Source organism: Phalacrocorax carbo, chromosome Z (genome assembly GCF_963921805.1).
Source record: "Phalacrocorax carbo chromosome Z, bPhaCar2.1, whole genome shotgun sequence".
NCBI lineage: Eukaryota > Metazoa > Chordata > Aves > Suliformes > Phalacrocoracidae > Phalacrocorax > Phalacrocorax carbo.
The window spans coordinates 45,957,010-46,071,551 of record NC_087548.1 but is presented as its reverse complement, the minus strand read 5'-3'; the positions used below and the strand labels follow the sequence as shown (position 1 = coordinate 46,071,551).

Below are 114,542 nucleotides of genomic sequence, written 5' to 3'. Positions count from 1 at the left end.
CATACTTACATACTTTCCCTTCCTGTGATGACTAGTACCATGCATGCTATTCTTAGATTGCCAGGTTTCGGTCTGAGGAAATCACAGTTCTGACACAATTTAGCATAAGGAGCTCAAAAACAGTTACTTTGCAGCCCAGCCAGCTTATTTTCTCTGCCTCTTCTGCTGTTACATCCAGATATCTACTCTCATTTATTTGTTGCTTCCATAATTTTGCTATTCATTACACTTTCTAGTAAGTTCTCCCAGCTAAAAATAAACCCATATTAAACATTATTTGCTAAGAATACTAACAGCTTGAAATACGTCGCTGATGTACACAGCTTGTTCCATCATTCTAAGTATGCCATAGATCAAGCTATCTACCTGTGATGGTAAGCATATTAAATCACTTGAAGTTCCATTTGCATGATCATCTTTCCAAACGCTCTTACTGTGCTGCTGACTCAAGCACTTTGAAAGACTCACTTGAAATTACTGTTTAAAAAAAAATGCGAACATTGTCTCACTGAGTATGCAGGAAATGAAATGTGTTAGCACTTATCCATTTCAAATTAGATTCAGCACATAACTGTCTAACGTGAGCGCACCTAGCTATCGTTTACATTTGCCTCTCCAGTAAGCTTTTTAATCAAAAGTAATTTAGTGTTAAGCATATCGAAAAGCCTTTCATTAGCCATCGATGGGTCTTGATTTATTCATATGTTGTTTGACATATGTTGCTGATGCTGTCGTCTACCACATCTCCAATTTTCAATAGGAGTTTCAGTTCTGGGTTGATTTTTTTCCAAAAAGCATATCTGCAGTTTTGCGCTGTGCAAGGCAAAAACGTTGAGTATGCTCAAGGTGTCTGGTTTACACTGGTGACTGAATTGCAGAACTAGTCATAGGACATCAGGTGGCAGTTTGGAGGGGAATTTTCTGTATCCTTGGTTCCTGCTGGGTTTTATTTTTCCCAAAGTAGTTTCAGGGCATGATTTTCATTTGCATACTGTCTTTGTAGCAGTTGCAGTTACCTCCCTGCAGGACTGAGAGGCAGTTCAGAACTTTTCAAGTGCACAACAACCAAAGGCACAAGGCCTTATTTTGAATGAGGCATCTATCCTGAATAAGGTATTTCACTGCACAATCCTACTGCGTGGGAAAGCAAAGCTCAGCAGTCATGTCAATGCATGGCTGTGGAAAGTGGAACAGTGCCTACGTCCACCGAGGTGTCATCAGGTAATCACACAGGACTAGAGTTACTAGAGGTCTATAGAAAGTACCGGCGGACTGCTGAGAATCCTGTTTAGTTGGGCATTATACACAGGCATTTCTGATAGCTCCCACGTAGCTCTCTGTATCAACTATGTGCTTTTCAAAAAGTTCACCTAGCTTTCTCTCATGCCTCCTTTTGTCTAGGTTGTTTTAAGTCCTTCAGAACAAGTTTCTCACATGGTATGGCTGAAATCCTGGCCACTGTCAAGGTAGGTGAGAATTTTGTTATATCTTCACTGAAGTCAAAATTTCACTTCTGTTTATACAGAAAGAATCAAGAAGGGTCACTTTAGGCTTGCATGAGCTAGGTATTGTCAGAAAATGAGCGTCACATTGCCAGTCTCATATCAATATGGACATCAGTTATGCCACCAGTCAGACAGAAGCATGAATAAACAGGCTTTTTCCACTGGTGACTCAACAAGCCCACATGTTACCTAACACATTTATATTACCAAAAGATATATGTCTGAAACACAGTTGTGAAAATGCTCAGTGCTTTTAACAAATTGAAAATGGAGGTGTTCCAACATATAGCAAAACTCCTAGATATTCTCTAATGACAGACTACAACTAGGCAGGGCAGCAACATTGCATGACTAGTTTCTTACATTATTAGATTAATCAAAACAAACTCAACAACATGCCAGAATGAAATCTTTAAAGATGCATGCTTACAGCTCACAGATTTAGTTACACAGAAACAAGTCTTTTGAATTCCCTCAGCAGTGTGCACTTCTACAGACCTGCCTTTATTATAGGAAAGTTGGTGGTGACATCTGGTAAGAACTGTCCGGGTGCTCTACTGGTGAAAATTAGCAGGTTCTTGGCAATTCAGGAGGCTAGAAGGAGTGTAAAATGAGAGACAAGCAGCCCACCAGCATATAAAATAAAGTCCATTTGCACTCACCCCGAGGAATGAAATTCAGCTGAATTTTCATCACCCAAAATATTTACATCTTTGTTAAAATACATATCGTCTCATGTGTGTCAAGAGATACAGTTCAGCCTTATTTTTTCAATACTGACCTTGTGTCTCCTCAAAAGTTTAAGGTGAGGAACAAAAGTTGAATATTTTCACTCTGTTCTTCCCTCCACCACCCTAAGGGATGAAAACTTGCTTTTACATACTTTTGTTATGTGCCCATACCTCAATCTGTTTCTGCCAGTCTCTTTCCCTTTGACAATATTTGAACCTTACGTTCAATTTCAGCCAAATAAGACAAAGGGGTCTCAAAGGAAGTTGCTTGGAAATAGGCAGGCAATGAAAGGAGAGAGACCGCATTAGTGACCCAAAGATGGAAAGGCTAAAGCATGCATTCTGACATTATTAGTCACCTGAGATACCCCTTGAAAGAGAAACTTGGTGTTTCTCAGCAGTCTCTGAATATTCCAGTTGCCAGCAAAGATTAGACTGGAGCTTACACCTATTAGACCACATAAGGCACAGACATCCACTGGGAACCAGGTCTTAACAGTACTGTAGTTCCTGGAGGAACTGTTTTTCTCTCTCCCACAGCCCTGCTCCGTCTCCCTTCATTGTCTCCCAAATTAGATTCATTTTGTGTGTGTGTGTGATGAACCGTTAAAAATCTGCTAAAACAGTCTCCCTTAGTATCACCCTGATTCCACTTCGCTTCTGTGGTGAAATGCAGCCCCTTGTGCACTGAGTCCTTCTGCTAGCCACATATTACTGCACCCAGCCCGTGGGACCAACTGCCTCTAGTTATCCTTTACTTCATGTAAAGAAGGAAGGCACCAGAGCCCAACAGTAATAAAGGAGTGAGGTATATCTTCTACAAAGGCTGAAAAGGGAGTTATTCCTGCCTTTCATCACTGGGAACATATTTTCTGCCTGTGTTTTTTGACAAGAGAAACACACACACACACACTCACCTCTCTGCCCCCAGACCTCCCTAATATGTAAGGGACTCACTGGTGGTTTACAATTTACATGTACGAGTCAGGATGCTCTCAAAAGCAATCTTCAACTAAGCTAGAGACAAGCAAAGAAAGTGATACAAAGACAGGCACAATTAATTTGCAATGTTTGCTTCATTAAAAAAGGGTATTATTTGAATTATGAATGGACATAATTACTTGTATTTGCTATACACAGTCATCTGTCTCAATAAAATAATACTGTGTGAACAAAGATATATTTTATGATATGGAATGGGGCAGGGAAAGAAAACATATTTTACAAAACAATCCTCTTTTTTGCACATTAATATGGCAATATTAAAACAACGGATGATGGTTTGAATTTAAACAAAATAATCAAGATTATTTAATTAAATGAGGTTTTTGTCATATGGAACCTTTAATATTCTATTCCACAAGCAAAATCTGCTGATGCACTTGGAAGATCTCCCACTAAAGCACACGGTAACAGAATCTGGATACACATTGCCATCTAGTGGAGCCCTCCCGACAGAGCATACTCCAGAGACCTCAAGGCTTGCTTTATTCGGGAGCAGCTCCGTTTGGAGCTGGTACTGATATTTAACCCCAGCCAGCAGCTGAGCACCACCCAGCCACTCACTCACTCCCCGCGGTGGGGTGGATGATGAGAGAATCAGAAGGGTAAAAGTGAGAAAACTTGTTGGTTGAGATAAAGACAGTTTAACAGGTAAAGCAAAAACTACTTCCCATTGGCAGGCAGGTATTTAGAGTCATCTCCAGGAAAGCAAGGCTCCATCACGTGTTAACAGTTATTTGGAATGGCAAATGCCATCGCTCCAAACATCCCCCTTTCTTTCTTCTTCCCCCAGCTTCATATGCTGAGCGTGACGTCATGTGGTGTGGGAAATTCCTTTGGTCAGCTGTCCTGGCTGTAACCCCTCCCAGTTTCTTGTGCAGCCCCAGCTCACTTGCTGGCGAGGTGGGGTGAGAAGCAGAAAAGGCCTTGACTCTGTGTAAGCCCTGCTCAGCAGGTACTAAAACACCCCTGTATTAAAACATAGCCTCATACTAGTTACTGTGAAGAAAATTAACTCTATCCCAGCCAAAACCAGAACAACAAGCCGCAGAGAGTCTTAAACACAAGTTGCAAAGCCAGAAATAATGTTACAGTTACAGCTGAATCTCTGTTGGGATACCTTAGTTGGGAAGTAAAACAAAAAACCTTTCACCCTTAAAGCACTGCTTCAAATCAGAAGCAAAACGAAGTAGTACTCTTGTCTGTTCTATTTTACAAGTAGTACATGACTGCTAAAGTGGTCTATTTCACATTTAAGACCAAACTCAACAAACAAGGCAACTGAACATTATTGTGCTCAGAGGTGTATCTTTTAGGGCAGGTTTGAAGAAGAATGATGGGCCACTAGGGGAAAATCTGAAGCTCTCCTACCTATGACCTAGCAATTTGTAGACCCAGAGGTTGTACAATTTTGCTAGCTCAGCAACTTTCCCAAGCATGCAACTTCTTTCAAAATATTGAGATGTTTAGCTCCACGCTTAGATGAGTCAGGTAGCTACTCATTGAGTAATTAATGAATACCAAATAAAGAAAGCCACAGAGGGATGAGTCATATCACCATAATACCAAAGAAATACAAGCCCTCTGGTTCTTACTCCTTTTGTGCCTTTTTGTTTGCTTCATCTGTTTATTCTCATCACTCAGAGTAATTTCCAGCTATTGCACTCCATTTTTAGTTTCTTTAATTATTTTTTTCTACAGAGCTGACTCACAGATGAAGGAAGTATTTGTCCTCCTGACATGGTATTAAACAATCTCCTAACTGCAATCTCCGGATATTTTTCCTCCTGAGTCAATTACTGTTAGCCCTAAAGCCTTTCCACTATGAAGTAACAAAGTTCAGTCCCCTCTCTAGCATTATCACTCCTTAAATTTATCAACTGGAACAGCTGGTAAGCTACAGCCATGCCAGAGAGAGCAACAATACAAGAGCTTGCACCTGCTTCTGCACTTTTTTTTGACAAAGAAAAGCCTATTCTCACACAGGTTTCATAATACTTCGCCTAAATCAACACTTTGCTGAAGAGCTGATGAAAGCTGAACTCCAACAAGAATGAAATTGATGGCAGTTATTTTGTGGTCAACATGACTAATGTGAGAGGGGGTATGAAAATCATCACCACATGGAAACGAGGTAAATGGGTTTACAGGCAGATAGCATGGTCATCTGGCTGAGCAAGTAAATGTGGCTGTGGTGTGAGAAGAAAGGAAGAAAGATGGATCCATTGCACCATGAAAAATGGCTTCAAGGTCACACAGTGACACCTTCAAGGTTAGGTAAAGATAAAGACACACACGTTTAATCAGTGCAACACAGAGTGTAGGCACTGCTCAGCCTAGAGTACTAAACCGATTAATTGGTGGTTGTGGTCTTTCTGGTAGACTACCACAGGTGGAAATGACGAAAGCAGTCAATATTTGGTGCAAGCTGATGTTGTCATAGGTGTCAGGAAGGGTGCGAACAGCAGTATGCTGGTAAAAATGAAAACATGAGCAGGACCACAGATCTGGGCTGACATGAAGCTGTACTTGAGCAACAGCTGTGAGAAGAGCTTGCAAGTCACATTTAGTACTACAGACAGTCAGTAGCTGCTTACTGACCGTTTATTCAATTGGTTTCATGTAAGCAAGAAGACTCGGAACCACAAACAGAAATGCCAGGAGTGCAGTGCATGCTAATAGTGGCATGTACTTATGGAAAATATATCAACTGTATCTAAATGTCATCAAACTCCTAGTCTAAGCTGCACCCACTGATTGCAATTCTGTACAGACCAGTTACATCTTGCATCATATACTTTTATCCATATAATGTTTTCCATTCAGATTTTTATTACAGTGTTTTTCCTTAGCCTTTGCCCCAAGGTGGGAGTCATATAACCTAATTTTTCTCATACACCTTCATTAAGATTGTCATTGCTACCAAGCAGGATGGGGCCCATGAAGTTAGGAAAAATGCTCAGAATTCAGATCACAGGTTGTGTTGGCAGCCAGGAAAAAACCCCTACATTATGAACTGAGCAAATTTGTTACCAGCATCATTGAAAGCATAAATATACTGTCACGTAATGTCAGTGATTCAGAATGAAGTGTTATAAACACCAATTCTTATAAACTGTGGTGGCAGAGGTTAGAAAAATAGATTGGTTTTCCAGGCACTGTATAAAGGTGATTCAATATATTCCCCTAATTCCAAAAGCTGTATCTAAAAATAATACATCTTTGCCATATTCACAAAGCACCTCTTATAACCATCATACATTATACTTACACAGTGAACTAGTTATCGATGATAGCTGGCATAAAAGTTTTCTCCATATTTACAGTCAGTTGAGAAATGTTCTGTTTCTAAATACCAAGGGCCATGAAGTAAAGAATCCTAGCTCATAGGTGCTTTATTAGCATCATTTCTACTGACAACAGACATACGGTATCAAACAAAAATTACTTACCACAGTTAACATTTTTGTATATCTTAGTTTCCTTCAAATACAGCTCAATATCAAGTTAACCCTGAAACTTCTGTAGCTATAGGAAGAATTGTATCAATGCTGTGTAACATAAAATAAGAAAGTTAGAAAAGAAAAACCAGAACCACGTAACTCAGGATAAATTTTTAAAAAATCAATTTATCGGACTACCTGACACACAGCTCCTCTGTAAGTAGTGATGTGTTCTGGTACATGAGAACCGGGCTTGGTTCTAGCACTCTCCAAGAAGATCCAGCAGAATATACACAGCAAGAGATGATCTTGCAGCTCCTAAGATGAAGTAGTTTAAGTAAACTGATACACTATCATGCAAAACTTTAACCCAGAAACCCAGCATTACAGCCAAGAAAATCCAAGAGGATCTAAGGCTTTGACCCTGGGGCGCAAGAGGCTCTTGGGGGAGCAGGTGCATGTAGAAGAACATGGAAGATTAGGGACCAACAAGCTCTACCAAAAGATTCTTTCTGAAATCAGAGTAGGCCAGCATTCATTCCTTTTTCTTTTTTATTTCTTCCTAAGAAGACTCTCAGTGCAGTGTGTTTATTTAAAACCAGCAAATTGAATTGAGACTGTTGTATACATACCCCTATAGGCCTGTAATATCATTAAGCACAGATTATCAGCCGATCACAGCAGCCAGAAACAAACAGTAGGCCTGATCTGCCTTCTGCTACAGTGGTGTAAATAGGGTACCTCTGTTTTTAAAAGAATGAAATTTATCCAGATTTTTAACAGTGCAATGGAGGGCAGATTTGGCCCGGCTTGTTCAGCGGCCACCAGGGCCCACAATACGCATGCAACGATGCACAGATGTGCAGTGAGGTTTGAAAAACACGTTCTGTCTTTTTTCAAAGTGTGTACAATGAATATTAAACAACCCCCTGAAGTTCACGTTGCCACTCGCCTAGAATCAGCGCTGCAATCCCTATTATACGCTGCACTGTGTGGAATGCTAATGACTATTTAAACTAATTCAGAGCGGATGTGTAAAGAGTCAGGGCAGTGACAGGGATATGCCATATAATAAGTGCAAGATTATTCTGTAGCTGTACATATTCCTTTTCTTTCTTCTTCATTTCAAGGAGCCCAGACATTTTTTCCAAATTGGACTATTTTTGACAGCCGTGGAGGACAGAAAATGAGATTTCCACATCCAAATGGTTAAGATACCCACAGGCCAATTTTGATTTAGGAAAAAGGAAAAGCTGCCAAGTACCAGAAGACCATGTCAAAGGCTGGGGTGATCAATTGAACTGAGAAGGAAATGGATAGGAAGCTTCATTAAAAGTGTGGTATATGGAAATTCCCTGTAAGCCACAATGCTTCATACCCTTATACTTGCATTCTAAATATATTTGCATTAGATTTCAAAGAATTACAGCACTAAAGTATCAGAAGGCTTAAATGCGTATGTTTAGCTAGGAGATAGCAAGCAGGTGATGTGACAGCCAATTATTTACATAACTAGAAAGGCTGTATACACAACAACATACAATCCTCATTAGCATATCTCACTTTTTCCTTCCATTTTCTGAAAAATACCACAACTAATGCATCAGTCTGCAGTAGAGTCAGACGACTTCACTTTCTGGAGTTCACTAGAGCTTCTAGTTATCAATTCAAAAGTGGGTTAGTGTCCTTTCAAAATGTTTTTCTGACAGGGTTGCTTGTGGCTTGAAAGAACCATCATTCAGATGGTATTCATCTTAGCCACAGTAAACTACAGCTAATAGGATCTACTCTCTTCTGGTGTTGTGCGCCTCTGCTCTCAGAGGGTGTTTTCCCCAAATCACCACTTCAGTAAATCCCAGCCTAAATTTAACTTGTTACTAGAAAAATGTATCTTCTGAGGAATGCTTCCTTGAAGAGGCAGCCACAACTTACTTTTTGTTGCAGGGGGAACTTGCACAAATCTGAAGTGAATTGTGGATTCTCTGACATGTACTGGCACAAAAACATGAGCACCTGAACTACAATTAACTAAACAAGTAGAAAACAACTGAGTATACAGCTGAACCTACTTCATTTCAGAGTAAGTTCTGCTCTGTCTGAAGGAGAAGCCAGGACTTCTAAGAAGCTGTAATACTTTCAAAGATGAACTCAAGCAGTTAAATCTGGGGACAGACCTAGATTTTATATACGCTAAAATGCCTTGACACCATGGTATCAGATATGACTCTGTGTTTTAACTTGAGATACATGAAATATAACACACCATATTTCTCCAGAGGATGTTCTTGCCTAGAAATGTGTATATTACTCCATATTTCTGTATTACATGCTCCACCTGGCTGATCAGACGTGTTCCTTGCTTTCTTTTTCACCCTTCCACATTCAAAGCAGGCACGGTGCATGGAAACTGGCTGCAACATGAACTGTGCTTTTCCCAGGACAAAGATAGCAAAACTTTCGCTGCCACGGCTTTGTAAGATGTCCATAAAGTGGGAAGGATGGAGACAGATTGTTCAGTGTCTTGCTGAATGCTTGTACAAAGGTAAGAAACAATGTAATACAGAAAAGAAATAACACCCCACCCCCTGCAAGCTTCTTTAAATCCTTAAAAGGAACATCAGGTTGTTACCTAGCTGTCCTTGATGTTCTTTGCTCAGTTTATTGCATCCTTTTCCTTAATTAGAACAGTGGGGAGTTTTGTTAATTTTTGAGTAGATGCATAACCTACTTCCTTACTCCCCTGTACAAATCATTTTAAGCTCAGAGAGCTTCTTTTAAAGATTCATTCTTTCAGGCTGCAATTAAGGGGGCAAATTCTGAGCACAGAAAATATCCCAGGAAAGGCTTGTGTTTCTTGCACACAACTCCTGCCAAACACATTCCAGCAGGATTTGGTTTTACCAGCATTTTACCAAACCAAAACGTGCAGCAGAAGAGCAAGATTAAGATTGGGGGGGCGGGAGGGGGGGGGGGGGGAGATGATTTAATAATGAAAAGCCAAAGATTGGAAAAGAGAAAAGACAATTAGGAATAAAGAAACAGAAAAGCCAGCCTTTTGCTGAACCCAAATCTTAAAATAAGCATACATAACGTTAGCCAGTCAGCCCGACTGACACCGCAACATCTGAGCAATGCTGGGCTATGCTTTCACGACACCAAGTGGTTAATCTGTAAAAGTGCATTCAGCTGATCGCTTGAACATGCTCCTCCGTATTCAAAAGGCTGTTAAAAGGAAGTTGTACTTAAAGGGGCTTGTAAAGACAATCCTCCCCAGCCCACCCTTGGTTGGGTTACAGGTCCTAAGATGGTTGTTCCTAAGAATGCCACGTGAACTTTTTTTTTTTAATTTCACTCCAGACCTTTTGCCTTTCCAACAAATTTTCATTTGTTCCTACTCAAAATGGTGTTCAATTTGGAAATCAGATTAAGTATTTTTAAAAATCCCATTTAAGAGAAACCATACTCACATTCTGTAGAGGCTACTAAACACCTACACAATATATTTTTAAAATTAACTCATAACCAATAAAAGAGCCTCAAGAGAAGTCAAAATTAAGCCTGACATGGAACAGGCTTGACCCCCTCCCCTACTGCTATTACAGAAGCAAGTCAGAAAACAAAACGCACTAGCCAAGAAGAACAGAAAAGCAAACGCACCAGCATGACTGTCATTTTGTTGAGACCAATTGTTTCTCAAAGTTAATTATTATTGGGACCCAGATGTCTTCAGACTCTCCCAACAGTAAAAAATCTGCTCCTGTGATCAGCCTTCAGAAAAAAAAATCCCATTTTCCTTTTAAATTTCTATGCCTAATTAACAATTAAAAAGAGTACTATTATGTTTATTTCTGCTTGCTGTAAGGCAGTCATCACCACAATTCCTACACATTTTCAAGTCTTTAGAACATTCAACAAATGCTTCACAGTGGACCCTGCTCTCTGTGGATATTTAAGCCAAGTATGTCCAAATTCTCATTTGCTTGCTGATTTCTTTCACTCCTGACCTTTCTATTAATATGATTCTGTCTGCAAAAACACAGAAAAAAAAAATTCCTATCAGGTAAGCATTGCAAATTGCAGTTTAAATTCATTTTTATTTCATCCATTAGCTCCTTCTGCAGCCAGGTGACCTCCTCCAAGTACCTTCCTCATCTGTCCAGAGCTTTCTAACTATGCGGTTCCTGAGAGCACAGCTTTTGCATCAAGCTGCAAATGAAGAAAAATAGATTAAGGGCTCTTGAATTATACTAGAAGTCAAATAAGAGACTGTGGAGTATCCTGGGAACTATAGCAACCTGCTGGTAGTGTATTTTTTATACAAAGAAAATTAACTGCAGCATTTACATCAGGTAAAGCTGGTGCCTAGCACAAGTTTCAGATATAAATTATTACAGCGGTCTTTGCTGAGGTGATGATCACAGGGATGGATTGTTGTCATTAGTTTCTTGTGATAAAGAATAACAATTTTTGTCCAGCAAGCTAAACATGAAAGAAATCATCTCCTCAGTCTTCATACTAACTCAGAGCTTTGCAAGACTTATCTTTGGTAATAGAAGGCAGATACCTTCAAAGAAAGCCAGTGTTGTGACAAATCTTTAACACATTTAATTCCTGAATAGCCTCACTTTCAATTCCATTTGCTTTAATTTTTGTTCCTTTGTTTTCAGCTGTTGCATCCAGTGGACACTGACATCCTTGAGGAGAAGCCATTTTCAAATGAGACTTTGCTACTAACATACCAGAAGTGCAACTGATCTATATTTCAGTTTTAAGTATTTAACAGATATCAATTAACAACACACAACGGCAGGATAAACAAACCAAAAGGCAGCAGAACAGAGTTTGCTATTTAGGTAGACCTTGAACTACATTGGGATGTTTTGGGTACCCACTCAGTAAGAGTTGGTCTTGCAGGGGCACAGCATGCTACGCCAAGCAACTGCACCCAGCTGTTATTGGGCACAAACGTCAGGTTTTCTGTAGCCAGCAGCTGCAAGGGTGCCCTGCAGGGAGGAATCCGTTAGCTGCCCTGTGCAGTCACAGCTGCTTCCAGCTGACTCTGAAACTGAAACCAGTGTGCACCCCATACCATACACCAAAACTTCGAACAACCGCATGGTGCCTCTGTTCAGACATGTTTAAGAAAGAGTGGCAGCTGATGGGAAAAAAGAAACAGAGGAGCCACACTTACAGGGACATTGCTGAGGGCACAGATGGACATGTGCTCCTCAGAGACGGTCCATGCCAGAGGAGGTGCACCTCTGAAGGGACTGCAGCCCCTGGAGGAACCTGTACCACAGTGGGGATGCCCTGAGGGACTGTGGCCCAGAGGCGACATGCTCTAGTATAGGGACACCCCTGAGGGGCTACAGCTCGTGGATGATCACCACCAGGGCAGGGACAGTCCCAAAAGGACTGTGGCTCACAGAGAATATATGCCAGGGCAGAAACTCCCCAAAAGGGACTGTGACCTATGCCTAAACCACACTGGAATAGAGGAAAACAAGTAAGAAGAAAAGATTGGCAGTAAAAAAAACATTAGTATAAAATCCCAGCCTCAGTTGCCCAAATCATGGCTGTTTTGCTTGTGATGCCACCTCAGCTGGTTCCCAGTGGAATCCCACTGACTCACGATGCTGTTACATTATTCAGTGAAGGAAGAGACTCATGGAGCCTGCAGCTGAGACATATTCACGTGAGGGGTACATGAGAGGTGGATCCCCCACTGGCTTTTCCTGCAAACCCAGAGATAATGGATTTGTCTCATTCCTGGCACTACAGCTTCACAAATTCTTGTTTCCATTAAGTGCTATATATACCAATCCTCTGAAAGACTATTAAATCTGACTGTTAATTGTAAGTTATATAAAATGTATTCTGTATGCTTTCTTCTTTTTAAGGTAACAAATAATTGCCAAACAGCATCTGTTTCTAGGTAGCAGGCATTAGCACAAGTGAACTAGTGCCTTCATAAGTAGCATCCTTACCCTTGAGGTGACATAATATGCCAGCAGGGTGCCAGGCTGAACTGTTGGAAGCAGTGTCTTTAAGTTGCAGTATTAAACCTATATTTGAAGAATTCACAGTCCTTGGAGATCTCCATTGCACTGTGAACAAGGTTATCCCTGGAGTTCTGACTTAATCACGTTTTCACAATTGCATTCTGTCAACCTAAATTTCCACCGCATTTTTGTTTACTGTACACTGCTTTGCCTCTTATCTTAGACTGCTGAGCTGTATTTGTGCATACTTTTAGAAGACCACATGTCAATAAATATTTTCCTTGGAGAGGAAAATACAAGGTCATGCTGCAGCTTCAATGGGAAAAGTGCTTTTATTTCACTCAGACTTGAGACAAGTGGTACAACCACATTCCTCCCTTCAAGTACAGGCCATGCACTGTTGATCTGAAGCGGGACAAACTAAACATCGCAGTGTTTACAGGAAGCATTAGAAAGAGGTGGCCAGTGGTAACTTCAGTATTGCCAGTTTCAAATAAAGGTATCTCTTGATCCAGAATCCTTTCAAGGGTGGCACATTTGGGGACCTTATTACTCTGAATTTGAAGTTTTAGACACATGAGTACCATCTTCAAGCTTCTGTTTGTTACAGAAGCAGAACTAGTAACTTTTTAATGAAAACTTGTGATTTCAGGTTGACATTTGTGATTCAGTCAGGAGAACTAATATGAGATACTTCTGCACTCACGACATACTACTTCCCCATTCCCTCCATCTTTTACAAGCCTTTCAGTGCAAGTTCTAGTATATCCTGCAAGTAGTACGACCAAATTTTGTGGCACGCTACACTTAGAAGCAAGCCACTATCTAGATCCCACAAATGCCTCAACCATACACTGAAGGAGATGGTGCACCCAGGAAAATGGAATTTTTACACCCACAACAGACAGCTTTTCCCTTTTACATGGGAAAACTCTTTCTAGGACTCTAACTCTTTAGAACTGTGACTTCTCTTTTTTCTTAAAATACTTAAATTTCTGTGGAAGACTGCAGACGGACAGTGTCACCCTCTTTGTGCAAAGAATTGTCTATCCATCACTCGGCAGAGCAAGACAGCTGTTGACACCCTGATCTTCATGCTTTTTTTTATGCAGCTGGGACCCAGTAAATAACTTACTCTAGAAGATTGCCATCAATTTTCTTCAAAGAAAGCAGTCACCTTACTTCAATTTCAAATTAAATAAAAGCTCTCTTATCTAAGTGACATCAGAGATAACAACAGAGACTTCAGAATTTTTTATCACCTGAAATTCCCATAGAAAGTTAAAATACTACCCCAGTAAAATACTTCTTACAGCTTCTGCACAATATGAGGTATAGATATTCTGAACAACTTCATGCTTTTACATGGCTTTTCCTGCAGAATTATCCCTTATTCTGATTTAGTCTCATTATTTGAAAGTTATTTCAGATAAGCAGAGTTCAAATAAGCACATCCATGAGTGGAGTTACTCAGCAATAGCTAGAGAAATTAAATTTACATCTACTTTAATCAGAATTAACTTTCAAGTGTGAACAAGCTCCTTATTACGTTGTTGGAAACAGAGGCTGAATTACAATGATCTAGTTAGAATATAGCTGCACAGATATACAAGGAAAAATAATTAAAGGTATGGTTTTAAAAAATATCTTATTAAAGTTCTTATTCAAAAGTCACTGCCATGAGGACACAGAGGCATAGGCCACAGAAGAAGCTTTCCAAAGTAGCTACACACACACCCCCGCCCATGTGAAAAATAGATTATAGAGAAAAAGAATAATTACACATATATCTCCCAAGTGGATCATACTTCCTGAAGAAGATTTTTTAGAGTGGAATAAATATGCCCACAGTCTAAACCAATCAAAAGCCATTTTATACGTTTGTTTAAATAAATAAATAAATGTATATATACATACATACATCGATATATACACAATCCCTACTTACACTCCTCTGTTTTAGCTATTAGCAGCCTACTAAGCAGCAGGAGGGAAGTAGGATGGGATCCACAAAGATCACCCAAACAATTCCGATTCATTTTTTCTGTCTTATGGTCTTTTCATTTAAAAGAAGCAACAGTGGTTATAACCACTCAGAAATGGACACAAAAATTAGATTAGCAAGAAGTGATTCCTGCTCACAGGGCAATTGCAGACACTGCACTGATCCCACCTGGACTGTCAGATTTCTTCACTCATCTAATATTTTCAAACAACAACCATTGCTTCTTTAAAGAATTTACCTTTATAGAATTAATGGTAGCAGCAGCATAGAAACAAATGTTTTAGAGATTGACTGTTACGATACCTAGCTAATTTATTCATATGATCAAACCTATATTGAAGTCCTGAGAGTTCTATGTCAGGACCTTGGAAACCAGAGCAGGACGGCAGCTTGAATGCTAAAGTGCCTAACAAGAATTTTTAAACAATCGCTGTTGATCACTCTTTCTGGAGGGAGCACAAGAGCAAGTCAATTCAGTCTGAAAAAATAATCGGACTCATGTACTATGCAAAAATGGCAGAAGCTGCTTTTAACAAATTGTTGGTGCATGAAAATCAGCATCAAGGAAACCAAGTTAAAATTGTTGCAAACATTTTATAGAGGAACAATGAGGAAAATGAAAAAATAAATTAATAGAGTTTTGAGGAGAATGTAATCAGCCATTTTTCATTCCTTTATAATTCTTTCCCTTTTTTGTGTGTGCCTGTGTACTTTATTCTTCTGCTTTTATGTACAAAATCTTTGGCTGCAAGCAGAAGGATATTGCACATGCTAACTTATAACATGAAAGATGATGGTGTAACAGAACAATAGTACATAAACTGGAAATAAATTAAATGACCTTTCACCAATCTGCAAAGAAAGATAACACTTTTTTACATTTACAGATGTTTCAGTTAGAGAAGTTGTATTTTAGCTGATATGTTCACACATTTTTATTTATGGTTGCCTGTAACTAAAGTATATTTAACATATTTGTATTCCCCCCCTTTTTTCTGTTCTTTACTTTTACTGCTCGCTTTGTGCATAAACAAATGACTGCATTAGAAATGTATGTATAAAAAGAATTGAAAATAGCAATTGAAAAATAAGGAAAGAGTGAATAGTTTCATTAAGAAGTAAAAATCTTCTGAAGCAGACTGACATATTTGTTGAAGCAAATAACATAATTATGATGCAAACAGCAGGAAGAAAACCAGCTTTCTTGTTTAAACACTAGAAGATACAGCAGGGCCCAGATTCTTGAGCCTTAAGCCGAGGACCAGCTCTTAAAGCACCAAGTGCAGGATTCACGCTGACAACCACACAAACTCCAGACCCAAAAGGCTTTTGGGGCTGGGCCCTCGCCTCAGCTCTAGCATGAATTTTACTGCCTGTGGTGGAATTTTTCATCGTTAACAAACCAAACACGTTATCTCCACTGGAGAAGATTTTAAAGGCCCTCTTAGGAGAGACAGCTCAAAAGCTGTGATCTCTAAAGTTCCTGAGAGAGGGTTCACATGATGGCCATTAGACGCTTTACCTTTGGACTCCTTTTTTGTGTTTAAATAATTTCTTCAGGAAGGCATTACTACCTGAAACCTGTGGTTTACTTCATCCAAGTTTGGCACGTACATCATCTCAGTGAGACACACAATAATAAGAGATAATTAGGCAACACATTTTAGCCATTTTGAAAGGGAGGAGGGTGGACGTGGGTCATGGATTTGTAGTCCTCAGGATATGAGCAGTCAGTCAAGCTTAAGTGCTTGCAAAAAAAGAAAAAAAATAAAGTCTACCACTATATGGGAATTGGCCTGGGTTCCTAATTAATCCCTCTAGCAAAAAGGGACAAGAGATATGCCTAATGTTAAAGTGATGCTACTCTTAATTATATACCAGGAAATAAAAATGAGATCTGTTTAAAGTGTGTGCTAAAATTTGCTCAAGTTATTAGCCTGCAGCAAATATATTATGCCATCCACTGGCCGCAAGAAGGGAATTCCTAAATGTAGCTAAATGTCAACGTTGCCATATGTAAAAGAGCCATTTGAACTGAATCCACTGCTAAGTACACACCCAGCCTTCTCTGAACACAGAAAATAGAACTAGCAGCTGGGAGCTACAACCTTCCTACAGTATGCTCTTCCCGCAGAGGCAAAAAGACAGTAGAATGAGGGGCAGGGGGGAGGGAAGTTTTAGATTGTTCTGCTCAAAGTAAAAGAAGGACCAATATCTAAAGCTTCCAAGAAAGTTTTCGTTTACCTTGTAGGACACCAGCACAAGAGTCTTAAATAACAAGGCTTAATTTGGCGTGAACCCTCCATGAGATCACCTCTGCTTTTCTTCACATTCTTCATCTCTTAATCCTCTGATCTAGTTTACACTATAATTTAAACACTAAAGATAATTAGCTTACCTTCTAAGGACCTTATTGATAACGAGATATTGGACAATTCTGTTTGGCCAGTTGGGATTGCAGCATATCTTTTATTTGCTTTTTGACTGTGTCTCATCTATTTAAGTAGTGATTTTTTCAGGTGCGAGACTTGCTTCCTCTTAGTTCTTTAAAGAAAGATTCAAACCAGTGGCATTTAAGGCAACTAAACAGCCTCTTCACATATAATTTATTATTCTTGACATATAGATGGTCATCTCTGTTTTTCATTTGCAGTACACAGAGTAGGTAGCTGCAAAACAGAAATACATCAAATACAGAGAGCTCTTACTAAATGCATTAAAGGCTTTCTTCATGCCTTGAGGCTATATTAACCAAAGTGTGGGCGTTTCACTTAATATTGTTACCTTTCGCTGTGTAGCAAAGATTGTAGTTACTGCTGTCTCATAGGTTTTGTATTACAAAACTAAATACACCAATCATAACAGGAGAAAAATTCTCTCTTCATATGTCAGTATGATCACTGAACTATTATAGTAGATTTTTAATTACATTTACATTATTTGTGTTGTGAAGCAACAGTTAATCACTGTTTTATTGCAGCATGCTGCAACAAGACTTACAAATCACTTAGTCTTGAAATAATCTGCAATAATTTTTAAAACGAGTGAAAAAGCAAAGTGCAAAACTTAGGCAAGTTGAAACTGTATTATCTCCTCCCTCAGCAAAAAAAAAAAAAAAGAAAGTAAAGCTGAAGAGAAACCACATCAGGGGACAGAGAGCATACACCAGGCAGAAAAAATGGAGATGAGGACAGCATTTGCAACACGACTTTCAAGGCTGCAAATGACTGCCCTTGCTGATCAGAAGAATCAGTCCCAACACCCTATGCCAAGAAGTCTAGTGTACCCCTGGTATATCAAGGTACATGAAAGGCAGTCATAAAGGAAAAAGCCTCTTATCTACAGGACAGTACATATTTTACTGCTTTTTAATTACAACAGTTTAAAAACAACTCAATTTTAACCAATACTTAGCGTGATGTTTTTACTCTGGATTTGTAAACACTAATTTATTTTTAGCTGATAAGTAATAACCATGTTACCTCTAGCTAAATTATAGTTAGATAAACAAGAACAACAAATATACTCCTGCTAAATAAACAGTACATCTTGCAGTAAATTGATAATAACATGTCACTTTACAATTACACACCACATACTCCAGACAGTGTTTATGCTGCTGATACACGCCACACCTCTTTTGACAGATATTTTGTTCAGCTGTTGTAAATAAAGGAAATCAGGATGCATAATTACTGCTGGTATTTTGTTTCACTAGTCAATACAGAACAAATAAATTATTCCACATCTGTGTGTAATTATTTTTCTTCCTCTTGAAACGGTAGGAATCTGAATTTCCTATCCACGGCACAAAGTAACCCAACCCTTGGTTAATTAAATATTAGCTAAGTTTCTCTTTACATCTGTAAATTGCACTGCAGAGAAGAAAGTGACTTGCATCTTGAATCTTACATCAATAATGCCAATGTACTAACTGATTCTCCTTAAGACACTGAAAAAGACATCACTCTGATGACTATGGTTTTTAAGTTATCAACATCTTTGTATTTAAGAGCTATAACAAGGAGATGGGAAAAAAGGGGAGGTTTCCCTAATCACAGCTAGCATTGAAGAATTTTGTGGTTTTAGTAGACTGCACTTTTAGACAGTCAGTACTGTCCAGAATATAATCAGATACAGAGTCTTTCTTTCCATCTAAGTCAGTGGAACTTATATCTGTATTTTTGTTAAGCATACATAAATGACAGGCTTTCAAAAGTGACTTCTAATTTTGAGCAATTCCTCATCCAGACGACATGTCAGTGTTCAACTGCCTTTGCCTCTGTTCTTTCTCTGAAACACTAGGGGTGACAGCAATTTATATTTGTATTCTAGCAACACTTAAGAATCTTAATCAAAAATTAGAACCGTGCTGTTTGAGGGGCTTTAGACAATGCTTTGGCAAATACCCATGGAAGAAAGCTGCTATTTCTCTATTGTATACTGCTGAAACCAGGTGCTAAGGGTATGTTTCTTCAGCTAGTATAAGGATGCCAAATAGCATCAAAGAGCAAGGTCTGCAGGCAGTCTTGACTGGCTTAGTACGAAAGTTTACCAGCTCTTCCAGACAGGCTGGGCTCCTCAGAGATTCCTTTTCAAATGAGCACTCTGGACTCTAGGCACAAGGTTAGCTATGCACATACTGAGCCAGGACAGTGTCCTCTGAGTTTGTGACACCACCCTGCCCAACTCTTCATCAGCAGGGTCATCCCTATCTGTGCTCCCACGCAGAGGCTGTGGCAGCAGATCCCCTGTAGTGGTACGGCTGCCTCTTCTGCAGGCTCTGATTTCCAGCTGCAACAGCAAGGGTCCTGGGCCAAGCTGTACTGATGATCAGGTGCTGGGCTGTGCCCCTGGGCCCTGCCCAATGCTACCTGGTGGTTTTACTGCAGCCGTAACACAGCAAGGTTCTGTGCACAGCCTGCCCACTTCAGCCTCAAGACGAAGACCAAAGCACATCGAAAGTGACCAGTTCTTCCTGCTTTGCTATGGCCTACAGTAGTCAAGGTGGGCAGGCCATTCCCATCAATACTGCTGAGGGGCTGCAAAGCAATGCTGCACAGCTCATGTTTGGTTTGTAGGCTGCTACTTGAAGAAATCTGGCTGACAGTGTAATATATAGCTATCTGTTAAATGAAAAAAGAAACCTGATGACAACAACAATGGGGAATTAATACTGCCCAAATTCCTACTTAGCAGAGTGTAAGTTTCACAATTTCAGAAAGCCTTTGCCAATTTGAGTTCCTTGCCTTTTAAATCAAAGTATTTGTGAGGGCATACTGGGCTGCAAGATTAGTCCTTGAAGCACCCAGCCACAGGCAAATACACAAGAAGTGCTTCGCTAACATTCAAACACTCCTTTGCTAGCTTAGCAAAGTAGTATTATCACAGTTCACAGTTAAACTGGGGAAGCCACAAGCTCGATCCATGTCATGAAATAACCTTTCATTACTGAAACAAAAGGGGCATACTAGTGGCTGCATAGTTTCACCTGTGTGTATGTGCTGGAAACCTGTAAAGAGCTACCAGCCAGGGATCACTTTCCCTCATGCTGTTATTTATAATGCAGAGCTGACTTGTCTTTGCCGTTGACACAGCACAAAGCACCTTGCATGCACCGAAGGTCTTTTTGGCAAGAGTTTAAAACAGAGCTGGGTGGTATCCCAGCTGGAGGGCCAACTATATTGTATCATCCTGTGTAAACGTCTTATACAGAGCTAACTTGATTTTTCAGACATTGTGACATTAGAGACAATTTCTTTCACTGAGCATTGCAAGAGAGATGGTGCTAATGCACTGCCTTCTAGGGAAGGTCAGGAGCAGAGCAGCTGGGAGTGATAGTGGCTCTCAGGCCGAAAAGGAGTCAGTGAAACTGCTGGTGCAAAAAGCACAAGCACAACGCCAGCATGTTTAAGAGGACGTGTAGACCCAAGATGTGAAGAAAACCTAACACTTCGCTAAAATACCGTGTCTCGTTTTAGGCACTGAAGTTCAGGTATGACAGAAACCATCTAGAAAGTCCAGAAGAAACTACAAAATCTGTATTCTAAAAATTCTACGAAAACATGACGTATGAGAAGAAAGAGTTGTAAAAAAGTGAGATTATTAAGTCTAGGGCAACAGAGCAATAGTCTGGGCATAGCTGAAAAATCAATGCAATAAAGGGATTAACCTGTTCTATGTGCTCGTTCCTGGTAATATATAAACAATGGGCTTAAACCAAAGTACAGGGGATATAAATTTGAATAACATTGACATTATAGACACGGGAAGAGTTTGCCAAGAGAGTCTGAAACGAACACTATTAGAGCGCTTCATAAAAGATAATAACTTCTGGAGATACCATGACTCCTACTCCTTCTGATAGTTCTTTTTGTCTGCCTACGAAGAAAATGGAAGTGGCCTCCCCCTCATAAGCTTTCAGCTAACACAACAATCCAAGAGACTAAGGCACTCTTCAACTGCCTCGTGTTTTTCTTCCTTTAGGGAGACCTGTTCCGTTGACTCATTCCTGTGTGCACTCCACATGCTCACACGAGCATCTGCACGGCTCAGCATCCTCTGCCATTCACCCGCCAAGGCCCCGTGGAGTTGTGCTTTTACTTCAATAAGGAAACTGGGTTTGTTTTTTCTGTTAGAGCAGCTCGGCAGTTCCTCGAAAACAGAACTTTGTAGCTCGCTCACAGTCCTCTGAAATGCCGCGGCAACCTGCAAAGCGAACCCTGACCTTGAGACTGTGCCATGTCGTCGCTGCTGCTGCTCGCACGCGATTTCTGAGGGGCTCCGTTTGGTGTCGTTGCCTTCCCCAGGCACCCGCTGCCCTCTGCGCGCGGCCGTTTTGGCAGGGGACGCTCCCGCCTCGCCCAAAGGCCCCAAGCCCGACACCTCCTCCTGAGGCGCGGGGCGCGGAGCTGCCCGCTCCGGTTCCCGGCCGGCAAGGGGAGCCAGCCCCGGCGCTTGCCGGCGGCCACCCGGCCCAAGAGCTCCCCTCCGCGGCTCCGCCTTCCTCCCTCCTCCTCCTGTTCATTCTCCTTCCCGGGCCGGGAGGCGGCGGAGCGGGAGCGGGAGGAGCGAGCCCGGGCCCGGGCCCGGGCCGGGACCATGTCCGGGCCGCCGGCGCCCCCCGTCACGCAGCAGGTCGGCCGGGCGCCGGGCCGCAGGCAGCGGCCGGAGGCGGGGGAGCTGCGGGCGGCCGCCCGCTGCCTGGTGGTGGACGCAGACGGGAGGAGCGTCCCATTTCAGGCCCTGTACGGGGAGCAAAAAGCGATCGTGGTGTTCGTGCGGGTGAGGAGGGAGCGCGTGCCCGGAGGGTCGGCTCGCCGACCCGGGGCCCGAGGGGCCGGGGGAGGGCTGGGGCCCCGGCCTGGCTCTGAAAGCGGCGCGGAGTTTGCACAAGCTCGGCTGGAGCAGGGAGAGGAGGAAATGTCAAGCAGTTCAGCTCTGCTTGTAACACCCCCCACCCCTTCTTTGGTAAAATGGCACAGTGTTTACCTGAAAGGAAACAATTCTTCAACCGGGTTGTTTAGGGAAACGAGTACCGAGTTTCCTGATTTCCCAGTTGGCAAGCCAGCCCTTCCATTCCTAAAATATCCAGAGATAAAAATACTAGCGAGGCCCCAAGCCCAGTGTCCTTGTTCAGGCTTGGATTAAAGCAGGATCCTAATCAAAATTTGGTGACTGCGAAGAACTTCATTCTTTTCTGTTCCCAGTTCCTGATCGCTCCCAAAATGGCTTGTGCCCAAAGTCAGAATCTGATGCTTCATTGCTATGCAATTATGTCTCTTTCTGACACGTCCGACTGGCTATGTTGCAGAATTTTCTATGTTACACCTGTAAGGAGTACGTAGAAGACCTGGCAAAAGTCCCCAAGGCATTTTTACAAGTAAGTACTCTGCCCTTAATATGTACATGTGGCTTCTGTGGTCGAGCAGATTTGTTATGTCCTGCTGCAGGTTTGCATGAGGCTTAAACCTTCTAGGAATAATAAAAAAAAAAAGGCTCAGAAGAAAGTTAGCTTTTTCATTTTTGGCTACAATAGCCATAATGTATCTGCCTAGGAGACACAGGAAAGGATTTATTGCACTACATGCTCTCTTACAGCAGCATTATTTTCCCCACCCCATGAGCTTGTGCTGTTTTTTCTGGTGTGTTCTGAAGAGTTAGACAACATCTGACAGGGATTTCTTTTGGTAGCAGCAGCAGCCTGGGCAGCTGTCTTCTCCTGACAACTAACTAACTACTGCCCTTTCTGTTATGCCGGTAGGCCTGACCGATGGTTGTGCATGGAACAAGATCAGAAAATTGATCTGGATTAAAAATAGTCTCTTTCTCTATGGTTATTTGTAAGCTGCATCAGTTGTGTGGCCTGTTCTCCAGGCAGCTGCACAAACAGGAGTGACATAGTGACAGAAAGGAGAAATGGAGTGGGCAGGGGTTGCTATGGATGGGTATTTGTTGAGTGGTAGGAGATACCAGGAAAGACAATGATCCCCTGCTAAATGTGGAAAGTCAGTCTGTCTCTTCTAGGCTGCTGATTGAAATTCTGTTATATTTTATTCCCAACAGCAGCATAGCCGATGACAGAGACTCAGCTCCTTGCTGGCAGAAAGCCTGGACGGACTAGGAACTTGGGGATGAAAAGGGGCAATTTCTTTGCTAGCTCCCCTCCTCAGGACACATTATTCTAAACTGCCCAATCAGTGTAACTCAGAATGACATTTCCTTAATTTGGCCGTTCAGATAAACGCACACAAAGAATCAAACTGCCTGTGCTTTTCTTAGTGTGAGTATTCGGGTTTTAGGAGGGCTTCTTTTCATAGCAAGCAAAATGATTCCATATGGGAAAGGCAAGTACTACACCATAATATTAAAACAACCTTACATTTTATTAACTGGTTTACTGGCATCTAGAGGAACTTAAGTTTTGGCCTCTATTTTAGACTTAGGCCTAATGTTGCACTTGCAAAAGACAGCAGTACACGTGGTTGCACTTTTGTTCTATTAATGAGCATCAGTATATGTAAATCAGACATGTGCACCAGTATTTGCATGCTGCTTCTTTAGATGCAAGTTCAGCTGAATGGAAATTTTGAATTTCCAAGATCATAGCAGGCTGCAGTCAATTGAAGATGACAGTACTAATGCTGCAGAAAAACTTTAAAAGTTCACACATATGTAACTTTGGAGTTATCTTTAAAAATATTTTTTTGCTTAATAAATTAATGTAGCTGCTAATTGTGGGTGATAGACAGAGGTGCAGGCTCCAAACATGTAAGTGATATTAATTTCAAATAATTTTAACTCAGTGCACTGTGGTTGTTAACTCAGGACACCAGATTCTGCTAATGCTTTGGAACCATGCAGAAACACCGACTTCCTCCTGACAGTTTCAATACACATGTTCTGTTCTAGGAAGCAAATGTGAGGCTTATCGTTATTGGACAGTCATCTTATCATCACATCAAGGTAAATAAAATAGTCATTAAATACATTTTGTCCTCTATTGTGTCTTAATGGTCTGCATTGTGGGATTTTGCTCTGAGTGAAAAGATGGTCATCTGCAACCACAGAAAAAAGAGGACAGTATTCTTTTTCTGGGAGCAATTCTAATAGTACATGAATAAAGCAAATAATAAAAACTTTCAGTTTAAAAACCACTGGGGCTTGCTAAGGAAACATGTTTTCTTGATTTCGCTGGAAGCTTTGTTTTAGTAAAAGCTTCGGGGCTAAAAATTTTTGACTTTTAATTTAACATGATGAATCCACAGGTTTCCAAATTGGGGGCAGGGGACATGTGCGAGTATTTTTTTTCCACTGTCAGTAGATCCTAACTAATTACTGTCTTAACCTTAAAACATTACTTTATTTCGTATGCATATATTTTGCAGCCCTTTTGCAGTTTAACTGGGTATGCACACGAAATGTATGTAGATCCACAAAGGGAAATTTATAAAACGCTTGGCATGAAAAGAGGTGAAGATAATAATGTATCAGGTAAGAATTTTCTCACCTTGTTTGGGTTTACACAGAACAAAACAGGAATGCACTGATAAGATGGTATGATCACAGTGTACATAGGAAGTGAGTTGCCCACCAGATGGGCTCTTCTAGGCTGTATTTTGTCAAAACACTGGTAATCAGGAAACTCTAAACTATTCATAGCAGCTGTTCGATTTTGTTGATCTCCTTTTATACTTTTATACTTCTAGATAACAAGTATTATTCCATTTTGTTTAGCACGGAGCCCTCATGTGAAATCAAACATGCTCCTAGGAAGCATTAGGAGTTTGTGGAGAGCAATGACTGGCCCGGCTTTTGATTTTCAAGGAGACCCAGCTCAGCAGGGAGGAGCTTTGATTTTAGGCCCAGGTAAGCTGCTTTGTTCTGTGTGAAAGTTAGAGTCTTCTCCTTCAGCTATTTGCTTTAACACTACCATCTCAGCTGCTGTCCCCATGGATCCCAAGGAGGCAGTCTTGTGTGGTACTGTGTGATTTTGCCAGCTGAAGGAACCTGTGAAAGTGTCATTGTGTAGTTCCACCTCCCACAGAGGTGGCACAGAGCTGATCACAGTCCTGGAGAAATGGACAGGGGTGGTGGTGGAACAACTGCCTCCAAGTTTGGAGGGATTTTTTTGACACTGTGGTGTATGTCAACATTCTGCTCTCACATTGGATTCTAAGCGTTTAATGTGGTTTTAGTAGAGGAATAATGCATGAAGGTGGGGCTGCAACATGATAAATTCATCTCATCAGATCATTAGGAAACATCATGCTACAGCAGATCTAATTAATTTAGATGCTCAATGTTCCTTGCTTCTATAACTTAATTAAAAAAAAATCTTTGTCATTGTTTAAAATACAGTCTATTGTGTAATCTATAGATCTAGTATACATTTGTACAAGAACTAGTAGGAAATCAGAATATTTCTTTGATTCAATTATGTCTTTGAATAAATAAATATTTTATTCAACTATTTATATGTTATTCTCATTCCATTCCAGGCACTGAAGTTCATTTTTTACACCTTGATAAAAACAGGCTGGATCATGTTCCCATTAACACAGTTTTGCAGCTGGCAGGAGTTAAAACAGTAAATTTCACAAACCAACCCCAGATTATTGACATATGACACTGACACAACACATACATTTTTTTAATTTGTGCTCTACCAGAAAAATTCTCCAGCAAATTCCCACCAGCATCAGTACTGTTGCGTCTTTATGGGCTATCTGAAACCTTATCTGGAAAATCAGAGCACAGAATAAACTACCTGGCACTGAAGATGGACGCGGAAGTGCTATTTCCATTGCATATAAGGTAACAAAAACTATAACACAACTGAGGCTTATTGCAAAAAATCCTGTAGCTTATCATTTCCTCATCAAACAGTCTTGCTAATGTATTTCAAAAATCTTTGTTCAAGACACACTAAGCTAAAAAACGGGTTTTGCTGAGGAAGAATCCAGAACTCTTGTCTTCAGATCACACTGGCTTTCAGTCCAACACTTCTCAGTGATGTTTTAAAGCTTCCAGCCCCGTGTGACAATCTTGTATTAAAATAAACCTTGAAAAATCACTGTGTCAAACACTGGGACTTAAGCTTATGCTTACTTTTGCATCTGGCACTGGCAGACATTATGAAATACATTTTAAAGTTTTAAATAAATATTTTAAGTACGTCATCCATTGTCTGCAGTTCTTTTGCGTCATACAAAAAGGTGGGTCTGTAAGACCAGGGAGAGGTGAGCCGTCAATATATTTCTGATCAGATCGTCAATTTTGGAGTTACTTGTTTTCCTATGAAGATTCGCAGCAGAATATTCTCCCTTGTATGTATGTACTTCCTCTTAGAGCAAGAGGTCTCTGAAAAAACATCCTTACGTATTTCTGTCCTAGACAACTGAGCTAAGGACAACAGCACGTTGGTTTGCAGTTCTGACAGATTTCATATTATCCATGTCTCTAGAAATGTTTATGTTCAGAATCTATTGCTTTCATTAAAGTACATGTGCCCTCTTTCAACCATGAGCCTCTTCTTTTAGCAATTTAAAAATAAGATTGTCCAAGATTTATGGAGGAGCATATCCTCCCCTGCAGTTTCTGATCTTTGGCCTTCACTGTAAAATGCTACTATTCATACGTATCTCACCTGCAAATTCTCTCCCATTTTAAGCGTTAACTCTAACGCAATTGTAAAATGGTATTGTGTGAAGAGGTTTGTCCCTGCATCCACTAAGGTCACTGGCAGGCCCCGAGCAAGCTGCAGAGAGCTCTACATCATTAAGAGCATGTGAAATTAAATTCAGTGTTCCTTGACAAAAAATAAAAGGCTTGCTTAAGAAACATAATGACACCGAGCAATGTAATTCCATTAAAGGTACTATGCCGTAGCACCTTACTAATTACGTACACATTTTGATACAGTGTGTTTAGGAGGAGGACTTTATTCATGTAAAAACACTGTGTTCCATTCACTGCTTTGAGTAAACAGCACTCGGCACAGGGCTAAAAGTAGCCACGTGCAGACTCTGAGCCCGCATGATTTCAGAGCTGGCCAGAGGCTTCCTCAGAACTTGGCGTAACGTACGTACGGGGACTGGCAGCTGAGGCTCACAGGGGAGTGAAGTCCGCTTTTCCTGCAACACTGCCCCTACATGCAGAAAAACGAGGGCTGCGCCCTCCCTCCAGGGCTCCCCCAGCTCACCAGTTTTTCTGAGTATGTGGACACTGTGGAATGCGGCTGCCTCTGTGTTACTTAGACCAGAAGAGAAAGCAAGCTAGAAACCGGTCTTACGCTTGTAAAACAAAGACAGGAAATGCAGAAAACTTAAATTATTTTCAGAGAGAAAGAATGACAAATATTCTGTTTATTTGTAGTGCTTCCACTCTGCTTCATTCACCTGATCATCACTGGCACGGACACTGCCTCTAATTCCACTTTCGTTTTGCAGTCGTCTCACTTTCACGTTCTTGGTGCTTTTGATTTTACAGGAAGTGTTTGGCTAGCTGTTTTTGTGCTTGTTCTGCTTTCAGCAGAATTAAAACAATATACAAACAAGGAATAGTTCTGTTGCCGCTAGTATATTAAATAAAACCAACTAGAGCTGAAAGAACTGTGGACTCTTAAAAGGGACTGGAATGAATTCAGTTGTAGTTTGACAGCTCTGTATGTTGAACTCACCCGCCCTCAACATTTCAACACTGACAGGAACCACACCACGGCCTCTCTGTTATCCCAGTGAAATCGCTTCTTCAGAAAGAGCCGCAGAGCGCAGACAAACAAAAAGAGGGAAGAAGACAGGGAGAAGGATTCAGCAGAACAGCAATCCTAATTAGGGCATCAGCCCTGCGTTTTGCATCCAGCCACAGCTTCACCAAGTTCGCTGGCGCCCTGCGAGATCATGATTCCCGAGTGCATAGTGAATTGGAACAACGGTGGCCACACGCACCACCAGGAGAAATTATTTTCAATGTGTCAGCAGAATTTTAGGTCTCTGGTGTTATTTAGAAAAAGTATTTTAAAAAAGTTATGGAGTGAAAGGTGGAAACCAGTGGGAAATAAACACTGACCTCATACTCAGCAAATGGTAGGATCCTTCAGCAAAGGCTTTTGTCATGACCAGAGGCGGGGAGGGAGTGTTTTTCAGAGGCTGTTTTAACTACTAGCTTGGTTTATTTCAACACCTACTTAAAACAATGGTGTGTTTTAAAGTCTGAGCAGCAGACCCAAGCCGAGAGATTTTAATCTACCAGATAAACCCATTTCAACGTTCAGAAGACTGCGCATAATGGACCAGTTTCAGCTGGCCTTACTGGGACACTTTGGGACGCGAACCAACGTTTGTGTCACGAGAAGGCACCTGGAAGACCGGGATGCCCCAAGAAACGCAACTGAACACGCTCATTTCCCAAGGTGGTGGCTTTACGCCGGCGCAGGCGTTGCCGCCCCGCCCGTGGGAGCGGGCCCCTTGCACCCCGAGCGCTGCGTTTAGCTCACGCAATCACCACCGCCCCACCCCGCCTCTCCGGGAGAAGCCCGGCGCCACGTCAGCAGCCCTGACAGCGGCGGGCGAGGCAGGGGCGAGGCGCCGAGGGGCCCCGCCGCCCGCCAGCAGCCCCCGGGGCGGCGGCGATGGGCGGGCGGCGCCTAGCCGCGCTCCCCCGGCCCACCTGTTACAGCAGCCACTATGACATCACCGTCCCCACCGCTCCGCGCTGGTGACGCCACATCGCGCTGACCCAATCAGAGGCGGCGGGGGTGCCGGGAGGTGGCCGGGAGCCGTCGCCGGCTCGGGGCGGGGGGGGGCCGAAGGTGCATGGGGAGGTGGGAGGGGGCGGTGTCCGGGGAGACGCGTCAGCCGCCGCCGCCGCCGCCGCCGCCGCGGGGTCCCTCCCCTCCGGCGGCCGGAGCCCCGCGGGGAGCGGCGCGGCGGGGATGAGCCGGGCCGCCTCGCACCCACCGTAGCGGCGCGGCCGCCTCCGCCATGAAGCGGAAGAGCTGGGCCGAGGCCCGGCGCCGCGCAGCCCCGGCGCCGCCGGCTCTGAAGAGAACTCGAGGCGCGGCGTCGCGGGCGGTGGCGGCGGGGGGCGAGGCGGAGCGGCGGCAGCCGCCCCCCGGCGGGCCGGAGACCTGCCTGAGGATCGCCGGTGAGGGGGGCGTGCCGGTGGGGCGGGGGCGGGCCGGGTGGCGGCGGCGGCGGCGCGGCGGGAGAGTTGAGGCGCGACTCGGGGCCGGGCTGGCGGCGGCGGGACGGGACGGTGCGGGGGGCGTGGGGGTGTCCGCTCCCGTCCCGTCCCGTCCCGTCCCGCCCCGCCCCGTCCCGTCGCGCGGGTCCGCCGGCGGGAGGCGCGGCCGCCGGGAAGGAGGAAACTTCCCTCAGCGCTGCGTGGCCGCTGTGCCCGGCGGGGTCCCGGGGCGCCCGGCCGGCGGCGGCCGCCTCCGCCGCCTGTGCCGCGGGTCGGTCGTTGCGTCCCGCCGGCGTTTCAGCACGGCGAAGTGTTCTTCCGAATCGCGTCGCTAGCCCGGCCATTCTTCCAGGAGAATAAATAGCGTCGCTTTTTCATAACTCTGGCTGTGCCGAGCAATTGCCTTGCGCTGTCTTCTGCTTGTGAGAGAGTAAAGCGAAGATCTATGGAACCATAAAACACGTTTCGCGGGGGGTGGGGGGTGGGAGAAGTAACATATTTCTGTATTGGGGGTATGTATCTTCCCCCTGATGTCGTGCGTGCTGGCTAACGGGTAGCATAATGGACAAGCATCGCACCTCTTCTTGACACTCGAGTGCCCGCGGCTTCTGCCGGCAGGTTTGCTCAGCGTCCTCCGTCCTTTTCGCGGCCCTATGATTTGAGCCGTGCTTTGTTTTGGCACAGGAACCTGCCTCTGTGGAGAAGCGTATTGGATCACAGCCGAAATAATTCTCCATTTAGGTTTGAGTTCCCCAGCTAAAAGACGTGCTGGAGTTTAGTTTTCCTAATTTTAAGATTTTACTTTTTAGGTTATCTGTCAGAATCTGAGAATGGTAGCATTTACAACTGCTCTTAAAAATCAAGAAATAAACCTCACTTACCGCTTCTTTGTGAAGGACATGGGAAATTGCCTGTACGCAGAGCAAGCGAAAATTTGAAGAGCAAACGTGGACAAAAGGCACCAGTCTTACCTGTGCCGAGAAACAGGGTTCCCTAAATTAACTCGTGTGTCTCCTTGATGACAATATATTTAGAAAACTGTAAGGTTTTGTATTGAAAATTAGGTATAGGATGCAGGAAGAATGTAAATGCCCGAAGCATACCAGATTCCTTTTTTTAAATAGCTGTAACACTGTCAGGGAATGAAATTCTAAATTCTCCAGTCTAAAATGCAGCGTTTTAGGCCTAATCTACACAGAGAAACATAATGGTGTACTTACATGCAGAACTCTAATGCTACATTAACTCCATATGTGTATTTTTCTGTAACTGCAACCATTTATCTAGGAAATGGTGATGGTACAGTTTTAAAGTTAAATGTAGAAACCCCTCATTTGGCAGGTGATGACTTTTTGATATCAAAGTAATTTCACTAGCTAGAAGACCGTGCAGCCCTGTCCAGCTCAGATCTCCGGCAATCATTCTCACGCAGCAGTTGCTTGGATCTGATAATGCATGTCTGACATCAACAGGCCCCTTACTCTATTTTCTCCTCCAAAGAAATGTTCACCCATTTAAATAATACAGTGGAACAGCTAGGTTTTGACTTGGTTTTTTTTTTTTCAGTGGGATGTCACTATACACAGCAGTACACAGTATAACAAACTTGATTAAAATGCGGTAGATTATTATATCTAATAATATTTCATTTTGCCTCAATCTTCTTTTCTTTACTGTGCACAGTGGCTGCTGTTTACAGGCTTCTAATAATGGAACAATTATAGTCTAATTTTTATTATGCTGTTATGTCATACGTCTTTTTGAAAAGAGAAACCTTAAAAGAGTAAGCCCACAAGGCTTACCTTTTTATTCAGCTGTTTTAAAAGTTATTTCAAGTTTTGAAATGTCAGTTATGCCTTCTCATAATGCAGTTCTGAGAAATGAATGAATAGTTCTGGAGTGGAGATAAATTAAAGCATAAGGCCTTATTCTTGCAAATGGACATATTGGTAAATATTTTAGCCTCTGTAAAGGTTGAGAGATCTGCGTTAGCTTAACTGCTTACAGAAGCAGTGCCAAACTCATTAAGAACATTGCAGGCTACCCTCATTTTCATATTTGCTAAAAGACAGAGGCAGAAAACAAACCTGAATAGCTGTAAAGATTTATGGATCTTTTCTTGCATGATGTTACATTCATGAACAGCAAAGTTTGTAATCCATTATTTGCATGGATTTTACACTCAAAATACTTGCAGTAATTATTGCATTTCTTTATTTCCTAATGAACTGTAAGCATCAGCCATACGTCAGAATAATTTTTAATCAGAATCATCTGAATATTTTTGTTTACTATTAAGACTAGTTCAGAAAGATGTTCCTGTAAAAAAAAAAATTGCTTGTTTTGGTCTGTTAAGCTGCATGGTAAGCCTTACCATTTTCTCTTTGTCAACTAATGCATGAGGCTTGCTGGTATGAATTCAATTTGCTGGAACTGAATGCATTTCTTCTGTTATTAGAAGCATATTCCTGTATCCTTCTGATCTCTGAAAGAAGTAATTTATATGATCTAAAGAAAATGTAACAATCCTGTGTGAAGATGCTTGAAAGCTGTTGATTTCCTTTCCTTGGCTGCTTTTCTTTGTCATTGGTCTGATTTTATAAATAACATTGTAAAGATGTGGAATAATGCATAAACCTCAGACAGAAGGTGTGTGTTTTTCTCTCACCTCTTTTCAGTAGTTAATTCTAAAATGAAGTAGCTACAGTAACTACACATGGAGTTAAATTTTAAGTGGTGTAGCACTATGGGGCATTTCTTGGCATTTGTTTGTCTTCCTGCTAAATGTATGTCCAGTTTGTTTACAGTGAGGAACTAACATCATAAAAGATGCTCTAAGTAGTACTTCATATGCCTTTTTTTCCCTTTACTGAGAGTCGTTTTACTTACACCATTGCTTGGAGTTTTTGTGAAATGGCATTCGGTTTAGTATGTTCATTGATCAGTCGGTTGTTTTTTTTTGGTTTTGTGTTGGGTTTTTTCCAAGCCATCAGTTGTCTTTTGTTATTCCAGTATTACTGGCTTGTCATGATAAACTTTGTGTATTGTGTAGAAAACTGTTTTTTTTGGAATGCTAAGGACACTTCTACTGAGTATCATTAAGCTTTCTAACATGTTGACTGTCAATACTTTTGATTAGTTTTCCTTATACAAATATCTCAGTACAAAAGTTGTGTTTACTCTTTTATCAAGATGACCTCACTTACTTGTGAGTCTTCCTCAAAGTTAAGATTTTAAAAATGAGTTTAAGGCTTTTAGTATCTAATCCAGCACTGAAAGCGTAGGAACATATGTAAAGTAGTCTTGTGTGTCAGACAAGAGCAGCAGAGTCCAAGGACTCTATCTGAGTAAAGTAACACAGTGCTGTTGATCATCATGGCATGGCCCTGAAAATATTTTTTTTTTTCATGGTTTGCTTTTAAATAAAAAGTCCTTTTAGCTTTTTAGAGTGCTTTCATTTTCTTTTTCAGATACCAGGCTGTTGTTCTAATTGCCAACTCTGTCATCACTTAAATTTGAATTATCATAGTGATGAGCAAATCGATCTTTTCAAGGATAGAATGACTAAAAAGCAAATATTTTATAATTTTGCTTTGCGTCTTGACATTGCAACACAATTTGTCTTTTATGTTTTCTCATGCATCTTCCCGATATTTTGGAGTCTTTTAAATCAAACACAACAAAGTAGCACGTACCGACTCTGAATTTAGAAAAACACTCCTCTTACAATAGTAAATAACTCTCTGGTTACACTCCTGGTAATTGAAAACAGACTAACATTGGGTTTTGTTGTAGCGTCAGCCTGTGAATTTCTCATCTAAGGCGTCTGTTTAACAATAGAACTGTAGAATTTCTCTTTTTATGAAATAAATCTTTGCTGATCATATGCAGACTTGTCCTGCAGCAAGTGCCTGTTTGGTGTTCAGTTGTCTCTTGAACTGCTGAAATGTCTTTCTCCAAGGCCTGTGCAGCAGATCCCGAGAAGCATCAGCCTTATTGAGAGTAAAGGGAAGGAGATTATTTTGTCCTCTCTATATCCCCATTAACATGATACTGAAGTGGTAGCTCTCAGTTTTCTACGCGTCTGTTTCCACAGAACACTCTGGATCTGGAAAACAAGAAAAATGCTTTTCCCTCTATATGCACGCTGCAATCAGATGTGTGATTATTATAGCTTGTGTAGACACGCTTGTACTAGCTTTAATCTCACTAGTTCATGTACCAGCAGTTGCAAAGCTGTGGTAACATTGTCCTCGGTTAGGGGTGTGCAGGCTCATTTTGTTGTACATTGGATGCTTACTCAAATTAATTGCCTACAGTGACGTCCATGTTTCTGTATTTTAACTGTTTTGTTATATGAGGCTAACGAAATTAAGTGTAATTGAAGTGTATCTAACATACTGCAGTCATATCTCCTAATTGCAGTGCAGATGCAGCCTGCAAGGCAGTGAGCCCGACTCTCATTCTTCTGAGAGATGATTAGAAAGGTCTGCTCGAGTTGGATAGTTTTAGGATGACCTTTTATCAGAAATTTGCAGGAATCTGGAAGTGCTCAAGCACACTATATGTAAATGACATACTAAAATGCTAAAATTAGCAAAGGAAGCATAAAATAATAAAATGTTTCTGCAGTCCAAACCTTTGTGGAGTCCTAGTGAAATCAATTCATCAGTGCTCTGGTGTATTTTATGTAAAGTCCTCATCCTGCAATCTGATCCTTAATGAAGGAATTCTCCTCTCTCAGCATGTGCTACTCCTATTAAAAAAAACCAACACACTGATCCTTGGCTAAACAGAACTGGGAATTTTGCAAAAAAAAAAACCAGATAAAAACATACATGGCGAGTAATACAGCATTTGTCTGATACCGGACTGGTTAAGCCAGTAGAAAGGTAAATACGCTTATGGGAAAGGACTTCTCTGTGTAGCGCATTTCTAAAATCCCCATATAGGAACACATGTTAAAAAGATGGAGCCTGGTGTTTACATAATAGGGAGCAATTTTTAGCAGTGCACAGGAATGGACAGCTTGTCAGGATATTGGCATTTGACACACACTGCTCTTATTGTGAGGTAGTTCTGTAAATTCATTAAACTTGAGTTTCTTTCAGGTGTTTCAAGAATAGCAACAATTAACACGATCCAGAGATACCAGTGCCAACAGCAATTCAAAAGGCCATGTACACGCTGTTCACTCAAGATAGAAATTCTTATTTTTGTTGGATATTTTTGCAAAAGCTGCAGAAGATTTTCAGTAAAAGCAGGAGTGCTGAGGAAGCCAGTAATTATGTTACTCCAAATCCTGTTTAGGAGCACAATGCTAAATTATTTTAGATCTTTGACCTGTGCAAATATATGTCTTTTTATTTAGGTCCTCCTTTTGGATTTGAGGATTTTGGATTACACTTTGTGTGATGTTTTTATATTTTAAAAAGTGATGCCAAGTTTATGTGAAGAAGCTGGCGTGTAAGAATGTAGCATGTCAGTTTGAGTACTACAGCCATTCTGCCCAGGCTTCGATGGGGATGTTGTTCATGTACAGGGAGAGCTCAGTCTAAATCAATAATTAGACTGGATCTAAAGGGCAGATGCCATAGAGGGGAAAATTCTGGCTGTATATTCCCACCGTTAACCCCCACTGGGCTGGTTCACTTTGCTAACTCGGAAACTTTTCTTTTTAAGGAACCTGGTGGCAGCTAGCCATTAAATCAGTTTAGAAGTGGTGTGAAATTATAGCTTGAGGCTGTAGCGTGACATGTGTTTAATCTAGCAATGCCAGTTAAAACACAATCCCTAGACACCGTATCCTCCCGGTTCTCCTTTCTGCTTCCTCCTTTGCCCACAGTCCTCCCTCCCACACACAGCTCTTATTCTCAGGGCAGAGGGAAGTAAACCAGCAAAGCGGCTTTGTTTTTGTTTGGGTTTTTTTTTTTTTTTTTCTGCTTCATACAAATCCACCTTGACACAGCACTGAGAGGAACATAGTGGTGGGGAACAGACACAGGGCAGTTGTGGGAAGCTGGGGCTCCCTCCATCCGCAAAGCATTCGCCTAAAACACTTTCCCAGGACTGCCTTTCTGTGAAGTAGTTTTCCCCATAGCATATTTTGCATCCAGCTGGGGTATTGGTGCACTTGCTTCTCCACACCTATTTCCCTTTGTGGGCCAGTTTAGTCACTTCTTTAAAATGCACAGCATTACCCTAAATTTTATCCTTTGGCTCGTTTTCAGGAGATGCTTTGGTAAGTGCTGGGAAGTACAGAAGTTCCTAAGCAGGTAATGCACTGCCCAGCTGGTACTGCAGCTGCTGTGCCTACAAGGTGGAATTATTAGTAATTAAATAACCAAGTTTGGTACCTTGCTTCCGCTGAGAGAGTAGGAAGTAGGTGTCTGACTTGCTCAGGAGTTGCTGTACATCCCACTGGTTGCACCTGACTTGTAAATGTTTAAGCCAAACCATTCACATCAGGCTGCTGCTCTACTGAAATGTGTATTTAGCAAATGTCCGCTTTTTGGTGGTGGTGTGTGCTTCCATCCCCCAAGATATTGCTGTACGTAGGTGAGCACTGAGCGTGTGAGTGTTGAAATAATAGACGGGGGGACTCCTTTCATGGCATACTTTACAGTGTATTTCCAAGATCTAAGTAATGATTTCTAAGTGCTAGTCATGGAGGATTTTGTTTTGAAGCATAAAGTGAATCTTTTTTTTCCCCCTACTCTCTGGAAAAGGAGATAAGGGTTTTTCTTTATCAGAAATTATGCTTTGAAATTGTATGTTTATATGCAGGTGATCTGTTTTGATATTTAAGAAATATACCTGCTTCAGGCAACTGGTTTGCAAAAAATAAAATCCTTCCTATTAGGTTTGAATTTTAATCCATGTATTTTACAATGATATTTTTTCAGCAGAGGAGAGAAAAGTATTGTTGTGGTGCTGCAAGGCCTCAATTTTTATTGACCAATTACTGCAAACACAGCAATTTACAGCGGCAGCAGAGTCAGTGTTTAAAGTTCACTGGGGCTACAGCTCCCCTGGCCATAAAAATAATTTATAACTATGTGAATACCACAGGCGTTTTTTTCCCCTCAGCTTAAGAAAGGAAATCAGGGCAAGCACAAGGTGCCTTCTGCCTGCCTGAATGCAGGCTTTGAAGGGGCAGCCGGGGCGGAGATGGGGATGTCCAGGTGATGGCTGTGCTGGCACTCCCGTGGGTGGCAGCGGGATGCCACCTCGCGCCCTCGCGTCCCTCCAGCGTCTGTCGCCGGCAGGCTTTAATTGCATGTCACTACTATCAGAATCATCATTTTGCGGAAAGATGGGAAGTGCCTGTTTGTCGGCGCGAGCGCGCGTCACTGTTCGGCGTAACGTAGGTGCTGTGGGGTGCTGAGGGGTTCGTTGCTTCGTGGTGCGTGTGTGGGGGGTGGGTGCGCGTGTTGGTATGTGGAGTGCAACAGGTGGGGTCTGTTGCCAAAAGGAGGTGGGTCTCTGCTGTGTGCGTGGGTGCAAGTCAGGCTCCTGCTGTATTGCAAAGCCGTCAAACCGGTAGCTTTCCTGGGAACACTTTGTTTGGGAAAGAACACTAAAGAGCTGTGGATTATGGGAACACTGCTGAGCAAAAAGCCTCAATCTTTTTGTGCCTTGTTGCTTAACACCGGAGAAATAATAATGTCTAGTTCGATAATACTTAAAAGAAGATTTGGTTCATTTTAAACCATTTAAAGTTGTTCTGTTGACAGGTAATACTTCAGACTTTCAGCAGAGAAGTGTGATGTTTATAAAAGCTTAAATGTTCTTGCATTTTAGATCGCCTTTATTTTGCAATTCTCTGCCAAAAACCAAAGAGTGGAGCTGCAAATACCCATTATTTCTGCATAGATGATGAACTTGTATATGAGAAGTAAGTACCAACTTGTTTTTTCCTGTTTTTTACAGATCATTGAAATAAATTAGTCAGAACCAGTCTAAATGACGTTCTGTTTTTAAATGTAGCTGAGGGAAACATACATTGCCATTATAAAACTAATTACACAAGTTTGGTCCTCTCAGACTTATCTGCCATGATGATTTATATGTCTTAGAAATGTTTCTTGGCTTCCTATCAGGATTTCTTAAAATCTTTTCAAAGCAGAAGCTTTCATTGTACCCATTCATGTTAGAAGACACAGGAACATGGCAGCTATACGTGTTCAGAAGTGTGCACTGGACTGATGAGCTGAAGGGGATGTCTTTGGTTGGTCAAGTATTAAGTGGAATGTCTGAACTTCCTACAATAGGAGAAAAACTGGCAAAATCAATTCAAGCCTTTATGAGTCGACAACAGATATGTTATTTCCCCTGTAGTGAACAGTACATGCCTTTGTATGTGATCTGGAATGCTGCTAATTCTTCAGATATTTTTGACCAAGGGCGTGCTTACTGTTTTTGAAAGTACTGATCAATCTTTATTCCCTGTGTTTGCTTTTCTCTAGCAATATTAATTGCCTTCTTTCAAAGTAAAGCTTTTGGGTTGCTCTTAAAATAGAGTTTCTAAACTGGTGTCACAGAGTGATACAGTAGTGAGAATTTTTCAAACCTTGAGTATTCCAGTTTGTTTTTAAGTGATAGTGTGTGGAAAACAAAGAAAATTTTGGTCCCTGTTTAAACATGACAGGACTGTTTCCTCCAACAAAATAGCATGCATGTAAGAAGGCATTCTTGTTTTTAGAGTGATGCACATATATCACATATATATGATTATGCCTTGCTTTGTGCATCTGATTTTAAAAAAAGGCATTTACAGAGGTCATGTACAAATTTTCCCCTTTCTCCTACCAGCTTCTATGCAGACTTTGGACCACTCAATCTGGCAATGGTCTACAGATACTGCTGCAAGCTAAATAAGAAATTAAAGGTAACAGTTGGTTTTTTTTACTCAATATTCTTGACTTTTTAAAGAACAAAATCAAATGAGCCAGAAGTTGGTTTTTTTGTTCATGTGCTTTCCTGGGTTCCTAATCCACCTAAGTTTTGAATATGAACTCTGAATTTTATCAAGGTGGATTTAGGGAGGAGGAGGATCAGGAGGGAAAAATTGCTTACTTTTAAGATTCAGAAGATGCACCACAGTGGCCGTAACTAATGTTAAGCTCCTAAAAGATTATCTTCTCTGAGGGATGCTCAGTAATCTCTGGGATTGGCCTCTTGATAGAGCATAGTGTGCTTAAAACAGACTGTTCCTATGTTAATTAACATGAATGACTTTAAATTAGTTGACCTCTAACAGTTGTTGGAGTATAAAACCTGTTAGGCAGATAAAAAAGCTTATTAGCATTAATGCGAATCACAGTTTGCCTCTTCAAAACTGCTTAGATCTTGAAACTGCCACTGAACTGTGAAAATTGGGAAGTATGCAGAATGTTATGGTTTTAACAGAGGTTTGGTGTTTTTTTTATTATTCCTTGATGTATGTCACTGGTATTAGTTTGCATAATTCAGACTCGCTTTGTCCCTGTGGCACTATGAACAGATTTGTCGGAGACAAGATTTTCTGATTTTTTGTTTACAGGATGCTCTGAAGCAGCACAAGTCTATATGATAATCCCTTTGAGTATCCTGGGTTGTTATTGGAGAGGTGTGTTAGGATTGCTGAGAACATAAAACTGCCAGTGATTTTGAGTGCATTGAATAGAATCTGAGCAAGTAACATTGCTATTTAAATAGTGGGATTTCATGATAGCTTAGCAGTTGATCAAATTATAAAGTTTCAAGCGCATCAGGATTTCTTTTAAGGGCCAGTTAGGGGATAGTTTTTGCTGCCACCACAGACAAAGTGGCCTTTCCATTAGCAATGCCATTCCACCTCCTTTCTAAGATAATTGGAGAAACTATATGCCAAGCTGAGAAGAAATTTTAAGAAGTTATTTGTCATGAAGTTTAGAAATCCTTTCAAAGTATTTTAATCTAAGCATATATTTTCCAGTGGTTCTGATCGTAGAAACAACTAGTAGTTGATTTATCTAGAGTCAGGTTTTCTTTAAGAAAAAAAAATCTAAATTCTGTTTTCAAAACTATTTTGACTCTGACATGCCTGTGATACTTTTGAGAATACTACTTTGTATTTACTTCTCATAAACACCAGTCTATTACATAGGGCTTGAAGTCAGAAATACTAAAAGAATTTAAAGAGAACAAGATTACTGTAATTTGTATAAAAATTTATTTAGGCTGGATACTAGGAATAATACTGGAACAATCTAGACAGAGATGCAACAGAGTCTTCCAAAGCTTTTGAGGGACTAGTGTACAGTATACTTGGTCCCCTGAATACAGGTGGCTGAAAGTAGGTGAACAAACCCTTGCATTCCTCTAATTTTGTAAAAGAAGGCATGAAAAGCCTAAAATGCAAAATCATAACCTTGTTCATTTCTTGATACAGTCATTTTCATTGATAAGGAAGAAAATAATTCATTATACTGGCTTTGATCAGAAAAAACAAGCAAATGCTGCATTCCTCATAGGCTCCTACGCAGTAAGTATTTAAATTTTTACATTACATCAGCTTGCTAAATGTGTTCATTTTTTCATACTCAGTTTTTAAAACAGCAAGATAAAACCAATTCTTTTCTCTTGAATAATCTTCCTGCTAATGTGTTTTATAGTAAGGTACCACATACTAAGACAGTTTTTAAAGTCGAGCAGGTATGTAAAAAGAGTTGTACTGTTTTGGGTTTTTTTTTCCTCTATTGCAGTCTATGCATGTTAGAAGTACGAGCATCACTGAAAAAAAAAAAAAAAAAGAATATTTTCATTTAGAAAAAATGACTGCTTCTTGATGTTTTTCCTTTCTCCCACCCACAGATACTCTCTTTTTTCTTCTTTAAAATAGAGAAATATTATCTTGCACAAAGTACAATATATCATTTCCCATTGCATGCATGTTTAAATATACCATTTCTTCCCCAGCAGCTTCTTTTCTCAGTTAACCTAGGAGAAGGAGTGCGATCATGTGGTAGGCTCAGAGCCAGTATAAAGCCTGGGAATATACAAGGTGGCTGGAAATGTACTGAGCCAGGTCCCTGGCTGTAGAGGGGAAAATGACTGGCTTTACATTACAGCTGCATGTGTTTGGTACACAAAAGTGTAGTCAAGGAATAAAATGCTGAATGCTCCAGAATGAAAGATGTGATGTACTGTATCCGTGTTCTGCTGTGACTTGTAACACACCTTGACTGTAACCATCTCCCTTGTTTAGTGAGTAATAAAATGAAGTAAGAACCAATGCGTTTTTTGATGTTGAAGATTTGAGGGGTCAAAGCTCATGTAGCCTTAGGTCATTCCTCTTTATTAGGTGCAAGGCTATACAGTACCTGCTATGATGCTGGCAGTCTCCTTACTGCCTCTCTACATCATGCAGGAGGTCCATTTCCTACTTGCCAGGGCTTCTCGGTTGTCTGTTTTCTACAGTACTTTTTACAAATTAATAACTAGGTTTCAGAATGTGTCACTCTTGATATTTGAAACACAGGCACTTAGGAATGTTGCTGTAGACCTTTGCATTCTTAAACTACATGGAAACTGGCAACTTGTTCACAGTTAAGGCATTATGTTGACAAAACAGCTTCAGCTTTTAGGAAGACTACATCTTCCTAGTGACTTGATCATAATGGAGGCCCAGAAAGCTAGAAGGGACTGGCATCAGTTATCAGCCATTATTTGGAAGGAAGTGGGTTTTGTTTTTCCCTGAACTTTCATTCTGAATATATGTAGTAGTGTTGTGCAGCACAGCAGCTGACATTTCTAGCAGAATCCATGGTATGGAAAATTAACTGATGGCAGAACAATCTAATACAAAAATACTGTGGTTGACTGTGTAAAAGTATACAAATAAACTAGCGCAAATCTTGTTTCTCATCGACAGTAGCCCCACCATGTTGCAATGACAACATGCAGTTGAAGGGGAATGCTTGGACAGGCTGGAATAAAGCTCTAAGATTAATATGTATGGATTACTACAGTCCAAAACACAGTAATTAAAAATGTTGGACAGAGGAGGAGGCAGTTTTTGCTTCAGGGAACCGCAGTGAAGGAGGTAGGAGTTGCAGAGTAGAGAAGGGATGCTAACACAGATCTGGCTGAAGTATGACACAGATCATGACTGACCAGCCAATGTATGTGGGAGGGCTAGTTGCGGACAGCTGGCATGTGGCAGAAAGAGGCTAGTCAAAACCACCAGTAATTTTCAGAGTTCAGAGAGTTGTGCTTAGGTTATTGCATTGCAGAGGTAGAATACTTTTGGCAGTGTCTCGTAAAGACCTACAGCAGAGTGAAGCACTATGTGAGTATCAGTCCCTTCCTTCAATGGGAGCATGTCTGTCTTCCATAACCGAAGTCCTAGGTGGTGAGGTGGCTCTAGCTAGATGCTGATATTCTTTAAGTGCAACAGACCTGGTCTTTGGTACTGCTTTTTCTATAAAGTAGGGTACAATTTCTTCCCAGATCGATGTGAGAGGGATTCCAGTGAAGGAAGATCACAGAAGGTCTGTGCCCCTAGGGCTTACGTTTTTATCTGGCACCCTTTGATGATCTTCCATGAAGAGGCAGGGTTAATTACAGGACTTACTGCTGAAGTGTTCAAACATACATTTCCAATGTTTCTGCAGGGAGAATTGGATTGTTCTCTGTGGGGTGACCAATGGTATAGGATCTGTTCAGAATGCATGATAAATATTTGTCTACAAGCATATTTCCTGATTGAAGGGAAATACATTGAGACCTTCTTTATTTAACACATATGTAGACTTAAGCATCCACCTACTTCTCCAGTTCAGAGTGTTTTGTTTTTTGATGAAAAAGGATCCATTCAGCTATTGGTCAAAACTTTAAGAAGATTTTCTATGATTTTAGTTAATCAGACCATGTCCTGTTGGTAATGCTTTTTGCTGCTTCAGCCAAGTATCATAATTTAATTTCTGATCCCTTACAGGGTAAGTGGTAGGTTGCCACTGTATTTTGTTTTCTGTGGGTTGAATGTGTTTTCTTGTCTGATTTTGGTTTTTAGGCTTCATGGTGTTTTCCCATTTCCACAGTTTACCTTAGGTTGAGGAACTGCATGGCAGTGCATCAGGTTGGAGGAGTTCAGGTGGGAAGAGCCAGGAAGGAGAAAGGGAAAGTAACCTTCACAGACTTAGTCATGAAAATAGTGCTCGTCTGCATGTGTTGTAAGGCCTTTGATAACTTAAGCGTAGCTTTGGGTGCAAGGTGCTCTGTAGATGCAGGAGCTTTAAGTTACTTTTTAGGATTAACAGGCTGCCAGGTTTTCAGGAATAGCACAGACATGGTACGTGTGTGTGCTTTCTGGGTTTGTTCTCTTTTTTTTTTTTTTTTTTTTTTAAAACAGTCACATTTTAACTAGAAAACTGTAATGAACTGTATATAACTAGTTCTCCTCTTGAACTTGTATGTCCTCATAAACATCCAACATTTTTCTGCTAGCAACCTCTAAGCCTGTCATTTTAAATGTTGACCTTAAATTTGTATTCTTGAACAGAATATTATTTAACTTCTGCTTAAAGGAATTGGGATATACTAGCATGGTTTATCATTCAACATCTTCTGTTTAAATATATATGTGTATGTATGTATATCATGTGGGGATATGCTCATTTTGACTAGTAATGGAATTATGGAAGTCTTCATTAACTGTGGTGAAGTGTAAGGACAGCTGTTAGTGTTCTGGTTTACAAGCAAAGTCTGTTCCCAGTCTTTTCTTCACAGTTGGTGTGTTTTAATGCTTTCCCCACTCCCATTCATCTAACTTGTCTTTCTTTTCTCTTTAGTGGAGGTAGTTTTTGAACTCTCCAGGCTATACACTTCTTTCTCCCCCCTCCCACATCTGCTGCTTTCTTCCAGGTGTACTTTGATGTGACAGCACAGCCAAACTCAAGCTACAGGGCTCTTCAGTATAACGTGGCCTTAAAAGTGAAGAACAAAGTTTTCAAATACATTGTTATATATGTAGTTTTAGAAAAAAAAATATTTTTAGACTAAATCTTAAGAGTTTAGATCTTAATCCCTTTATTGTTCATCTTCCATCTATTTTAATTCTGTATTCTATTCCATTTTTACAGATGATATAGTGCATAATGGGAATAATATTATTCTGTGTAGATTAGCATAAATTTGGCACGTTCAGCCACACAAAAGGTAGCCATAATTCACTGTATTGGGGTTGAATGTTTACATTTTATTTGGATGGAGGGGATGAGGGGAAAGAAGGGGGAGTGGGGGGGAAACCTTTGTTCTTCACCTTTTAAAGAAAAATTGCTTTTCCCTTGGAAGCTATCTGCACTGTTCAGGCCTTACCACTCTACCAAAGCAGCAGTGATCATCTGAGTTGATCTCTACAGTGGCTTCTCTTGATTTTCGCCAGGACTTGGCTGTGGTGAGGAAAGTCTGCTTCTTTCATCATTGCTTCTTCTATATTAAGAAAGAAAATGTACCTCTGTGCCCTGTCCACCCAATTCCCAAGCTCCCCCCTCTCCCCTTGGCTGCATTAACTTAGTAACAGTGTTTTTTTTCTCAGGCCTGGCACTAATTATGTACTTGGAGGGTGACCCTCCGAGGGTACCGCCCCATGAACTGCTGTAATTCAGGTCACCTTCTCCAGGACTCATCTCTGTACTTTGTCTATTTTCTCATCTTCTTTCTTCAGGGTAAGCAGTGTTTCCTTCATCCGTTCTGATCTGTAGTACTGTTTTTTTGCCATTTCAGTTTGTTAGTGTCCTTCCTAGCTCTGGGCCTAATGCTGGGTAGAAGCTGGAGGTTGCAGAAGCAATTAGCACCCATCTGTGTGATGTTGAACTGCTCTCTGTTCTTACTGTGGCATTTGCAGAATTATCTCTGGCTAAGCCGTGGGAAAGCAGGCAAAACTGTTTGTTTAGTGGTCCAGACTGACTGGTGGTAAATGGGTAACTGCGGCAGTGCATAAATTACAAGTGGGTTAACCAAGTTTACCCTCAGCTATGTTTTGGTGAGAGGTGCATGTGCCTGACAAGTGAGTGGGAGAGATGAGATGGACAAAGTACTGGCCTTCCATTTAAGCAGAAGTTGCCTCGAGTCTTTTGACTTTCTCTGTGTTCGTGTCCTCTAAAAAGCTACCTTCTCTGAATTACATTTGGAAAATCGTGACTGTTCTTCATGAGGGCAGCTTTTCTTGCTGTTTGTACTAGGTTCTTGCTCACGACGTTCTTGCCAGACTGCTTGTCTCCATAGAAGAAGAGTTGCTCTTTGAGAGTCCCTCACTATACTACTAGCTTGCTTTCTTAGCTGCGGTGAAGTACTGATGTGCCCAGCGCAGTCAGTTCCCAGCTAACAGGGTTTTCTATACTTCCCCTCCGCTGTTTAAAAGGTAATTGGAGGTTTCTTGCTTTTGTTTATGATAAACAAAGAGAGTTGCCAGACACAGGCAGCTATTCCCTCTCTGCCACTTTTATCCACTTAATGACCATGTTTCTGCTAATGAAGGGAATGTTGGCCACATGTGCATTTCTTCAGTACACCACAAATCCATATAGGAAGCTTTTTATTCTAATACATTTCTATTTTAATTTTGCTGGATTTAACCTTTTCTTCTACGGAATATTGCTAGAAAATTTAATGTATTAACTGACTAGTATGTCCAATGGAAGTTTTAATGAAATAAAATATTTAATACTTTTAAGTTATAGTAAAATTATGCATGTGTGAGCTTGTGTTCCAGTCTGGTCACACACAGTGGTTATTTGTATTTGTTCAGAATGGGTGGGTTGTGATTATTTGCAGTTCAGAGCACCTCAGGCTATTTTGGGTGAGTGGCATTTTTGGAACATAGTCGTATCACATGAAATTTCTTGTAAGCAGTATAAAATGAATCATCTCATCATTTTCCTGCTTTTAAATCAGTATGGTTGGTAAAATGTGTGATTTAGGTAGCAACCTTAAGTAGATTTTGCAGTTAAGCATGAGCAGGTGGATAAACTTGATTACACTAAGCACATCGTAGACATAAATTTAAAGTGTTATTTACAGACCTGAGTTGATTTAATTTCTAACAGTACATCTAACAGCATATTTTAATATCCTATTTAATTTTCCTGAAAAAGCAACAAGTTATGTCATAATGATTATTATCAAATATGTTTTGTCTTGCATGCAGCATTACTATTTCACTTGACAGTCCCATATATTATTAAAGATTAAGATGCCTTTTTCAGTGAGAGCCTCCTTTACTTTTTCATCAGGAATACTTTTCATTCTGTTGTGAATACCATTTTCATGATCGTAACGCCAATCTAGGACACCTTTGTCTAAAAAATAAGGCTGGTTTGAAAACACTTAATATGACTCGGACAATAACATGCTTGCTAAAAGAACTCTCATTCTGTGGTTGATTTTAAATGCTCTTAAATAAAGACTAGGTCACCTAGTCCTGCAAACCCTTCTGTTTCATTCGGAGAACATTATAGTGCCTGTTTGACTACACAGCGATACTGGCAGGAGTAGTGCTTGAGTGCACCTTTCCCAGTACTCCACGCTTGGATGGTTCTTGACCATTCATAGAGCTGCCTGCAGTCCCTTAATTAGAAACAGATGTCCTAAATGAAAAGGATGATTAGAGCAATGTTAATGGTTCAACTGCTAATCGCAAATTTCTGGCTGTATTTTGAAGTTCAGTAGGATATTTTTTTGTATGCAGAAAGAAAGCAAATTTTTAAATTATTGGTATACAAGTGATTGCACAGAGTGATGTAACGGTATATTATTTTGGCTTGAAAGATGACAAGTCCCTATAGTAACAATTCTTCTGGAAGGAACTTAAGTAAAAGCTTTGTAAAGGATTCTAAGAGTTTTTCCGTGTGTATTTGTGTGTGTGCGTTCATGTAGATGTGTATGGACACCCATCTACACTTGCACGTGTTTGTAGGAGAATTGTACGACCAATGCAGCTGTACTTGTGGATGATTTATTTCAGGTCTGCTGAATTTTCTGAGTTTTATTTAAAAGCTGCAGTTTTTGAATTTTTTTTTTTTTAAATATTTGCCTGACCTGCAGGAAAGGACCCCCTTGGGAAATGAATGTAAAATTCTAATAGACTTTTCTCCATTTGTATATACAAGAATGGATGAAAACTATGCTCAAAAATGCCTTCTGCTAAATAACAGTTAATAAAATTGCTTTAAATTTATTTTAATGTTTTTAATCTTTCTAATAGTAGTACTTGTGGTTGCTTTATTGCCATTAACTTAAGAAAACAACTTATTTCTGAAAGTTTCTGTCATCTTAGAAGGCACAGCAGAAACATAACATAATCCGCATCTGGACAAACTGGTTTCAGCTGTTGTGTATTTTGATTTCTGGAGGTTATGTCTTTTCCCATTTCCCCTCCTTCCCCCCAGTACGTGAATTTACAAATATATCTTTGTTTTGGTATTCATCAGAGCAACATTTGCATTCTTCTCTGCTATTTCAGTTCTGCTTATTGCCTCAGAAAGTCCTACTCTCTTTCAACACTTCTGTTTACTAAAGGTCACCCTGGTCACTTTTACTTGCTCTTTCTCATTTACTGGCTTTCTTTAGTCCTTTGTTCACCCACATTATTCCAGTGAAATTGTTCATCCTTAAGGCTTTAGTGGCTTCCTCCCAGTCAGAAACAGTGTGTGAGTGTGCGTGTGTGCGTGTATATGTGCTTGCGTGTGTGTGTATTAAAACCCTACTACACTGCAGTTTCAGTTTGTGTCCGGAGTATGTTTTTGAAGTGATTCTTGCCTTAAAGCCTGCTCACTGCATTTTGGTTCAGCTCATTGAGCAGTCTAGGGGCAATCCCAACAGGAAATGGGTGTTCAGTCCACAGGACCAGACCAGAACTAGCTGTCAAGGTTAAAAGCTGCTGGAAGTGTATGGTACAGATGTCACATCTTCAGTGCTGGCTCTTAGACTACAGATGCATTTCTGCTGGTGCGCACTACTTCCTAATGCAGATGTGGCATCTGCTGCCTTGAAGTCTGTTGCTTCCCTGGGCTTTGCTGCTCCTTCCCTCACTCCTTCAGTCTTACCTGTTTCCATATCTGGAATTTGGTTCACCCACGACCTGAACCCATGCTCCCCTGTGTTCAACCTCCATCCAGCCTTGCTTGCATCCAAGATTTCCAGCTGGGTGCTCTCTTATGGTCTTAAGCTGTGACAGAAACTGATCCCGTCTCCACTGTGACTGTCACAGCTTCTTGTGTTGTGTTACTGCCAGGATAATTTCCTTATGAAGTAAGTATCTCTTTATGGTCTTTCCTGTTCTGTGTAGGGACTGATTGCCATTCTTCCCTTTTGAAGCACTCCACACCATTGCACCTGTCCAGACATCCTCATACTAACCTAATTTTTTTGTAAGCCACTTTTCACTAAGAACATCTGACCATTTCATCAACTGCTGTCTCTGCAACTGCTCACATGTCGTATCTTGGGTGTGCAGCAGTGTCACAGCTGAAGTGTAGCAGGATCTCTCTTTGTTTCATAAAACTCAGAAAACAGTGATTCAGTTGTACAGGAAGTATTGCGTAATTTGGCTTAGTAGCTTGTCCACATTCAAAAATGCCATCTTCTTGCAGTGTGCTTTTTGTATGCACTGGTTAAAGCTCAGCTGAGATACAGGAGAAATAATTGGTCTTTCTGAGATACATGCGCTTACAGCATTAGCTAGTATTAGCTGCATTTCTGCTTGCTTGTTGTACAAGTAGTACTCTCTGTATGTTACCCTGCCTTAGAGCGCTGAATCCCAAGTTTTTTCCAGGTGACTCATTTCTGGCTACAAACCCTTTCTGCTGTTTGATTACCTTCTGTTTGCTAATGCCATATCAGGTCTCTGGTTTCTAAGTTTTTCTGGGACAGGGCTCTGTTTTTGGTAAGCAAGCAGTACTAGATTTATATGGTTGCTAGCAATATGTGTTCGCTGTGCTGCAAGATGCAAAGTATGACCGTATCAAAGCACACAAGTTGAAATTTCTTGGAACATAACCTTTATATCCAATTCAGGCAATGGATATTCCTGCAGAATAGAAAGTGAACTCTGGCATCTGAGGAGCAGCTATTCAATGATATTTTGGGGGCCTCTTCAGTGTCTTTTCTATTCTGGGTGTATGCTTGCAAATATAAATGCAAAAGTCACTTAGCCCTCCCCAGTGAAAGCACTCACGCACAGAAAACATGCAGTTTTTATTATTTAACTAAACTACTTAAACAAGACAGATCTTTTTTTTCCTTTGTTTTTGCCAGTTGCACAGGAAGAATGCTCAGAAAATACTTAACACAGTAATCAACTCGGGAAAAATGAAAGGGATCACCTGTTGCCATGTATGTTTTAGCTGTAAGTTTAGGATGTGTTTCAAGCTGGATTTGTTTGGGGTGTTTTTCCGTAGCAACATCTGTTCCTCCTCTCATTCTCACCTCACAAGAATGCATATGTGTGAGTGTGTGTGTAGAGAGGATGTTAAATTTGTTCAAACTGGCTTTGCAGCAGCATCAGAGAAATTTGAAAGGCAATGCCAACTTCTAAAAAAAAAATGTCAACAGCAACAGAAAGCAAAAATGGCCACACTTTGATTTTTGGGGGATGTTTAATTAATACTCATACTTTCAAAAAACCTTTAGGGAAAAGGTCATTAATGTAAGAGATGTAAATAATTTTACTAAACAGTAATGAAAAGAATAGCTTTCTGTAGTGTGTTAAAGCTTAGTTAATGTCATTTTAAAGAAAAAGAATTAGCTTAAAATTACTGAATATTGACCAGTGAATGACAGCTTGTTATTAACAGTTGTTATCTCCTGGCCATGCTGGGGATGGTGTTTGATGGTACTGGAAGACATGGTTTGCATAAAAGAGGAGTTTTACAGTATTCTTTAAGGAGACCTTAGTGTTGGAGGCTATCCAAGAGGGATTGGAAATGTCATGATGGAAGACCGTATGGATATTTTTACTGAGTTGGTCCTTTGTGATTTCTTCTGAGTGTTTTTGACAGTAGAAACTTTGATACGTAGTGCATCAAGTACATTACTTCATTCTGTTCTTAGGATTTTGCTTCTGAAGCTACAGATTGTTTTTTTTTTCCTTTATGGCATCTGGATGTAGTTTCTGGATACTGCCTCGCCACTGCAAAGGAGGAAGTACAGGTTTTGGAATAGTGCAAATGTACTGCTGGAGGAAAAGCAAAACGTACACAATTTACTGTTTTAATCTTGTCTACTGCGCGTACACACTGTTGTGTGGACCAGATGATTCATAGCTTTGCTGATATCTCTGTGGGTTTTGTGTTTTGATTTACATCTTAAAAGCTTAATTAAAAAAAAATAAATTTACAAACTGGTCCAGCAGAGTTGCAGCAGAATTGAACAACTCCTGCACAAATCAATGAGTTTTGTTTAAAAATACATATTCCTCTAGGCTGACCAGTATTTTATATTCTTTATGTTAGTTTTTTTTGTTGCACGCTTCATACATTTTTTCTTGATACCACTCTCTTCCAGCACTTTTGAGCTCTGTGATAATTAAGCCTTCTGTAGTAAACAAGTGACTTGAAGTTACTAATATCAATAATAAAATAATCTTTGTATATTATTTTCTGTCTTTTTCCACAAAAATAGATAATATACCTGAGAGAATCCCCAGAAGACGTGTACAGGCTTATATTGGCTGGAAGCATTTCATATCTTCCTTTCAGGTAAGTAACAAGGTGTCAGAACTTTCTGTACCTTGATATTTTGAAGAGGAGTGTAGCATTTATCAGTACTAATTTGAGTGGGTTTTTTTTTTCTGAAGTTTTAACATGTGATGCATTCACTGCCTGAGCTTTAAGTGCAGACAGCTGAACAGGGGTGTTAGCAGCTGGTACTGAAGTATACTGACAGAAGGTGAAGGAGCCACGCTGCTTTGTATGCACTCATGTTGAGCTTTTTGATCTACATTGCTTCTCACTTGGCAGTCTGGTTTTGTGCCAGTAGTTGATAGTTAAACATATCAAAATAGCTGTCATTCATCACCAATGGCTTGTAATACTTTTAGCACTCCATTTTTCCTACTTGTTGAATGTATGCAGCAACCTACAAATATTGTTTTGTGCATAAAGAATGCTAGCTAACCTCATAATGTAGTGTAACTTTAAAGTATTTGTTTTGACCGGTGAGGAAATGTGTAAAACCATTGGTTCATCGTTGCTCAACCCTGAAGGAATGTAATCCTGAATGTTTCAGGCCACAGACTTCTCTTTGTGGTATACGCTGCACTGATTAATGTAGCAAATAAAGTTGATCTGTTTTGCAAACGAACAACTTCTTAATTTCTTCCAAACGAGAGTTTGTAAAAGTTGGACTAAACTAACATTCCATTGGCTGCAGCAATATGCAGGAAAGAACGGCCAAAAAACTTTTTAGAAGGCAAGTTTACTGTCCAAATATATTGTTATGGGATGATTAATTCAGTCCTTGCTTGTTTGTGTTTTCTGGCTCTTTTGCTAAGAGGTGGGCTTTTGATGATTCGAATTTCTGTTACTTCCCCACTGCTGCCACCACAGTATAATGGTGTAGTAGCACTTCTCTTTATTTGCATACTTCCATCATCCCATTTCTCACTTCTAAATTCCATTTTTATATTCCCAGAAGAACAAAAGTTGTACTTAGGAAGACTGTAAGGTTTGTTTCTAAATATCATAGAGGTGTATGTGGCTGATGAAGATAGTAGCTTTTCACTCAAGTCATACACCCTGCCCAAATTCACAGGCCACCTCTTCAACAGCACTACTGAAAGAAATGCGAAGATATGTTAAATAATAAGACTTACTAAGAGCTGACTTCTGAAGACATGTCCAGTCTCTGCGATAAAAGACCCAGTCTGTTGAAGCGTCTGCAAACTTTACCATTTTCCTGAGTTTACTAGTGCAACTGAACCTGGTGCAAATAGAGGTTAATGATCAGCTGAGATGTTGGTCTGGGCTCTGTTCCTTTAAGATCTTCCTATCTGTGCAAAAACCAGTACCTTCCCATGGAATAATAAAATGTCAGTCAGGTAGTTGCTACTTAGGGTGATTATCAACATGAAAACATTTGTTAGCAGGACGAAAAGAATTTCTTTCACTTACAGAATCACAGAATCTTGGTGAGTTTGGAAGGGAGCTCTGGAGGTCATCTGGTCCAACACCCCTCAAGCAGGGTCACCTAGGGCTGGTTGCCGAGGACCACTTCCAGATGGCTTTTGAATGTCTCCAAGGATGGAGACTCCACAGCCTCTCAGGGCAACCTGTTCCAGTGCTGATCACATTCAGAGTGAAAAAATGGTTCCTGATGTTCAGAGGGAACCTCCTGTGTTTCACTTTGTGCCCATTGCCTCAGTCCTGTCACTGAGCTTGGCACACTGAAACCGCTGAAAAGAGCCTGGGTCTCTCTTCTTTGCATCTTCCCTTTAGGTATTTATATAGATTGATAAGGTCCCCCGAAGCCTTCTTTTCTCCAGGCTGAACAGTCCCAGCTCTCTCAGCCTTTCCTTCTACATGAGATGCTCCAGTTCCTTAATCATCTTTGCAGCTCTTTGCTGGACTCTCTCCAGTATGTCCACACCTCTCTTGCACTGAGGAGCTCAGAACTGAGCACAGTACTCCAGGTGTGGCCTCACTAGTGCTGAGGAGAGGGTGAGGATCACCATCCTCGAACTGCTGGCAATACTTTGTCTAATGTGGTCCAGGATACCATTAGCCTTCTTTGTCACAGGGCACGTTGCTGATTTATGTTCAATTTGCTGTTCACCAGGACCCGTAGGTCCTTTCTGCAAAACAGTTTTCCAGCTGGGCTGCCCCTGGCCTGTACTGGTGCATGGGGTTGTTCCTCCCCAGTGCAGGACTTCACACTTCTCCTTGCTGAACTTCATGAGGCTTCTGTCAGCCCATTTCTCCAGTCTCTCAAGTTTCCTTTGGGTGGCAGCATGACCCTCTGGCATATCAGCCACTCCTCCCAGGTTTGTGTCATCAGCAAACTTGCTGAGGTTGTTGAAGGAACTCTCTGCGCCTTCATCCAGATCATTAATGAAGATGTTGAACAGGATCAAACACAGTATTGACTCCTGGAGTACACCACTAGTTCCTCTCTTCCAACTAGACTTTGTGCCACTGACCACCACCCTTTGGGTCCAGCCATTCAACCAGTTTTCCATTCTCCTGTCTGCTTGACCAGCCCACACATCACTAGCTTGTCTGTGAGGATCTTATGGAGACAACATCAAAGGCCTTACTGAAGTTCAGGTAGACAATATCCACTGCTTCCCCCTCATCTAACAGGCCAGTCATTTCATCATAGAAGTTTGTCAAACTGGTCAAGCATGATGTTGCCTTGGTGAATCTATGCTGACTAAACATGATTTTCTTGTCCTTAATAGGCGTGGAAATGGTTTCCAGGATTAGCTGCTCCATCACCTCTTTGGGGATTGAGATGATGCTCACTCACCTGGGGATTCCTTCTTGCCCTTCTTGAAGTTGAGGGTGACATTTGCTTTCCTCCAGTCTTCAGGCATTTCTCCCAGTTGCCATGATTCATCAGAGATTATTGAGGGTAGCCTTGCAATGACATCAGTCAGCTCCTTCAGCACTCATGAGTGTGCATCCCCTCAGGGCCCATGGACCTAGGCATGCCCCATTTGCTGAAGTATTCCCTAACCTGATCCTCTTCCACCACGAGTATATCCTACTTACTCCAGCCTTTCCCCCTGGTTTCTGGGACCTGGGATTCCTGAAGGCTGGTCTTGCTAGTAAAGACTGAGGCAGAGAAGGCATTCAGTACCTCAGCCTTTTCCATGTCCTGTGTAAGCAGGTCCCCTGTCTCATTGAGCAATTGGACCACGTCTTCCCTAGTCTTCCTTTTGTCACCTGTGTACTTACAGAAGCCCTTCATGCTTTATTTGAAATCCCTCGGCAGATTAAATTCCATTTGGGCTTTAACTTTCAAACTTTGTCCCTGGATGCTCAGACAATGTCTCTATATTCCTTCCAGGCTACCTGTCCTTGCTTCCACCTTCTGTATGTTTCCTTTTTGTGTTTGAGTTTGGTCACAAGTTCCTTGTTCATCCACGCAGGCCTCCTGGCATTTTCACCTGCTTCATATTTATTGGGGTGAACTAGTCTTAAGCTTGAAGGGACACATCCTTGAATATTAACTGGCTTTCTTGGGCCCCTCTTCCCTCTAGGGCCATATCCCATGAGACTCTTCCAAGCAGATATTTGAAGAGGCCAAAGTGCTCTCAAAAAGTCCAGGGTTGTCAGCTCGCATTTCACCCTCCACCCTGCCCTCAGGATCCTGAACTCCTCCATTTCATAGTCACTGCATCCAATGCTGCCTTTGACTTTCACATCCCCAGTGAGCACCATCTTGTTGGTGAGTATGAGGTCCAGCAGAGCACTGTTCCGCATTGGCTTCCGTATCACTTGGAGGAGGAAGTTGTCACCAGTTCATTGCAGGAACCTCCTGGATTGCTTATGGCCTGCTGTGTTGTCCTTCCAACAGATATCGGAATGGTTGAAGTTCCCCATGAGCTCCCCATGAGTGAATGTGAGGCTGCTCCTCTCTGTCTGTAGATGGTCTAAGCCACTTGTTCTTCCTGGTCAGGTGGCCTAACAGACACCAACCACAAAGTCACCTTTACCCATCCTCTCTTTTGCCTGAATGGGGTTCTGTTATTTCTTTCTGCTGATTTTTTCCCCCTATCTTTCACATTGATTCGTTAGGGAGGAAGAGGATAGAAAAAAATTTTAGAGACAGCCATCCAAGCTCTTCAGAAGTTCTTTCTCCTCTCAACTGAAATTTGAACATGATGTATTTTTTACTTTTTTGAAACATTAATGATTCTCTGCTGATGAGGACTGCATGGTCACAAAAGAAGGTGTTCTGCCAAGACATAATATTCTTTCATATAGATTCAGTTTAAATTTATTTTTTGACTTGACGATAGTATTCCTGTAGAATGCTTACCCTACAGTGTTTATGGAATCTAATAATGGTCACAAACTAAGAACATGCCATTCTTGGATTAACAGAATTTTAAAAATTAAAAAAAGTTGAAAGAAGGGTTTGTAATGAAAACCAGTTTCTCCTCATGTTTAAGCACAATAACTATTTTATGCATCTTAAGGGAAGTCTTTTAATATATCCCCACAAATACGTATCTTGACAGTTTTACTAAGACGAAGCTGTTCATGTATACAGAGTGTGCATGGGCACAGCATCATTTTTGCTTTTAAATTGGGTTTGAAGAAAAAAGTTGCAGTATATGAAAATTGGACTTCTTTGAAAGTGTACTTCAGGAGAAAATGTTCTAAGACTGTATGTTAGAATATGATACTAATTTAGGCATTAGCCACCAGGACTTTGTGTTGTCTGTTGTTTGTTGACATGGACACTGAAACATGCCAGTTTCAATGTTCATGTCAGAAATTGAACATGTCAACTTTACCAAAACTATGACAAGATATCTTACTCTTGGACCATCTGTTAACATAACTTATTTTATGTTTTGTTATTATTGCAAGATGCAAGGTGGGGAAATTAAGTAATCATTTGACATAATTATTTTATTATAATAGTAATTAACTTGAAGCAATTTTTAAAGGTGTTTTAGAGAAATAACTTCAGTTGCTTTCACTTGGATTAAAATGTGATGATTTTGCTGTTTTGGTCATCATGTCTTATAGGGATGCTTCCTTTGGTACTTGCAGTTTTCATCTGACATTGCTGGACTGTTTTCACGCAATAAGCAAGGTCAGTAAAACAATATTTTTCATATTGCAAAAGGTCAATAAATATTGCCCAGCAGAAAAAGGCAGCTTAGGAAGCTAGGATCCAATCAGAGCTGCGCAGTAGCAGATTTTCTGATTGTTGCCTAGCTTATTATGTATTATGCATTGTAACAAAAGTTCTAGATACAGCATCCATAGAAGTTGACCGATACCAATAGAATCAGCTAGTGAAGATTTTAAAGAGGGAATTTTGAGTTTTATTTATGTAATCTTTCAGGACAGTCATTCACACCTTTAATCCAAAAGGGTTGTGTGGTGGTAAGTTTATTATATGCCCCCCTGGTGTTACATTCTAGGCTGAATATAGTCTTTGAAAGTGGTTTTGAATCGGTTGATGATACCTTGTAGATATTTGCAGCATGGGCAATGACTTCAAGTTTTGCTTTAGTAACACAAATAGAACAAATGTTAGGAGGCAGGTGCTTTTCTTTTTAACTACAAATTATCATAATCCAGTGTTTTATAGCAATACAGTCATGAAGTAACGTGGCATTGAAGGACAGGGGAATTTATATGCATTCTTGTTCTCTTTTTCTTTGGTGCAAGTAGTGAAATGGGGAATTCTGCAGCTCTCCACCCTACTACTGTCTTTTGTATTATGTGTGTCTCTGCCAAATACTAGTGTTTTTACCAATTAAGTCAGCTTCTTGCAGATTTGTGATTTTTCTCATTTTTTGGGTGTTTTGGCGTTTGCTGCTGGTATGCCAAGAGTGGTGAATTGCTATTCTTCTTAGTACCGGTAAACAGCAAGGAAAACTACAGAAGATTATGCAAGAGGAGATTAGAATGTAATATTTTAAATATCTGGAGATACAGGATTATCTGTGTTTGTGCTTCCTGACTTAATAAGTGGGTAAAATGCCAGTTACCCAAATGTTTACACAACCATTATATTTAATACTGTATAAAAACTGTATGCTTAGGACTGTGTGTCTGCAAACAATTTAAAATCAATGAAGATATTATCATTGTGATGAGAGCGAATAGCATTTATGCACAAAAATATTTGCAATCCTTGAATGCAGACTTTAGAATGTACTCAGAGTTTTAATAGATATTTTTTGCCAGTTATTCTTCCCTTTTTTATTTTGTACTCCTAGCAGTAATAAAAAGACTGGATGTTTCTGTAGTGTGGAATTTTGTAGTGATTCAATGAAAACAGAAGAGTGAATTTGCTTGTATAACTTCACTTGTATTAAAATTTAGAAATCTGGTTTGAACCAAGATTTAGTTGATCTGTGTTTTTTTCAAATATATGAAGAAATCTCTGTGAAAGGTGTTAAGGAGCTTTCAGTAACCTAATAAACCCTCCTCATTGAAAAGATGCTGTCTTTGTTAAAAGCTGTATTCTGAATTTTAGGCTTTGCAATATGGTTTCCTGGATTTCAATACATTTGATGTAAATGAATATGAGCATTATGAAGTAAGTATTCATTATCAGTCTTCTGATTTGTTTGCTGTTACTAATCCTAAGATGATTGTTGTTTATAATATGTGCTTTCTTTTTGTAGTATTAGGTTTTATTTCTGTTTTGTCTTTTTAAACTTTGATTGTTAAATAAAGGTGTGTGGTTAGAGAGATACTATTAAAATCCAGATTTAAGCATAGTCAGCTGCAAACATAGGGGGGAAAGCAGAAAACAACTGGAAATAAATACTTTCTTCTCATATTATTAAAGCCCTGGAAAATGATTGGGGAGTGGGAATTTGGCCACCTTTTAGAGGTCATGCATATTCGTGAGCAGTTTTGATGAGAAACTTGAGGGCATACAAGTCCGAGTCTAACTAAGTTCTGGAGAGCAATCAAAGTATGTATCTGTGAACACACAGCAAAGGTACAATAACACTCTTTGAGGTAAAGAAGGGCTGGGAAACTCCAAGCCTACAAAATTCACTTTGGGGCATGGGAAATGAATGTGACTATGAAAGACTGCAACTCTTGATTGTATGCAGTCTCAGAAATGCAAAGTTATCTGTAAAGAGAAAATTATGTGTTCTTAGAATCTAACAAAAATCAGTATTTAAATTGTGAATGAGATAAAGCCAAAGTCGTAATTTAGAAACCTATAAAAAATTAAAAATCAGAAGTTGCCCTTCATCTGAAGGGCAGTGGTTGTGTTGTTCTAAAACTCTAATTTAGAAAGAGAACATAGGCATGAAAAGTGAGGTTGAGAGCATCTGGCATCCTCCCAATGGAACAGAAAGCAGGCGACTAACATAACTTCATTTGGCAAAAATTGTACATTACTTCTATCTAGCATGTATTTTGAAACAATAAGGAAAAACCTGAAAATACAGGGATAATGATAAACCAAGCATTTTCTCTTGACAGAGAGCAGAAAATGGAGATTTTAACTGGATAATACCAAACAAATTCATTGCCTTCAGTGGACCTCATTCAAGAAGTAAAATTGAAAATGGTATGCTTAAAAAAGGAGGTGGGGGACACAAGCCCACTGCTTTCTTAGTTGATTGTTATCAGTAAGAACAAGCTTTAAAAATTGTTCCTCAAACAGTGTGTTTTTCCCTTGGCTCTTTTCTTTTATAAGAACCCTGGCAGTAAAATTTTAATGCTTGGTTTAATTGTATCTGACCTAGGTGATTATGTTAAAATTCCATTTTCAGTTAGTCAATTTCTTTATGTTGAACATGAGTTCTATTTTGAAAGTGTTTTCATCTCTGTTTTTTTTTTTTTGAGTCTTTGTTTATTTCTGCAGTTTGAACCTTACTCTCTTTTTTTCTTCACCTTCTTTTTTCAAACAGGCTATCCCCACCATGCTCCAGAGGCTTATTTCCCATACTTCAGGAAACATAAAGTTACCACTATAATACGCCTCAACAAAAAATTGTATGATGCCAAGCGATTTACAGATGCTGGATTTGAGCATTTTGACCTCTTCTTTGCTGATGGAAGCACACCTAGTGATACTATAGTTAAAACATTTCTAAATATTTGTGAAAATGCTGAAGGTGTTATAGCCGTTCATTGCAAAGGTATAGTGTAAACACAATTTATATTAAAAGTGATGCTTATAGTTACATTTCCTGAGGTATTTTGCACTATAATTCTGTTATATCTGGTTATTAACATCTCTGCCAAACAGCAGCTTTTCCCTACAAATTTGTTCTATGCTTCTGCTCTGTACTTCATCTTCGAATTTTTTTAAGTTCCAGAAAAATCTTCCCAGCTGTTTCCAAGAACAATGTTGGGGAAAGTAAGCTTGCCAATATTAACAGCTCTTTCTTCTAGAAAGTGTTAGTACTTTCAAAGGGTGCTTTTGAGCCAGAATTTGAAGTCCTGGCAAGGCTTGTAGGTCTTACTGAAGAATACATGGTTAAATATCAATGCAGCTTTTCAAGGAGATTGCTCATAGAGTGTTCTTTCAGAACCACAGAGATCTTTATCCCTCAGAAATCCTTTATACTAGCTACCTTGGGCATGCTCTGAATATCTGTTGCCTCCAGAGTTGGACTGCCAAGGAAAAGACACTCATGCCCAGACACGCCCAATGCAGCTAGATGCAGTTTTCTGTGCTTCTAGAGGAACGTTTCCCTTCCCAAACCATCTTTAATAGCCTATTAGACATTTGTTCTCTGCAAACTCTGTCTTGCTAGTGGAGCTGATAATGCTGTGATTGAAGGAGAAAGGCCTTTTCTTAACCCATTTGCCTGGGACCTGCAAAGACTGCATTTTTCTTCTGGATCTGCTATCCATTTGCTGCATGCTTAACAGGGTTCTACTGTGAAGCGGAAGAATTGGTAGAAGCTTCATCTTGACTGTTGGGAAGCAAGTGCATGCTCTTACTCTCTACTGAAGTGATAAATTCAGGCATATTGCTTAATTGATTGCACCTGAATATTGAGTATCAGTGGTACAATGCTTTGGTTTTATTCAGATTAGGATGGGCTTTGATATTTATCACACTGATGGTATCTAGACTACCTTATGTTCCTCCACCTGCTCTTACTATTGAGAGAGTAGAATTCTGTAGCCTATTCATAAAGCCAATCAAGGCATGGAAGTGCTGTGTGATTGTCTTGGCTATCGGGCTATACTGATGATTTTACGGTGATGTTAATCAGTTGCTTGTTAAATGAGAGAAGGTGATGTGTGGTTTGACATTTACAGCAAGTGATTGAGGAGAGGAGCCACTTAGCTGGAGCTGTCCTTCTTTCCTTTTGTTTCCCAAGGTAAATAGAACTGTCTTGAGGGCCGTTGCAAAGAAGGTTCCCCATTCTGAGGAGCACTTCTTGCCTGTGTTGACTAATACCCTGGACTTGCTTATTGCAAAAGTTGTCTTTTCCTTGGGAACGAAAAGAGCAACTGGTTTCAGTGCAATATATGATCAATTTGCAAGAAGGTACTTTGAGAATTTTGGAAAAAAGCCAGTTGTTTTATTCCATGCATAATAACATTCTCATAGCTATGTACATATTCTTAGATAGACAGGTAAATTAAGATAGGTAGGTATTTGAAAAATTGCTAGCTTTAGAAGGTTACCTCACTTGAAAAACATGTGAACAATGTGTTAGTAACCTTGTGTATGGAAAAAAATTTCAAAAGGTGAGTTGCACTTCCCAAGTTTGATCAGTAACAGGTTTGTTTAATAAACTAGGCAAGTAACTGTATGTCTAAGTAACAATGTCTGTAGCTACAGCAGATTCCAAATGAAGATGGGTATATAAAAGAAGCCATTCTTTCCTTTACCTTACGCAGCTGGTCTTGGACGAACTGGCACACTCATTGCCTGTTATATTATGAAGCATTATCGGATGACAGCTGCTGAAACTATTGCCTGGATTAGAATAAATAGACCTGGTTCAGTGATTGGACCACAACAACACTTCCTGATGGAGTAAGTAGATTGACTATAAATTACTTCAAAAACAGATCTAGATGTCCTTTTCTTCTTATTTTATTGTACACTTCATAATCTTTGGTGTTAATTTGTTGTGTTTTGGGCCTTTTCTTTCCATGTTATGATAGCAAACAGGCAGAACTTTGGAGAGAAGGAGATATTTTCCATGCAAAGTTGAAAGGAAACCGTAAAATTGCTGTAACAAGAATTCTGTCAGGAGTAGATGATATTTCAATTAATGACACGAGAAACAGGAGAACCATCCAAAAGGACATTGAACTGGTAACCGTCTGAATATTGCGCTCTTGTAGAAGTTGTAACTTCTGTTGAGAATCTTTCAGGTTCTGAACAAACCTGTGGGTGCATTGAAACTATGTTAATCAGATTCTTTTTCTGTTTGCCCTTTTGTATCAAAGGATATGGGGGGGTAAAGTTATCCACAGCAAGTAGGAAAAATAGGTGGAGTACACAGAGGAAGTAGGAGCATCCTTATACTTTAGTAATTAGGTGAATATTAGAACAAAAAAGAACTCGCCATTTGCAATCAAAACCACCGTGATTTTGGTTTGGATTGTCTGTTACTTCACTGTGTGTGTTTAAAGGGAAGGGATGAAAGGTTTTTTTTCTCTTTTTAGTTTCTATGTAACTGCAACTTCTGTAATACTTTTTGATGTTGCCTTTAAAAAAAATGGGCACTGCAGTTTTAAAAAGACAGGTGAAGGAGGGAAATTCTGTACTTGAGTGAAGGTTGTACTGTACCTAAGCAAAGATTTGATAATGTGTTTCCACTGTTTTAAAGGTAGACAGTTTTAATGGTAGACATTCTGATGCATGTAATGAATGACACCACTTAATGGTTTACAGGTTTAAAAGCAGCAAACAGGAAACTGGAAATAAAAGAATTGTATTTATGCAAGTGAATTTCCTTTCACAGAATCACAGGAAGAATCCCAGGTTGGAAGGGACCGCAGGGATTTTATGCTGGCAAACTTTCCTGTTGGGATAATTCTGACTTTAAGATAAAGTTAATTCTTAAATGTCTAAGCGTCTGTATTTTAATCCTGGTTTATCCCTTCTCTGCTTCCACTTACCCAGTACAGTGATGAAGATGAAACAAACTGTGTAACACAAGGTGATAAGCTTCGTGCTCTGAAAAGTAGAAGGCAGGCAAAAGCTCCAACTACATCACCGCTAACGTAAGTCAGCTTCTGAATGCATAAATGCCAGAAATACTTTTATCCTGTTCTTTATGAATACTTCCCTTTGCCCCCAAAACTTTGTTGCCAGGGCTGCTTTTACTCATGTAAAATAAGCATGAGATTCACTGTTTTTCTGAAGGCTTGGTGAGTGCTAAGGAGGCAGGGGAGCTTGTTTAAAGAAGTGCATTACTCAATTTCTAGTTTCCTGCATTGTTTTTTATTTCAGTTGTCTTGGCATTACAAGCTCCCATAGTATTTCTGAATGCTTTACTTCTAGTTTAATCACAAACATGCCCTTGTCTTTCCTGTGGTAGTATAAAAATGGAAGAATATGACTCCTTGTGGTGGTGTTTGACTGGCTGAAATAAGGTATGTGCTGTTTTTTGAAGTAAAGTCAGCTACCTGAGAAGAAAAGTTGAAAGAAGAATCTTTAGCTTCCTTCCATTTCCTCTTCCTTGGAGAGGAACTTTCCCTAAATCCTGTGGGATTTGGGATAATGGCTGGTAGATGTGGAAAGCAGGGGATAGCACTATTTCAGTAAATAAATTCAAAAGGAGTGCATTTCTGTCAGGGAACCTGGTATGCTAGTCTCTCTATTTTGGACAAGTACTGAAACACCACCTGTAAAAGAAAGTTTGTGGTCACCTTTGCATCTGCTGTAGTTTGTAAGCAACTGTAGGTAGAAAAACTGTGTCTGACCTTAAATAAACTACAAGAGAATGCAAGACTTGCAAGTCATATCTGGATTTCACCTGATTGCTAGGAGAGGAGTGCTGACCCCTGGCTGTCAGATTTTTGCAAGTAGCAGCACCAGAGTTACAGACCAAAGGCAACTTGGCTTTTGTTGTGCTCTCTTTCTGTAGAGGATGGTGCTGCTAGCTAATGGCTGTTTTCTTTTTCTTTTTTTTTTTTTTTTTAAGACCAGACTGTTATCAGGCTTTTAGAAAACGTGAGTGGTATGTAGTGCGAATGTGTTCAAGGCAAAGGAATGTGTCTTTGGAAACCCTCACAAATTACTATGTGTGAATCCTGTTTTTGTTTTAAAAGATTCTCTTTTATTCATGGTCCGCACTTACACAGGCAATCATACAAGAAACAACAGATTCAGAGCAAAGCCTGTACCCAGGTGACATAAAAAAAAACCTGACATGAAAAAAACCACATCACCTCAGTACCTCAGATAGTACAGTAAAAAACAGCTGCCTTGCATATTAGTTTCTAAGGTACACAGTGCATTAGTTTCCATTTCATAATATTTTTTGTAAAAGGTACATTCAGGCATGTAATAAAGGTTGTGAAAGATCTCATTTATTCTGTGTTCCATAGAATGAATGTAGACTGTATGATAATCCATTCAGAGCCATTGTCTTAATATGCAGAAAGCCTATCAGCTATTAAAATATTATTCCATTCATGAAGCATTATGCAACATGTCTGCTGTAATTAAAACTAGTTACCTTACACTTCTGTAGAATTAAAATAACTGATCTAGAGCTTATAGTTGTTTTTCGTAGTGTGCATTGTGGCACAGGGAGTTGCAATTTCCCTCCTCCTGTTCCCCGAGGTTATCTGTATGTTTTGCAGTTTGTACTGAAATAATTTGGTGAAATATGAATGTATAACTTCTTAGATTCTTTGTGTTACTATTATTAAACCAAAATATCACTAGGAATATTTAGCTGCCCTACCTGAGCCAGAAGTCTTCCCTACTAGAAGAGGTGCCAGTCTTTTCCCCTTTTAGTTCAGATTGTTAAAAATATTTAATCTTACAGTGAAACTGATTCATTTCATCTAAGCAAACAATAAGTTTATAAATCCTCTACATAGTTATATTTCACAAAAAAAAAAAGAAAAAGCAAAATAAGAGCACTGGAAGCTGAGGCAATTACAGTCTGAGAACTAGAGGCTTTGCTTACATTTAAGTTGCAAGAGATTTGTGTATAACGTTTGTTAATATTTATTGCAGTTGGTTGCATAAACTCTATATGCTTTGATGGGTGGATGCTTTGTATATGTTCTAATTTGCAATGTTCTGCACGTTTGGCAAAGGATTATGAATTAGCTTTTGCTACTTTGAACACAGGAAGGTAATGTACCCCATCAACTGGGTGTTTGCAGAAATTGTTGGTTCCTACAGACTGATCTGGCTCTGATGTAATGTTTTAGTATTAAAACACATGACTGTGAAGTAGGAAGTGTGAATTACAGGCTGATAAAACTGCAGAAGAGATGGCAGCAAATGGTCGGAGATGTACTGCTCGAGCATGCACTTATTTTCGAAAAAGTGTTACAGACTTTCTTTTGAATAGATTACTTCAGTGAGGATTTCAGACAATTTGCTTTGATTCCAGCAACACATGGATACTACATGTGGCAATTTAATTTATGGTTGCATGTATTGTTACCGTCATGGAAAGTAAGAAAATGCTTGGCGATAGTTATAGAGCAATATGCTTTTGAAGAAGTTGAAACAAGCTAAAATGCAGCAATAGCTTTTGCTTTTGAATTTTTGTTCATCTTTTCCTCCCCCTCCAACCCCTTTTTTAGATGGCTCCTAGCTATGCTGGTGTCTACACTGTGTAGCATTGTCATCTGGTGGATTGTATGTGGCTCCCTTCTGCCCAGCCTGCTATTCTGTCTAGATGGTTTAAGAACATAGTAACCATCAGGACCCCCCTGAGAGAGAGCCACTGTGTAAGTGTCCCATTCCATTTCTCTACAATAGCTCACGCTTTCTGTCTAGTATGTCTCATAAATGCATGTTTTCATATCATGTTTCTTACTGGCTTTGTTGCAAGAGTAAATTTCACTGCTCTGGCTTTGTTGTGTTTTCGTATATATTATTTGGAATAAACAAGTGATTTTTATGGCTGGCTTGCAATACAAAAAGGTGCAGAGCTTTTATAATTAGGATAATTTATAATTTTGAAGCCTTCCTTCTCTGCATGCTTCTGCAAATAGACAAAACTATACAAGAAAAACTGTATTTGTAAAAAGGAAGTACTGCTTTAAAATATGATCCTAACCTTTGCGTAGTGCAAATGAAGTGTTAGCTCCAGTTTTACTTTGAAATTCATGAACTTGCAAAGGAGCTTAGTTTCCCAAAGGATGGCTTTACTCACGTGAAATGCCAGGAATTCAAATTTGTTAGAAATGTCAGTAGGTCTTTGTTTTTATTAAGAGAGTATAGTATTATATGCCATAAGAGGCAGTAAAATGGGACTTCTTTTTATCTTTTTAACATAACAGAAGATGAGGCAGGTTGCAGTTATTAGGTCAAGGCTCACTTGTTTATTCAGCCAATCAGGTTTCATCTTCTTTTGTTCTCAATTATTTTTTTATAGAGCTTTATGAGGCTAGTTAAATTCCTTCTTTCTGTTACTTGAATTCAGGAGCTGAGTAAAGAATTAAAAACATATTAGTTCCTTGAGTACAGTTTTCACTTTTCCACTCTGCTTTTGCTGGAGTGGCAGCAGTGATTCCTGTGCCTCACTTCCACTTAAAAAGAGAGCAATATCTTCATCAAATGACAACTTCCATCTTTTGGCCAAACAAAACTACAGCAACACACAGAACTGCCGGGAAACCCAAACAGGATTTTTTTCCTTGCTACCCTGTCTCCCTGGAGCTACTCCATCCCCCCGCCCCCCCTCAAAGTGAAATGGTTACTTTGGGTGAATGCTTGAAACTTTGGTGCTCTCAGAGGGAAAATAGGTCAGAAAACGTGTTTTACATCAGAGTACTAAGTAAGAAAAGGCATTCACTCCTGGCAGAACATTAAGGTTAAGATTGCTATCCTTCTTACCTTTGGCCTTGAAACTTTTTGTCCGCACTTTTAAAAAGCACTTTTAAAATACTCTGCTGAAGTAAATGACCTAATAACTAAAGAATGAGAACTGGCAGACTTGTAGACAACTTAGTTATCCTATTAGCTTTAGCTGAGGTCATCTTAATCTATTCTTTAGGTTTTGGTGGGTTTTTTTCTCCCAAAGATCACTTTAGGTGTTTTAATTCATTGGCACCTAACTTTGTCTAAGTACATACTTAAATGAGAGGCTTATTTTCAAAGTTCTACACTGAATGTAGCAGTATTTCTTGTCTCAGTGTTTTCCGGAAGTCAGACTTCAGACTTCTAAACACAGACTAAAAAGCTAAACTTAAAACACTGGTTAAAAAATGAAACAATCTGTCCTTCGTTTTCTTGTACTGTAAGATCAGTTTCACTCAACTATCATCTTTTCTTTCTCTTATGGTTTCTGTGTTCTGTGTAAAAACCCCCTTGCTAGAGGGAAAGAGAAAAGACTTTCTGATGTAGGTAAATGTGTCACGATGCAAGCAATTGGGCTACTGATGCTGCTGCCTCATGTCCAGGATTGACATTCATACAATATTGGTTTATGTCCAGGAAGAGAAAATGCATAGGCTGTTCTTAAAAGCTAGACTAACATTTTCTCCATTATGCAGCTGGTGTCCCTTGTGCCTTAAGGGATGAAATTATCAATCAGGGTCATGACTCTCTCTGCGCTAGCCTGGCAGTCCTGTAGGCCGGAGCCCTGTAGATTGAAGAGTAGTGATAGAGGTCTCAGGCCTATTTTCCTAAAAATCATGAGGTGATCAAGGAGAAAGCAATATTGCATTTGACAGATCTCGTAAAACAGGTAGCCTTGGCAAGAAAAAAAATGCCCATCGCAGGTCAGAGAAGGCATGCTCCTGTGTAACCTCTTCCATTCATTCCTCCCTAGGATACTGTAATCATTTTTCTTTTAAAAGAGCTTGTTGCATGGATTGATTTCTCTCCAAGATGTATTACTTTGCTGGCATTTCAAGTTATGAGGATTTTGTCTTGAGCTGTGAGGTTTGGGCTTATGTGTCCTGGTGGTGTACCTGTCCCCCCACCCCCCACTGAGTTCAATGGTGAAAAGAAGTTTTGAACTATTTAAAAGATCATGCTACTGACCCAAACAGTATTCCATTTAAGCAGGTTTTGATTTGTTTAAAGGCCAGTATATTAGCTTGAATAAGAAAGTAGTGTATAAACTAGGGTGGTTTGAGGAGTATATTAGGTTCAGGACTACCAAGTGATGCTTCCATTACAGATTAAATGGAGCTGAAAAATTCTTACAATGTATGGATTACCTATTTTAGTAGTGTGGCTATTACAGCTTCCTTTAGCCTGTGTTCAGGAAATGTTCTGCTTTTTCTTTCTTTTTCTTTTTTAAATCGTATTTCATTGAGTTAGAAAACCTTTGTGTACATCAGGTACACTTCCTGCTGGTGTTTCTGGAAGTTGGTTGTTGTCTTGTACAGCACGACATGCTATTTTGCATGAATGCTTAGAAAGCAGTAAGGCAGGTGTCCTGAGGATCTTGCCCTTCTCTAATATATTTTGGGATTTTTTTTTTTTTTTGGTGCTGAAATTTTGGGAGGATTTCCTCTACTGTGGCCTTATGTCATTTCTATTATAAAACCCGTCTGTTAAACCTGCTATAAAGTTCAAGAGGCCTCTAGTCTAATTGTGTGTCATGGTTTAACCTCAGTCTGCAACCAAGGACCACACAGCGACTCGCTCACCCTCCCCAACCCTGGTGGGATGGGAGAGAGAACTGGAAGGGCAAACGAAAGAAAACTCATGGGTTGAGATAAGAACAGTTTAATGATTGAAATATAATAATAGTAGTAGTAGTAGTAGTAATGAAAACAACAAAAAGAGAGAAACAAAACTCAGGGTGAACAAGTGATTCAACTTCTCACCACTGACGACCGACACCCAGCCTGTCCCCAGGCAGCGATTGTGTGGAGCAGGGATCGCCGCCCTGTGGCCGACGGCCCCCAGCTTATGTACTGAGCGTGATGTCATGTGGTTTGGAATGTCCCTCTGGCCAGTGGGGCAGCTGTCCTGCTGTCCTCCCTGCCAGCTTCTTGTCCAGCAGCTTGCTGGCAACGCATGGGAAGCTGAAAAGTCCTTTACTTAGCACTGCTCATCAACAACTAAAACATCAGTGTGTTACCTCGTTATTCTCATGCTAAATCCAAAACACAGCTACTAAGAGGAAAATTAACTCTATCCCAGCTGAAACCAGGATATTGTGTTAAAACAAAATTTCATACATTAAAGGTAGTTTATTCTCTTACCTTAAATATATATGCAGTAGCATTCTAATAAAAGCTCTGATAGCGCTGTTACTGCTCCTAAGCTGGCAGCTATTACGCCCTAAGGCAACTGTGGGTGTTTAGTTGTGACACCATGTGAGACCGATGGTGTTAATAGGACCTTGTCTGTTTTCCCTGAGGTGCTATCAGCCTTGGAAGTCTAGAATTTTGGTCTGATTTAAACATGCCTGTCTGATCATTCAGTAAATGTTTTTTTCACAGGGATTCCAATTAATCTTCACCCTTGCCTAGCCATGTGAAGTTGTGTGTCGCTGAGCTGTAAAAATGATGTATCTACTGAAGAGCATATGATGTTAAAGGTTCTACAATGCTCACAGCTGGCTCTGAGCTGATCCCATCAGCCAGCTCCTTCTCTCCCTACCCTTTGTCAGACAGAGCAATCTTAAGAGGATGATGTTGTGGTTGGTTTGATTTTAAGGTGCAATTATATATGGTGACTATTTTCATGAGTCATGTTTCCATTTAGAACCTCTTTTCTTCTCCTTCTTTGTTTTGAACAGATAAAATGAAATTCTGTGGAAAGTAAGGACTTACCTATAATTTGTTGAAAAGATGACTATTTATGTGTTTGTGCAAGATGATATCTTAACACTTAACAGTGTTCCAGTTCATATTAGATAAGTATATGGGTTTAAGCCATGTATATCGACCTGTTTTCTGAACTTCTGGTGTCTGGAAAGAATGGACATCTGTAAGAGAAAGGTTATAACCATTAGATCACATTCCAATAACTTCTGCTTTTTTTTATATGTACATTACATGCATTTTCTACAGAGAGAGACTGTATAGATTTAAGGAGAAAATATGATTTTTCTATATTTCTGTCTGCATGAGTACTAATAAACCAGCAGGCACCATGATTTGGTCATGCTTATATTTCAGTGACTAAATGTTACGGGGTTAAGCTGGCTTTGTAACTTTCCATTCAGTCATGAAAGTTGCTAGTGGCACAGAAGAAAGGTACAATGCAGGTCTTTTTTCCACCACTGGTGTCATTTTTAAAGCTTAGTTGAAAGTGCAGTATCCCGAATTTGTTCACATCTTATGACAACTGTGACACTGAAAAGAGAATTTTAAGTGTCAATATTAGAACTTTGATATTAGAACTTGTTAGAACTGGTTTACAAGCACAATAGAAATTATTGAACTTCCAGGTTTTGAACCTTTTCACCTTGGGCATGCAAGCAAAACAGATTTTTGTTAGAAGGATTTGTGTTGTCTACAGAAGAATGATATGATGTTGAAGGTATCTGGTTTTCGTTTTCAACCTCTCACATAACCAATTCCTCTGACTTTGAATGTGTTGCATTTACAGTAAAATTTGCTTTGCATTTTGATAGTACTTGCCATTGCAATCTTGTATCTTATCTCGGAGGAAGAGAAGACTGCTTGGTTTACACTTGTGCAAATCAAGTGACAAGATTTTGCAAGTCTGGAATATTAAGAGAGATTTCTTCAAGTAGAAATTTAAAATACTTGAACTGTCTGGTTCTGTAGTTATCTATTTGCTAAACAACCTGGAAGTATGTGGTAAATAAGGTTGCTGATCAGTTTTATTGCTGTAAAGAACTGATTTTAGATGAAATTGTGTTATCTTCAATGCATATTCTAATTCTGGTATCAAACCCATATAAAACAGTGAAAGCGTGGGGGTTTTTTACATTTCTGTTTTTGGTGAATGTGTTACGTGAGTATGAAAATACTCGTATTTTCTCTGATGTATGTCTGTCCACTTTTGCTCAAAAAATTATGTTTTATGTTCATATCTAGGACTCCTTGAAAACAGTTTTTTTCAGAGTATTAATCAACTAGACTACAGTTTATAAAACTTATAAAGGTTTTGATTTCCAATCTAATATAATTTGCTGACGCAGATGGACTCAAGTGAAACCACTGCGTCTAGTAACAGCAGGGGAAAAAAACCACTAGTAGCTAAGTTACTCTTAGCTCTGAATCTCTAAAATGATGCGTAGCTTTGTAGTTGGAAACTTGCACAGATGGAATGACTAGGGAATAGATGTATAAAATGGTGACTAAATAGGTATCTGTAGACTCCATTGACCAGTTGTCAATGATGTCTCCCTATGAACCAGTTGGCTGTTGGCTAAAAAGAGTTGCTTGCATTTCACAATCTGGAATTCTTTTGTTCATGATGTAAGCAACAGTAGGATTTATCTGCCTGTTCAGGAAGTAGTCTGTATATTGCTCTAGAGTCTTTCAGAGAAGCGGCTGAGCACAACCAGCAAAGCTGTTGTGTAAAGCTGAGTTCTGAGTATGGAGTAGTAAGTTCCTGTAAGCTCAAAATGCTAGCATATGCAATGATTTTCCCAACCTACTGAATTTGAAGGGAGTATCTCATGGTTAATTGCAGGAGATTTAGACTTTGATCTTCACAAATTGAATCACTTGTGGTTTTTTCTAAATTCCTTTCTGTGTCAGTCTGGAAAACGATGTATGTTTTTGTTGCACACTTCAGATTTTTTTTTTCTTCTTTTTTGTTTTGTTGCAATAATTTAAAATACAATTTCTTAGCTTTTTGTCTTCCAGAAACCTAACAGGAAATTAGAAAACATTAATTTAATCCCTTCTTTGAAAGCAAAAAGAAAAACCCAACCAAAAAAACAAACTGCTGTGCTCCTAATAAAATAACTTATAATAAGGATGTTATAAAGAGAAGGATGTGTTTCAGGCAAGAAAACTTTGATTTTCAGAATGATTTGTGAAAAGCCAGCTGATACTTGTTAGCTCTGTTGCAACTGTAATATCCTCTTTTCAGTGTTTTCCTAGAAACTTTCAGTTTATATAATCTTTTTTTTTCCTACTCTTTTCAGAGTAATTCTGCAGTCCAGTGTTCAGAAAAATAAAACCTCTGAACCTAGCATTTCTGACAGTACAGACATTACTAAAAGAACTACCAGGTCTGCTGCAAGAAAAAACAGTTTAAAAAGGTGAGAGTTACTCTCTTTACAGATCCAGTAACTATTCTCTAGGCAAATACTTTGAGCCAGCGTATCCATTGCTGAGAGGAGCTCTTGCCACAGTTCAGCTCCTCCTCCTAGCAATGGGAAATGAGAAACAGTTCCATCATTTATGTCATGTACTAGGAATATCTGGAACGTTATAGCTTATGGCATTTGTTTATGTTGCTCAGTCTTTTCAACTTTGAGAATTTAATATTGTAATTCCTGACGTGAGTCAGAATTACTGAATGTGAGGGATTTTTGGTAACAAAAAAAGGCCTTCCTCTACCAAAACTGCCTGGAGTTAGAGGTGGAAAAGTTACTCACAGCATTAGGTCAATTATCAGTCAGTACGTGAAGTCAGAACTAAGAGGAATTTGATGGACACTGAAATGCAGTAGCAGTGGAGAGGTGAAGTGTATAAAATGCATATGTATAATGTTATGAGATTCTGTACTTAGAATATGACTGATGAGCTGAATGATCCTGTTCGGTAAAGCTTAATGAAATTTTAAATTTGGATGGATTTGTGCAAGACTGAAAGTGCCGTTTGGCCCAGAAGCATATGGCCACACTACTACTATGTTTCTTTGTGTGTGGATGTGTTCATGTCCATCTACAGCAGCATTCCAGGTCATTATCAAAGACGAGCCTGGGAGTGTAGTTTAAAACAATTTCCAAGTAATTTCTAGTGGTTACAATGGGCCAGAATTTGTCTTGTGCTTATAGTGAAAAACTTTTGAATGGGTGTGTCAGGTGCTGAAGAGATTTGCTTTTGTTGGGAAGAGTAAAAGGTGGCAAACAACATAAAAAGTAGTTGTGTAGCTTGATTTATAAATATTTCTGAAAATTCCAAGGTCTTGTGCAGCTTTTTCCACACAGACCTTTTCTTTCCCTGTCCTCATCCTGTTACCTTGAAGGTAACAGAAGTCATGAAAAATTCACGCCGTGATGAAACGGAAGTAGTCAGTAACAGACTGCAGTAAATTCTAGTCAGAGAATTTTTAGCAGTAGCTGTATGAATTACATTTTGATTCATATAACAATATGTTAAAAATAATCTCTTTTTCCTGAAATGCATGTTTTGCTAAAAATCCAAAGTATTTCTCAGGGTCTTCCTCTTTGGTTGTTTGGTTTTTTCCCTCCATTTTGCATTGTTTTCACCATGTCAGTTTTGGTCCAAACAGACTGATGGGATTCTGCCTGCTGTTCTTATTCTTCATGCCTCTCCCAGTGTTAAGCTCCTTGCAACTCTTGGTAGCTGTATACATGCACGTGTGTAATTGAACAGAGATTTTCAGTTCTTGGAAAACACACCTCCAAGTTGACCCGTGTGTTGTGTGAGATGAGAATACCAATCCTTAGTTGGAAACATCATCCCTAAAATAGATCTCAGTTATTTTGAAAGAAAGCCTTTAGGTGTATTGCCAGATTTATGACTCCAAAGACCAAGGATAAGGTTGATCTCAAACTTCATGAACTACTTCATGTTTGAATGGATTTTCTAAAACTTCTACCCCAAATATTTAATTGCATATACTGTTCCTTTTCCTCTGACTTTTGAGGTTAAAGAATTACAGTCACTTTATGCTTGGATCCAATAATCAATTTTGTCCTAAAGAGTTATGTCACGGTTCTGGAGTTCTTAAGTCTCTTGTCATCTGAGAGGGCTAATTGAGTGTTGGTGCCTCTAGAGGGTATTTTGGTATGACTGTACAATTTTGTAGACTTAGAATGCAGTACCTTGTTGTTACTGTTGTAGGCGTCCTTTTATTTTTCCTGTAGCATTTGGCAAAACTCACTCATTTTTTTAAGCATCCCTTTGTTTTTTCATCTCTTTTAACTTTATTTTCATTTCTTGAAGTCTGTGCGGTTTGCATTACCTCATAGTGCTCAAGTCGATTGACCTATTTCGGACCAAGTGGATTGCAGGGTAGAGGAGAATTATTATTACAAAATTGAGATCATGCCCTAAACAACATCTGTCTTTGTCAAGACCTTGTTGCCTTCTCTGAACTTCCAACATTACTGTGTACCCTTATTCTTCCATTTTCTGGTCTGATGGGTTCCAGTGGAAACATCTTGCAGTATTTTTACATTAATTTAATTTGTTGATGTTTTAGGTCATTTTAGTCAACTCTTAATGTAAATTAATCACATTTGCGACCCATCCTGCCGCAGAATAATCCACAGAGCTGAGTAATTCATTTGCCATTTCATCCTTCAGACTGTTGGAGACACTATCATAGAATGCCCCCAGACTGATTTTTCAGCCAAGACAGCCATTTGCAGCTAAAGCACTCTATTTTGCCATTGCAAAGACAGTTTAGGGAATTTTAATCCTATTCATAACATTCACTGCTTTTCATTTGCAGAACATCCCTAGACATCAGCCGCCATCTATGAAAGATCAGTACTGGTGGACATAACACATTTTATCTTGTGATTGAAATTACACTGTTGTTGAACTGCAAGAAATCATAAAACTGGAGCATTATCCAAGGTCATCTTCTGTGGATGCCCTTGTTTTTTCCAGTTAAGACGTCTTCCATGTAAATTTGCCAGTTACTGAGAAGTTCATGTTTGTATTTTAACATGGTGCCTACATCAGATCCAAATGAACTGAACCATAGTAAGACACAAATGAAACAGTCATTTCTGTGTTACCACACATAACAGAATTATTAAGTAGTTGATTAGAAATTAAATCTTGAGTGTGAAGGAATTTTGGTAGGTAGAGGTGCTGAAGGGAATGCGGATCAAGTTATTACAGAAAAATAATCAGGAGTATGGGGGAAAATGTATGAAAAACATATTGTATAGTCTCCTTTCCTTCTTTTAACCAGGGAAGTATATCACAAAAACTAACAGAGAGGAATATGCTTTAGAGATCTCATATGCTCTTGCTTTGCTGGGAATTGTAAAGAAGTCTTCTGCACCCTTGTTCAAACACTGAAAACTACCTGCAGCATTTCAGAGCTTGTCTGTATGTAATCTTAAATCTAGCTTTAAAAAAATTAATTTTTCTTTACTATTCTTTCTACTTTTCCTACAGTCTGATACCTCAGAGGGAGAGAAAGAAAAGGAATGCTTTACAGCAAATGCGCTTAATGAAATTATGGTACTTTGAATCCTCTGTTGCTTTTCTGTATGGAATGGAACCTTTCTTCATATTGTCTATGATCAGACCAGTCCGTGCTTTCTTTACAAGCAATATTGCTGTGTTCTTAAATGCAGTGACTTTTATCTTCTGCTTCTTTCTTTGAAGTATCATTTGCTCATTTTACCTGGCCAGAAATGCTTGCTTGAAATACATATTGAGTACATACTTAACTTCTTTCCTCAAATATGTTTTATTTCAGCAGCCAATCCGTCCCAAGGACTAGAACAGTATTGCGTTAAATTTCAAATAAGCAACCAGAGTTGAAGAGGATATTCAGGAGTGAAGGGGATGTGACTAGAGGGGACTTGATGCAATTCAAGGAAGATTACTTCGGCTCCATTTTTCAGCAAAAGTGACACAGATGAATCTCTTCCGTACTTGTAGAATAAAATGGACTCTCAATATCCTTGGTAGAGACTTTCCTTATGTGCTAACACCTCCTCAAACAAACCCCACAAAATCTGTGTACATTTAGACTCAGGTGTAAATACTTAAGCTCTCTATTATAAAGAGGGCTTGCTAGTACGTATGATGCATGTGTATAAATTGTGATGGCAATCACTTAGCTGCTGACCACCAGAAATTAAAAGATGGTGGGAGCTTTTAAACATATAAATCTTTGTTGTCCATTCAGACTGGGCTCAAGTCTCCACTTGAGACTGAAAATCAACCACAAAAGCTTTTTTCTTATAGTATTGGTACTCTCCTGTGTTAACTGGCTATTCTTTCTTACTTTGTATGGAGTTTTTTATGAAGCCGCAGTACTGAGTACACAAAGTAACTATTGTCCACCAAAGAGTGCTTTATTTTCAAAGGTTGTGTGGTTTGTTTAATTTTGAAAAAACTAACTATAAGCAATTAACTTGTTTTTAATGGTAACAGATTTTTAGTTGTTCACAACCAATGGCTCTTTTAACTAGTTGTAATTGCTTTAAATCTGGTATTATTTTAAGCAGGAGGAAAAACAGCTTACCATTTAAAGCAGTGCTGTCATATTGAAATGTCATTACTGTTTCTTCTCCTATAGTCAAGTCTATTAGGTGAAACTTTCCATTACCGTGTCTAACAGGTAAGATTTTTCCCTGGGTTTTATCGGTACACCTGAGAACATGTTGACATCACTGTTCTTTAGCTTTGAGACACTTAACGAATGCAGCACACAAAAAGGGAAAACAAGCTTGCTGTACAACTGAGATTGGTAGTGGAACTCAGGGGTGGGTATAGTTTTTAACACCTAATTAACACTTCAAAAACTACAGCTGACCTCTTATTAAAAAGCAGCATAATTTTTAGAGGAATCTGTCTAGGACTGAAATTTTCATCCACTACATGGCTGTCTTCAAACAGTGGCAGTGGTTTTTTCCCTACCGCATCTCACGTTATGAAATCTCAAAGCTGGCTTTCAAGTGATGTACCCTTGTCTGCCAACTTAAGTTATAGCTATATATCCCTTGGATGAGGACTGTTACCACATCGCCTTAAATATGGTAGTTACCTGTTGATTTAGTGACTCTTACAGTAGAAAGTAGAAGAAATGGAGAGATCTTAAATGTTAGCAATGGAATAGCTGAAGTTTTTAAACATACGGATTAACTCTGCAAGGGAGGGGAGTTTTCTTTCTATGAATGTAAATGGGCAGGTTCAGTGACTCATTTCAGTGTACATCCTTTTAAAATTAAGCTTTCTGTTAGGCTGGTGATTTTTGAATATCAATATGAATAACCACACGCAGACTTGAAAACGTTTTGTGGCAAGAGCATCGTGAGTTTGGAGGGCAAGTGGGATGTGAAGTGTGTTAGTTTACAGGTCGCATCCGTGAGTTTGGATAGTCAAAATTTGCAGATATGAATACAAAGAAAACAGAAGAGGTTTGTGTGGTGCAAAGTAAGGGACCATTGAGGATCAGACCCCAAATATTTTTTGTTTTCCTCTCAACCTTTACCTTCACCACCATTTTCATCTAGGTGAAAAGCACCTAAAAGAGAGGGACAGAATTCACCCTGATACAGTAATTAAAATTCTTTGTCTTTTTTTTTTTTTTTTTTAAGTAAGCCAGTTGGCCAAAAACTGAAGTACAGGTAACCACCTGTTACCAGTAACCACAATAGGTATATTGTGCAAATATGAACCTGTGTTTATTTTTGAAGAAAATTCTTATATTGAAAGGCAGAAAGGATGGAACTAGTGAGGTGAGAGGGTAAGAGTCAAAACAAGAAAGATTGAGTAATATTTATTGTGTTTGGCTTTGTCCTTCTCTCAGCTGAGCTTCCTCTTTTAGCATCTGTTTTTAACCTAAAAAATAATCAGTCTATTTCACATCCCCTATGAATTCCAAATTTGAATTTGCCTTTTTTAAAGTAACCAGCAGAGCCATTAGCACTTTCAGGTTCATCAGAAGTAAGTTTGCGTAAAGCAAGTGCAGAAACACACACGATAGCAACTCTAGCTAAACCAAACTGCATGTTTGGCATGAATGTGTTTCGGGGTACCCCTTCCACCACCCAGTATCTTAGTGAGAAGCACATAAATGTCAACGGATTTTACATTTGAACTCTCCAAGCAGCCTTATATGGAAAATTAACTCATTACCTCATTGTGTCCCACCTAATTGTATTGCTTAGTTTGTTCTACTGAATTTTTAGTACTTTGTCTAGCATTTTTATTATACCATACCAAAGCTGTCTTAAGTACAAGAATGAAGAGTGGGCATGGGTGAGGGAGTCCTTGGTTTCTGAATCTTTTTTGAATTGTGAAGTATGATGTGCCAAAATGGAACATGTGGCGGCAGCTGCATCACCATTGTACCACAGAGCAGCTGAAGTAAGTTATTTCTGCTGTTGTCAATTAGTTCTTCCTTAGAAATTCTTTCTCCTCTTTCAAATAAATGGCAGATGGATTCTTCCTTGATCTCTTATTCAAAAGTATGCAACTTACGCAAAAGATGTCATATCTTGGGTCAAATTGCTAGCTTCCATTTCAGCATCAATAACTTAACTCACATGTTAACCCAGACCTGTCTTTTTACCCCAGTAAGACAACAGAGGAAGTGCTGTTGATTTAAAACAAAACAAAACAAAAAGATTTGTAGAGACTTGTGCATTAAAATGGAAACAAAAATGTGATGTTCACCAGTTTGTTGCACTGCAGTTTTTATATTAATGGTTTGCAGACTGTTTGTCTTGCGTAAACTTATGTACAGACTATCAAGATCTAAAATTTCTTGACTAATCAGTACTGTTCATCCTGATTATTTTTAAATTGTATATTTCTAATCATATTTTTTTAACTTGGATTGACAGAATGGGAGTTTATTTTGCTGAAGGTATTTTTAAGATAAAGCTTCATATTATCTTGTAATATTAAGTAGTTCAATATGCATTTGTGTCTCATTTGAATATACTGCATATTGTATTTGATTTTATACAAAATATTGAATAGTGAGAATTGTAAACATGAATTGTGTAAAATTAAAAATGTTTGTTTTCTTACTTTTATTTCCAGCATTCTAAAAAAATTCAGCACAAAACCATCATATCTGTACCACACTGACTCATATGCGCTCCAAAAAATAATGCCAGAATCTCAGCTGCCTGAAAACCTGTAATTAAAGCACAAATCCTTAAACCATACACTTTCCTAATTTCAAAAACAGAGAGCTGCTGGCTCTACATTTCAGGGGACTCACTTTGGAAAACAATAGCAATTGTATTTGAATTGCTGGGATACTGTTACCCAGCAAAAAACAGATATGGGCTTCTAGTTAATTTGCTTCCTCTATGATCATATAATATTTGTTTTTGGAAACAGGCATCATACTAAATACTATATACTTCCATACTTACCGTGAAGGCGAAGGTTTCTCAAAAGCAAAAACTAAATTTTCAGGAACACTTCTCTTTGCATAAGAGTTGATGGTGGTCTAGTTTAATATTAAAAAAATAATAAATCCAAACAGAACAGCAGAAAATACTGACTTCTGATCGACCATACCTTACCTGCATTAGAAAATGCAGAATTTGCATGCCCCAAGCAGAGCCTGTTTGACAAGAAAGTAAACTTTCACTTGCTCCAAAGACATGGTTTTCTGGTTGGAAAATCTGTGTATGTCTGTTTTAAGGTGATCCTTTCTAAACTTACATGAATGTTTAAGCCATCTCTTCCTGACAAAGACGTTGCCTGCTGAAGAGTGAATGAAGGGCTTTGCCTGGGAAAACACTGGTTTATGCATGCGCCGTCCAGCGGAAATCAGCGCTAAGCCCTCTCCTATCATTAGTGGTTTTAGGAGTACTGGCACTGGGCAGGGGAGGGCGGAGGACTGAAAAAAAACCTGCAGAGATCAACTGAACAGTGGCCCAGGTCAAATCCATTGTCAAGTTAGTGCACTGCAAGAATAATCTGTTTACAGAATTGATATCGATAAAGATTAACCTGGCTCGCTGTACACTAACAACGCTACAGCGTAGTGAAACAGGATGTCTCTGTCTCAGAACAACAGCCCCGAAGCGAATGCCGGCCTGCGCTGCCGGCAGCCCGGGGCAGCGGCTCCGCGCCGCCGGGTTTCAGCAAAACCAGCGGGAAGGTAGTTCCGGCAGGGGGCGGCCGCGGCCGCGGGCTCGGAAACCTCCCGCCCGAGGCACCCGCCGGCCCGGAAGGCCGGGGGAGGCAGGGGCTCCGCGGCCGCGCGTGGCCATGGGCACGGGCGGCGAACGGTTGTCACCAGTCATTTAACAGCACAGCCATGAATAGGTATTAGATGATTAAATACGTTAATAGCTTCTCTATGGATGTTAGTTTCCGCAGGCGGTGCGCTGGCTTCTACCCGGCGCCCCTGCCCGCGCGTCTGGGGAATGAAGGAAAAGGCCGCGGCCCTGTGCGTGAATTGGTTGGGTCTGGGACAACAGTATTTCTGAATATCTTCAGTTTGACGCTGTTTAGCCTCCTTTACATTACAGTTTCTACATAGCTTATGTAGTAGATAAAAAGATGTAGCGAAATAGGTATGTGCTGTTTAGAAATATTCAAGGCTGGTGTTAAACCGCATGCTTTAAGCCTAACTCACTGACAGTTTGTTGAGGAAGGGATGTTTGCATTTTTCTTGCATTTGTGTTTTTGGGGTTGGTTTCACATGGGTCTGACTGACCAGTAAGCCCCTGAAATAGAGTAAGGCTGAGAGGAGATAGGCAAGGGCAATGAGCTCAGGGAATGATGTGTGATGGGCCACAGCTGTTGCAAAGATGACAGCTTAGCTCAACAAAAAGGGGACTGGAGGGTGGCCTTTGATTTAGATAAACGGCTATCAACAGGTTAGTGGATCAACTGGTGGTGTAAATGTTTCTCCCGGAGTTCTTTAGAGAGAGTGAATGTCTCCCTGAGCTGCCCAGACTAGGATGGGGAGAGTGAATGCATAGATTATAAGCCCCAGACAACCGTCAAAAGAATTTCGAAGAGAGCGATAGCCTTGAGCTGGCACCAACCCTCCTGTTCCTTCCCAGCGACTCAGGACACCTGGCATGCTGATGGTTGGGGTACCATAAGGCCCAGTAATAGGAATCACACCGGTATTGTGATTGAACTGTGTATTGCAGTTGCAGTGTTCTGCAATGTGTAACTTATATTTGTGTTGCATTTTCAGTATACTTTATATCACTCCAAATCAGAAATATTGTATGACATCAGCCATCTTCAAGTAAGTAAATTTGGTGTTAAGGGTGATGATACCCTCCATCCACAGGATATCTCCAAGAACCTGGTCCGAGTGTTGGACTGTGACAAGGGGGACTGAGGGAGGGCATCTAGAAAGTCTGACCTTGTAACAGCTCCACTGCTGGTCCATGTCCTCCCCGTCAAACTCTGTCCCAGTCCACAAGGCTGCTAAAGAATGTGTGGCAAAACTGGACAGCGCAAGCAGCGGCTGCTGGTTTTGATCCCTCAGCCCAGCCTACAGAGCCCCTGCTGCACAGCAGCACCTGCACACAAAGCATCTACATGTCACTGGCACTTCTGACTCCCAACTCTTCCGTCTACACCAGCTGCTGCAGACCACTTATGCCACAAACAGGATGAAGCGGTAAATCCCAAACTCCTTGTGCCCTCACAGGACAGAGGGAGCAGATTATCCTTGGCAGGAGCTATTACTAATGCAAGGAAATCCAAGGTGACAGCAGCCGACAGCGGGAAGATAGACACTACGCAGATGCTGAAGCAGACCAATTCTCACCATTAGGAGCTTGCTTTTACCTCCCTCCATCAGAGCTTTGATGCCACTATCTTAAGACAGCAGGTCAGTTCCTTTGAATTCTACTCAGTGGAAGGGCTCGGCCTCCTCATTACCCCTCCTTCCAACACAGCTTCTCTCTAGATCCCCTTGTGTTTCTTTCTGAGTTCTGCCTCCCAAAACATCATGCTCCTAGCACTGAATCTCTACTCAGTTGTCAACACAGGTGATGATTGTCCTGTTGTCATGCATCTAAGTGCTTTTTCCCCCCATCTCTCTCCCACACCATCTCTATTTTTAAGTGAACTATTACTTAATGTTGGTTTGTTGGGTTTTCTTCCCCCTTATTTGAAAGGCTCCTTGCATTCCTCCCACTGATCAGACCTTTTCCAGCCTATGGTCTTCTCTCACTTCAGTGGGAGCTTCACTGAAAAGGTTACTAGGTTTTACTTTTCCCACAGTAGCTTCCAAGGTCCAGTGCCTTTGCTAGAGCCAGGAAAACCTCTGAAAACATCATTCAGTCCATAAGTAACAAATATAACCAAACCACTAGCAAGCATAGAATTCCCAGATTATAGTATGTAGACTTTTAATTTTGCCAGGAGAGAAGAAATACTTACCTCGTTGCTGCTGTTTTTACCCTTTGGCAAAGCTATTCTGCTAATTCAATTACATTATGCAAAACTCAGCATCTTTAGTTCGAATAGTAACTACTGTGCATAGGAGCTACCATGGCTAAAAGGAGATCGCAGCCTATTGAGTCCAGTTAACTAGCTGTAAAACACTGTAGAGACAACAGATTACAGAATATAGATATTCACACTGGCTACGCAAACAGGGAAAGCAAAAACTTTATTCAATACATTAATTGCTGGTTTGTCTCAAAACACAACACTGCCATTAAATGTGATGCAGTATTTAAAGCTGCTCTTCAGACACAGCTACCCGCAACAGTCATTGCATCACATCTTCAAAAGGCATTTGTTTGCAAATAAAACCCAGCTGAAGATTAAGTATTTCACATTAAATTATAAGTAATAGAGCTCAAATGTAACAGTTGTTACTTCTTCCAAAGACTGAAGGTTTCACCCCTCCAAGCAAACTGTTCAGTAATTGCCCAGCATTTGTTACAGAAAAAGATCTAATTCTATGCCTGTTACTCAATGACTGAAATGTACTTTTTCTGCAAAAATAACCACGTTTCACATTCAGTTGTTGATCCAGTGACAATGACTCAGTGTTACATTACTCTCAACACTGCACATGTATGTATATGTATCTTTATGTGGACGTCTGTGTACACATACATGTGCCTGTGACAGCTCTGAAGGGGGAAAAAAAAAAAAGGCTTGAACATTATGTAAGAATAATCTTAATGACATAGGTGTACTATGGCTACAGGTTTTGGGCCCAAAGGCTGTGCATATCCCCACCCCTGTTTTCATATGAAAACCTAATCTCTTATGCACTCAATTGCCTAATACTCCTATTTATCAACTAAAAATTTTTACCAGGGCTTTTTATTTCTAAGTTTTTTTAGTTATTCTTTAGTATTCTTATGTTAAGCACAAGACCTCTCCTCTTTCATTTAAAGGCACTTTCATAGTAATACACTCTGGGCAGTCCTGTACCATGGCACTACATATGATTCAAGAGGACCATGCAGTATCAACTTTATCATATATAAATGACAGTTGTGGAGAGAAGTGAATACCTTTCTTTGCAAACTTACTGGGATTTACATTAATCTAAAACTCAAAGCTGAAATGCAGTAGTTTTTCCTAGGCTGCTCACTACAGTAATACTAATAACAGAGTTGCTCGTAGTAGTGCATTAAAGAGTAACGTGACTAAGATCTGCAACACTATTTAATCTCTTCTTAAGATGCCTGTGGTGTTTTACTAGTGTCTGTGGATATATTTATACCTGCTAACATTTGCTTTACATGAAGGAGTAAAGCTAAACCAGGAGGGACTGTTAGCACCAGACATGCTTAAGGTACCAAAATAGCTGTATCTGTTAAGTATGCCAGATGACTGAGATTGAATAAGTTCTCTTTTCACAGCTAGGCAAAGGAATTAGATTACTGACACCACTTATAATTATTAATTTCTTCTCTATATTTAGGTACTATCAACTAGAGAATCTCTTAAGCCATATTCAAGTCTGACAGCCTGAAAAGGAATTGCCAAACCTATCTGCTCTAAGACACTTTTGGTTTAATGAGCCATAACCAACTACACTAAACCTCGTTCTCACAAAGTTTTGGGTTGGGTGGGTTGTGGGGGTGGGGGGTGGGGGGATGTGGTGGAAGGGGGGAGATGTGGTTTGTTTTGTTTTTTTCTTTGTTAAAACAGTCTTAAAACAAGCCTTTTTTTCTTTTTTTTTTTAAACAGGAGGTTTTTAAACAATCTGCTGACCAAATGTTGATTCACAGATACACTTTGACAAGTCCTTTAAAGCATTCTCCAAGGAACTCCAGGCCCAGTAGCATAAAAAGGTTTCAAATTTTTAGTAGAAAAAGGAAGGTTTGGCTTAAGTATTACACTGCTTTCCTTAGCAAAAAGAGGTGTTACTAAAGCAAGAGGCTACACCTTCAAAACATGATGGGAAACAGAGGTGAGCCTTGCAAAGCAGTTCTCCGCACATACACACACACTCACCCCTGAAAGTAAAAATATAAATAAAATTTCAGACACATTCTTCCATGTCCGATGGGAGAAGGGGAACAGGAAGGGAAGAATGAGTAGAAAAACTTCACAGACAAAACCACCGCTGCTCCACAATCAGGTAATTGCCATTTTTGGCAGAAACACCTGAACACCTACTAAAAGAGCAGCAGTGATTTTTAGTAGTAGCTTGCTCCTTCAAGGTGGAAGAGTAATTTGTGTTATTCCATCCAGTTCGATTACTCAAAAAGCAGCAGCATGGGCTCCTCTAACACCAGCACTTCGTTTGCTTTAAAATTCTCTCTCTTACAGATCAGAGTGTCCCTATGCCACTAAAATAAGCTCCTTGTGGAATCTGAAATCTCATGTTATACCAAACTGTCATATAAGTAATTTAACAATATAAGAGAGTTCCCCTGGACAGCACTACTTTACAGACCATCTGTTTGGAGCATACAGAAGAGTCAGAAGTCTTTCTAGGATGATTACATCCTTCTTGCATAAAGCCTTACCACTGAGATAAGAGTTACTTTAAGTTTCTGGATACTCTTAGAGCTCACCCAAAGCAAAAGTATTTTTCCTTAAGTCTCATCTACTATTTGCTCTCAGAGGAGACTGCTTAGAAGTTATACAAAACAAAGTGAGACAAAGAATAGAAAAAAGAAATTAGTTTAAGTTGAGCAGGCATTTGAAGACTCCTCTGAGGCTGACAGCTACTTCCAAAAAGTCCAGTGTGGTTGCCCTCTCACTTCTTTCTCTCATCACTTCTGGCACCATTTCCTCGTCTCCCTCACATCCCCAAGAACGGCTCTGAGTGTCCCCTTTGATGGGGAACAAGTTAGCCTATGTAACTCAAGTAAGGAAGTATGTTAAAGCTGTAAGGAAAGGACATCCCACCATCCCCAATGTCACAGATTTCTTGGTAAGGCATGAAACATTTTAGTTATTAGTTGCTCCTGCTAAAATTAAAAGCTTCCTTAACAGTTTGGTTTTGTCTTCGGCTCAAAAGTCTTACAGTCTGCATCTATTTTGAAGATGCTGAAGGTAAAGTATCTTGTTAATGAAGCAAGACTTACAGATAGCTATCAAGTAAAAGCATCTGTGCTGCCTTAATTTTAAAGATCACTTCTGTTTAGAGAGATGTTCACTGTTTTGGGTGAGTAAGGTCTGCTCTTCATGTTTGGGAGGTTTTTTTTGTTCGTTTGTTTGGGTTTTTTTCTACAGACTACATTCAAATAGCAAAAGCTTGGATCTGCTACTCTTACTTGTGAAAATACCTCCAACCCAAACCAGTGAGTACTCTCCTTTATTTGCCAAACTCTGAAGAACTGCAGCTTGTGACTGAAATATATACTTCATTCAAAGGAACTGGGAAGGCAGCTTTTGAATGTACAGTGAAATAAAAGTCCCCATTACGGACCATGTACAATTTACATTTCACCATGGTGCCATGGAGAACTTGATATAATCTCTATATACACATTTTTAAACACTGTACTCTAACTTCGTCTGAAGCCTCGTAGAAGTACAATAAGCCTTCACACAGTTTTCACAAATGGAGGTAGACACTGGAACCTGTGACAGGACCCCAGTCTACCAGTATCTCCAGAACCCAACTCAATTAGTAAAGTGCTGCAATCATGTCACACCAAAATACCCAAACAGCTTTTCCAGGAGAAACAGACTTTCTTTATCCACACTAGCAGAAAATTGGTCTCTTCACAGTTATGCCAAAGCTACTTTGAGATACCATCATTCATCACTGTTCTTCAAGCTAAAGCTGGAAAATCCTCAGGATCATCAGGATTTGGAGCAACAAGCTGCACCTATAAAGTAAGAAAGGAAACTTTATAAAAATGAATGCATTTCAAAAGCATCTGACAGCTATGTATATGTATTTTACCCTGAAAAGGTTTCACTCTTCAAGTTAAATGCTTTGTATCCATCACTATCACAGAAATGCTAAGCATTTATCTCAGAAGTTATGACTACTATAATTTCTTCAGTGTGAATGTATTTATAATGCTGATCTACTGCCTGAGGAGGACCAGAAGATCACAAGTTTTGCAGCAACGAAGCAGAGCAATTTCACCCAAAATACTGTCTGTTTTTAGAAGCAGCATCATTTTCTTTCTACATTTTTAAGGCTGTTGCACATATTGGATTGTAGTTTAAACTCAATGCACTGTTATTACAGAGATTGCTATTATATTAAGAACCTTTTTCATTCAGATGAAACAAACACATCAAATCACTTCCGTATCATTCTGTAAATTCCCAACCTTAAAGTATTTTACTCATACAAGACAGAAGTAAACTGAGATCTTCAGTTAGTATGAAAAATAAAGATGTCATTTTTCAGCGTGAAAGTGCTTTTTTTGTTTAAGAGAAAAAGGTTAGTGGAAGGTTTAATGGTTATATTGAACACTTGTATCATTCTGTAGGATGCCATAAGGGTTCTGTCTTCCTCTGTAGGATCTCAGATTTGCTGATCTCACTCTCAGTAATAAAAGTACTATTACTGTACGATACTGAAGTTTTCTGTAACAGATACAAGCATTTAGTCATTTTAATTACTTCCCAATTTACATCAAAACTCACTGCTGAAGCAAATCTTCATTGCACCCTTTCCTCTAGTTACCATTACAGCAACCAGTAATCAGACCTTTTGAATTTTGTGTGTTAAGAGTTGTGAGCATTTAATTTTAAGTAACATGATGTGGCTCAGGAACTCAAAATAACCAGGCCAACGTAACATGAGGCAGGAATACGACACAAGTCTGTCACTACAGAAATCAACAGTTCCACACACAAGGAGGCACAACACACACGCGCATCAACAGCCAAAAAAAATCTCCAAGCAAATAACCATAAAACCCACTACTTGTCGTTGAGATCGTGTCTCCTCAACTTGTCTGCCACAACCACGACCACCTCGTGCTCCTCTTGATCCACAGCCAGGGCGAGGAAGACTCCCAAAATTAATATGCAGCTGAGATGTTATGTCATTTGCTGGTCTTCGGAAGACATGAGAATCTTCACAGGTTTTTTGCAACTAAAAGGAAGATCTGGTTAAAGCCTACAGCTCCCATGTACATATACACACACACATTTGTATTACAGACTAAGCAGCAGATAAATCAAGATGACATCTGGAATAGAAGACAGGCCTTAACTTGCACAGGGTTTTAACAGAGGCGAGGCAACTGTAGCTTCCCAGATGCCTTGGATAGTTCTTTGTTACCTCAGAGAGTCCTGGCAACAAAGTCTTCTGTACCAGCTCTGTAACAGTGAAGAGGTTTTTCAGAAATATCATCTATGAGGTTTTCCAAGGGACTAGAGAATCAGGCTTAAGCTGCTTACTCCTACAATTATCTTCAAGTGATGGTTAAAAGGCCAGAGTAAAACACAGCATTTGGCTACTAACCAATCTATTAGTCTATTTGTCTGCAGCTATGAGATTACTGTTTTAACTCTGTGTATTCCTACTAGCTGTAGGATGTAAGACTATTTCCCATCATAATTTTAATGTGCACTGTGGTAATAACAATGTATATGCAAACTCATCCCATACAGTGACAAAGCACTTATTTTATTTGATATCTAATATAGGGATTTGACTTGTCCAAGCTATGCAGTTCCTGTATCTCCTATTCTATGTTCATTTTGACAAGGTCCCTTTATACTGCCAGCCAAGAAACTTCATGGGCAAAAAGAACAGAAGTCTGCATGCACTCTTCACACACTTGCATAGACTCTTCAGAGCTTGTGAAAGGTATTCTCCCCACCCCTACCACCATCTCCCTCCGAAAGAGAAGAGGGAATAATGGCAACTGTGACCACCAAAAGCCATGCTAAAAAGGACGCAGGCCACTTCAGTATTAGTGTCTGTCCCTGGAAGCACTCAGTGACCTAAACTGATTAAGGCTTAAAAAGATGCAGGTTTGGATTTTAATATTATAACTAGACAAAGGATAATATGTATGTTCATATGTGCATGCAGACTTTAAGTACCAAAACTCCATCATGCTAGACTACAAGTGTATGCACACACTTCTGTGACTCCCAAAATCTGAAATCTAAGTAAGCAAGAATCTGTGAAAGAATCCTCCCCTCTCTCCCCAGTCATATCAATGAACTACAAGTTCTCCCTGAAACATCAATCCCAGCAATATGGTGGAATGAAAGTTAGGAAAAAGAGGCGGGGGAGCACATTACTATAGAACAAGCTCTCCAGAGTTACTTTTAAGAAGCAGGACCCTAAAACTGGGGGGGATTTAAAAAAAAATAATCAAATATTCCAAGTGCACAATGAAAACTGGGATCCAGCACAGATGAGAAATAGGACGCTTAGCATCCAGAGTAACAGATGCCAAATCCTGAGTTTAATATATGTATCTGCAAGTGTATACTGTCAAGTCAGCTAAACAGGATTCATTCAAAATTAGGATAAGAACTGTTTAGTAAACCAAGTTTCTCTATCAGCATTACCAGAGATCTACATAGGTGGCAGCAGCAAGGACACAGGTTTTATATTGCTAAGACTGAGCCATAAGGCAGAACAACTTGATATATTATGTATTTGCATACAAAATAGGGGTGATGATCTGAAAGAAGAAAATGAACAGACGGTAAGTTTAACCCAAGTTTTGGAACACATATGTGATTACAGTAACAAAGCTTAGGTACTGATTTCTAGTCCGTTCAGATTATACTAAAACTCGTAGAAAAAGAATAGAGACAGTTTCCTAACCCTGGGCATAAAGCAGAGTTTACAGTATTCCTGAGGCAATGCTTACATCATCTCTATATTTTGACCTGTGAATCACCACTGCTTTGGAAGGAACAGTGGATTCTGGCTTCCGGATGTTGAATCCAGGCTTTGGTCGATTCTGTTGCTGAAGATTTTTCCACTCATCTAACGTCATTTCTTGAACTAGTTCTTCCATTGGCTGTCCTTCAGCAACTCTAAAGGTTTATAGTTGTAAAGTAAAAACCATTAGCTTGCAACATGCCAGGATGAACAAGAACACTAATCTCTAAGGTAAGGATACTGAACAAAACATTTGGAATGTTTCTCACCAAACGACTATCCTCGGTTTCCCTTACTCCCCAATGTAACTTGATGTGCAAGTTTTGTGTTAATTTAAGTTGGAAAACATACTTTGGCCTGTTTGAAATTAGTCATATGAACAAACGGTGCCTCCAGCCTCCTGTAGCAAGTTCTGGTATTTATCCAGTCTCATAAATTCAAGCACGTCAGATTCTAGACAAAACCAGTCTGTCTTTTGATATGGCATGTTCTCAACCCTACTGTTTAATAGTAAATCTACTCCTAGCAAATATAGCCATAGTAAAGGAAAGCATACTGGGCAGTTTTAGAACACCCCAATTGCATGGTTTTATTGACTCCTACTGCAGAATGACAACATGAGAAGGATTCATGTTTCATTGCAGCTTTCAGTCATCAAAAAGACACAATGATCACCCTATGGGATCTTCTAGGTAATTATTAACATTCCCTTTGTTAATTTCACAAGATGCTCCTTTGATATCTTTTGTTAGATGTAGTAGCACACAAGGAGACAGTATTTATCACCTGGCAAAACCAGATTAATCCTAGTTTTAATCTGTCACAAAGTGCAATAATGGTGATATGTTCAAGGAAAACATACGGAATACAGTGGAATCTGCCTTGCATATTTTTGAACTGTAGAGAGAGAAGTCCAAGGCTTTGTCTGTATTCATAAGACAAGATACATAAGACAAAACTAAAGATCCTCCTTTACTCATCACTACTTGATTACTCTTCTGCCACTTTTCTAATGCTGACCAAGCAGCTATTAGAATACACTACAGGTGTACCTTTTAATGATATTTGCAGAAAGCTATTCCTTACTAAGCAGCATCCCATGCACAGGTGACAACCCGCTTCACCACCATAACAATTCAAAAACCACAAACTACAGGAAAACCTGCACTGCTTCCTGACAGACACTTGAGAAACCATTTCTCCTTCTCCCACACAAAACTGTTATGCATTGCAATAGCAGCCAAAGTTGATTAAACATTTTTCTAACATTGATTTTGCCAGAATACCCTTTCATTAGCTCCATTCTGGTGAGCGAACTATGGATTTTTCTTCACTCAGCTGCAGTTCCAAGTCATCTTCTACCAAATGCTGATGACTTTTCCAATGTAACTATACAACTGATTAGATGCAAGTTGGAAATTTATTTTCTAACAGAAAGGTGCAGAGTCAAATGGCAGTCAGTGAGCTCTGCATTTTGTTTTTCAATTTGTACAAGCACCTCATCAGCACACACACATTTATTTTGAGTTTTCTGTACATTTAGAACGAGCCTACATAGGAACAGGCCTGCTCCCTCTTCCTACTTGATCTTGCATAGAACCATTTGATTTCTTGCCAGTCAAAATTATACAGTACTTTCCTGAAGCACCCAGCATATGACAGGTAGAAGCAGAACTGAACAGTAAGACAGCCCTTAATTTCAGTTCTAGGATGGACAGTTTAAAATGTACTTTGCAGGAAAAAGTAAATAAAAAAAATGTGAGTCCTGTACTATAATGGCTACCTTCTGACGTGCCTTCATGCCCTACTATTTTGGAAGTTCCAGCTATACCAACCAGCAGTTAAAGGTTAAAAGACTGGTAAGCAGGTTGTAGTTCCATACTGATTAAGAAGATCTGAAACTATTTTAGAAGAACTGTTACCAAAAAAAAAGAAAAAAGTGGTTTACTGAGTTAAATAAAGTAGCTGCAGCTACTCCTGGAAAAACACCAACAGATACTAGTCCATATGTAAGAGCATTAAGAACCAACTGCACCCCAACCATTTAGATTTGTTGTCCTCAAGAGTAAGAAGCCAGATGATTTTTGATCAATTATATGAAGCTTCAGTTTTGTAAATAGGTGTTGGAAAAGCACGACTAGTTGCAAGCATGCAGAGGAAGAAAAAAAGAGGAAGTAAACTAATTAAAAAGGGGTCTATTAAATTGGTTTAATTTCTTCCTAAGCCACTATCTCAGGACAGAATCAGTAAATTGCACATCTGAACTTTAAGAAGTCTTTTGTCCTCTCCCATTAAGTTTTCATCACTTTAGGGAGACACCGTTTTGGTCCTTGGTGAGAGTAGTAGAAAGATACAGAACTGGTTGCAACAAGTACTTGAGAAGTAGCTATCTTTCAATTTGCAGAAGAACAACAAGCATTTGAGTGGGGCTTTAAGGCCAGCTCTGTGCAGTTATCCACAGTGTAATACATAATACATTCACTGCATTTTCTATGCCACAAAGCTTGTGAAAGAAAAGGTCAATAGCACAAGTGTTCAAGAATACTGAAGGACTGACCAGTGGTATGAGATGCTGAAGAGGCCAAGTGATTTGAAAACAACCAACCACCACTAGGAGGTCCCAAGGACAAGCAGAAATACGTAAGTATCAGAAGAGAAGTATCAGCCACACACACAGAGAAAGAACCACTAGCAAAGGCAGAAGCTCTGAGGAGGGGCCCTGAACCCCCAAACCATGCAAGAGTATTGGAGGTAACCCAGTCAAGCTGAACTTTAAATTAACAGCATTTGTCCCTACTGCTACAACGTACTATTATAAGGAGACACAAAAGAAACAGTTTTGTTTGGAACAGATGTCACTGCTGGTAAGGTGGAACAATGTCTCAACTGAGTAATGTCTTCTGTGTGGGAAGCAGCAGAAAGTCCAGAATAGAATTGCAAGACAGATACGAGGTCTAAAATATGTGATCTACATAGGAAGCCTTTAAAGAGATGCTGAGGTGGAAACATACATAACATTCAAAAACAAAGACAGTTTTGCACATCCATGATGTTAGGGCAAGACACTCAGGAGAAAAACACACAGAGTAGTTTCTATTTCCCAAGTATTGGAAAGACCACTAGAAATCTCTATCAGTAGAGAACACTAAAAATCAGCCAGACAGGTGTGAGAAGTGGCACAGGTATGGTTGGTCATGCCTTGAGTCAGCAAGACCCCCTTCAGATCTGAATGCCCATGATCGTAAGACAACATGAGGGCATTTCACCACACAGCAACTTGATCTCTCAAAAAAGCAATCACAGGTACTGCTTTGAAAGTACATTTCTATCAAAACCAACCACTTACCTTTTCTAAAGGAAATACTGGTGGTTTTACACTGCAAAGTATGGTTTGATTTTTACTCCAAAGGATGGTTTTAACTGCTAGGTTCTTAGCAGTACGAATCTGTTTTAGGATGCCAAGACTCCCAAGGGGAAACACCTCTCATTAGTCAAGCACAGCAACAGGAACCTGCGTAGCACATTTTGGACAGAGACTCGATTGTAGCAGGTTGTTTTGGGCACCAAGCTTGAATGGAAGTGCACTGCACTCTGTGTATTACTTTCTACCTCCCAACCATACACATTTTTAGTAACTGCTTGGTGTGCATTTTCATTAATCAAGTTAATAAGCTCCTTGGCACACCAACAATCACGCTTTAAAAACCTGCCAGACACCTAAGCACGGCCTCTGGACATGAACAAACTGAATTCACAAGGCAAGTACCTACCAAAACACCAAATGGGAGCCTTCAGTTATGGTTCCTACAGCTTCAGTGTTTTCAATGTATGACCATAACTCTCTGGCTACACCTTGCTTACTGTGCATACCTTTCTTGCGTGAACACATTAATACGCCGAAGAAATGCGAATGGAAAAGGATGGCATTCAGGTCAGTTGTCCAGCTGATTATTTTCATATCATTAAAAATCATGATAGTAGGTCATTTTCAGATCAGCTTTTGTATTATTCAGCTGCACAAAGCAATTTTTTTTCAGCTTCTATAATGAAATCAATGACATGACTCCTTCCTAGTGAACATCATTTACAGGAGCATTACCACCAGTTACAGAAAAATTCAAAGTTAAACAAGGTAAGACCAAGTGACAAATGTACAAATTAACTACAGAAGAAAAACTCTGAACCAAATACTTATGAAGATCTGGCCTGGTCTACTGATAGCTTCATGTCACTACTAACAAAAAAAAAAAATCACCCACTCAAAAAAAACCCCACCAAAAAAAAACCCAACCAACCAACCAACATACACAGCAGGAGAGGTAAATGGCTCAGCAAACTTGAAGACAGATTTTGAAAGCTTCCTATTAAATGACCAGAAGAATACATAGCTCCACCAAAGAGGAAGAAAGTCCTGTGTGAAGAAATAGAAGAAAACCCACAGAATAAATACTAACTCAGCAAATACCTTTGGTAGGAATTGATTAGACTCTGTGTCATACTGAACAAAAAGAAAAATCTATTCATTTGAAGTACCAGTCAACACAAGTGTGTTACATTGTTCAGACTGTGAAGACAACTTCAACAGAAAGCAGCTGTGAGAAAAGCTTATACTGCTGTACTAGTTACATATTTTATACTCGTTACTTGCAACAAAAACACCACAACTATTAGCATACAGTTTGAGATGCTATAAACAGAGACAGACATTATCGATACACTCAAGGAAATTTGAGGATATGGAAAGAAATAACTTGATTTCTATTACAGCAGTACTAAAGAAACCCTTGCCCTGCAGTACTTAGCAAAGGGAAGCTGAAGGACAGCAATGTGGACATAGTCCTGAAGGCAAAACCCCGTAAGTTACAGAAGCCCATAGAAGTCTTTCCAGATGTGCACTGAAATTAGCTGGTACCACATCAGAAAGCTATACAGTATCTCCACGCAGACAGATTATTCCCAATTTTCAGGAAAACTTTTTTTACTTTTAATTGGAAACAGCTACAGCCCAAAAGAGAATGAGAGAAGAAACAAACACAGGTTTTCCATCTCTTCCTCAATACAGGCACACAACAGCAATTAAGCAGTAGAAAAGAAATGGATTCCTTGGAGTCGCTGCTTTTAAGAGTCAAAATGAGAACAATCCTAGCAGTTACTTAAGCAAACACACAACCCCTACACCCTCAATATTGATGCTGTAGCAAAAGCAGAAGGTGGCCTGCTAGAATTTTTTGCTGATGTGTTTTACCTGCTAGAAGACAGCTACCCTGGAGGGCAGGGGCAAGCTAAGCATACAAGAGCTTAAAAATACACCCTGAAGCCTGGAAACCATACCCCATAGCTTTTGCTTTTAAATGTTAAAAGAACAACAAAAATAATTCCACCTTGTTAAGGTGTATGCTTACCATCCTTAACCATCACCTAGGCACTATTCGAATACACAATGTCTGCTCTTCTATTTTAAAATACATAGATTCACCAAGCTGACACTACCTCCAAAGCCTAAGTGCATTGAGGTATATGTAATTCCTATTTTTTTATACAGATTTGAGAGTCTTCAGGACAATATTTACCACACGGAAAAGAGTACACAATGCAGACCTTTGTTTTTGTAGGTAGCTAGTATTTTTGAATCTTACAGATTTCAGTGGACTATTCCTAATGAAGATCTCTTTAAAAACATGAGGAGGAGTAAAATCTCCAGAAAGGCTCACAGTCTGATCAAATACCTAGTGACCTCTGAGTAAGGGAAAAGAATTAAAGGCAACTGGCAGCTTCTGTCAGATGCCTTTGCCACTACATATAGCCTCGTGCCTTACGCTCTGCAATGAACAGATGTCAGGACACATCTACAAAGAGCTTGTATTTGTTTCTACTCCAATTCAAGTCTGAAATGAGTAAAGGTGCCAGCAGTTGATGAAAAACACTGAATAACTGCTCTCATATTTAGCTAATACAGTGCATTTTTGACAGTTTATCTATACTCCCCATCTGATTTAAGCTAGTCTAGAAACAGTTTTCTGGAAATCCAGCCATAGTCATTCCATTTCAGAGACAGATTTCCCCATGTATCCAAACCTCCAGCTGTATATTAAAAGCTAGTTTAAAATGAAAAGAACCAAAGCTATACAAACTCAGCTTCTTACAGGGTTATACAACCTGAATGTATAAAATGGGTTTTATAGTCTAGTCAGCTTTATGATGATGAAATGAACCAAGGCCATGGATAATGAGCTGCCATCATTAGGTAAAAAAGGCACCATAGCAAGCTCATTTATCTTCATAGCAGATGAGAAGGCTGACATGTTGCACTAGTCCTCTTTCACTCATTAGGAGATATTCACCATATGCTATTTGATTATTCTTTAAAGTCTCTTACTTGGACAAGACTGTCCAGTTACGTTTGCTTAAGCCAGTGTTTATTTCCTATGAAGTAAATTCTCACTGGACACTGAGAAGAACGGAAGCCAGAAGACGAGGGGCAGATTTGTCTCTCAATTTCCCTACTTCTAAAGCTCACTGCAAGACCATTTCCAGTGAGTTTTTCAAGTTCTACACATTGTGAATAGATGACAATTGCATGGTATTAGCAGTGGATGAATACCAGCTTAGAAAATTTTATCTTAATGTATTTTAATTGTGTTTGTACGATTGCATAGGCACCTTGAATACCTTTTTCTCATAGGGAACTCCAAAAAGCAGTGTAGATTTTTACAAATTAGCCCCGTTAAAAAGGTAACAGACAACATGTAGCTCCTCTTTAAAGTATCACCAAATCTTAGGAATGTAAGCATCACTGGGAAATTAAATGAAATCTGCAGCTGTATAAACCAGACTTTGGTAATATTTGGGAATGCATTTTTTTGACCTGCAAATACATATAAAGCTTTTCTATATTAAAATATGTGTACTAGCAAAACTTCACCGTTCACATTTCAGGTGTGCCTCCCAACACAAGTATTATCAGTAACAGACAATTGTTTTCTTTGCATACAGAAGGAAAATATTTTAGTTAGACTGTACTTGTTCCGAGGCTCTCCTTCACACAACCCTGGCTTCTCAGCTGTTGCTGCAGTCTCTTCCATAGGAGCATTCTGTTCCATCCCACTAAAACAGTAAACAAAAGACTGAAAAAGTCTTCATGGGACACACTGGAAAAAAGCCTTGCAGATCAACACACCACTTTTTTCCAGAATTCCTTAGGAGGGGAAAAAATAGAGGAAAAACCTTGAATATCATTAGCTGAAAGTAGATCTACTGACTACTTGAGCAACAAACAAAATAGGAAATATCAGGAAAATCTGACTTCTATGTACTTCTAATCAAAAGAAGTGAAAAACGTGCATGAAGACAAAATAATTCAATTGTCACTACTAATACCAGTACTTGATTACAGTATATCACTGATATTTGTGTTTGTCTTTTCATTTCTTTCCAACTATTAAAATGGTAAAATTCATACTCCAAGTTTGTATTTTCTGTATCACAGATATTAGTTCACTGTCAAATGAGAGCAGTACCAGTACTTTCATTCAACTGGTAGACATACATATTTAAAATTAACACCTTCTAGCTTCGATGCATCCTTGAGCACAGCTAAGGCACACACCTGCTTTTAGAATTGTTTAGGCAACTCCAGTTTAACACGACTCCTACCACACGCACGACATCACAGGAAAGCACTGATATCTCATGTTTATATCATAAGTTCTGATGCTCCTCAACTAAACAAAATGTAACTAAGGAGAATAAATACAAAGGATCTTAAATTTATTGTACTTTATGAAGTTCACACAACCTTCCCTGCCATCCTAATTTTGTGCTTTGGGTCAGCTAGCTTTGCACTATCAGCTTAGAACTACGTGAATCTAGCTGATCTTCTGTTTTGAAAAACCAGAGTACCTAACCAATCTTTTACTTTTCATATGAAGTATTATAGAAGAGATAGAAGTTAGTACAAACTTTCAGAACAACTTGGAATATGAAGCGCCAAAATTATTATCCATCATGGCTGTATTTTTCAACCTTTTAGCCAGATTGCCTGAATTCACGATCTAAGTATTAAAATTTTATTTTTAAAACAATTTTGTCAATGAATGTGTACTGTAAGTTCAAAGCACTGGCTTCTCTGTCCTTTATCAGCCTTCAGTTAAAGAGTTCTAGATGCATATGAGAACAAAAGCTACTTGAAAGGACAGTGTATTGCTAGGTGTGAAGAACGTACAAATGCCAAAATTTCCAGTGAGATTTTTGCAAATCTGATGAGAAACAACTAAAAGAAATATAGAACTGATCTGAAAATTCCCAATATTTTTTTTATCTGACAGTTAATAAACCATCACATTCTCTTACTGATCCTCCTGTGCACTTTAAAATATATTTCAGTGGTAGAATCACCTAAATATTACTTCCAGAGCCACACTGACTTGTATTACAGCTTTGCGATTTAGAAATTATAAATAAAACTTGAGAAAAAGAGACTGGGATTTATGTCCACCAACAGAATTTCAATCTTTTAATCAGCATTTTGTAGCAACGCCATTAAATACCAAAGTTCCACTTACGTGACTACTGAGGAAAAACCACAGCTTATTTCAGTTAAAAGACAACTTGGCCCCAGTCAAAAGATTTTGGCAGTCTTACTGGAAGAAACATCACTATGCCTTTGCTACAACTTAATCTTGCCAACATGAGGGAGATGAGTTCAGAAAACTGTAAAACTACATTCATGACAATTAATAGAAAGCAAGGCTTGTAAAGCTCAAACTGGACATGAAACTGATGAATAGAAAACTATGACCTAAGGTGGGCCACAGAAAATGATGATCTATGGTGGGCATAAGCATATGTTGTACCTTGTATCATCTTTAACTGCTTCCCAATTGCAAGCTCCACCTCCACCCTTTTTGTCTTCTGCTTTTACTCCTCTAAAAACAAAACGGGTTTCTGAGTTTAAGAGCTTTTTAAATTAGGACCAGTATTTATTTTTTGCCAGCCAACTTGGATAGAGAAAAAGGGAACAGAATACTTAAAGAGATGCTACTGCAGTGCTGACTATTGTTTACTTGTACACCAGGTTAAGAAGCAGTGCACAGAACACTTACGTGTTACCATTCCGACTGTGTCTTTGAAATTCCCATTTTTCTTTTTCAGAGGCACCAACACTTCTATTTAGTTCACCACCTCTTCCTCTACCTTGCATTCCGTCTCTTCCACTACCACGACCTCTTATTGGCCTTTCATAGTCTAATCTTTCAGTTGGCCCATAATCTCTAGCCAGATTTTTGTTCCTACAGAACAGTTAACAAGGAAGAAAAAGAAATGGTATGGTTGTATTTGTGCAGACATCAGTGTATGAGAGCTACGGGACAATTTTTTAGAGCGCATCTTTACACAGCACACAGTACAGTTACTAGTTTTGTCATTAAAAATGGACATAAACTGAACTCGGGGAATTATTACAGATAACAGGAATAGAAATTTCAGCTGTTCATTGCTAACACTGAAAACATTAGAGAAGTCAAATAAAACACTATAAAACTAAAACCTTCCAACAGCTTTATCAGGCAATAGCTCCACTGTCTAAACCCAGATTTATATGCAACTGCTAAAAACTTCAGGGAACTTACTTTAATCACAATAGTTGGTATTTAGCAAGAACAGCCACGCTCTCAAGTGTCAAAGGTTTAGGTGGAATTTTCTAGTACTTATGAAGAAAGCAAAATTTATATGTATTCACTGTCCAAGCAGTACATAGTATGACAAAGGTTTCTTTTCAGTTTAAACAGTAAAACTCATTAAACTTGGAACCTGCACCATGAGTTCTGCAAAGCTTGGTACTGGAGGTCAGAAATGAACATTTACGTTACAGACTAGAGGTTACATTCTAAGATCTTTACTCTTTTCAGTTTCACCTTATATTTCTAACATTTAACAAAACCACTCCAAATCAGTCTGTGAGGAAGCTGAAATTACAGCTCTGACAGGCATGAGCTAAATTGTCTGGCAACAAATCTACACACTAATAATGCGACCATGCCTTCAAGTCACATCTGCCTACAATATCTGTTTTAAGAAGGTTAAGTCTTTCCCTTCCCACCCCTGTGGGGATCCCCTACAAGGCACCTTACTTCTCCCTGTATGATACATACCTTTCCATTGTGATTTCCGCTTGTCTTCCTGTTTCAGAGGAACGGTACTGCCTGGAAGATGGTCTCCATTCAGTTTTGTCTTCTTTCACCTCTGCTCCTTTGTTAGTGAATCCTTGCTGTTCTCCCTTCGTAGGTGTTTGCTTCTTGCCTAGACACACACACACACATATATATATAACTAACAGTTTAAAAACAACTGAATTGCAGTTACCAAGCTACCGACTGGAATAGATTGATTACACCTTACAGTCTTCTACCTTACTTTTAGCAATGACAGTGGGGGAAAGAGGAGGGCTGTTTGAGGCAGGCATTAGTTGTTCATCATGAGACAACACAACTCCTGCCAGATGAGCTGAATTTAGAAGTCTGAGTCTGCGCCCCTCCTTTAAGCTCCCAGCTGTGGTATCCAACAACCAGAGGAGAGACATGTCCTTCTACTACTGTTCTATTCTGTGGAGGAGAGGACCATTCACCAACACTACAAGTCACTGAGGTTTAAGTAGAAGAAAACCAAGCAGTAAGTACAAAGGCTCCAACACCACTAATTGATTCTAGGATGTCCACATATTCCAAGATAAAACATATTTCAGCTTTTTGGGGCTTTGTTCAACCATTGTTGGTGCTAAGGAGGAGGAGGTTGGGCAGGGTGAATGCAGAGAAATTGTGTATTATAAGAGAAAATAAATTGAGGTTATCCACTCAACCCACATACAACTAGCATACGATTAAAGTTCATTTATGAACTTGCATAAGTTTTCATTTCATCAGTGCTCCCTTCCCTCTTTTACCAAATTCTGTGCTGTATTTGTGACAAAGCGAGCAACCCTTTTGCCTACTAGGCTCCTGTACTTACACTATTGGATGAAAAGGTGCTGGTTTAAGTCAGTCAAGCAAGGAACTACAGAAACACTGCTCTCAGGCCAATGAAACCGAGCAATTCTTTCCAAATGAAGGACCTGTGCAATGCTGAGCAAGCTGCTGAACTCAGGTTAGTGGACAAGTGACACTCCTGCCTACTGGCTATCCGTTGCCAGCACACAAAGAGCAAAAAGCCTATACTATGTCACAATATTAAGATACAAATTCATAGCTCCATAGAAATGCCCATATAAGATCTCTGATCAAAGCCTACGTGGGAAGCACAAAGTCTGTAACATCATCTCTTAAAAGGAAGAAATTCAAAGAACTACCCAGTCAGTGAATAAGGTAGAAGAGTGGTAAATAAAGTTTTCTGTTATGCAGTAAGGACAGTCATATCTGCATGCAGAAGATAAGGTTTATTTGTGCTGCAGAAGCAGCCCCGGCTTTGGTTTTCTTTAAAGCACAAACAGCTTGACACAATATATTCCAGTAATTCTCTCTTCTCAAGGTCTGGAGTTTCTCGAACCTTAGAGCAGCAAGCATATTTGTGCCCCCAAAACTGCAATGTAATCTCTGGCTAATGGCCAACTCTTGAAACCAGTTTCTGAATAAGCTTTTCAAATCAGGATGCTTTAAGAAAAAGCAAAATTACAAAAAATACAGAAATGTATATGCTGTGGGGAAACATGCCTGACTCTATGCACATCTCAACTACACCACTAACTATACAAGTGTTAATTACAAACTGGAATCTTGCTGTGGAAGAAGTGACTACTCATTTCTGACCTAATTTTTACTTATTTTGTTTGGATCTGAATGTGCAACTGCAATACAAGAGTGAGTTTTTATTTATTTCTGAGCCTCTCACTGGCTATCAGAAACATCAGTTATTCTAAACAGAATAACTTGGGAAGAATGCAGTAGTCAGAGACCACCTTCCCTATGTGCTTAGCATTAACCTCAATTTCACCTTCATATTCAAAGAGCTCCTTAAAACTAGTAAAGCAGTGCCAAAAAAATTAAGATGCAAAAGTCATTTTAAAACGATGGTCTCTGGTTCTGTTACCCAGTACCAATTAGAAGTACTTCAGAACAAGTGTTCTTGCCACATACATGTCACTAGCACTAATTATCCTAGACAAAGCAATCTACTCTGATTTCAGTGCAAGGCTATTTCACTTTGATTCTAACAGGTGGCTATAATTACTGCAGATGGATGTTAAAAACCTGAAAGATTATTTGTGGCACTTACTACCTGTATAGAACATTTTTAACTGGTTTGGCAGACATGCAGCAGGGGATTAAAACAGTATACAGCAACTACACCCCTCTAACAGGCCAAGTCACCCTCAGGGCAGAGGCTTGTGACCTGCTTGTGAATCAGTTCAAATACCAGCACAACTTTCAGCTCTGCATATAAGGGCAAACTAAACTGGAGCTTGGCGTCAGTGATACCATAAGGTATCAAATTTTAATCCTCTGCCATACATGTGTCCCAATGTAGACTCATTTTTATTTAAGGAGCTGAAAGGCCACCTACCCTTGGAGGTGGGGGTGGTGGGGGGAAGAGAGGAAAAAAAAAAACCATGAGAAATCTTGTGTAGCACTGCCATAATAACTGTCACTTAAAAAGAGCTGGGCTATGCTCATTAACTGCCTCTCCAAGTACACGCCAATTTTGTCTCCTTGTACAGGTACACAGGTTTTCTTCAAACCCACAAAAACAGCTCAGAGTTTTGTAGATCATCTACCTGAGGTCTTAATCATCATGCTGAAAACTGAAGATCGCTCTTTCCCAGTTACCAAGTTTAGTCTCTCTTTAAAGTGTTTTTCCTGTGTCTTACATCTGTCACCTGTATTCAGCCGAAGATGTTGCTCACTGTTCTCCACCTCACCACCCCTTCTCTGGGAGGTTACCGCAGCAGCCCAATATGTCAGCTCAGCTGCCTGTCATTTTACTTTCCAAACTGAGGAATCAGAAGAGAAATCTAATGCTCAAACTGTTTCATCAGACCTAGCTTTTTATTTTTTTTCAGAAGCAGCAGCTGAGCTATTATTAGAGAAAGTCATCTGTAAACACTAAAATTACCAGGTGCTAGAACTAAACATTGCTAAAGAAAAAAAGCTCAGTTTCACAAGCCATTGTTAAAACTAAATCTTACAGTGCTAACATATTCAAGTAGTTTTCACTTTCCCTAGAATAACACTTTACCTTCAGTACTACTTTTGTTTATACTGCAGCATTTAGATGGGAAGACTTCTTTAAAAATGTTTTTAACAAAGCACATATCACAAACTCGCAACTTTATTTTTAAGACCTTCATTGCCTGTCTTCCCAGTCACTGGATATCTATGTGTTAAGAGATGGATTCAAAACAATGCAGCAATATCTAGCTGCCTTTGCAGTGTTATCTAGCTCCCACCAAGTTTCTCCATGCAGATCAGCTATTCTCAAACAAGTAGGACTTGAGCTTGGGAAAAGATAGTTTTCTAGGCTTTGTGGGCTCTTCACTGACTCCAACTAAGACAGCCTGCTCTCATCGTTTTTTTTTTTAATTATTAGTTTTAAGGGGGAGAAAGAAAAAAGGGTTTTGTGCAGCAAACCTCAGCTTCAGATGAACACCACAAGGAGCCCAGCCTGCAGCTGCTATCAGTCACTGCAAGCAAGAGCAGAAATCTTGGTCTGTTTCTCCCATTCCCTTAGGTAAGGAGCATGGCAGGTGAGAATGGCAGCTGGCAATCAATTCACATCTTGAGGGAGGTTGCTGCCACAAAGAGCACCAAAAACTTGTATTCTGACCTAAAATCCATCTGACAATGCTGCATCATGGTGTTTTATGAATTCTCACGTGCCTGAGACAAACTCATCCCACCACAATAGCTGACACTCAAACCTGGTGAGACGATTCCATCAATACTCCACTTCCACAAATGCAGCCTGGGATGCAGAAGTGCGAGGCAAAGAGTTACTTCTATTTTGCCCAAGTAGCACACACAGGAACAGAGAAGAAGCAAACTGAGTGTAGTTTTGATACAGTCAGGATGAACATTAGATCAACCACAGTAACCAGATGAAAGACTTCTACGTCTTACAGCATGCATTTGAAGAAAGAAAAAAGCAATGACAAAATACTTTCCACCTGGCAATTTACCCTTAGAGGTTTTCTGAATCAAGGACTGTAAGCATTGATTTATGGAGGACAGATCTACAGACAGGCTGCCATGCCTTCGCCCAGACTGCTGTCTGAATAGATACATGCTTGTATACATCAGCATCACCCTACAGCAAGATGTACCACAGGTCAATTACAGTCTCTAGAAAAACCATTCCTTATTTCAGCAAAAACTGTCTGAAATCGTATCCCTTTATTTCTGTAAAATAAGAAAAAAATAAGTATTCTTTGCGTTCTCCAAGTCTCACCTGCAGTTCTATACACTCTTTTTGTATCCTCAGACACCCCCTCTCAAAACAAAAACCTTAATTTGAATTTCTCCCAATACACAAATCTTTCTGTAAGATTCATCATGCACGTTACTCTAGTGTGCTTCTTGTAATTTTAAAATCTTTGCACTGAACAAGAGCAGACGCGCTTCAAGATGTGGGAAAGTAAGATTCCTTCAAAGGCATAACAATTCCTGTTCTGTTTTCCTTACTACTGCTACCTCAGAAATTCCCAACTCTGCTTACCTCCTAGATGGCAACTGGAAAGAGACCTGCTGTTCAAATCTTAACAGTCCCAATGACTCCAAGCTCTCTTTCCTAAACTACTATAGTTTGAATTAGAAAAATCTTTCACTTTGCAGTATAGCTTGCAACACTGCCCCCACCTTGATCCATGTTCTCCCATACATATTACTTTACACTTACTGACAGTTAATTCCCTCTGACATTTTATAGCTCATTTACAGTACATAATTCATGTCATTGCCCTGCGACTCTTTTTCTACTGGGCTAAATAACCTTGTACCAACAAACTTCAGTTATTTAGCCCTCTCACAGGTCTTTTAGCACAGACTTCCCACCCACCTGCATACACACAAAATAAAAAATTTAAACCGTGCTTGAGGTTTTTCATTTCAGACAAGTTTCAACTGCCTTGTAGATGTTAAAACAAAGCTAACTGCAGCACGATCACCGGTCCTAAATTCAGTTCTCTCTTTCCACTTATTCCAAGAGACCCTTCTTTCCTCTGTTTTCAGCTTAACAGCTCATTTTTAAATAAAAAAGATCTGAGCCTCAAGAAACAATTTAATGGGAGTTCAGAGGAGATGAAGTAAGTACAAACACCAAACAGGAATACTGCTCTAGTTGGTCTGGAATGGGGGCAAGTGAAGAAGCTGTGCTATAATTCAAGGACCTCTGTCATTAATTGTGGGTGCTTGCAAAGACACTACTTCATTACCATCTCAGTAACACAATAATACCTATACATGGACATTGATCTTCCTTTACCATACAGTTGCATGACTGCAAACAGTAAAAGACAGCTCACTCTCAGGGACTTGTTTTGCGGTATTTCAGAGTACATCACATTTAAGACTGCACAAACAATCTTACTTCCTCCCTTTTGCATGTGCGTGTCCACGCGATGTTAATTCCAAACTTCTAGCAATTAATTTTGTGAACTAAAGCATGGCTAATTACACGATTTGCAGAATAATACCACAGTATCCCAAAATACAAAAAAAGGCTTCAGCTATTGCATGCAACACACCAAAGAAAGACACATGGAGTTAGTCTCTATTCTGTGGTATTTTGTTTTCATGTGTGCCAGTACTCAATTACAGAATTGCCTACTGCAGCTTTCCTTTGGGCAATCCTTACGACTACTTAGCTGAAAGAATGATATTGGAATAAATTATTTAAAAATAAGAAAATTGAAATCAGTGTAAGACGAAATTCCCCAGAAAATATTCCGTGCCATATTAACCTAAAACCATAACTAAAAACTCAAACACATAAGTATTGAGGAACTACATCTAAATGTTACACGAGTCATCAAATGTACATGAAAGAACAAAACCTTTTAGAGGTATTAGCAACAAAGGTTTAGAGATTTCAACAGAACAGAAGTTATTACTGCATCATCAACAAATTTAATTTGCCTGGACCGGTAAAGAATGCAAGCTCTGCAACTGGGCCTTTTGAATAAAAAGCTGGCAAATGCAGTTTGGCCACCGTGCTAAGAATGAACTAAGTTAATGTTAAGTGGTGCAATTATAAGAGCTGTAATACCTACAAACAGCCTTTACCCATATCCTCAGCATACAGGCTAAAAATCACAAAACACCACAGCTGGTAAAAGAGAAAAAATACATCATTAAAGTCAAAAGTGTGGGTTTTGGTACACTATGGAATAGGAATCTGTTTCCTCCTTAAAGAAAGATTTAAAAATAGTCTCTACAGTTGTGTCAATTCATAACAAATAGTTTGGATTCTAAAGGTCAAAGTCCTAGATTATCTAGCAAAGTCCTCCCAGTATGTTTGTTTCAAACTGAAAAACATCTCGAGAAATTAAGTAAAAACTCCCCTGGAAAAGGCAGTGAAGAACTAAGTTAAAAAGAAATGGTGTCTTACAGAACTTTGTGAGTAAACCTTCCACTCTAACATCAAAACATAACACTAGAAGTTGTCTCTCAGACTACTGTAAAACTTTTTTATATAGCAAAATCGAAAACTAGGCTTGCTTCAAGTCTTTCTAAAGGTAAAGACTATTTTGTCCAGATTTGATGTGCTCAAGAAATAATACAACAATAAAACAAAAATCACGAAACTCTTAAGAACACTTTTTGTAACTCAAAGAAGCAAAATGCCCCAGTAATTGGATAAAACAGTCTGGAGGGGATCTAAAGGAGGGCCATGAAGAAGACCAAAGGGCTGGAGAAGCTGTACTGTGAGGAAAGGCTGAAGGAGTTAGGTCTCTTCTCCCTGGAGAAGAAAAGGCTTAGGGGAAACCACATCACAGTATTCCAGTACCCAAAGTGCAGCTACAAAGTGGATGGAGGCTCTTTCTTCACTGGGACCTGCACGGAAAAGACAAGGGACAACAGGAGAGGTTTCATCTCAGTATCAGAAATATATAACTATCACCTGGAACAACCTCCCCAGGGACATGGTGGAATCCCTGTCACTCGAGGTTTTCAAGATGCTGTTGTACAGGGTGCTACATGATCTCTTCTAGGCTGCCTTTCCCACCAAAGGTTGGACCAGACAATCCTTTGAGGTGTCTTCCAACCTGGGCTGTTCTGTAATGACTCTATGAACACGGGTACAATACACACTGAATTTTGTCCTTTTAACCATAATAACACAATCCAATCCAGATGGGTCTAGATGCTTCTTGATGGTGTTTAATTCCTAATCAGTTAAATGAAATGAGAGGGAGCTATGCCTAAAATGTGAAAAAAAAAAATCACTATGGAAGACTGGAAACAAAATTCTTTTTTTAAAGATGAGTTTTGTCAGTTTCATAATTTAGTAATTTTAATCAATATTATTTATTTCCCCAAACAGAGGTGCACTTTTCCAGCAGTGCATCCATCCATCATTAGAAGCTTTATGCCACACTGAGCTGGTACAAGGACCTTCCTGAGTGGTTACTCACATCTCAGCCATTATGCCAATAGTCCCCTGAATCTTTTACTGTATCCAGAGGTTTCCTGGTTGAATCCTGTATAACAAGTCAACTTGGTATGGCCCAAATAAAAAGCTGCCCCCCCACCTTTCCAAAAACAACCAGATTTTTCACTCAAAACGCCAAATTGCTTTGCATTTGTCAGCTATGCCATCGCTGTATTTGCCCTAAGCCAGAGGGTGATCCCCACCCTTCCAAGCAGGCTTGCTAAGACAGCACATCCAGAGGAGGAGCACACAGACAGGACCAAGTCTCAACTCTCTGCCTGTGTCCTGAGCACTGCACTTTTACAACAAGCCCAGACAAAATCCAGGATAACCACTTTCTTTAGAGAAGGGCATAATTTTTCAGACCAAATAACTCTCAATATAGGTGTTAGTTCACTTTCACAAATGCTACTATAGGCCAGCAGTCTTTTCTTCACCTTAAATTAGCAGGAAATTAAAACAAGGTCCACATACCTGATGCCTCTATATAAGAAACTGGGTTTCTCGGTATCAAGATAGCAGAAAATAGTCAAAGACACTCCACAGAGTCACTGTGTATTACCATAGAATTACACTCAATACCTGTATACTTAAGATACCTATAGACAAGTTGGAGGTAAAGGATGCTCCCTCACATACTTCCACGCTCTGGTAGGTTACTGACAATCACCAGTCTTGTTCAAGAACTTTTTCATCAAAACTTGAGACTCTGCTGTTCACTGAACAGGCTCCTTCACCTTCTGTTGATAACCACAGCAAAGCATCCTCTAAATAAGATAAGCCTGTTACTAGTGTGAGTATTGGTCTTACAGGCAGAGATCTCTGCCCAAGTCATATAACTGCAGAGGAAATCTCAAAAGACTAGTTTCATACAACCGTCCAAAGGTACAGTGACACCTTGTTCAGATCATCCCCTACAAAGATGCTCATTAACTAGTGCATATTTGGCATTGAAAGATTCTCTGCTCTACAAGGCCAGATAATCGCCGTTGGAGCAGTGTAGGACTAAGCCTATGCAACAGAATCGGTAGCACTGGCAATGGCTTAGTGGAGCTATAAACCTGATTCAGAGACCACACCCTTTTCTGGGGCATTAAAATACACAGTTTAGTTACTGTGAATTTAACAGGAACATTTACTACAGGAATAATTTACTTTCTTAAGAATAGTTAATGTGGTAAGCCTTATTGCCTGCTGCAGGAGAATGGGAATTTACAACAACCCAAGAGGGTAAAACCAGAGCCTCTGCAGAGACTCCCAATATTTGGAAACCATCAGCCAGCTCTCAGACACCTTAAGTACTGAATCCAGCAACCTGAAGCTCAACAGCAGGTGAGTAATAACAAGCACTCTCACAAAATGCCTCCAAATGCAAGGAGCTATAACCCAGTAAAGCTTTCAGCTGCAGAGAGGACTGAGCCAGACATCCCGATATAAAAGCCGACTGGCTCCCTATTCCCCCAAGAAGCATTTAGCATCAAAACCCAGCAGCTGACAGACAACCCAGACTGTTCCTGAACGCTGCGCTGAAGAGTTCACCCAGGAAATAAGGTTTTATTCAAAGGGTTGGGCATCAACGCCAACTGAAGGCAAACTAAGCACAGATCCCAGACATGTTATACCCCAGAAGAAGCTGAAGTGCCAGAGACTTCGCAGGTACCAAGGAAAAAAGCCTGGCGTGAAGCACCGGAGGACAACGGCCAGGGTGACAGGCGATGAGACGCACCAACAGGGATGCCAAACGGGCACGACAACCATAGCCGCTGTAGGGGAAGAGTTGAGGCTCTCCCTTGTTTTCTTAGGCGTGTTTCCGAAGTTTCCATTTGCGGGCCCAAAGGGCCCTTTTCCCTCCCGACACCTCCCCCACGCCCCCGGCCCCGCCGGCCGCGAGGCGCCGCCAGACCGCCCCGGGAGCGCCCCCGAAAGCGCTCTGGTTGCCGCCCGTTTCCCCAAGGGGACTCTCAGGTACTCATTCACACCGACATAAAAACACAGCAACCGTCCAGCCGCGCCGCGGGGCCGAGGCTGCCCGCACCGCCGCCGCCGCCGCCGCGGGGAGCGGGAGCACCGGCTGCCGCCGCCCGTCCCCCCGCCTCGCCCCGCTGCGGAGGCGCCGGCGGCGTACCGGACTGCAGCTGCCACCCGGGCACGGAGGGGCTGCCGGACTGCCTGCGCTCCCTCTGAGACTCCCGCCTGCCGCCGGCCCTCCTGCCCGCCTCGCTGCGCTTCTGCCGCTGCTCCTGCTGCCGGCGGCACTCGGCCTCCCGCACGACGTCGAAGGGGTCCGAGTCGTCGTCCAGGAGCTGGGAGAAGCGGTTGGTGATGGTGCAGCCGAAGTCCTCCTGCATGACGCCAGCCACCGAGCCGGCCACCGACTTCTTCATCTCCGCGGATAACCTACACACACAAACGCAGGCACGGGGAAACGCACGGGCACGGGCACACGCACACGCAGACAGACAGACAGAGAGAGGCAGTTGGAGCTCCAGCGGCGGTGACGAGGCAAGGCGGAGAGAGCGCGGCACGGACGGACACGGACACGCACACGGACACGGACACGCACACGGACACGCACACGGACGCCGCGCCAGACCCGCCGCGGCACTACTCAGACCGCCGCACCGCTGCCGCGGCTGCTGCCGGTGCCCCGCCTTCCCCCGGGCGCCGCTGGCCAATCGAGCTTTCGGAGGCCCCGGCCGTCCCGCCGCCGCCACCTATCAACGCCGCCAGCCCCGCCCACCGCAGGCAGGCGCGACCAATGCTAAATAACGGCAAGAGCGAGCGACCAATCCCTACTTTAGGCTCCGCCCCGCTCCTGACATGCTGCTATGGTCAATTAGCGTGCAGCGCCGGCGCAGTCAATAACGGCCCGCTGGCCAATGGGGGTGTGCTGCTCGCCCGGGGCACGGATTCGGCCTGGTTAATTATTCACGAGATATGCATTATTCAGGAGCCGCCCGGCGGCGGCCATTGCGCGGCCGGGGAGGCGGCTGGGGCCGGGCCGCGGGCAGAGCCTCGGCTACACGGCGGGCGGCCGCGGCCGCCCCGCACCTACGTGTGCGCGGTCTGGGTATGCTATTCAGTAAGAGTTTATAACCTGGCGTCATCACACGACTCTGTCACCACGGGTCTTTTCATGTAACCCACGTCCACTAACAGGTGGCTTCAATATAAGACGGAGCCCGGGAGCTCCAAGGGCAGCTCCGCTTTCAGCGGCAGCGCGCTCGCGTGAGCCACCCTGGTATTCCCGGAGAACTGACTTGCCCCTTTCCTCCCAAAGCCCCGTCGGCGCTCGCCGTGCCAGCGGGCCTCTGCCAGCAGGTGCGCTAACGCTTCCGACAGCTTCCGAGCGCATCCTCGCAGGGGGGCGTAGGGGTTTCACGGTTTAACCCGGAGAGCCGCTCTGCTCAGCAGAACCAGTGACCGGAGCCCCCTGGCGGTCGGGGAGCCCCCCTGCCCTGGGGCTGTACCTGCCGGCACCTCTCCGGCTACAGGAGCTGTGCCGGCCACCGCCAGCGATGCCCGGAGCCGCCTGCGAGTCCTTTTGCTATCTCTGTGGTTAGTACCGACCCGACGACCAACAGCGCGAACACTCCTGGAGACTCAGCAGGGTTCGTCCTTCATGCAAAACAACCCACCTACTGCGATCAGCTGCAATAAACCCCACACACATGCTGTAAAACTGCCAGCCCTTCAGGCACCGTCGCCCAAGGAATGCCAGCTGCAGTCGTGATTTCTGTGATGAGGCTATGGGAACACCTTGTCTGTTACGATAACTGCGCTGTATCTCCCGCCTTGCTTTGAAGTTAATCTTGTCCTTCATACAGCGCCTCGAAACTAAAACAAACTCCCTGCTGTCCTTCAAAAGGCGAGATTAGAGGCAGCACCAGCAGCACAACAACCAGCTGCTCCCTCCATCTCAGAGTGCTGATAGGTCTCGGCACACCATCATAAAACAAAATATGCTGTGCCTTTTACGCGCTACTCCAAGCCTTGACCTGCGTCTCCCCTCGCTTTCACACAGACCCACCTGTGCGGGGCATGCTTGCTACCGAATAAAAATAGTTTCATGAGTCTGGGCCCTTTCTAGATTCATCCTCATTCGGGACATCACAAACAGTTTTGCATCAATGGAAATAATGACAGCAACTAAGTAAGGGCGATTATCTGCTCACAAACAGCTTCACAAAATCCTGGTAGTCAAGTCAGATCTCGTAGGCACTGACATGCTCCAAATTGAGGCAGGAAATTCTAACTCAGCAAAGAGAATATATTATCATTATTTCTGCAGAGTTCTGAAATTGTAAAAAATAGCTAGCCATAACAAACAACAAAATTTTCTGAAGACATTTCCATGAATATGATACAGTAATAAAATACTGTATAAGAAATGTTTATCTAGATCAGCTGTGCTTGCCTCTGAATAGTTGTTTTATTTTGCAGAAGGACGAAACTACATGTATTTTCACTGAAAAGGAGGAATTGGAAAGCTGCTTGGTCCTGTTCTACTCTGGAGAAACACATTAACACCACCACATTACCTACCGCAACACATCAACAAAAAAAAAAACACCAAATCTTTTGCAGGCCTTTGTGGAGCCTTTCGGTATCAATCGCAGCATGCACAATAGATTTCCTCAGCCAACACTGTATCCAGAAAGCTTTTTAGAAATTTTTGAAACATTATTTTTATTTAAAACATTCTAAAAGGTTGAATCAAAGCCTCCTGAAGTTATGCTGTATGTGAAAGATGGCAGACATTGGGGTGTCATTCTTGACTGTAGGAACAATGCACTCGCAGCTTTAATAGACATTTTGAAGGCCATAGTATCTTTGGAGAGGGACGAATACAAGGAATTCAGAAATATTTCAGCATTGAGATGAGAGATTTGGTGTTTTGTGGAATCTGGATTTGTTTTCACAAAGTTTCAAAAGATAAATAATTTCTCAGAGAGATTCCACAATGAAAGCCAAAAGTAGCACTAGTTACATCTTGTCTTGGTCCATGTAATTTTGTTTTCTAAAATGAATATAAACTTTACAAAAAGTTCATAGTTTTTCTGAAGCTCTGACTTACCAATCAAAAGAAAATTTCTGTAACATAGATTTCAAACCCCAAACTGATTAGAAGTCTTGCATGGCAGATTAAAGTAACCTCTAATCTCTTCATTTGCAGTTTTTCACTATGTGCAATCAGTGCGTGATTGTCAAGTTCCCTACTTACTCAAACAACAAGAGGCAGGCAAATAAAACCTGAATTTTACAGTTGACATGAAACCAAACATTCTGCCTGGATTTTTGCACTGAATAAGTAACAGTGATGGATTCAGGATGATTACATACTTGCACACAAAGCCTGAATCTCACATTTGCAGTGCTAAGCGCAAGTGCCTAACCTTTCTGACACCAGATAACTCATCTTATTTCAGTCAAGATGAGGGCTGCCTGCCAAAGTTGCTCCTCCATCCAGGTTCCCTCCGCAAGTGGGAGCTCCCACCCGCAGAGCAACAGCCCTATGCAAGCTTCCTAAGCAGGTATAGTTACAGAATATGGCATATCTTTACCAAAAGACTCCTTGCTTCATTTTAATTTTTTTTTTTTTAAGGGCAAAGGGGTGCCTAGTTACAGGAGAGAGAGAATTGTGAGTGGAAGCTGATGTTCCTCTGACTTTTACAGCTGAGCAGTTGATCACCAGCAATGCACGTCCTGTCCTTGACCTTTCCTATAGTCACTTCCTCATCCCAGGCATGGATCTCACCCTCCAGTGCCTGAATCTTCCCCTGCCTGGAGTAGGAGCACCCTGAACCCACCATTGGACTCAAGTTCCCTCCCTGGGGCAGGGCAGCCAAACAGGCAGAGAGGGTAATGCTGGGTCACTTGGTGCATATAGCCATCACATATATCTACCGAACACAATTGACTACCTGAAGTTTTCAGCTGAGCAGTAAAGAGCTATGTCACCGAAGGTGGACCTGCTTGTGGTTAGCTACTATTCTTCTATCACCTTTATCTTTGTTATGGGCATGCTTACCTCAGGCTGTTTCCTTCCCTCTGGAAAATTCAGTAGCTGGCCTCCAGCGAGCTATGAACGCAAGCGGTTTTATTGTCTTGATGTATTGATTTGATACAAAGCAAAACTTGGAAAATGTAATAATAAACACTTAGATAAAAGACATTATGACTACTGCTATGTTATTATATAAATCCATATTACAATATACAATAAAGCTTCCTGCGGTGTGGTTAAGCATTCGCTGTTAGCTACCTAAAGGCCACCCGTCTCCAAGTTTTCTGGTTTGAACTTTGGAATATCACCAAAAATGGTTGAAGCATGCTTCAGACAAAGTACCTTCTTTCCTCTTAATTTATCGTGTATTTGTGTTCTGTTTCCGTTTGAGAAATACAGCATTTACGCACCTCAGAGAGTTAGCTGTTCTACTTTATATTTCTGAAAGCATTTATTATCCTCAGACTCCTGAATCCATGTGTCCTTCTTCAGTCTAACTAGCCGGGCAGAACACAGGTGTTTTTTCCTCATTTTCTGTTGAATTTTTGCTCCCTATCCTTTCACTACTTCTGAAATTAATGTTGTGTGTGATAAAAGGTATCTTTTCTTGTAATAATAAGTAGGATTTGATCTGATTGTAGGCTGTATAATGTTTCATCATCTTGGTTCTTTACCTCTCAGAGAGAGCTTTTCCTTGTTTCTACACTAACACTGAAATATTAATGCTTTCGTACATTAGGCTAGTACCATAGTATCCAAATACTATCAAGAGCAAACATAATAAGATACTATAGCTCAGATGAATACTTTAGGGCTGTTTCTACATGATGTTTCATGACCTATTAGTTTAACACTATGACTGTACGTACTGAAAAGCAGTGTGGTTTAAGCCCGTTAGGCCACGCGCATTCTGAGTGAGTGTTTCCCCTTCCAGTAGCAGGATCTGGGCAGAGAAGTCATGTCTTTATTTTTGGCATTAGAAAAAATTTACAAGACCCATGTAAAGAAGTTAACCTGCTCCCAGGTCCTTGAATGTCATTACAAAATTTAATGTGTACACTGAGGTGGCATAGCATAAGTATAGAGATGTTCAGTTACTCGCAATGCATCGCACCATTCACAGTACCTACAATTTTATGTACCAAGTCATGACATCGATTCCATTGGTCACTGAAGTTCCTCAGCAGCTACGCATACTACTTGCAGCATCAGTTTCATAGTTTTGGAACATTATGAAGGGTATTCACAGTTTGGTTTTGGGATGCAATTTTTTTAACACAAGTCATTTTTTCCCCAGACAGATTCTAACATATCTTTCTGTATTACCTACATCATTGTTTTCTTACCGAAACTTTCTTCCACAGGTTATTTTCAGGGCTGAAGCTTTTTAAGTGGGTCACATCTAAGCATGTGGAAACCTGTTTGCTCATTTTGGAACAAAGTTACAGGCTGTAGTGTTTTCTTTCTGGCCTTGTAAACACGGCCTGACCCACCATAGTACTGGTAGGACTTTGACACTTAACACCACGTTTGAGAATCTGGAATATCATAATTATGAAAAATAATTTACCCAAAGAACAATTAGGGGGGTTTCCATTAGTTTAAGAGGATAGTTGCAACAAGATGAACTGTCATTCATAATGAAATGGCTGCCCATCTCTAGATGGATACTTAATACTTATTCATTCCAGTAGTACAGCCTCTATGTTGAAAGAACTGGTAGGAGTTTGCTGTTGTCCAGAGGGGGGTTACGTAGTAATCATACATTGCAGGTTTACTCTCCCCTGCACTTTCCTGTTCCAGCCAGCAGTGATGGCTGCTAACACTCTTACAAGGCAGCAGTCTACAGCATACAAACTGCAGCAAACAAAGCAGAAAAAGGAAAAAGACCCTCACTGTCTTTACAGCTTCATGGCTTCTCTGTGCTCCTGACAGTTGTCTCAAAACTTAGCTAGTAATGTAAGAAATGGGAGTCTCTTATTTCACAACCTGTAACTAGTCAGTAGAACTCCCTGTGATGGTAAGACTGTGAGGCAAAAGTAGCATGTTAATGGGATGCTACTAGTTAGCTTCAGCATAAAAAGCCCGCACCAAGTACCAAGAAATGTGCTTCTGCTTTAGAACAGTGAGATCTACTGCTCAAAAACCACAGAAAAAACAGCATAAAACGAAGTACTGCTGTGTCTGATAAGGCTAAAGCCTTTTCAGTTTCAAGTAACCAGCTTTCCAAAGGATTCAGTAAGCGAGGCACAGTGGCTTCTTGTCAGATCGATAAAGATTAACCTGGCTCGCTGTACACTAACAACGCTACAGCGTAGTGAAACAGGATGTCTCTGTCTCAGAACAACAGCCCCGAAGCGAATGCCGGCCTGCGCTGCCGGCAGCCCGGGGCAGCGGCTCCGCGCCGCCGGGTTTCAGCAAAACCAGCGGGAAGGTAGTTCCGGCAGGGGGCGGCCGCGGCCGCGGGCTCGGAAACCTCCCGCCCGAGGCACCCGCCGGCCCGGAAGGCCGGGGGAGGCAGGGGCTCCGCGGCCGCGCGTGGCCATGGGCACGGGCGGCGAACGGTTGTCACCAGTCATTTAACAGCACAGCCATGAATAGGTATTAGATGATTAAATACGTTAATAGCTTCTCTATGGATGTTAGTTTCCGCAGGCGGTGCGCTGGCTTCTACCCGGCGCCCCTGCCCGCGCGTCTGGGGAATGAAGGAAAAGGCCGCGGCCCTGTGCGTGAACTGGGAGGCGCACGCCCGGTAGCTGACCCAAGTTTTTGGGACAGGACTTGCAGATTTAAAAACCGAATATAGAACTCGTTTCATGTTTCTACCAACTACAGCCAGACCAGTTGGTAACGTAGTGCCACGGTATTTCCAAATCATTCCTTGGTACCACCAGATCTTTGAGAGATCGGCCATGGACTTCTTACTCACGTAGGTGAGTTAAAGGGAACACAAACCCTAATTTCCCGTGGCTGTGGGAGACTTGTACCCGAACGGCGCTGCAGCAGTGGGCGCCAACAGGCTGCAGAACCAGGCGGGGTCTCAACTTTCCAAGGGTGCAGGCTGGACATCTGAATTTTAAGATGCCATTTTAGTAATAGCAGTAAAAGTACCTAAACAGCTATTCTACCCTGGGAGAGAAGAAAAAAAAAAAAAAATCCCGCCTCTCGAACAGTAACATGCTAAAATTAGTAACCTGCACAAACTTTTGAATACCACGTGCCTGGAAAGCCTCCTAAAAGCCCCGGCTCGCGGCCGGCGGGGCGAGGCGGGTGCAGCCCGGGGCAGGCTCCGCAGGCATTTGCACCCCTCACACACGCTACCGCGGCCGGGTCCGGTGCCCGCCGCACCACGGCCGGGCGGCGAGGGCCCTCCTGCCGGGAGGGGCGAATCTCCCCGTGCCCCCGCCATAACGGCCGGACCCTCCCCGCCGGCAAGTGCGCTCCCAGCCCTGCCCGTCGCTGAAGACCGAGCCGCCGCTGGAAAAGGGCGCGCCCCACCACAAGCGAAGCGAAGCGCCGCAGAGGCCGGCAGCACTGCTCCGCCAGGCGGCCCCTTTAAAGCGCGCGCATGAGGCACCGCCCGCGAGCCGGGCGCGCCAAATCCCCTGCGCTGCCATTGGCCCAGCGAGCTCTGCCGGCGTCAGCGCCCGCCAAA

The 114,542-nt window shown here is 40.6% G+C and overlaps 3 protein-coding genes across 15 annotated transcripts; 2 read left to right on the top strand and 1 right to left on the bottom strand.

Moving 5' to 3' along the window:
- The first annotated feature begins 21,665 nt into the window (after positions 1-21,665).
- PRXL2C (peroxiredoxin like 2C) lies at positions 21,666-26,369 on the top strand. The gene is made up of 6 exons (XM_064438829.1): positions 21,666-21,972; positions 22,502-22,570; positions 24,100-24,153; positions 24,576-24,681; positions 24,925-25,056; positions 25,689-26,369. The coding sequence occupies exons 1-6, from the start codon at positions 21,790-21,792 to the stop codon at positions 25,814-25,816; spliced, it is 672 nt and encodes a 223-aa protein (XP_064294899.1). The 5' UTR covers positions 21,666-21,789; the 3' UTR covers positions 25,817-26,369.
- Positions 26,370-28,995: 2,626 nt separating this feature from the next.
- CDC14B (cell division cycle 14B) lies at positions 28,996-80,644 on the top strand. Of its 13 annotated transcripts, XM_064438820.1 has the most exons (15): positions 28,997-29,334; positions 37,177-37,270; positions 38,188-38,263; positions 39,788-39,880; positions 50,017-50,093; positions 55,098-55,164; positions 56,563-56,625; positions 57,534-57,621; positions 57,965-58,195; positions 59,919-60,057; positions 60,189-60,342; positions 61,156-61,256; positions 70,262-70,378; positions 73,237-73,376; positions 73,753-77,041. In XM_064438820.1, the coding sequence occupies exons 1-14, from the start codon at positions 29,172-29,174 to the stop codon at positions 73,256-73,258; spliced, it is 1,485 nt and encodes a 494-aa protein (XP_064294890.1). In that variant the 5' UTR covers positions 28,997-29,171; the 3' UTR covers positions 73,259-73,376; positions 73,753-77,041. The 13 variants fall into 13 exon arrangements, with proteins under 13 accessions (XP_064294885.1, XP_064294890.1, XP_064294889.1 ...); XM_064438815.1 differs by lacking the exons at positions 73,237-73,376; positions 73,753-77,041 and adding an exon at positions 73,446-73,715 and having other exon boundaries at positions 28,996-29,334; XM_064438819.1 differs by lacking the exon at positions 73,237-73,376 and having other exon boundaries at positions 73,756-77,041.
- On the bottom strand, positions 80,598-107,511 carry HABP4 (hyaluronan binding protein 4). Its single transcript, XM_064438828.1, has 7 exons — positions 107,006-107,511; positions 97,398-97,545; positions 96,351-96,536; positions 94,270-94,353; positions 87,236-87,404; positions 85,318-85,491; positions 80,598-84,262 (listed from the first exon to the last, which is right to left on the bottom strand). Exons 1-7 carry the CDS (start codon positions 107,262-107,264, stop codon positions 84,206-84,208), a joined length of 1,077 nt encoding a protein of 358 aa, XP_064294898.1. The 5' UTR covers positions 107,265-107,511; the 3' UTR covers positions 80,598-84,205.
- Between the last annotated feature and the right edge of the window lie 7,031 nt (positions 107,512-114,542).

What these genes read in the sequence shown, in the direction of transcription:
- CDC14B (XM_064438815.1), top strand. Translation starts at nt 29,172, where the DNA reads ATGAAGCGGAAGAGCTGGGCCGAGGCCCGGCGCCGCGCAGCCCCGGCG. An exon ending in AAGAAGTAAAATTGAAAATG is followed by an intron (nt 57,622 to 57,964) that starts GTATGCTTAAAA and finishes TTTTTCAAACAG; the next exon opens with GCTATCCCCACCATGCTCCA. An exon ending in TCCAAAAGGACATTGAACTG is followed by an intron (nt 60,343 to 61,155) that starts GTAACCGTCTGA and finishes CCACTTACCCAG; the next exon opens with TACAGTGATGAAGATGAAAC.
- PRXL2C (XM_064438829.1), top strand. Translation starts at nt 21,790, where the DNA reads ATGTCCGGGCCGCCGGCGCCCCCCGTCACGCAGCAGGTCGGCCGGGCG. An exon ending in CGATCGTGGTGTTCGTGCGG is followed by an intron (nt 21,973 to 22,501) that starts GTGAGGAGGGAG and finishes GCTATGTTGCAG; the next exon opens with AATTTTCTATGTTACACCTG. An exon ending in TCCCCAAGGCATTTTTACAA is followed by an intron (nt 22,571 to 24,099) that starts GTAAGTACTCTG and finishes GTTCTGTTCTAG; the next exon opens with GAAGCAAATGTGAGGCTTAT.
- HABP4 (XM_064438828.1), bottom strand. Translation starts at nt 107,264, where the DNA reads ATGAAGAAGTCGGTGGCCGGCTCGGTGGCTGGCGTCATGCAGGAGGAC. An exon ending in GAAGGAGAGCCTCGGAACAA is followed by an intron (nt 87,405 to 94,269) that starts GTACAGTCTAAC and finishes ATAAACCTTTAG; the next exon opens with AGTTGCTGAAGGACAGCCAA. An exon ending in GGTCAAAATATAGAGATGAT is followed by an intron (nt 85,492 to 87,235) that starts GTAAGCATTGCC and finishes TCTTCCTTTTAG; the next exon opens with TTGCAAAAAACCTGTGAAGA.